Genomic DNA, 144,179 nt, shown 5'->3' with positions numbered 1-144,179 from the left:
GAATTTTTAGGAGGACGGCAGTTCTTTTGCTCTGACGGTCCCTTCACCTCAGACACCTATACCCAAACCAGAGGCGTGCCACAAGGTTGTGTACTTTCGCCACTCCTATTCAATTTGCTGATGTGCCACATTCCTGTGCACCCTGATGTCACAGTATATATTTGTGCAGACGACATAGCCTTCTTTGCTTCTGCAGCAGACATTCATGCCCTATATCGTTCTCTCAAGGATTACCTCAATGCGCTCGAGGTTTGGCTAGAGACGTTAACTTTGGTATTAAATGTGCACAAAAGCAGCGTGCTGGTTTTTAAAGCCAACATGCCTCTGTATATATCGCTACACTATCGCTCGGACAGCATACCTCAGGTAGAATCGTGGAGGTATCTAGGCGTCATTTGTGATGCCAATTTGAATTGGCGGCCACACATCAACACTAACGTTCAGAGAGGAGAGCATGCACTAGGTAGGCAACTACGGATAATAGGAAATTCGCCATGCGCCGGGACACGCTTGTGTTTCTCTACAAAGTCTATGTCAGACCCATTTTGGAGTTTGCCTGCATACATTTTTCTCTCTCCCCTGAATATAAGCTTCATCCGTTGCTGCTCTTAGAAAGGCTCTCACTGCGCCTCTGTCTAGGTCTCCCTCAGTCAGTTTCTACCGCATTTCTGTACCTGGAGGCTCTTATTCCCGACCTTAACTCCCGTTTTCACCTTTTAACTGTCAGGACTTTTTTGCGGCCATTTGAGTCGGCTCCTGGTGTGGCGACACCTATTTTCGTCTCGCACCTAGCACTTTTTCTCACTCCTCATTGGTCAAGGTTCCGCCTCCCTCAAGTTGTATATACTCAGGACATTTTATCCAACATTGGTGTGGATCTCAATTTTGTATGCAGAGTTGGTTGGGCAGCGTTCCCTGTGGATATTCCTTTTGATTATATTTTCCCACATAATACGAAGCATCTGCCTGCAAGGACATTAACTGGAATTCTCTTTGATCACCTTGCCCAGTACCCGCAACATACTGTAATTGCTACAGATGCGTCTGGGGCCGACCGGAAATGCAGGGGTTGGTATTTTTTCAGTCTCTCTCGTGGCGCTTTTTCGTTAGAGTCCCGGATTACACAACCATATTTCTAGTAAACTTTATGGATCTGGGGCTGGCCGGTTTGAAAATTCCCACAACTGTTTCTCAGGTGGTATTCCTCTCAGATTGTCTCTGTTTTTATGGCGCAAGAGTCCACACGAGACGCATTTTTGAGGCGCTCATTAAAGTTTTTTTTATTTTTGGAAGGGTGAAAGATGTGCGCTTCGTTCGGATACCAGGCCACTGCGGTATTTTACAAAATGAAGGAGCAGAATTTTTGGCAAAATCAGCTCTAAATGCGCAAGTTCCCTGTAGCGTCCCTAATCTTGTTCTTTTCGGTATTACTTGATTTCAGCGTTTTCAGTTTACAACCGCCGCTGAAACGGTCCCTTACTCACTACTGTTGACTACCAACATCTCATGTACCCATGGAAGCCTCGTGCGTGTAAAACCCGGCAGTGTGAGGTAGCGATTACACTCATGCGGTGCAGGATTCCCCGTTTAAATCATCACTTATGTAGATGCGGGTTCAGTGCCACAAACCTTTCTGCGGCTTGTGGTGAAGTAGAGACATTGGAGCATTTCTAACTCTCTTGCCGGAGATTTGCGCATCAGAGGAGAGCACAGCTAAAAATTCCCATTACGAAGTTGGGTCTCACTTTGTCGGTTCCCCTCCTCCTCTCTTTCGGCGCGAGCGCCAGGGGTTTTGCATTGCATCAAGTTTGCGAATACCTCCATAGTTATATAACAGCTACCGACAGATTCCCTTGCTAATTGTTTCCAAATTTTCGCATTCGAAAGAGCGTTTGGGTATTTTCATTCATTTAATTATTTAATTCTCAGATATTCTCTCCCGATATTTTGTTTCTTCTTTTTCTTTTAAATTACTGTGAAATTTCACCCAAGGCGCGATCATTAGCTTGACACCAGTTTACCCTATTCAGTGGGGTCTCCCCACTGAACCCTGGCCAATCCCCCGCCGTGGGTATGTGCCATGTGACCAAGGCAACAACAACAACAACAAGGTACGTAGGCTTGTTATGGTTGAAGTCGTTCTGCTTTAAGGGCCGATCGCGAACGGTTGCTTTTCATACATCATATGATATCCTACCAGTGATAGAAGAGGTCGCTATCAACAGCGGCGCTTTCCAGTAGCGGTACATCCCGCTGCCATGGACGCTGATCGAACTGTCGAGGACACTGCGCAGGATGGCCAGCAGAGATTTATGCTTTGTCCGCATTTTTTCTTAACATTCCCGATCAGCTGTTCGCTGCTCAAGCTGCGCTGGTTGTTATCGACGGGCACACAACCCGACAAGGCTCAGAAGCGTGTCCCTCCATAAGAGATCCTCGCCAGCAGGGCGTAGAGAGCGTGGATCCTGTGGGATACTCGCACAATGCCTCCGCTGTTCCGGAGCCTGACTACGTGTCACATCCTCCCGCGTCCGAAGCCACTGTTCGATCGGCGCGGACCAAGACGGTGAGTCCTACCTCGAGTCGGCACTTAAGGGGGGGGGGGGGGGAGGGACGATACGGTCGATACAAATGTGTCTCAGAAGGAAGGGTGGTAAAGTGCGGAGAAGACGCTTCGTAATTAACCCCTACGATACTTGCTCAAAACGAGGTTCAACAAGCGTTGAATTTCAGTGACGGCGCCAAGGGGACGCACCTGCAGCGGTGGCTCAGTGGCTTAGGGGCTTGGCTTCTGATCCGGAGTTCCCGGGTTCGAACCCGACCGCGGCGGCTGCGTATCGATGGAGGCGAAATACTAAAGCGCCCGTGTGCTGCGCGATGTCAGTGCACGTTGAAGATATCCAAGTGGTCGAAATTATTCCGGAGCCCTCCACTACGACACCTGTTTCTCTCTTCTTTCAATCCCTGCTTTATCATTTCCCTTACGGCGCGGTTCAGATGTCCGCTGGTATGTGAGACAGACACTGTGCAATTTCCTTTCCCCCAAAACCAGTTTTCAGTTCTTCAAGGGGACGCGACGGGCAGCAGCAAAAATAGTCCCTCAGGCATCACGCCTGTACAAAAAATAAAATCTCGGAATAATTTCGACCACCTGGGGCTCTTTAACGTACACTGACATCGCACAGCACACGGGCGCCTTAGACGGCTTCAACGTGGTTACCGTAGATGGACGAACAGCTACGGAAGAAGAATTACGGGAAGGAAATTGGTTCGAGAGGAAGAAAAAGCGGGATGTGCCAGTGCTGGCCAGCGTCAGCGGTGGAGAGGAGCCCGCGAGGATGAAGGGATACCGGCCGCTACGCGGCAGAAGACTAGCGGAGAGGTCGGTTGAAAAACTACCGATCAGACTGCCAAGCGAAGCTTTGAAGATAGTGCTGAGACCAAGCGGAAGAGTGGGAAGCATCCTCCATAAGATTGGAAGCCTGAACTTAGCCTGCGTGATCGCCCAGGCAGCTGGAGTCGACCTGATGGAAGCGGCGAAGGACACGGTTATCCCGAACTTAAAGCAGCAGTCCATCTTGATCGCTACCACGAATGAAGATAGGGCACGTAAATACTTGAGGATCAAGGGCCTGGCCACGAGCATGGACTCCGTCGTAGACGTCACGGCCTACGAGGTCGCCCCAGAAAACTGCGGGAAAGGTGTTATCCATGGTATAGACACCGCACGCACCAGTGAACAGCTGAAAGAAATCGTCAGAATGGATGAACTCAACCCGCCCCTCCTGTGGGTGGGAAGATTCGGCAAGGGACCGACCATCATGGTCCTTTTTGAGGACTGGCGAGTTCCCATGCGGATTTTTATGTTGGGAATGAGTATGAGGTGCTACTTGTACCGAAAGAAATATGAGGTCTGTTACAAGTGTGGCAAACTGGGACACAGGGAAGACGTATGCCCAAACCCAAATGAGAGGACGTGCCATGGATGCGGCCAAGAAAACCCAGAGAAAGAGCACGATTGTCATCCTGAGTGCCAACTTTGCGGAAAACCACATCTGTTGGGAGACAACAGGTGCAAGAACATCTATAGGATCCCTTACCTCACGAAGAAAAGGATATGGGAGAAAACAGAAATACAACAACAGCACCAAAAAGAAGAGGAAGCAACTGGCAGCTTCGACAGGGGCCGCCCCAAGTCTAGAACAAAACCAGGCCACAGGGAGAGATCCAACTCGGAGTCCAGGTCGAGTTCGAGGCCAGGATCCAGGACCGCATCGAGATCCCGGTCCAAATCTGCAACCAGGGACAACGCTGCGGCGGATGCAGAGGTGACCGCCACAGGAAGTGGGCAGAGCCTGGCGGCGACACGGAAAGGTCCTGGGCTGCCGTCCAGGGACCCGACAAATCCCTGGGGCCAGCAGAATGGAGCAGAAGCCAAACGGGTGAGCTTTGCTAGCAGCGCCTCCCAGGCTATAAATCAAGAACTAGAGGAGCTAAAGAAAGCAAATGCAACGCAGAGGGAGCTCATAACATCCTTAACTCAGGATATTAAGGTGCTTAAAGCTCAGATCTCAAACGGTCAGGCTCTCCAGGATGCCGCGGCGACAGCTAAGAGACCAGCAGTGGAGGAAAACACTTCGACAGGCCTGGTACAGAGTCAGCTGATTGCATGGAACAAGACGAGGCCAGACCCCCACCGCCAAAAAGGAAAAGTGGAGACTTGGACCCATTACAAAAACAAGTCAGAGATCAGGCAAACAAAAATAAGGAATACGAGGGATATTTTAAGATTTTTCAGGAACAGATAAAAAACATAACCGAAAAAATGCAAGCATTCTCGGCTGCGCTCAACAGTATCGGGACAAGCCTCGGGGCCAAAATTGTCCGAATAGAGGAATTTTTAAACGAACAAAATGGCAGGGAAACCCAATCACAGTAATCCCAAGGAAAGCCCGGAACATAAAGCTCTGTGGCAGTGGAACTGCAGAGGCTTTGCCAGAAAACTAGCGCTACTGCAACAGTACATAACGATGTGCGGTGTCGAACCCATTAGCCGTGGCCCTGCAGGAAACATCGAAAACAGGGGCGACAATAGCCGGCTATAAGTTTTACGGGAACGGGAAGACGGACTCCAGGGTGGCAACTTTGGTTAAAAAGAATCTGGCCGTCATAAAACATGACATAGAGTCCGAAGGACCAGACTCCGTCTTTATTGAAATAATCACCGGAAGGAGGGAATCTAACAGCATTTTTCTTCCTAATGTTTACAGCAACCCAATGCAGAAATTCAACTTAGAAGCCACCTTTAAGGAGGCAATCAAAATCGCAGGCAGATGTCCCTTAGTTATTATGGGTGATTTCAACGCGGCCCATCCGGAGTGGGGCTACAAGCAGGCAAATTCCAAGGGTCGGCAATTGCTAGAATGCATTCAAGACCTAGGAATCACACTGCATAACGATCCCTGCACGCCAACGAGAGAAGGATCAGGAGGAAAGGTGGATACTTCTCCGGACCTCACCCTCAGCAGAAACATTACTAAGGCAACCTGGGCCACCACAGGGCAGAACCTAGGTAGCGACCACATCATCATATCCCTCACTTTAGGAAAGGGCATCGCGGTGAGAAAATATAAGAAGCCAACCATCACGTAGTGGGATAAATTTAGGGCCATAAGAGAAGCAGAACACATGGGCAGCATAACCGACATATGCGAGTGGACCACCCTGCTGAAAAAACACGTAGAGGACGCTACAGTTGAGGTAGAGGACAAGGACGCCCCACAAAACGTGGACAGCAGGCTTCTCAGTCTTTTTCGGCAGAAAACGACCCTCGAGGAAAGGAAAAAGAAAAATAAGAACGACAGGCGGATAACGAGGGACCTCAGCAAACTCAACAGGGAAATAGAAAAGCATGCCTTTCAGGTATGCGAGCAAAATTGGCTAAGCGCTTGCGACCAGATGGAAAAGGGAATGAGTCTGACAAAGACGTGGAATATAATCAGACACTTATTGGACCCAGATAGAACCAAATCAGAGGCAAGAGTTAGACAAACGAAAGTCAGGCACAGTTTCAACGGCACAGATGGACAACTATGCGAGCGTCTGGCAGAAGTATATATCAGCCAGGAACCGGCTGGGCCACTACCAGAATATGGTGGTGAGGACAACCCGGAGCTGGATGCATCAATCACGGAAGCGGAGGTGCGTGCTGCGTTATGCAATCTAAAAACAAATTCGGCACCCGGCTCAGATGGCATTGGCAACAAGGTACTTAAAAACCTTGATGATGTATCCGTCACCAACCTCACGGCCTACATTGGGAAAGTATGGGAAACCGGAAAGATTCCCAAAGCCTGGAAACAGGCAGAAGTAGTATTTATACCAAAACCGGGGAAACCCGAGGAACTCAATAGGTCGCGACCAATCTCACTTACATCCTGTGTAGGAAAGGTAATGGAGCATGTAGTGCTCAACAGACTTTCCAGGCATATGGAGGACAATAACAAATGGCCACACGAGATGGTTGGCTTCAGACCAGGGTTAAGCACTCAGGATATAATGCTAAGACTAGAGCAGGATATAATCAGGAACCGTTCACATGAGTTGAAAGTTATATTAGGCCTAGACCTAACTAAGGCATTCGATAATGTTAGGCATGAAGCTATACTTAGAGGCATACAGGAAGCAGACCTGGGCCTAAGAACATACAACTACATAAAGGACTTTCTCGCAAACAGAGAAGCGATACTGAGGTTTCAGGATGCAAAGTCGGAACCAATTAAGATAGGGGTGTCCGGCACGCCACAAGGGGCAGTACTATCCCCATTTCTTTTCAATTTAGCAATGAGAGGACTCCCACCCCTGCTCAACAGAATTAGCAACCTCAAATTCAGCTTGTACGCCGATGATATAAATCTTTGGATCAGCGAACCTGGTACGTTCGAAGCCAGAGATAAGCTACAACAGGCTGCGGACATCATTGTTAAATATGCCGAAGAGAGAGGGCTGGCCTGCTCTCCTCAAAAATAAGAGGTTCTAGTGTACGCCAAAGGAATATACGGACCTAAGCCAGACATCAACATCATAGTTGAGGGCCGCAAGGTTCCCAGAGTTGAGGAAATCAGAATCCTTGGTTTCTTCATCAATTCCAAAGGCAAGAACGCTAGCACAATAAAGAAACTAGAACAGTATACAGATAAGATAGCAGGGTTAATTAGAAGAATAGCTACCAAAGGAAGGGGGTTGAAGGAGCGGAACCTGCTCAGGCTCACGCAGGCTTTCATCACAAGCAGGATCTTCTACGCCACCCCCTTCATGGAACTTAACAAAGGGGAGGTAGACAGACTGAATATAATCATTAGGAAAAGTGTAAAAAGAGCCCTAAGTTTACCTGTAAATACATCCAATGAAGAACTAGAAAAAATGGGGGTTCATAACACATGGGCGGAGCTTAAGGAAGCAGTTAGAATTTCACAGCTTGAACGACTTAGCAAAACCCGGACAGACAGGAAAATTATGGAATGGGTGGGGGTACAGCCTGACAGCAAAATAGAAGGCAAGGTAGATATACCTCTCGACATCAGGTCCAAAATAAAAATTCCTCCCATACCGAAAAACATGCACCCTCAGTTCAACAAAGATAGACGAAAACATAGGGCCAAGGCTATGGCAAAAAAGTTCAGAGAGCTGCCTGCTGAGGAGGTAGCATACGTAGACGCTGCTGGGGGTCTGGAGGGGGCTGCGGTTTCGGCCGTTGTAGACGGTCAGGGAAAACCCCTGATCACAGCCTCAGTCAGAACCCAGAACACGGAAACTGCTGAAGAAGTGGCGGTGGCGCTCGCCCTGGCAGGATCTAATGCAGGGTACATTCTTTGCGACAGTAAATCCACTGTCAGAAATTTTAGTAAGGGCTTGGTCTCTTGGGAAGCCAAACGCATTCTGGAAAGCATGCCAAAACATAGGTCTGCTGCACTATTCTGGATACCAGCACATGAAGAAATAGCTGGTAACGAGGCCGCTCACCTGCTAGCCCGAGTAACCTACATCCGGGCAGCAGCGGAGCAACCGGTCTGCATAAATCTTAAGGATGCCCCAATCACGTACAAGGAAATTACGGATGGTTACAAATTAGGAAGAAGAATATACCCTCCTCCAGACGTATCCCTTACTCACAAAGAGGCGTATATCTGGAGGAGGATCCAAGCAGGGGTATACATATCGCCAGTCAAAATTGCTAAGAACCCAGGTGACGAAAAAATGTATCGACTGTGGGGAAAGGGGTTCACTAAACCACATTACTTGGGAATGTCTTAGCTCACCAGGGGCTAAGGAAGAAATAAATAGTTTTGAAGCCTGGGAGGCGCTGCTGCGGAGCGAGGACCCCAACGCGCAGCGCAAAGCCACCCGCGTGGCGGCTGAGGCCGTGAAGCATCAGCTACACCGTCCTCAGCCGACGGCCTCTTCTCCTAATCGGGCTTAGGCTTCGGCCGAGCCTGAGAGGGGGTAGGGAGACCGCCATCTGCCGGAAATAAAGTTTTTCTGAACTGAACTGAACTGATCTATCTCCGGTAGTACGTCTACGGTATTAAAAACCGCTGGTCCGACGTACAGTATTGTCTGAATATCCTAGATATCCTGGCGCCATTCCTGCTAGTCACTTCTATCTGTACGGAAATGGAGTTTAGGGCTCCAGTTTATACTTTATACGATTTAAATGGCAATCATGTTACAGGATATATCCAACAAAACTTATTCTTCCTCTCACGAATTTAAATTTCGCGCTTTTGAGCAGTCAGGGAAGCCTAGGGTATCTAGAGCGCTATACCTAGGGAAAGCGACGCTTTTGCAAAACAGGCTGACCAAACGGAGGGACGGAGCACCAAACGTAGTTGGCTTTTCGATGCGTGTTGATACGGGGGCGACGCCTACGAGAATACTTATTCGTTGCCTGGCGGGCTGCTCCTCCTGGCCGTGAACAGTTCACAGAAGTTATCCCACGAAGCAGTAAGAACTGTTTAATTCACTGCCAGTTCAACGCCGCACAATGCCTGTGACTGTCACGCAACAAACGACGACCGTTTCTTCATCCGGTGGGAATGAGAGGCTGGCATTATGCGCTTTCAACTTCGGCTACCTGAAAACACCTGATGGCTGGATCAAAATAGCTCAAGTGGTAAGTGAAAATTGCTTATGAAATACTTCTAGCTCCATGTGCGCGAAAAAGAAAGCGAGGCGGCGAGGCGGCGACGCGGCGACGTTCGCTCCGTCGCTTAAGTTGATTGCCTAGGTGCAAGTTGGTAATTGATTTTTAGAGCATGTCTGGTGCAAGAACTAAAAAAAAAAACGATTTAAAATTCAGTGCAGCTATGCAAAGTGGTTTCGCTATTCAAGCTGCTTCAGAATTTACCCAAAATATGTGGCAGTGGTGTCTTATGCTGTAAAGTGTGTGGCAAGATAATCCAAGACAGCAATACATTATTTAGAGTGTGGATATTGTTTTCAGTTATTGAGAGAGTTTAACTGCGCCGAGCTGGTGTTGATACTATCAATTATTTATTTCTGTGAGACAGTGCGGACGAGGTAAAAAGTGGCACAGCGGTCATCCCCTTCAAAAAACAGTGGGTCATGTATCAGAATACTTAATGGCAACCTTAAGCAGCACAAAATAGATTTACATAATACTATAATAATACATGAAACACACAAGGTGGCTGTCCTGCAGTGGGCGTAGTCAGGCAGCTGCTGCTGATGATGATGAATACATCAGAACAAATTTTGAACATGACATAAGTAATAGGACACACAAATACAAAGTAAAAAAGAGGAGTATTCTAGTCATCTATACATATAAACGGCGGCTACGAACAAATGGCACGAAAAGGAACATATGTAGGAAGGTCATAACACATGAAACACATGTGAGGGGAAAAAAAAAAATCTAACAGTCACTGAAGGTAGTCGCGTTATCAGACAAATAAAGAATATATACCTTAATATACGTGCTCGCGATAGTCTATCCTGTGTGAAAAACTGAATGATGGTAGCAAGATTCTTCTAAACTGTAGTGCTGTTTAAAAAGACATCCTTCAAGGGGTACCAAGTTGTTTTTGATCAGTGCCGATTAATCTGATTAAATGGATTCCTCATGCGTTCCAGAGACCAGTGCCAACAGAATGATTGAAATCGGAGCATGCAAACGAAAGTTACTTCACTTAGAAAACTTGAAAATATTAGACGAAAACGTGTTTCACTTGCCCATTTCAGTCACGCAGTGGTGAGATTGGGCGCTACCAATCAGAACTGCGCCTAGCGTACACACAGTAGAAGCTTGCCTGTAATTGTTGCTTTGATAGTCCCCCCCCCTGCCCCCCGTGTGTGCACCATAGACAGGGCGAGGGTGACTTACTCTATAAAGGAAGCTCCCTGATCTTTGTTGGTAGGATTCTAAGGCTAACACCAGTCTCCCTCCCACCTCCCGCTCTCTCCCCTGTCCGGCTTCTCTCCATTTTTGGGCAAGGTGTTTCCACTGGCTTCTGTTTCTCTCTTTTTACTGCCTTCTTGGTGTGGTTAGAATAGCGCTCGCCTTCACGAAAGTTTGAAGCAAAATTGAAACTGTCGTCCCTAGCATTATTCTTATTAGTTTTCATTTGCTTTCCGTGCTTCTTTTTAGTTTCTGTGCCATGCGAAAAGCTGAAGAGACATATTTTGGTTCCATTTTGTGGGTATAAAGGAACTAGGTTCAAACTGGACGGCCATCCAATGAGAAAGGCAGCGCCCAACCTGGATGCCACCTCATTTCCACTGCCAAAAATGGCCGCCATGTTGCGGGCACCATCGGCTGGAAACAAGCATTTCTAGAGAAGATTAAAATAAAATGAAAATGAAAATTGGGTTTTGAGGAAAGAAAATGGTGCAGTAAATGTCTCTCATCTCGGTGGACACCAGAACTCCACCTGCCCTGTAAGGTAAGGGAGGAAGGTGGGAGTGAAAGAAAGCAAGAAAAAAGTGCTATAATGGAGAGCTCGGAATAATTTCGACCACCTGGAGATCTTTAAAATATTCAAAATTGCAATTTCGGCAATCTCTTTGGGCATTCAGGAGTCACATTTCTTACTTTGTATACAAAGAATAAAGACCTCGTGCTTGGTTTGTGTCGCAGGGCACCTTTCAGCAGTTTCTTACTCAGCCTGAAGCGTCAGTGTTATTATTTCAATGTGTGTTTAATAGCTGAAGAATGTTGTAACGTCGAGTTTGCATCACTTAATTTGAGCGGTGAGGATAAATCTTCCAATGTACTGGATTTCATGTGTCATGACTTGAGTGTTGTTTAATGGAAAGTTCTGCTAGGCTCGTTAGTATATTATTGTTTTTGCATTCTGTTATCAGTGCTGAACATAAATCATAGTGATAGATGTCTTCTACCTATATTATTCCTAAAATTAGGAAATGTTCATCTTTATTGCTATGATATGGCGAGTATGTTATAACAGTAATAATTTTGCGTTCTAACGTGGCAAGTTTTTGTATGTTGTTTGCTATAGTCGTCCCCCAGATCATAACACAGTAACTTAAGTGGGATAAGAGCAGAGAATTGCACAGCAGCAACATTGTTTTTGGGAGAAAATCTGTGCTTGTATAGAATGCCTATCACTGACGGAAGTTTGGATGATATATAATCTATGTGCTTGTCCAAGGACATTTTTAGTAAATACAACTCCCAGAGTTCTGTTCAGGCACGGTTTCTATGCCTATGTTATTTCTGTTCAAGGTAAGTGTGAGAGCTGGTGCAACGTGCTTTTCTTTAGCACAAAAGATGATCTGTTTTGTTTTAAAGTGATTAATAGGCTGGCCCTCGTACCTTTAGACAACATTGAATTGGCTATACTAAGCAGTTCTTCACAGGTATCATAAACACAAAAAATACTTGTGTCGTTGGTGTAGACCACGAACTAAGCCCTAGCACCAATGGTAGCAATGGCTGTCAAATACAAGCGACTCAGGCTAAGAGGGAGGCCATAGAGGAGGGCTCCAGATAATTTCGACCACCTGGGGTTCTTTAACTTGCACTGACGTCACACAGTACACGGGCCGCTAGCATTTCACATCCATCGAAATGCGACCACTGTGGCCGGGATTGAACCCGCGCCTTTCTGGTCAGCAGCTGAGCACCATAACAACCGAGCCACCGCGATGGCCTGTTCAATTATATGTTTAATAGTAAATGTCCATTTATGCTGTCCTGAGGAATCCCAAGGTGTACCTGTGCTTTTATATGAAGAAAAACCATTCGCATCAACATACTGAAAATGTTTTGAAAGATATGATTTGATTAGATCTAGTGGTTTGTTACGAATAACATAAGACGGTAATTTTTCAAAAAGTAATTTTGGTTTAAATAGTCAAAGGCCTCGGTGAAGTCAATAAGTATACCTAGTGCAAAATTCATTTCCATATTCTTTAGTATGTATTCCTTCTGATCTAGTAGAGCGAGTTGTGTGGAATGAGTTTTATAATAATAATAATTGGTTTTGGGGGAAAGGAAATGGCGCAGTATCTGTCTCATATATTGTTGGACACCTAACAGGGCCCCGTAAGGGATGGGATAATGGGATAAAGGAGGGAGTGAAAGAAGAAACGAAGAAAGAGGTGCCGTAGTGGAGGGCTCCGGAATAATTTCGACCACCTGGGGATCTTTAACCACCTGGGGATCTTTAACGTGCACTGACATCGCACAGCACCCGGGCGCCTTAGCGTTTTGCCTCCATAAAAACGCAGCCGCAGCGGTCGGGTTCGAACCCGGGTTCAGTACCCGAACATCTTAACCACTGAGCCACCGCGGCAGGTGAATGAGTTTTATGGAATCCATATTGTGGATCAGTTATGAAATTGTATTTTTCAAAGTAGGATTCAAAGGGCACCAGAATTAGCTTTTCAAAGGTTTTGGAAAATACTGGTAAGATTGAAACCGGGTGGTAGTTATTAAGTTTATTGAGATCACTCTTTTTGTAGATAGGTTTGAATTTCGCTAATTGCATATCTTTAGGAAAAGTACCAGAGCAGCAGAACTGAGACAAAGGTTAAATATGTAAGCCAGAATTGGTGGTACCGTATTTACTAGAATTTAGGCCGGCCTTGATTCTAAGCAGACACCCGAAAGTTGAAGGCCAAATTTTAAAAAAAAACTTTTTTCGAATGTAAGCCAGCCAAAAAAACAATTGAGAACGACAGCAGGAACAGCACGCAAACTGCACCTGTTTTCGTGAACCTGCTTCCGCTCACTCGTCCTCGTCATCGCTGCCCTTCTTGTCACGTGCCCATGCCATCACACAAAGAAGAAACGAGGTCAAAATGGTAGCCAGTGCTTGTGTTTGCTTTTATCGGCATAGGCTACTGATAGTAAAGGCTACAGTGCCATATTCTGTTAGCGTTTCGTGAGGACGCCACCTGCGTGATACTTCTTTTTCGTTTTTATGTGTTATCGTATTTTATTAATACAAAGAAAAAATCCCCGAATCTAAGCTCACCTGAGTTTCGTATCTCGTGTTTAAAAAAAAGACTGTCGGCCTAGATTCAAATAAATACAGTATAACATTGAGAACAGACTTTACCGGTTTTATTTGTATTCCCTGTGCATCGCACATACTTGAATTTTTGAGCTGCATAAATATTACGTATACTTCGTTGGCGGAAGAAGGAGAAAGAAATAAACTGTTAGATGACTGCACGTTAATTGAATAGTCACTGCCATGTCGCACTGGACACTGGAAGATTTCTAAAATGGTCATTAAATGCATCTGCTAAAGCAGTATCTTATACTATTTTACCATTTATTGTGAGTTCAGTAGAAGCTGGTATTGATGACCGGCCAAGTACTTTGCTAATTCTTCTCCAAGTAAGCTTGCAGTCTTCTTTAACTGCACTGAACTAACTTTTTAGGTCATAAGTCTTACTTTTTCTAATTTCTTTGTTTAGGCAACGGGCGCTACAGTGACTCGGTGGTTATGGCGCTCTGCTGCTGACCCGAAAGACGCAGGTTCGATTCCGGCTGCGGTGGTCGAATTTCGATGGTGGCGAAATTCTAGAGGCCCGTGTACTGTGCGATGTCAGTGCATGTTAAAGAACCGCGGGTGATCGAAATTTCGGAGTCCAGCACTACAGCATCCCTCATACATAGCCTGAGTCACTTTGGGGCGTTAAACACCATAAAATCAAAACCCTCCTGATTCACCAGGACAAAGTCAAGAGCTCGGCGAGTTGGCAGAGATTCATCATGAATTGCAATGCAGAGCAGACAAGATATACCGGCATCCCTCATAGCCTGAGTCGCTTTGGGATGCTAAACCCAATAAACAAGCAGACAAGATATACCATCTTTGCCAAAAACAACCAGGCTGCAGTGACCATAGAACAAGCAAGCTGGTAGAGGAATGGCAGTGGCATGGTCGCTGCTCTTGTTGGCTGCGAGGAGAAGCTGCATTAGTGAACCTGTTCCATCACTCTCCTCCTCTTGATGATATTAAGTCTCCTGATATCGTAAGAAGTGGTAACGGCAGCCTGGTTACTTTTGGCAAGGACGGCACATGTGGTTACTTCCTCTGTGTGCATTTTGCCTGCTTTGCACTGTAACTCATAATAAATCACCAGGGCAAACTGGAAACTTGCCTAGGTGAGTTAGACCACATTTGATATTGATCATAGTGCCTGCAATGAATTGTAACATAGTCAGACATCTTAAGTCTTTCAAGTAGCCCTTATATTTGTGTAAGGTCCTCCGGGAGTTACATTGCTGCTGAAGATGAGTGTGTAGTTCTCCAAAATGTTTCGCAGCTATTGTGTCTTCTCTTTGCCTTAGTGGATTGTGAAGATCTGGGAGTTTTGCTTTGAACACTGTTTGGGCATGTGCAAATGAGGCAACAGGCGACAAGATGCAGTTAGGCACATTGTTGTGCATTTTTTCCTATAGTAAGAGTAACAGTGTCAGGACAGAATTGTTCTAAGTGCCTGATATAACAGTAATTAAGATGCATGTGTTACAATTATTACCCCGCAGGGGGGCATCTGCAGCTTGCAGGCGTCAGTGAGTGGCGACACCGCGGGTTCCCGAGCATCCGCAGGGACATCCCCACAGGGGGATGATGGTGAACCGCGCATCACCACGGACCCGAGCACCCGCGTTTCGCCGTGCGTGGCATCGCCCTGTCCGGGGAAAAGGGGATCCTGGTGGTTGAGCCGATGCCGAGCGTTTGGACCTTTTAAGCCCCCTCGGCGGAGGCAACACACCACTTTGGCCCCAGCTTCCTGTAGACGGCACATACGGCCTGACCCGACCGGGGGAAATCGGCAGTCGCCTTTTCCTGTCCTCCCCTCCATCTTTCACTTTCCTGTCTCTTTCTCACAACTCTCCTATCTCCTACTCACTTCCTGGTTTTTCTTTTTTCCTGGCGGCGAGGATTAACCTTGTGTGACCAACTACCCTGAGTTGCGTCATATTTGGTTATAGTTGAGGTGTACAGCTGGCGTGGGCAAGACTTGCTTCCAAATTCCTGTCCCGTCCCCTCGTTGGACTCCGTGGTGGGTGGCTGGCACCATGACCAAATAACTACCTTTTTTTATGGCTCTCCCCCTTTCAAAACCAGATCACTCTCTCAAGAGAGAGCGGAACGAAGCAGAAGATTTTTTCTCTAAAAAGAAACAAGCATTTTCAAAGTTCATGTTATTCACAGTGAATGCGAACAAAAGCAAGCCCGAATAATATCACCATTTCTTGTGTCCAAATGTTTAACAGATGCCTTGGGCCCTGGTTACAAGTTATCAAAAATGGCCAGCGGCGACCTACTCCTTGAACTGTGTGAGAGCATCCAGGGCTCGAAACTGTCAAGCATTGCTTCCATAGGGGACATCCCTGTCTCCGTGACTCCCCACCGATCCCTTAACACAGTCCGAGGCGTTATCTCAGAAAGTGACTTCATCCATTTAACAGAAGCCGAAATGCTTCAAGGGCTCACCGACCAGAATGTGATTGATGTTATTTGAATCAAAATCCGCAAGGACAATAAAGAAATAGACACCAAACACATGGTCCTCACATTTAACACCAGCACTTTGCCCGAAACGATCGAAGATGGATATCTGAAAGTCAATGTCAGACATTATATACCCAATCCCCACCAATGCTTCAACTGTCAAAAGTTTGGCCACGGCTCACAGACCTGCCGCGGCTGCAAAACCTGCGCGAAATGCGCCTCGAAGGACCACCATTCTGAGGAATGTGATGCAACACTGCGCTGCGCAAACTGCGAAGGAGACCACGCTGCGTACTCCAGGGTGTGTCCGTCCTGGAAAAAGGAAAAAGAAATCATCACCGTAAAGACCAAAGAAAACATTTCATTTAAAGAGGCAAGGAGGCGTTTTGCGCTTACCAACACATTCTCTTTCACAGCAAAACCAAACTTCGCTAATGTGGTGCGCAGGGGCATAGCACCACAAAGCACTCCGGCACCTGCCGAGGCCACTTCTACCGAGCCAATGGCAGGGCCCTCCACGCCCCAGGCAGCGACAGCGAAGGCTGCTCTGCCACCATCAAAGCAGGGACCGCCGGTCCATGGGTCGGCATCCCGCAGGACCTCCCCCCATCGGGAGAAACCTGAAACTAACACAACCGCGGCTGCGCGGTCCTCCAGCACCTCTGTTGAGGTGATGGATACAACACCCATTCCGCCTCCATTACAGCGGCGGAACAGCTCTCTTGAGCGAAAAAAAGACAGCCCCCTCATAACGGGCCCACTACATAAATAAATCCCCTTTCATTTCCTTTCAAAAGCATAAACATGGCTTTTTTAATTCAATGGAATTGCAGAGGACTTATGCGGAATTACAGTGACATAACACATATTTTAGGGTCAATGTTACCCATAGTTTTATGTCTTCAGGAGACCAATCTTGGTCCACAACATGTGCATATCCTGAAACATTATAAAACTTTTAGACACGATTGCGAGCAGGCAAATCGACTCTCGGGAGGCGTCGCAATTGTCGTCCAAAGCGGCGTCCCTGCTCAAAAACACAAAACTTGAGGCAGTTGCTGTTAGCGTCGTTACCTACAGAACAGTAACAGTATGTTCTGTATATCTTCTCCCGCACATCACATTAACAATCGAAGATTTAGAAAGCCTGATTGATTAACTGCAGGAGCTATATCTGGTAGTTGGCGATTTTAACGCTCACTCCCCATTTTGGGGAAGCGAACTATGTGATTCAAGGGCACAAATCATCGAAGATTTTATCCTCTCAAATAATATCTGTCTTTTAGATACAGGAAAAGCCACTTATTGTTGCCCAAGCTCGGCAAAAATGAGCATGCTCGATTTAGCTTTCACATCACCATCGCTTTTTAATGATTTTAAATGGGATGTTTTAAATGACCCTCTGGGAAGTGATCACCTACCTACTATCATCAGCCTCTCATCGTCTACTCCAGTCATCCCCACAACACCACGGCGCTGGAAACTTCACCTCGCCGACTGGTCACTTTTTACAGCAAGTGCCACACTAGAGAAAGAATTTTGTGAAGACCTCAGCATAGACGAAATTAATGAAAAGTTTACTACATGCATAATATCGGCCGCTACACTAGCCATACCACAAACAACAGGACTTGTACACAAAAAACATAAAGTATGGTGGACACAAGAATGCACATTGGCAAAAAAACAACAAAATAAAGCTTGGGGCTCTCTGCGTCGGTATCCCACAGCGGAGAACTTGATTGCCTTTAAGAGGGCCAAGGCCAGAGCGCGATTCGTTCGAAGAAATGGCGAGAAATCCTCGTGGCAGAAATATGTATCCTCAATAAACAGCTCAATAACCTCAAAAAAAATGTGGGAAAAGGTTCATAGATTCAGTAGTGACCATACCCCTTTCATACTTCCCCTACTGACTACACCTGGGACACAAACATCATTAGAAGAACAGGCCAACATACTGGGCGAGCATTTTGCTGAGTATCCAATTCGTCCAATTACACAAACACGTTCCAGAAGTACAAAGCAATAGCAGAAAAACAAAAACTCCCATTTGCAGCAGGTATGCACGAGGACTACAATCAACCCATCACACTCCAGGAATTGATTAGGGTATTATCTTCTGGCAAAAAGACAGCACCAGGCCCAGATAATGTGCATTACACTATGCTTGCCCATCTCCCTGAGGCTGCCGTACAGGCATTGTTGAAATTCTTTAACAAATATGGACAACTGGGAATATACCTGAGGAGTGGAAGAAAGCAATAATAGTACCTTTTCTGAAACCTGGAAAACCACCAACAAGTCCTAACAATTACAGACCGATAGCCCTCACCAGCTGCATTGCTAAATCTTTCGAAAGCATAATAAACATTAGACTGACCTCCACACTTCAATCTCGTCGACTCTTAGATGTACGTCAATGTTGATTTAAGAAAGCATGCTCGACCACTGATCACCTTGTCCGCCTAGAAAACACCATCCGGGAGGCATTCATCCACAAACAGCACTGTATCGGGGTCTTCTTCGATTTGGAGAAGGCCTATGATACCACGTGGAAGTTCGGCATCCTCCATGACCTAGCAGAGCTAGGAATCCGCGGCAGGATGCTGAACTGCTTGAACGACTTCTTGACTAACCGCCGTCTAGGAGCAACTCTGTCAATGACATTTACCCAAGAGAATGGCGTACCCCAGGGGTGCATTTTAAGTACGACACTCTTCATAGTAAAAATGAATTCTTTGGCCGAACTAATACCCAAGTCCGTAATGTATTCAGTTTATGTAGATGACCTACAGATAGCATGCACTTCTTCCAGCATACTGTCCTGCGAGAGACAAATACAAATCACACTAAATAAACTGGCTGCTTGGGCAGAGAAAAATGGATTCAAGTTCTCTCCCCAAAAAACAGTAGCTGTTCTGTTCTCATTACGACGAGGCCTACTGGTCGATCCCAATCTGTGCTTGAATCAAACCACACTGCCAGCCAAACAGGAACATAAATTTTTAGGCGTCACTTTTGACAAGAAACTTACATTCCTACCACACATTAACAACCTTAAAAAGAAAGCATCCCAAGCCCTCAATGTATTAAAGGTACTCTCGCGAAAACGGTGGGGGTCCCATAGAGCATGCCTATTACAAATATATCGCTCTTTGGTGCGCTCGAAACTGGACTACGGGTGCATAGTATATGGTTCAGCAAGAGCATTCTACTTGAAACGACTGGACCCTGTTCATAATCTTGGTCTGCGCCTATCAACTGGAGCATATAGAACATCCCCGGTAAATAGTCTTTATGTTGAAGCTAATGAGCCCACACTAGAGGATAGAAGAGTCACACTTACATGCACGTACATCCTAAAAACCCGTTCTCTTCCTAAACATCTCTGCTATCCCATTGTTACCAAGTGCCCATCTAGAAGATTATTCAATAATAAACCACATTTTATCAGGCCACTAATAATGCGCTTTGAAGATAAATGTGAAGAGTTAGCAGTGCTGGACGCCCTACCGAATATTGCACAAAGACATGAATATCTGCCACCATGGTACAACCACCCTTCGGTGTGTGACTTCACACTGGCACACGTAAACAAAGAGGAAATGCCACACGAGCACATACTGCAAGAGTTCTTTGCACTACATGAAAAATATGACACCTACACTGAATTTTACACTGATGGCTCAAAAACAGTCATGTCGGAAGTGCAGTAATTCAAGGAAAAAACGAAAAAATGATACGACTGCCACAGTATGCATCGGTATTTACTGCGGAGTGTTAAGCCATCCTCGTAGCTGTAGAACAAATAGTAAAACAAAACAAAAAATAGCATCATTTACACCGATTCACTGAGTATGCTCAAAGCGCTGCACTCTACAAATGCTGCTGAACCCATAATAGGAAAAATCATACATAACATAATTAAAATCACAAAGCAAAAACATAACATTATATTCTGCTGGGTCCCCAGCCATGTTGGAATTTTAGGTAATGAGAGAGCAGATGCTTGCGCAGCACAAGCTCGAATTGGTCATATAAAACAAGTTAGCATACCACAGAGGGATTTTTCTAAATTACTGCACAGTAAACTCAGAAATAAGTGGCAGATTGCATGGGACAAACAGACAAACAACAAATTACATTCTATAAAACCCGTTTTGGGAGAATGGAGATTATGCAAACATCAGGAGCGTTTTACAGAAGTTATTTGTGTCGACTACGCATTGGACACACACACCTTACACGCAACTTCTTACTGACAAAAAAAGACAAACCTCTCTGCGAAATGTGTGGCGATGAACTCACGGTAAACCACATTTTAATTGTATGCACAAAACTGGAACAACTGAGGAAAAAATATTTCACAACATTCTACAATGAATACATCCCGCTACACCCCATGTTACTTTTGGGAGATCATACACTCGTTGATTCTCAGAGAAGCCAATGTTTTAAACAAACTTTAGATATAAAAAGCGTAATCTTTAACAAAAGCTCTAACCGTGTGTTGGTGCATCATAGCCTCAGTTGCTTTTGCGCCATTAAAATCAATATAACTAACTAACTAACTAACTGTGTTACAATTATTGGATGCTGCCAATTGTTGCTGCTGTTACAAGCAGGGATTGAGCCTTCACTATTTGACAAAACATGCCGGAAAAGTAGTACTTGCTGTTTGAAAATTGTGCATTCCGTTTATCATATAAAGTGCCAAATTTAGGAATTTTTGTGGGCGACCAAACTGGTAGAAAGCAGGCCTGTGTGACAGTGCAGTGTGTGTGTGACTCAATATATGCCACAGGTGAGCAGAAATTAGCTCGAGAGTATATTTCAAAAGCATTACCTGTTGGGCTAGTTAGTAATATGCTGTAATTTTCATATCTTCAGTGCAGAAGGGTGAGGACAAAAATGCCCGTGTTTGCCTTTTTTTGTCGGCCTCATCCTTTTGCGCTAAAGATATAAATATTAATTGCTGAAAGTGCTGTGCAGGAAGCTGATTAACTTCAGGGAATCTGTGAACATGCAGACAGGAAAAGAGCACAACTGTCAATTAGAACAGGGTTTAAAAAAGTACAAAAAAGTACATTCAGGACATTATTGGTAGGCACAGGTTCCAACAATTTATAGATGCAGAAGTCTACATCAATTGATTACTCATAATGGTCAGTAAGCACCACAGAACAAGTGCAGAACACTGCGGAAGAGCTGTTGAATGACTGAAAAAGAGCCCCATTTTGCAAAAGTTACAGGTTGAATGAGAAGGTGCACTATTTATGGTGATGAGCAAGGAAATGATTTGTTGACTACCAGAAGGAAATCTCCCCGCAGGGGGGCGCCTGCAGCTTGCAGGCGTCGCGACGGTGAGTGGCGACACCGCGGGTTCCCGAGCATCCGCAGGGACATCCCCGCAAGGGGATGATGGTGAACTGTGCATCACCACGGACCCGAGCACCCGCGCCTCGCCGTGCGTGGCATCGCCGTGTCCGGGGAAAAGGGGATCCTGGTGGTTGAGCCGATGCCGAGCGTTTGGACCCTTAAGGCCCCTCGGCGGAGGCAACACACCACTTTGGCCCCAGCTTCCTGTAGACGGCACCTCCGGCCTGACCCGACCGGGGGAAATCGGCAGTCGTCTTTTCCTTATCCTCCCCTCCATCTTTTACTTTCCTATCATCTTTCTTACAACTCTCCTGTCTCCTCCTCCTTCCTTGGTTTTTTTCCTTTTTCCTGGCGGCGAGGGTTAACCCTGTGTGGCGAACTATCCTGGGTTTCGTCATATTCGGTTATAGCAATGGTGTACAGCTGGCGTGGGCAGGACTTGTTTTCAAGTTCCTGTCCTGTCCCCTAGTTGGGCTCCATGGTGGGCGGCTGGCACCAAGGCCGAAGAACAAAATTTTTTATGGCTTCCTCCCTGCTTAATAATGATCGCCCTCTGAAAAGAGGACGGACCGATGTCACAACACAGTTTTTCAGCAAAAAGAAGACAACTTTTCCGAAGTACCACATCGTCCACAGTAAAGAAACAGAAAAGCCAGCCAGACAAATATCCCCGTTCCTTGTTTCAAGAGTTCTTACAGAATCCCTGGGCCCTCAGTACAAAGTCACAAAGTTGGCTTGTGGTGACCTCCTCCTCGAACTGCTCGACATAACTCAGATTTCAAAGCTTGCAAACATTGAAACTTTTGGCGATATTCCTGTCTCTGTTACACCGCACAGATCATTGAACACAGTACGTGGTGTCATCTCAGATAATGATTTCCTGCACCTAACAGAGGAAGAGATGCTTGAAGGACTGAACCCTCAGAATGTTACCAACGTCCACAGAATTACAATCCGCAAAGACAACAAAGAGATTCCGACAAAACACCTGGTCCTGACGTTTGCCTCATGCACCCTACCCGAGTCAATCGAGGTAGGCTATGCAAAAATCTCCGTTCGCCCTTATATCCCCAACCCTAGACGCTGTTTCAAATGCCAGAAGTTCGGTCATGGCTCCCAGAGCTGCCGCGGCCGCAACACCTGTGCTAAATGTGCCTCCAATGACCACCAATCAGACGGCTGCGACGCCGCGCCACGCTGTGCAAACTGCGAAGGCGAGCACGCTGCTTACTCAAGGTCTTGTCCTGCCTGGAAAAAAGAAAAGGAAATCATTACAATAAAGACAAAAGATAATATCACTTTTAAAGAGGCAAGGAAGCGTTATGCAATGTCGCAAGGCACTTTCTCCTTAACACCCCACACAAACTTCGCCGATGTGGTGCGCGGGCGCGGCGCATCACACCGGTCTCAGGCACCTGCCCAGTTCACACCTAGTGAGGCTGAGGCAGGGCCATCCGCGCCCCTGGCAGATGCAGCGAGAGCTGCTATGCCACCCCCAACAACGGGCCGGCCGTCCTCCAAGTCGGCAGCCCGCAAGGCTTCCCCCGTTCGGGAGAAGTCTACCACCCCCCTGCCCGCGGGTTCCCCGCGGAACTCCAGCGCCTCCATGGAGGCGATGGATACAAGTCAAAGCTCGCCTCAGTCGCAACGGCGACGGGGCTCTCTTGACCGGAAAAAAGAAAAAACCACGATAACAGGCCCTCAACAAGGAGGGACCTGAGGTCTCAAAACACTCCTCCTTAAAATAATCATGGCGTTCCTTATCCACTGGAACTGCCGTGGAATTTTAAATAACTACAGCGATGCAACAGATCTCCTACGCTCTATGTCTCCTGTAGCACTGTGCCTTCAGGAGACCAATTTGGGACCTTTACAAAAAAATATTTTTAAGAATTATAAAGTCTTTCGCCGTGACCGTGAGCAGGCAGATAGGCTCTCTGGAGGTGTTGCTGTCGTTGTTAAGAGCGGTGTTGCAACACGTGAAATCCAGCTGCAGACGAATTATGAAGCCATTGCAGTCACCGTCATTAGCTTTAAAACAATTACCTTATGTTCAGTATACCTTCAGCCACACCTCACAGTAACACTTCATGACCTAGAATCACTTTTTAATCAGCTACCAGAGCCATATCTGGTAGTTGGGGATTTTAATGCACACTCCCCTTTCTGGGGGAGTGAACAGACAGACACTAGGGGCCGTATATTAGAAGATTTTATTCTGTGCAATAATGTTTGCCTACTCAATACAGGCAAACCCACATATTGCTCTCCAGCCTCAGGAAAAATGAGTTGCATAGATTTATCTTTTAGCTCTTCTTCCGTTTTTACCGATTTTAAGTGGGATGTTCTCGATAACCCGTACGGAAGCGATCATCTTCCGGTAGTGATTAACTTTTCATCACCACCATCAGTCATCCCTAGTAAACCACGCCGTTGGAAACTACACCTAGCCGACTGGCAACTATTTAGAGAAAAGGCTAGCCTGGAGAAATTATTTTCAAACAGTCTTAACGTTGACGAACTGAATGAAATTTTTACAAGCTGCATTATTGATGCTGCGTGCCAAGCTATTCCGCAATCGTCAGGAATAGTACGACAAAACAACAAGGTATGGTACACGCAGGAATGCCGGGGAGCAAAAAAGAAGCAAAATAAAGCTTGGGGAGTTTTTCGAAGATACCCAACTCAAGATAACCTCATCAACTTTAAAAAGACGAGAGCAAAAGCTCGGTACATCCGCCGAAATGCCGAAAGAACATCATGGAGAAGCTACGTATCATGCATAAATAGTTCAGTTACGTCCAAAAAAATGTGGGAACAAGTCCACAAGTTTAACAGAAGCTTTTCTCCTTACACAATTCCTTTCTTAACAGCTCCAGGTACACAGACAAATATAGAGGAACAGGCAAACATCTTGGGAGAACATTTCTCAAACATTTCTAGTTCTTCACACTACACAGAAACATTTTTAAAGCATAAACATGCAGTGGAGAAACATAGACTTCCAACAACGGGCTGCACAAAAGAACCGTACAATGGTTTAATAACACTCCAAGAAATAAACGAAGTTCTCTCGGCCGGAAAAAAGACAGCACCTGGCCCTGACAATATACATTACGAAATGCTAGCACATCTTTCCCAGCAATCTGTGGAGGCGCTCTTGAAGTTTTTTAACCAAGTGTGGGTGCTCGGAAGATTGCCGAAAGCCTGGAAGAAAGCAGTTATTGTTCCATTCCTGAAATCTGGAAAACAACCAACATCCCCTACTAGTTACAGGCCGATAGCCCTTACCAGCTGCCTTGCCAAATCATTCGAAAGTGTGCTGAATAAAAGACTAACTTTTCTGATTGAATCTCTTGAGCTTATTGACATCCATCAGTGCGGTTTTAAGAAAGCATGCTCAACAACAGACCACTTAACTCGCCTGGAAAATACTGTCCGAGAGGCTTTTATACACAGACAGCACTGTCTTGCCGTCTTTTTTGACCTCGAGAAAGCATACGACACCACCTGGAGGTTCGGCATCCTTCGTGACTTAGCAGATCTTGGCATCCGTGGCAGGATGTTGAACTGCCTGAAGGACTGTCTTTCCGACCGCTCATTTCAAGTGCGCCTAGGATCAACCGTGTCCAGGGGCTTCGCTCAAGAGAACGGGGTTCCTCAAGGGTGTATTTTGAGCACGACATTGTTTGTTATTAAAGTAAATTCCATAGCCAAAGTAATACCGAAGGCCATTATGTATTCCGTCTATGTTGACGATCTGCAAATAGCCTGCACATCTTCAAACCTGGTAACATGCGAGAGACAAATACAGCTGACAATGGATAAACTGGTGACCTGGGCAGACGAGAACGGTTTCCGGTTTTCCACACAGAAAACCGTGGCCATTCTTTTCTCTATTAAGCGAGGCTTACAGGCTGACCCATTTATACACCTGAACAAAACACAGCTACCGGTGAAAAATGAGCACAAATTCCTAGGCGTAACCTTTGACAAAAAGCTCACTTTCCTGCCTCATATAAATGCACTGAAAAAGAAAGCCTCCCGATCCCTCAACATACTCAAAGTACTGTCACGAAAACATTGGGGTGCCGACAGGACATGCCGTCTAAAAATTTACCGCTCTGTAGTACGCTCTACCCTTGATTATGGATGTATAGTGTATGGGTCAGCGAGACCATCATACCTTAAACGACTAGATACAGTGCATAACTTGGGTTTGCGTCTCTCCACTGGTGCTTACAGGACATCACCAATTAACAGTCTTTATGTAGAAACCAACGAACCGTCACTCGAGGACCGAAGAACCATGCTCACGTGCTCGTACGTTTTAAAAATCCGTTCGCTTCCCAAACACCTATGTTACCCCATAGTCACAATGTGCCCATCAAGAACACTTTTTAACAACAAACCACAAGCTATCAGGCCACTCCTCCTGCGTTTTGAAGAGATGTGTCAAAACCTCGGAGTACTGGACACATTACCTGCCATTGCTCGAAGACGAGCTCCACTGCCTCCATGGCACAATTTTCCGGCAATCTGTGATTTTACCCTTACGCAGTTCCAAAAAAAACAAACTCCAAAACAACATATAGTACAGGAATTCCTTGCACTCGAAGAAAAATACAGTAGTTTTACGGACTTTTACACTGACGGTTCAAAAACGAATGTTTACGTAGGAAGCGCAGTGGTGCGAGGAAATTCGGAGACAGCAATGCGACTTCCACAGTGCGCATCCATCTTCAGCGCAGAATGTTACGCAGTATGTGTGGCAACAAAAAAAATACTAAACGAGAACCTCAAAAACACTATTATTTACACAGACTCTTTAAGTGTACTTACAGCCCTCCACTCTAGAAACGCAACCACTCCCATACTTGGGGACATCATACACAACATTGTAACAGCAACAGCTCGAGGACAGAACATTAAACTCTGCTGGGTCCCGAGCCACGTCGGAATAAAAGGAAATGAGAGAGCAGATTTGTGTGCCGCTCAAGCTCGGGGCAAGGAAATAAAAAAAGTAGATATACCCTTTAATGACTGTATGAAATTAGTTCAACAGAAATTAAGACAAAAATGGCAGTCGCGTTGGAACAGCGAAGTGAATAATAAACTGCACTTTGTAAAACCAGTTTTGGGTGAATTTAAGTCATGTGTGCACCAGGAACGTTTTAAAGAAGTGGTTTTATGCCGTCTGCGAATTGGCCACACGCACCTCACGCACAACTTCCTGCTAACAAAACAAGATAAACCTGGTTGTGAGGAATGCGGAGAAGAACTTACTGTTAACCACATTTTATTCTCATGTGTGAAACTAGAAAAACTAAGAAAAAAGTACTTCACTCAGTTTTATCATGAATACATTCCTTTTCACCCAACATTGCTCTTAGCTGATAATGCCATTGTTAACATACCCTCCGTTTTTAGCTTTTTAAAAGCAGCGGGCGTCCTCGAAAAACTGTAATTTTTTAACCACTGGTTCCCTTTATTACATGATACACCTCAGCCACTTTCTCATTCCTGAGAAGTAGGCTGAGGCTTTTTATTTGATTGGTTGGGAGCCTCAGGATCCTTGCCTAGCCAAGGATAGCCGCTAAGGCTGCCTGACCTTCTTTAACGCTTTTACCATTAGCGATTTCCAAATTTCTTCTCTTCTTTTACTAGGCAGCACAATGTTTTTAGGTCATCTACGCCATCGGCATTTTTTGATATTCGTAAACATTCTACAGAAAGCCAATTCTACACCTTGAGTTTGGCGCATGATGGCCTTAGCTGCCTATGTGCCATAAAACCCAACACCCAACACCCAACCCAACCAGAAGGAAATTTGCAAAATACACGGTTTTGTAATGATGTGTGAATATTGTTCGGGATTGATCACTCTTTAGTGAAGCAGAGTGATAAAACAGGCACTCGTTTAGGAGTGTACACAAAGCACAAACCAGTTGCAGTGCCTCTTTTTCCAGCTTGTGCTTTGTATGTGTACTTTTGTATGTGTACTGTGTATGTGTACTTGTGCTTATATGTGTACTTTTGTCCGTTCTGCCACTCCACTCCATGGTAGGATGCTGAATGACCCTTCAGTTGACACCCTTGTAATGTCTCTAAAAATATTGATCTGTGCTTAGTTCACATGTTAACATCACAAAAACGTTTGGCTGTATTAAATAGTGGCCAAATACAAATGGTCAATACTATGATCAATGCAAATTTTGTATCAGAAGTTCATTCAAGAAGCTGGAGAAATGTGTTGTCTGTGGACGTTCCTTAGAACTAAACATAGGTTAGATCTGTTTTACTCAGGACTCTAAATAGTGTACATTGCATTGAAAAATAGAGGTGAGCAGCAGCAAACTTTCTGCATTACTCTTCAAAAAAATATATATATTCCTCAAATTATGTTTTACTTGTTTCTCTCATTTAATTACGAAGCGTTTCCTGCTTGGGCCAGAGCTATGGCTCATGGTATGTACAGTATGGTCCACCGTTAAAGGGAACATCCTGCAACATAGCCGCCGCGCTCCGTATAGCACCCCCTTTGATAACTGGCAAGAACCTGCGACACCAGGCGAATGCGCCGTGAGTGTGGAAGGTGGACTCATCCTCGTGTTTGCTACGGCGCTCTCGTGGAGCTTTGCTTGCAGAGGTAGAAAATCTGGAATGTGAAGTGTCTACTAAAAATAAAAAGCATATTTTCTTTGCAGCTACATAATAAACAAGTATTTCTGCAATATATATGTGTTTAATTTTCGATTCTTCTGAAGAAATTTTTCTGCAGAAGAGACATCTCCTCTAGTTCTCGTCCACTTTCTGCTCTAAACCTATGAAAACCTCCTATTGCTTTCAGCAGGCTGGTTACTAAGCGAAAGCGTAAGGCGGCTGCTGAGGTGTTTTTTCGGCTTTGAGCGTTGTCTCTGTCACATGTGATCCGTACTTGGTGTGTTGCTTGCTTGTAGTGGAAATCAAGGTATGTGTGGTTACATTAAGGTGTATGATTACGCATTCCAGGTGATACATGGCCGTTAATGATAGCGGCATTGCATGAGCCATCATGAGTAATTTATTTCTGTTGATTGGTGTGTATGGAAACCGTTGTATTTGTGTAGCAATGAGTGTGTATGTCTGTTAAGAAGTATACCAAGCATGACATGTGATGCGTGATCGTGCCAACATAACTCGTCATGCTGAGCGAGCGTGAAGTCGCATATCACGTGATGTCGCCAAACCGGAATTGGCATCACTAAACTGAAAGTGACGGCTGGAAGTGACATGACCAAATGGGAAATGCGATCGGTAGCGACGGTCACCGGACTAGAAGTCTTCCAGCAATGTCACGATGGGTTCATTGTGCTATCGCGTTAAAATTAGCAGGCGCCATAAAATGTGCGAGCTCAATTTCGATAGCACAAGGAACCAGTTGTGCTGTTGTCATAACACTTTCAGTTCGGTGACGTCACTTCTGGTTGCCACTTCTGGTTCAACAGCGTAACTGCGGTGATCACTCATAGTTCGTTGACATCACTTCCGGCTTGTTGGTATCACTTCCTCTTGCTACTTCTGGTTCGAAGGGTAACTTCCGTGTATCTCTTCCGGTCTGGTGATGCCACTTCCAGTCATCACTTCCGGTTTGGCAACGTCACTTCCAGCTTGGTGACGTCACATGTATGTGATGTCATGCTCGCTCAGACATCACATGCTTGTCATGATCGCACATTCATCGCTATACACGACACGACTTCCATACACACCAGTCACCAGCAATTAATGTGATGACTCATGTCATGATTGTGATCATGTCATGCTATGATCATTAACAATTATGATTCACGTGGCATGCGTTGTGACCACATATGCTTTGATTTCCATACACACACACAACATACCAAGCAGCGACCGAGTGTGACAGTGACACAAGAGTGCTCAAAGCTGGGTAAATTCCTCGGTAGACCCCTTATGCTTCCACTTAATAATCGCCCCGCTGCAGCAACAGGAGGTTTTCGTAGGTTTAGAGCAATAAGTGGGCGAGAACTAGAGGAGATGTCTCCCCTGCACCACTTTTGTATCATGGAAAAATTGCTTCAGCACAATCGAAAATTAAAGAAATACGAGCATATTATCACAGAAATACTCGTTTGTTATGTAGTTAAACCTGCTTTTATTTTTAGTACAGCCTTCGCATTCAAGATTTTCTGTCTCTGCAAGGCTGACTTAACCTTCTGTACTAACTGTGCACGCACCTGGTGTCGCTGATTCTCGCCCGTTAACGAATGGCGCGCTTCATGGAGCGTGGTGACCACACTGCGGGATGTTCCCTTTAACAGTGCACCATACTGTACAAATATTTTCAGGATGAGCATGTTGACGGTATTTTAATAAAGCTTTCTTGTGTTGTCTGTGTGATGTACCTCTTTTGAACAATATTGATACCTAGAATGAGGTCCATTGCATGTAGTTCACCTTTCTGCTTATGTAACTTTGTTTTATAGTTTTGGGTGCTATAACAGATACCAGCATATGACAAATATTCATCCCCCCCCAAAAATCGCTTGGACTGCTTGTTAACGAACTGTGCTACATTCATTCACATGAGTTGTTTCTACAAGCACATATTATACAAATATTTATGTGCCATCATAGGTAATAACTACTCTTTACAGTGGTTATCCTAGATGGAAGCAATTGAAGCATTCTGTCGTACCTGTCACAAAGGGCAACAGTAATTAGTCACTCCTAGAAATAATTATGTGATGGAGTAGTTGACTTATGCATTACCAACACTCCCTCACCTTGTAGTCTATTCGGTATTGATCCTAAATCTATTAGTTTTTCCTGGACTTCATAGGCTGCATACATTTTACTGTTCAACCATATTTTCTGTTATCTTGTTGACATATTTCATTCTTTTTTTGTTGCTGCTATACTGAGGTGCCCCTGCAGCCTCCTGTCAAGCTGCCCTTTCAAGCACCTGTACCTAGCCTCCTCCAACACTTGATGTTGATGAGGAAATTTGGGTTATGGGTATTGTACATAAGAGGGTAAAACACAGCCAAAGTAGAAGTGTGCGTGCACATAGAAACATTTTTACATTTCATGACTATGTTGGGGAAGCTAGTTCTCGCTGGGTTGTTTTTTCATGTGCAAAGTAGAAGTGTGCGTGCACATAGAAACATTTTTGCATTCCATGACTATGTTGGGGAAGCTAGTTCTCACTGGGTTGTTTTTTCATGTGATAACTGCTGCTGGAGTGAATTGTTATCATATGGATTCAGAGTGACAAGTACAAATTGATGTAATGAAATGTTTTACTGTGAGGTTTGACAGTGCAAAGATATCGGACTGTTGCCATCACGGGGATGACATTCTGCCACTGGCACTGGACACTGAAGGGTTTTGAATGTTAATCAGTGTGGTGTTAGAGGAATTCTTTACACTCAGTTTTATGCTTGAATATAGCTATTTATTTTGTGGCCTTAATTGTTATGCAGTTGAGTAGATTATTTCTTTGCCTTTTCAGGTAGTGGGGCTGATAGTGATGTCTCTGCTGACCAAGACCTATCAGGCTTCATGGGTGGTGTTCCTGATGATGACAGGTTTTGCTTTTGCTGTTGTCAGCTTCATTATTCTTCTTTCGGCCATGGGTTCCTACTCAGGATCGCTCCTCATCGGCACTCTGTTTGTAAGTGCTTGTCTTGGCATTTCCTGATATCATCAGCATTGCTGGCAAAGTGCTCAGTTTTTATAATCCTGTGTAATTCATTGTTGTAAATGCTTCAATGACAAAGATAATACTGCGAAAAATTTTAAAAACTTTTCACCAAATTCTTCAAAACTTGATATTAAGCCAACTTGATACGTGAAACTTGATGCTAAGATGACTTTTCACTTTGTCAAGTGTACATTGAAAGAACAGCTTCCAATAGCTGCGATATACATCACAGTGACATGCTGAAGTGCAACAGGCCGCTGAATTAAGCCAAAGCTGAGCCTGAAGAGTGGAGCGCCTATGCGCTCCACTCTTCGAATTTCTTTTCATCAAGCTTTTACCTGGGTGGTAAGAAAAATACGTTAGTCATCGTAGAATGCATCACGGATGACTAGCGTCTTTTTGCTACCACTGATATAAAAGTGTGATAAAAAGAAATGCGAACAGCGGGGCGCCTAGGCTCCACTTTGTTCGTATTTCTTTCCTTCGCCTCTGTACATTATTAAAAACGCAAAAATGCCATTATTTTGGGCATGCTGGTCAGTGAGCCCAGGTTTGAGCTGCTGATAAATCAAGCTAATGCTATAAGGGGAAAAATAACCCTTTCTGTAATAATGTGACAAAGTGCATTCAAAACATGTTTTTGCTTCCCTTGGTCTTGGGTGCTTCAGGTTTCATAGATTTGTGTAAAAATGCATGTTGTGAATGGAGTGTTGCCATTTTAAACGATTGTAAATTTTGGCCCTTGCATCCTGCCTTGCATGCTTCATCATGATAATAATGATAAATGTATTGTTGGATGCGCACTATGTTAAATACATCTTTTCCCATGCTTTGCTAAAAAACATATTTCATTTGACTGACTGCAGTTTCTCATTTACGCGGGCATGACCTCTTTACAGTATCTGAACTACCACATTGTGGGCTTCTTCTTCTACCTCTCGGGAGGGCTTACGTGTGTAGTCAACGCATCGCAGTATGTTGGCTTGGATAAAGTCATAGCTGCTGGGGTGAGTAATCTTTTGACAGAGGAATTTGTAGGTTCTACAGCTACACATTGAATACCTTATAATTTGTTTGTTGTGCACTGTGGCAGTTTTCCTGCTATTTTAACACATTTTAATAGGCACGCACATTAAGAGATAGTATCACAAGCGAAAATTTCGAGTTCTGTATAGCTAAACTATTAACCCCTTAAGGGTTTATGACGACCTCAGCTCATCACGAGCGATTGCCATTTTTTCGCTTACGACAAGTTCACCTCGTCATGGATGTTTCGCTGCTTTCTAAATGGTGTTTTACATTTAAAACATATATGGCAGCACCTGTTCTTTCATCCACACCTTTATTGAGAGTTTTCACACTAGATGGCAGGAGGCTTTCCTTGTGTGTTTAGGCTCACCCTGTAAGCATGAAATTTTCCTGTGTTTTCAAACAAACATGGCATAATCCATACAGGGTTATTGTGTGGAAAAGTGTTAGCCGTTGGATGATCATAGCACAAGCGACGAGAATGTCGACTCGAGTTTTATTCTTCAAGTAAAGAAGATAGTGACAAGACTGTAACGGCAAGGACATCCACAAGTAAATGAGGATGTAGTGTAAGGTGGTGAGAGAAGACCCTGTGCAGAGTGCCGTGTGTTAAGCACTACCACACCATTCAGAGCCTCCAGCAGTTTGGAGGGAATCAATGAATGAATAGTACATTTTGTGTACTGCTATTCAAAACCAACCCTTTCTTTCTGAAGTTCCAAGAGTGGACAATACAAAACGGCTAATAAAACATTCTCTGCAGTAAAGTCTTTTCACAGATATTTTTGTGTTGTAAACACATTAGTAAAGAATTTCACGTTATAAAAAACAAATGAGCCATTTGTACCTTTTTTTTCTTTCTTTTTATTGAGCCCTTAAGGGGTCAGTGAGACCATGTAATACTACTGGCAGATTTTGATCATTTGTTATTTAGTAAAAAATTTTGCATTGCTTGGCTTGCTGCTTTTAAATGCATATGTATTCATATTAACATTGTGCATGACTCCGCTTTGCACTTGTATGCTATATTTATATGTGGTTACGAGTCTTGGCTTCGCTGGCAAAGTAGTTGACACAGCTGTCCAAATGGCAATTATCCCCTGCCTTCGTTGAGCAACCAGAACATGTCGGAACGTGTAGTCAGGGGTGTAGACAACTGTTTCTTTGCCACTTTACGAGTTCAGAGTGACCCCTTGCATTGTACAGGTATAGCATCCTTGCATATACAGTGTAGACCGCTTATACCGTATATCATGAGGGCAGCGAAAATCCGCACTATAAGCGGTACCACACTATAACAAAAACATTGTTTTTTCAGATCACAATTCATGCTCGATGGTTAGCTTTCCTTTTAGAAAGGCCTTATTCATCATTGAACAAAAAGCAGCCCACCATGTCCGCTGCACGCTTAGAATAATTTTATATACCGAACACAGTAGATTACGGAGTACTGCGATAGAACAGATTTCATCGTGGAGTGGGGCTCTGAGAGGTAGACATCCAGATGTGTGGTGCCAACAATGTGATGACAGCTGTTCCTTCAAAAAGTGGCAGCGTAACCAGTTTGGTGATTACAGAAGACAACATGCTTGAAGCAATGCCTTCGCCTGGTGAAAGCAGTTTGTGTGAATTCCAAAGCGGAATTTAAAAAGCATATCATAAGCAGCGGAGTGTCAGCGATCATGGAAATGATTCATGCTCTTGCATTTCCGTCGGATCAACCACCGGTTGCTGCATAAATTTTTGTTGTTTGTTTTGTGGAGTAAGCAGCAGAGTGCCTCAGAAGCCCCCTGTGCCGCACAGGGAAGTGCACTTGGTGTTCCGCGTGGTCATTGAGCAGATTTCAAAACCACGCTATACCCGGTATTTTGCTTCTCGGAACTGCATATTAAGCATTGTAATTGGCCAGAACAGCAGATTGGGCTTATTGGTTTTTCATCCTCGAGTAGCAGCGCAGAACGTAGACGGGAGCTCGAGACGAGAAAAAAGGCGACACGACGAGCGCTCATTGTGTCATCTTCTCGTCTCGTGCTCCCATCTACGTTCTGCGCTGCTACTTGAGGATATTAAGCATTCTCACTTTACATCGAGTCCTATGGGAGGCAGACCGGTGGCCGCCAAATACCGCATATCCGGTCCCGCACTATAAGCGGCTACGTTATAAGTGGTCTCCACTGTATAAGGTAACCAAAAATGTTCTTGTTTCGGACATCGCACATCTGCCTTTTGTACCGGAAAAGTGCTTGAGGTGTGCATAGGAACATTGGTCATGACTAATACACACATGTTGCGTCTCCACAGCAGTCATAGCTCTAGTTGTGCCAAAGAGAAATGGAACCCCTGCGAAATTGTAAAGAGATCTCCCAGTGTTAGGCACAGGGTCCTGTAGTAACAGCCAATGTCAGGAATAGTTCGAAATTTCATACAGGATACACTTTTCGTCACTGGTGAGCACTCGATAAAATATGGACGCATCCCAGTGCTGAAAGAGCCATGGCAAACTGGCTGTCATCACCTGCTATTGCTTGTTGTCATCTAACATTGTGTGGGGTATCCACTTTCTCAACTCAGATGCTCCTCCAATGTGGTGCAGGCAAACTCTTTATGATTTCATCAGAAACCTAGACCCGTATGGCAAGCTACTAAATGTTTGGCTGCTGTCCCCGTCCACGATCGCCTTCAGGATTTCATCTACCAACACTTGTGCCTGGCGACTGTGGGGTGCGTAACAAAAGAGGTAGATCTCCCAAGCTGAAATTTTTAAACCAATGCCTGGCAGTGCATTCAATTGCAGCATTATTCCAAAAGGCTTGATTTGGCTGCTGAAGAGCTACTTTAATATCGAAGAGCAAACAATCCCAAATGAGCCATTTCGACACCTCCATTTCTGCTTGCCACTGCTGAAGCTAGTTATGACTGCTGTGAGGGTGTAACGCGCATGTATTTGTCACAGTCACTGTTTCTACTTTCAGCGTGACCAGTTTTTCAGCGCACAAGCCAGTTATTTTCATAAGTGTTCACTTTTGCAATGTGACGCCGAAAATGGCAAGAACTTTTTTTTGGTACAACCAGCCTCCTGAATCTTAGGCAGTTTGGTATTATTGAAAAGATAAATCATGCAGAGAGATAGATGAGCATGACTACATGAGCAAATGCTCTTTTGGAGGAGCACAAAGGGCCAAAAAAAAACAACTTGGGCAATTTGAACCCAGTTCCCATAAAAACACTGGATTGAAGTTCAAAGTGAGCGTACCATTTGTGGCACTATAGGATGAGAATAGCTGCACATAGCAAGTCTAGTAATAATTCACACTGTCTTTAGTGAGAGCAGCTCTATTTACTTTTCTGAGGAATCTTTGATGTGCGTTTTGTTAGCAGTGTGCACTTGACAGCTCACTCCTCTCAATTCCCCTCTTCGCATGCATAGAAAATTCGCTTTCTGCAAGCCCACCTGTGAGCCCAGTGTGCAAGCTGTTGGAACTGCAGTTGCTAGCTTAGTGTGGGAACCACAGTTGCTACATTACTCTTGGCTTGCATTGCACTTTCATTTTACTCCTGTCCGATGATACCGGATGATGTGCAGTTGCTATGCATCAAGCCAGCATGCTTATGTGCTTTCTTGTTTGTGGTGCTGCACACAGAGGCAAAGTAGCAGTTTTTCAGCCACCGCGGTGGTTTAGTGGTTATGGCGCTCGGCTTCTGACCCGAAAGACGCGGGTTCGATCCTGGCCGCGGCTGTTGAATTTCCATGGAGGCAAAATTCTAGAAGCCTGTGTACCATGCGATGCCAGTGCACGTTAAAGAACCCCAGGTGGTAGAAATTTCCGCAGTCCTTCACTGCGGCGTCCCTCATAGCCTGAGTCGCTTTGGGACATTAAACCCTCATAAACCATAAGCCACTGTTTTGCAAAATATTTGCGAACTGTTCAGTGGATTTGAGAAGTGGTCCTCTCATAACATTTTCACGTCTACGATAACTAAGGCGTTTAATTTCCTGCAGCGGAAAATTTTAAATTCCTCGAATTGAGAGCAAAAAATCCATGAAATAATGCTTCTTATGCACCTCACAATATATTCAGTACCAAAGCATGACTATAGTGCGATTTTTTTTTTTTGACCTTTTCAAGCCAGCTGAAGAGCCAGTAGGCAAAGCCAGCTTTTTAATGTCCATGGGGCAAAGTGTGCGGCGTGCAAGTTGCAAAGGAGAAGGTGGCTATGGAATAGGAAGAAGGCAGTGCGAGTCGTTGAGAAAGAAAAGGCACTGAAACTGTTGAGTATAGTAAGGAAAGCAAAGGGCAGAAAGGGGCCACGACTTGGCAGCTAGAAACACTGATTAGTGGCAGCGGCTGCTGCGTGTGTGGCTGTATGCATTAAAGGGACACCGGGGACAACTCCGTCCAGTTATTGTTCTGAGTAAACAATTTATTCTCTGGCTCTTTCTGGCTATGTTGATACTTGTCTGGCAGCAAAAGGCGCAATTTTATCGCGAGGAAATTAGATTTAAATATCGTAGCGCTAGTCAGTTCAAACTTGTGACTTTCTTGCTGAAAAGGACAGGAATTGCCACCTTTTTGAAGTGAATGGCAGTATAGCAAAGTCTGTAGGATCTGCGCCCGAAAATATGTGTCAGTGCATGCATTTTGCTTGTGAAAGCGGCTGATGATTCATCGATGATGAATCATCACGACGAATAGATTCATCGGTGAACTACTAAAATGTGTGAAGCAAGAAGTAGTCATGCTTGGATTACTTTCCCAGCAGCTGCTGCTGCTACTGCAAGTGCAGCCTTCATACAGTTGGTCCTATTTTGCGTCATTTTAACTAAAGTCAGCTGAAGGCTTTTGCAGTGTTTAGAGAAGGTGTCTGAGAAGAGTAATTGTGTGAGGGTAAGTAGAAGAGTAAGCTAAGTATGATGTGTGTGGCTATATAATCCTTGATAAAAAAATTGCCTTGCATTTCATACAAACTAGCCAGCAGGTAGGCACGGCTCTAATGCTTGCCACTCTGCAGCCATCTCTGGCTGCTGCATCGTTGAACACCAAATTCTCGTGTGGCTTCGAGGGTTAATGGTTGAATGAGTAGGAAGCCGTGTTTTGTGCGAGTCTGGCCATGTTTCAGTACGTGGCTGTGGCCTGTTCAGCCTCCCCCTGGCTGCAGCACACCCTACTGCCCAAGTGGATTGAGTACAAAGTTTAATGATGAATATCTCTAAGCATGTTGCAAGAATATCACAGAATGTAGTAGTATTAGAGAGCAATTGTAATTACTTTTCGGAGTTTAAGTTGTACTCTGAAATCTATGATAAAATGTTGATGTTTTCACTTGAGAGCCACCTCTTTGTGAAAATTTTCTGCATTTATTTTCTCCTTGTTATGTGCCATAGCTTCTGCAGCAAGAGTTGTGCAGGTGTTGTAGCATAAAAGGTCCGATCTCAGATATTGATACCCTGAATTCAAGCAGCAGTGTGATTTTTTTTTTCCCCGCAGTGAATGTGTCAGGTTTCAGTGATTGGTCTAAACCTATTTGAGATATGTGCATCCGTTCTGTCAGTGATTTAAATGGCTGGCTTTTGCAAAGCTTTCACTTCAATAAAGTTTCCTCTAAGCAATGGCTCACCTGAATATTAGTGATTTGCTGCAGTACCAGTAAGTAATGTTGTGAAAGGCAGCAAAACTTTGTTGATGTGTCAGTACTCATGAAGTTGCAATGTTAATTATTTAATTTTTGTTTTGTTTACATTATTTCAGGTACTTGGCCTTTTTGCTTCAGCCCTCTATGCTGTGGATGTAGCCCTGACAGTCAGAGCACGTGTTTAAATCCAATGCCACCTGCCTCTGTTTACACCTGGAGCACTGCCGTGCTTGGCTATGTTCTTGCCCTCCTATACATTCACTGACACTCGAAGACTCTAAGGCACTGCCAGTGTGGATGTCTGGCATATGGTTTTCTACTGCCTAGGAAATGAGACCTGCAAAGCTTCAGTGATGCTTGATTGGTGCTACCTAGCATTCGTACATGCACTGTTTAGTTTTATAGCAGCAACACAGCTTGTACAGTCGAGCCCGCATATAACGAACATGAGCGTCATGCGGCGTCCGTTCATTATATCCCGAAGTTCGTAGTAAGTGTACCACAGCTTTAAAGACAGTTGCTTGTCAAAACACAAAATTTTTTTCTTTGCGAAAAAGTGTGATGGACGTCTCTTTTTGCAGTGCAGATTTGATGAGGGAGGTTTCCAGTTTATTTAAAGCAGAAGCGTGCTCTTCGCCGAGGCCGTTGGCATTGACAAGTTGTCTGAGGCTCTCCTCGTCCTCATCAGACTCCTCCGCGTCGCTGTTGTCCCGCACTTTAGAAACGATGTCCTCGTCCGTACACAGTTCCGCGGTGTCGGCGTCATCGACAGAAATAAAATCATTCCAACCATGACCTCCCATGTCATAGTCGACGACGCGCTGCCACAAATCGCCGCCGGGCTGGTCATCTTCCGAAGCATCGGGCTCGGCATCAGACACTGTGTCGACGAAGCCGGCCTTGGGGAAGCAGTTCCGCTCGCCTGTGGTCACCGCCTCAGCCCAGGCCGCTTTCATCATCTCTACCGCTGAATACAATGAAAATGGGCACGGTGTTCCCATCCGGCATCCCGAATTACAACCAGGGCCCGAGATTTCAACGAAGCCAACGAAACATTCGCACCGCAACAAGAGTGACAAAAGCGCACGATGAGGTAGACGTGACACGTGCACAGGCGGCAGGCAATCAAGCTAAAGATACAGACACACAACGCCAGCAGAGAGACCAATGAGGGGAGTCCGTGAGCATTAGTGCAGCCACCTCTTGGCTCCCACGGAAGGCCTGCTTCACAGAGCGTGGCCTCCACGATCAGCACCAGCGGCGGTCCGGTTGATCGCGGAGCCCATGCGCGGATTTGCAAGAGAGCGAGGAGAGGGTAGGGGCAGGGAAGGCATGTCGGCACGTAAAGGGTAGCTTGTTTCAGAGCGGCATGAAACGGGGGCGGGCAGTTCGCCTGCGATGAGGCTCAGGAAAACATACCACGTGCCGTGCGCACAAAGGGGCCGGAGGCAGGTTAATTTGCATCGCATTGCCGGGCTTACGCCGTCCGTTCGCTGTAACCGATCAGCAGGGCTTAATGACATTCGTTATACGTGTGATTTTGTGCCACTGAAACAATGTATATTTTGACGGTCATGCAGGTCTAATTCGTTATAAGCGAAAGTTCGTCTTAAGTGGGGCCGTTATGTGGGCTCGACTGTATATGTAGGCTTGTCAACTTGCAAGTATGTGTGTTCCATGTCATGTGCCTGCACACGCAGATTGTTGTTTTCTGCCTTTTAACACATTGTGAAACTAAGCAATGAATGTTGTGACATGGTAGAAGTTTACTGATTACGAAATTTTTCTCAAGTTATTTGAACCGAGCTGATGGTTTTCATAGCCTGTCTTCACAGGTGTTCATAGCTTGTTGCTGAGGCAATTTTCCAATATTCTGTTGCGGTTTAGTGCATTTCACTTGCTTGGTTTTATGCATCCCAAGCAGAAGATGGCCATGTATTAAAATATAAATGCAGCAAAGATTTCATGGAGCTCTAGGTGCACTTCATGTCTGCTTAGTTATCTGGAATGAGAATGCCAAGGTTTGGAGCATTAGACGCTCATGAACATAGGCCAGAAACAGCTTCTTGCTGAATGATGCTATTATGAATTCTGTGGCTCCGGTGCATAGAGTCCACCTTAAATGCAAAGCAGGGTGAGGAGGGATTAATATGGTCACTATGTGAAGCTCTTTGCAGAGAAATATTTTTAGCATGCAGCACTTTGGTTGAATCCTTGCATGGCTGCCTTGCAGTAGCAGTTTTTGTTAATTATGATTTGCTCCTCATGTGACAAGATATTTTTCACAGGGCCTAGTGCACCAGTTGTGTAAGCTGCTGCCATGGTTAATACATGGGAGCACACTTTTTTGTCTACATGCATGGATTGGTCACATCTCAGCTGATGTGAATAATTGTGAATTCATGAAAGATTGACAAAACATTTAAACGGTGACATTCTCGAGCAAAACAGCACGAAGCCAGAGCAGCAAAAGCTTCATATTCTCTGTTAATTGAAGGCCACTAAATATTAACGTTCATAATCGTCACAGCAGCGTTAGAGCAAGATGAAAATGTTTACTGCATAATGGATTTCAATAAGCTGATTCAGTGTGCTGTCATGTGATCCCATAGGTTGTAGTTTTTTCACTCGACGTATCTGAAATTAGGTTATATGTAGTGTCATCACATGGCAAAATTCTAGAAGGAATTCAGCATCACTAGAAACTTTATTCCTAACTGTTTTTCCCTCATTTTAGAAGTGAATCAGCAGCAGAAATTTCAAAGGCCATTAAATTTGTTGGCATTTCTTAGGACTGTCATAAATGGTTCTTTCAGGCTTGACTGACATGAGAAACTTTAAAGTGAAAATCAATCTGGCCAAGTGATATTAGTTTAAATGCAAGGCAGTATGTACGTTAACAAAATGGCATTGCAATCACCTCATAACGCATATAAAAGTAAACATGCTTTTGTCTAGAAATGTCATGTTTTTGGTTCCATCAAGCTCATACAGCCTAATGGTAATAGCAACTTGCGCACAATGTATAGACTTTATTTAACATTATGGTGTGGGCTTTTCTCAAGTTTTCTTGGAAATGCATATTATAGCTGAAGGACCATGGCTGCCAACTCATTTGTGCATTTCATTGCCAAGCATTCAAATTTGTCACCTTTTCTGAAATGTACTGGTAATTTGTGGATGAAATATCTTAAAGTGCAGCCTGTATGTATACTCATAGCAAAAGTTGTAAAGTACTCTTTTGACAATTGTATTTTGGCTACTGGCTGTACAGTGCTGCTCATATTGCACACATTTTGAGAGGCATATGAAAATGCCGCACTATGCTTTTGTTCTGAAGAATGTACAAAATAACCGAAAGCATATAGTGGAATAGCTGTTATATCAAGGTCACCAAGGCTTTTGCAGAGATCAACAGGGTCTGTTAAATGCATTTATGCTGTTGTTATAGAATCTCTCCTCGTTATTTATGCATGCTGAGATTTTAAAATTTCTACCATGCTTGTGTTTTCCTCCAATCCTTACGTTCTGCGCTGTGACATAAATTGGCATTGTGTAAAGCAGTCCTGTTACACTAATAGGTTCATTACCAGTGTGCAGTAGGTTAGGGCCATTTTTTATTTTTGTACCTGATCAGGTACATGGCAGGTGATAACTGGCCCTTTGGTAATACTTGAACTGCTGTCTAAAATGGTCCATGTAGAAAGAGAGAAAAGTACTTGCAACTAGTGTGATGATGCTGTGCTTTGGGACATGACATTGATGAAAAAAAAAAAAAACATTGTAAGTGTTCCTTCAACGACCTTATATCTAGGAAGGGCACATTCCTTCAGTTATGGAGCTTTCATAGCGTGAACAATCATTCAGGTCAGCAATAGGTATATTTTTCCAGGTATAGGGTGGAGCTAATGCACACTGTCTGAAGCCTGATCCACAGACAGTTCTAGCAAAAAAAGATTGTGAGAGAGTGCTCTTATAAAAAGTGGCAAAGTGCAGCAGTAGGTCGGGCCATTACCTGCAAGCCAAATCTGCTGCACTGCTTGCACGTGCATAGCAGGGTGCGTGATGCGAGTTACATGCTCGTGCAAGCAAACTAACTGTGGTCATCAAAGCTAGAGCCAAGTGACCAGTCTTGCTTGATAAAAGCATCTGATCATGTGCAGCGACGTTATTCACTGAATTTACTTTTTTTATTTCTTGCAGAAAAAAGCAACACTTTAGCCCTTTTCATTCCTGCAGTGTATTCACTAGTTTTTTTTTGATCGCTAAGCTTCAAAGCCACAGTACCTTCAATTGTGGCAATTGACAGAGGTCATTTTGCATTAACATGTCTCTGAGCAGAATGAGACATTTGTTTCTGTTGACTGCAGGCTCTTGATCAGAAAAAAAAGTGCATTTAATATGACATCTTAGAGATTGCCACTTGCAAATGTAGCTTAACTACTGATATTTTTGTTATTAGCCAGTGCTCATACTTTGCATGCAGATTGCTACAAAGCTTGACACGTCAACTTTTATTAGCATGGAAAAAACTGCTGGTGCAGGCGTTGAATGGTTAATTGAACATTATAGAGTATAAAACTTCGGTTTAAATGACGTAAGGGTTGCAGAACAGGTTGCAACGGATGAGAGGCAACTTCCAACTATATTTACTGCAGTGCCCACACACATGCAAACAGAAAGCACGAAACAAAACAGGAACATTCTTAGGAGCATTGAAAGACATTTGAGAGTGCACTGTTGCTGTTGAATGTCAGAATTTGAGAAACACATGGTGAATAGAAAGTGCGCTGATCATGTTAGAAAAATACAGGAGAAAGAGCATGTGAGAGATAGAAACAGATTACGTAGGCCGTATGCATCGCTATTAAAAGAACAATGAATTTTTCTGGGATAGTGCACAACGTTTGAAGTGTGTGCAAAATTTGCAATGCGTGCAACTCTCTTCGTGTTGTGAGACTCTTTGTGCTGATTTGTCATTTCCGGCTTTCTGTATTTGTTTGCGCATGCGATCTTATAACCACACTTTGATTGATCAGTTTTGTCCTTTCCTAGTGGAAAATGTCAGATTGACAAACTTCCTATGCTTCATGCTACAAATTTAATGGATCACTAAGTAGTGCAGCCAAGCCGCGCTGCGGTGGCTCAGTGATTATGGCACTCTGCTGCTGACCTGAAAGACGCGGGTTCGATCCCGGCCGCGGCAGTCGAAATTCTAGAGGCCTGTGTACTCTCGGTGCACGTTAAAGAACTCCAGGTGGTCGAAATTTCCGGAGCCCTTCACTACAGTGTCCCTCATAGCCTGAGTCATTTTGGGATGTTAAACCCCCACAAAAAAAAAAAAGAATAGTGCTACCATGTATGTTAAACACAGCAGTACATAAAACCTATTTGAGTGAAAGCACTTATTGTACTGCTGTGTTCCAATGCGGGGATCACACTACAGACTTGCTTTTTGTACTTCAGAAAAGTACTTAAGTGTGCATGAAAGCATTAATGAATATTTGGCCAGTTTGCTTTGTGGCCATCAGATTGAGTTTGAACCTTTCACAAGAGTACTGATGAATAAGCTTCAGCAAGTTTTAGGCAGTTGATCCTCTTGGCATGATGTGCTTCCTGTGGAAGTTTGCACAGTTTTTATTATCAGTGTACAATTCAGCATTCCTGTTTGCCAGGTTTACTAATGTGAAATAGCAAGAACGCATCCATTTTGTCAAAGGTTAACCCGATGTCTAATGCTATATTTTTGGATCTGTGCTGCAGCTTTGTGGAATAAAGAGCTGTAAACTACTGAAACGCTAAGGATGTTGTTCTTTCTCTCCATTCTAGTCAGTCTGTAACAAGGTAACCATTCCAACTGCTTTGCTTATTGAAAACATCAAAGTATATTCTGCACTACTCTGTGCAGGTGTGGTAGTATCCTACATAAAGTAATGCAAAGCAAATGCTTAACTGGGCCTGAGTCCAATGTGAACACTGCCTGTAAACAGAGTGCAATGTGTCACCTTTTCAAATCTGTTGCAAACAACTAGCAAAAATCATGTTTTTATGTAAAGTGCCCAGTAAATTGCACATACAGATATGCCAATATTGCAGTACATACTTGGATGCCCCCAAGCAAGAAATTTTACACTGGAAAGCCATGCTGAATCCTATTATTTAGACCAAAAAAGTAGAGGAAATACATGGTTAAAATGGGATTGCCCCCAAACACCCCCTCCAAGAGCAACCCATAAATCTACCCTTGGCTGGGAACAGCTAAAAGTGTGTGCTGCTAATGATTTTACCTCTTAAGGCCGCCGCGGTGGCTGAGTGGTTATGGCGCTCGGCTGCCGGCCCGAAAGATGCGGGTTCGATCCTAGCCGCGGCGGTCGAATTTCGATGGAGGCTAAGTTCTAGAGGCCCGTGTGCTGTGCGATGTCAGTGCACGTAAAAGAACCCCAGGTGGTCGAAATTTCCGGAGCCCTTCACTACGGCGTCCCTCATAGCCTGAGTCGCTTTGGGACATTAAACCCCCATAAACCAAACCTGGAGTCCTTAGACAACAGAAGTAAGTCTTTAAATTTTAAAATTACTTTTTGTGTGCTTTCCTCCTAGCGACATCCTTCTCACTGATGTGTAATCCTACGAAGGTTTTTAGCCTCCTGAATCTTTTATGTGAAACAGAGCAGCCAGTTTTTTCTTTAGGCTCTGTTTTCACATATATTAATCAGCATAAAAGTTTTGTTCTGCAGGTGCATGTTGTTCCTCCACAATTTTTTTTCACTACACAATTCTGATGTAGTTGATGGCAAGTGTCATCACGTTACTAATTGTTTTTAAGGGTGCACCCAGCTTGCAAGACTTTGCACAGTCCTGTGATGCATGCTTTATGTGATGTAGGGAGCTTTTAAATAATACTTTCCTAGCTCAGCTGCTTCAGCAAATTGTGCGTGATAGGAGCCTGCGTACAGAAGCAATGTTACATCTTCAGCACAAAAGAAGGTATGTCGCAAGTAAAATACTGACATGACAAGTTTTGGCCAAATCTAACATGCATATATGTCTGGTATTTTTGTACGCCAGATGGTGCAGATATGAAAAATTAATTTAAAGGGACTCCGAGGACAACTCCATCCAAATTTCTGTTCTTGGCAAAAGTAGATTTCAAGGCTCTCTTTTGAAAATAAGAATATTACACAATTAGAATGTTGATGTTAGCTCGGCAGCAAAAAAAAATGTTTAATACTGTAAAAACCATGCTTAAAAATTCAACTTTTTTTTCTTCCTGCCATTCAATTGAAACTTGTGATGTCAAGACCTGACAGGAATACCCATTTAGAAGTGAATGCCAATGTAGCCCAGCCTTGGGGAGCTGTGCACAAAAGACTGTCCTGACATCACCGTAGATTGCTGGCAAAAAATGGCCAGCAGTGGTGACACCTGTACTTTTGACGGTTTGTAGTTAATAAAACTTTAATTTTTAGTGAAAGTACCCTTTTTGTTACTAGAATGTGTTAATCTGTCGATACAGGCAAACTTCATTTTGGCCTCATGTCCCTTTGAGGTATTACTTGTACTTCGTCATGTTACTAGGACTCATACATTTACAATGTACTAGCCTGCACACTGTACAAGAAATGTATTTACAATGTGCTACCCTAGAGAATTAACAGTACAAAAGTGGAAAATTTTTTGTGTTCACTAAGGCCTACCACTCAGTTATGTACCGTATTTACACGATTGTAAGTCTACTCGAATGTAAGTCGACCCCCCACATCAAATTTCTCAAAAAAAACAAACAAACTTGGAGGTCGTTTACACCTGGCCTTTAATAGAACGCGACAGCACTATCTTGCGGCCCATGCTTATCGCCAACCGCTATCCGCTGCCGCGCGCGGGCGCACCCGTGAGCACATTCCAAAACAAAATGTATTGGTTACTGGACTACTCGTCCACACTTGCACCATCGTCCTCACTAGCGCTGCCGTCGTGATCGCTGCTGCGGTCCCACAGCACATCGTGCAACGAAATCCCGTAATTCGCAAACAGCCGCATCACAACATCGTGTCGAACAGCTGAAAATTTTGCCTAGCTGCAACTGCCAGACCTGCATCACCCTGCCACCGCAGCATGAAGACTAGCTTCGATATCCAGTATGAACGTTTGGAGGCGGCTGGTTTTCCAAAAGAAGTTCTGAGGGCAGTGGCTGAAACGCTCTTGCAAAATATAAAGGTTCAAGACGTCAAAAGGGTTGACCCAAAGACAGTGGAAAAGAGAAATTTTGAAGTCATGCCTTATGTGCATAAAGTCGCCCACACCATCAAAAAGGTCGCCGGAAAGCAGGGCGTCAATGTTGTGTTTTCAGCTCCCTGCAAGCTTTCACGCCTGTGCTCACATGTTGCACGTGGCAGGACTTATCGGCCGGTTTGTTCGACGCAGCATGAAAACCGTTACGTCAACTGTGCCACAGGTGTGGTTTACAAAATTCCGTTTACCTGCGAAAAAGTGTACATTGGGCAAACAGGCCGATGTATTAATGACAGACTAAGAGAACACCACAACTCTGACCACCACAACTGACGGCGCTAACTTGCCTTGACATTGCCGGGAATGCGGTTGCTACCCGCTATTTTCCAATGTTAGTATTGTCGGCAGAGGCAAGGGAAAAGTTGAGCGCGAAATCCTCAAAGCGTCCTCATTAGTATTCAAGGAGACGATTGCATCAGCAGTCCTTTTATCTACCTCATGCAGAAGGAACTTAGCTTCCTTTCGCAACTGCATTAGATCACAGCTTATCTTTAGATGTAGATTGTTGTTAACTGAGCTGCGCAAACTTTGCCACTTTTCCTGGGAGACTGTTTTCTTCTATAAAGCACAGTTGCTAGTCCAGTCGTCGTGTATGTGCCTCGTCTCTTCGCTGTGTTCCGTCTTTTGACTGGTTTTACTCCTGAACATGTACCAACTGACCCAGATTTCAACACTACTGCATCACCCGTTGTGAACGTCAAACTTGCTGCCCGGCGCGCAGTTTTTCCATTTCTCCAGCGTAAAGAATGACAGCCATCTTGAATGTAGCCGTGACCGAGCACCGGTTGCTTATCGGACCCGGAGCACAAATGACGAATGACGAAGCACCACATTAAAAACTTGTGAGATGCGGCCGGCGTCAGAGCCAAAGAGAAACTATAGTATACGTGTGAGTGGCGTCGGCTCTTCCGTTGGCTACCGACACTCCCCGGCGCCGCTGTGGTTCCGAGTAATGGTGCCGCCGCAATTGGAACAGCGGCTTTTCCATCAACTATCAACGCTCCCTTGAGCGCCGAGTGCGCAATTGAAAGTAAACAAAAAAAACTTAGATGAGAGTAGAACGCGAATGTGTTATGGGGCAGCTGCAATCTGCGGCCACATGAGGGGACTGGCCTGGTGCCGGCTTGCTGCTTATCGACAGCCACCATCGGCCGCTGCGTGTGGGATGGGGATACCGGTTCTGGGCATTGACATAGCAGCTGCTGAAGGCCAGCACCAAGAGCGATGCGATGGAGCCCCGCAGCAAAAATGCACCCACGCTGCAACATGCCTGATATCTCGTTTGTCTCGCATTTATTTATGGTGCGTTGCTTTGGTTTTGATTTTAAGTTGAGCCCCCCCCCCACTTCCGATTTTCAAGTCTTGAAAAATAGGCCGACTTACAATCGTGTAAATACGATAACCTTGACAGTCTCGTAGACTGGTCCTGCGTTTGAGAGCGAGCTGCTTTTTTACACTACAGCATGTGTATGTGTGTAGAATACTAAAAGAAAAATCACTTCTGCTTTTGAACACACAAAAAGCCATGTGACGACAGCAGTTAGTTTCAAGCAAAATGATGCATATAGGTCTTATTGCTCTTTGATGATTGTACCAAATGATGTGCAGAAAGGAACCAAGCAACATATTGACCAGAACATGTAATTCAATGCATGCAAGTCACAATGACAAGCGAGTAGCACAAAAAATTAGCAGTATGTGCCTCTCGCACTACCAGTGAACACAAAAAGCAGACAAAAAGCATAGTATGGCCTCAGAAAAAATCAAAGTGCCCTATAAAGCCAGTCACACTAATTTATTGAAAAAAAAAAAAAACTTCACTAGCTTCAAAACATCTCATTCAATATGCCTTTGAGAATGCACCCTCTGAAGTTCCTCAGCATTTTTTCCACGAGAGATGAAATGCAGTTCAGCCTTGTATGAAGGGTAGTGGTCAAACACAACACGAAACTTGGGTCCCTTCTGCAAACGGTGACGCAGGCTCTCTGATTCAATGGCCATTTGATAGGCTGACTCTTTTGTCAAGCGTTCAAAATCATGACGCGGCAGCTGTATCCGCATCAGGTCCACATTGTCTTCCTGGAAATTAACAGTATGAGTCTAAATTTCACATTTTATCACATACATCTACAGACGGAAAAACGCATTTTCCTGTGCGCGTACACCAAACTTAGTTTTAGATGCAACAGCTTCCAATTGCCTTCCACACTCATGAGATTCAAAGCTAGTAACAAATGCTTTTTCTTCCTCAATACCTTGATGAGAAGGTCCAGATTGAAATCAGGATCAATCTCTGGCCACAGCTGCTCCATCAATGGACGATCCTGAAATATTAAAGATAATGAACGCAGAAAAGATGAAAGAAACACTTGCAAGATGGCAGTGACATGAAGTGATAATCGCAAGGCATAAGACACAGCACTTACCAGTTGGTAGTCAACATCTCTGAATCTAGCAGCATCAGTGAATCCTGCCCAAAGCTCTGAAGCAAAGTGGGGTGCCAGTGGTGCTAGCATAAGCAGCAGTGCAGCAAGTGCACGCTCAAACTCGCGGCCAAACACTACGTTACCCCGATTCTTGTACTGCAGAGAAAACGAGAAATAAAAACATCAAATTTCAGCTATGCTATAAAAGGGGGGTGGGGGGGGGGGGGGAGCATTACTAATATAAACACAAGTGAACACTTCAGTAAAGGAATGGCATATATAGGGCTATATACACAGCACCCCGATTCTTATACTGCACAGAGAAAAAGGAATGAAAACATCAAATTCGAACAGTGTTACAACAAAAATACATTACTAACCTGAGTGCTACAATGAACACCTCAGTTAAGGAATAATGTTAATGCAAAACCACACACACATATTCTTGCATAAGCACATACAACTTTGTCCTGCAAGCTTTTTTTCTGGTCAACATATGGGCTATGCTTTTCAGGACTGCAGTGTTCACTGAACAGAAGGAGCAAGAGGAAAACCACTTCAGTAACAACAGTAACTGGCTTGTATACAATTTTCCACGTCTGACTCTACTGCAAGAATTTATGCTTAGTCCTCAGTGTGCATGACAGCTGTGCTAAAGGTCACCTTGGTGCTCCTGCCACCATACAAAAAAAAAAAACAATTGTAATGTAGAGTCTTAAAATTCTCTATTACAGGCTGAAGATTCAGCACACAGAGTCTTATGATGCTCGAATCCTACCTAGAGCGTAATTAGGAGGTACCCATTCACTTTTAGAAATGCAACTCTATAATAAATTAATAGATTCAAAAGTAACTCACCACACTGTAAATGAATGTCATATACTGCTCACATCCACAGTAAGAAGGAAGCTTACCCGCAAAAGTTTTGTGAATATCTGCAGGTCTTTGATGACTAGGTTGAGTTGCCGCGTGACATTGTACATGAAGGTCACCTGGGTAAGAAATGGTATTGAGAGCACTCCATCTAAAAAACTTTGCATTTCATGCATGTGCTTTCATGTGAACATGTGAAAAATGAAATGTTATATTGAAATGAAAGTTCCGGGTGCCTTCTTTCCCATGGCCACACTACTTTTCAACATAGCCCCCTCAGTGATGAATTCATTTCCACTGCTACTGCACTAGTCTGCGCATGACATCATGCTAAAATGAGGGATGCACTGCATAGGTGAATTCTTCATTGGATATGAAGCATGGACCCTCTGGATGTTCCTTTATCTTGGGGAAAACAGTCCAGAGTCTGATGGCATGGGGTCTGGGCTGTGAGGTGGGTAAGGCAAAACAGCTGGTCACATTCTTCTACAGTGCCATGCAGAGCCAAGTTAACCTTTTACTTGCCAATGTTCCAAAACTGGAATACATATATGGAACTCAATTTTTTTATTTCCCTTCAAAATTTTTTTCTTTTTGCATATTGCATGATGACTGTGGAAGACATCACCACTCTAATATTTATTATCAACTCATCTGTCGGGCAGTAATTGTCTCACATCTCAGCGGACACCCGAACCGAGCCGTAAGGGAAGGGAGGAAGGTGGGAGTAAAAGAAGAGAAAGAGGTGCCATAGTGGAGGGCTCTGGCCTGCCAATTACGGCTTGGAAGAATAGGGTTATATAGCTTTTGCTTGTGTTTTTAATGTGTTTCTGCTGTTGCAACAGAAAGCTTCAACAAGCCAGAAAGGGCAAAAGCAAACTGCAATATGTCTTACTACCACTATTGAAGACAACATTATTTAGTTTTGTTGGCGACAGCTCGCGAGCCATTTCAGGGGAAAGAACTTCGTATTCTACAGTGCAGATCATGACCAAACTTTGAAAATACGTTTCTTATTGGTTTACAGACCTTGTAGAGCTAAAATCCAGATTTTTTTTTTTCATTTTTTTGCTTTACATCCCCCTTAACCAGTTGTAAAGTGCATTGTTGCTGGTTAATCAAAGAGCAATGTGCTCCAGGGAAAAAAGACGTTCCAAACTTTAATTTGAATGCAACACTTTTCAGTTCCATCGCTTAATAAAAATTATCCCAACAGGCAAAACTTATTGAACATCCATCATACGCCTAGCTATCCCCACCCCCCCCACTTCCTAAAAAAAAAAAGCAATTCTATTTAGTGACATACGCTAGACATGTGACAACGATGCATGCATGCAAGAAAACGCGCTACAAAATTTTCCCTGGCAATTTCAGTTAAAAAAAAAAGCTCAAGATATTACATTTTTTACGTGGTGATTTCTGCCGTGGTAATAGTGGGCCTCTCGGTCTGCAAATTCAGGAGTTGACTGTGCCTCTTCCAGTGATCGTCCAGCACTATTCCGGAAATCATGCACAGTCAGCCATAGCCGCTCCTGCCAGCTGACAATACCACGAAACGCTGCAATAAAGTACCATTATGATTAGGGAAGAAATAGTGGTCAAGAATTCTATATTAAGCACACTGAATGACCTAATTTCTTTTTCTCAGCAGAACTACTTACATAGTGACTAGTGAATTTGCTCACTGCAAGCTAATAAAACACAGTACCGCTTCACCACAAAATTTTAGCAAAAATACAATGCCACAGTGCATGAAAGATGCCATTCCAGCATGCTGCTCAAGAAGAAAGTGCCTGGATGCAACAAACTTATAATGAAGCTTACTGCTGTACAGTTTTATTCCATGCAACACTGCATGGTTTCGTCCTTATAGCATGATGACATGAAACATTTGCACTAATCCATAAAACAGAACTAAGACTGGTTTCCATCGTCAGGCTCCCCAATGCAAAGAAGACAACCTTAAAATTTTAAGTTTTGCAAGAAGCATTATGACAAAATACACTGCCACAGAATAATTTCATGCTCCACTATATGTTATAACGGGTAGACATGCCCTTCAAACGAAGTTCTCATGTCATTATATGAACGTAGACATAACAGCCATGCGAGCGTTGTGTTTAATGGCACATAAGCAACTAAGGCGACCATGCGCCAAATACAAGGTTAATACATATGTCTTGGTGGGAGGGAGCTGAAAGCTTTTTAAAACACTAACACATTCAGAAGCTTTGCTTCTTTTTAAGAACGAAACTAGACTGGAAATTTTAATGAGTGAATTTTGTCCTAAGAGTAAGCTGGGGTGGAATGGAATGTGTTCATAAAATTGTGGGAACTGCTTTTTCGTTAGTTTGTCGAGTTCCGTGCATGAAAATAAGGTGTGGCTTATGGTGATCACTTCCCAGCATAGTTCCCACGTAGGTTTATCTTGTTTTGCAAGAAAGAAGTTGAGTGTCAAGTGTGTGTGTGTTAAATGTTAAATGAGCGAAAGCAACATAAAATTACTTTGATGAAGTGTTCTTGATAACCACATGATTTACATTTCCCAGAAATCAGCATCACTAGATGTAGTTCATTGTTTACTTCGTTATCCCACAAAACCTGCCATTTCGCTCTCTGTACAAATTGCGAACAATCCTTTTTTGTGAAACAAAGTTTTTTGTGAAAAGTTCTGCCTAAAAATTTGTGTTCTTGTCTAACTGGTAATGGTGTTTCATTTAGAGTCAGAGTAGGATCAGTCTGTAAGCCCCTTCTGAGTGAGAATAGGACAGCTATTGTTTATTGTGGGGAGAACTTAAATCATTTCTCTCTGCCTAAGTACACAGTTTGCTTATCATCATCTGTACTACTTTTCTATAGCACAATGGTATGCTGGAGTATGTGCACACAATTTCAAGGTTTGGCTTACGGTTTGGTTGATGGGGGTTTAACGTCCCAAAGCGACTCAGGCTATGAGGGACACCGTAGTGAAGGGCTCCGAAAATTTTGCCCACCAGGGGTCCCTTAAAGTGCACTAAAACCGCACTGTACACGGGCCTCTATAATTTCGCCTCCATCGAAATTCAACCGCCGTGGCCGGGATCGAACCCGCGTCTTTCGAGTCGACAGCTGAGCGCCGTAACCACTGAGCCACTGTAGCGGCACAATTTGAAGGTCTAATGTCCACGTCAGTGGATAGGTTTTTTCAAGACTGAACTCTTTGTGAATAGCCAAATAAAATAAGAATCTGAATAGTACATAAAATCACCGCGTGTTTGGTGCAAGATAGCCTTATTTCCTTATGTGCCAAAATCCCAGTAGAACACAACACATTAAAATCATCGAATTGGATACAAAATATTTTTCAAGTGACATTCATGTTCTGTGTATACCAGGGGTTTCCACAGGAACTGAAAAGGGGGGGGGGGGGGGGGGGGGGGGGGTGAGGGTAAAGGAGAAGCTGTGGTTACTTTCACTTTCTTTACTTTCACTCCAGATATTACAAAACGTTTGCAAAAAATGCTGGGCCAATAGCCGAAGCTAGTACAGGCCCAAAGTAGACATTTGTTGTTATAGCAACAGAAGATACCAACATGAAACTCTGAAACTCGGTTATAAATGATCAGTGAACAAAGTGTTAGCGAGCAAAACTCAACAGCAGACATAAAAAGATTAACAAACATAACCTTCAATCTTCGAAATGTAGAAGTGCTTAATCGAAAACAGGAAACTGTTAGTCATTTTGATTTCAAATGGTACACTATTCCATACTTTCGGCCCGCAATATAGAATTAGACGCTTACCATAGGAGTTTCAGGTTACAGGGTAATTAAAATTAATATTGCTTGCATTTCTAGTATTCCTGTTAAGCAACACAAAAATATTAATTGAAAGTGGGTAATTATTTTGTATAATGTTTAGTACCATTGCGATTCTCAATTCATATAACAAAGGAAACTGCGAAATCTGTAACCTATTGAACAAAGGAGCACTGGATTGACACCTGTTCGAGTATGTTATTATTCGCAGTGCTCTTTTCTGCAAAGAAATAATCTGATGAATGTAAGATCTGGATGTACTAGCCCATGACTTGCAGCAGTAGGTCAAAAATGACAATGAAAAAGAGAAAAATAAATGATCTTCAGCACAGATATGTCCAGCAACCCCCGTGTTCTATATAGAATGTAACAAGCTGAAGCAAGCTTGGGGCACAGGGTATCAATATGTTTGTGCCAATTAAGGTTCTTAGCTAAGGTTATGCCGAGGTATTTAATTGTGTCAACTTGCTCAATTAAAAAGTTATCGAAGCAAATATGTAACCCTGTATCAGTGATATGTTTGTGCCTTGACCAAAACAGGATGTACTTTGTTTTCACAGCATTTATTGTCAGTTTATTAGCCTTAAACCATGAATAGATGTTACTTAACTCGCGTGTCTTAGCCTCAATATCAGTTAGAGTGTTGCCTGTGAAAACTACTGCAGTGTCATCAGGTTACATCATCGTTTTTGAATTCTGCAAACAGAGAGGAAAATCGTTAACATAAGCAGAAAACAGCACAGGGCCTGGGACTGACCCCTGGGGCACTCCAGCACAGACAGGTTGTCGAGATGATTTTAAGTGTGTTAGGCGGACAAATTGTTTTCTGTTAGTAAGGTAGCTTGTAAAAAAATCAAGAGTGGAATCCCTAAAACCATAGTGTTCTAGCTTCTGAATTAAAATATTATGATTAACAGTATCAAATGCTTTCTTTAAGTCTAGGAACAAGGCTACGGATACTTCATTATTATGCAAAGATAACTCTTGAGACAATGCCATTACTGCTGTAGATGTAGACCTGTTATTCCTGAAGCCATGTTGACAGTAAGATATGATTCTAGTTCTCCCCAGGTAGTCATTTAGTTGCTTTGCTACAAGTTTTTCAAACAGTGTTAATGATACTCAAAACTGAGAGTGAATGGTAAATGCCTGGATCATTACTATCCCCTTGTTTGTAATCTGCTATAACTCTAGCAATCTTCAAAATATTTGGATATAATTACTTTCGTAAATTGCGTTATTCATTATTGTTGCCAGGAGTGGTGCAAGATGGTGAATGTTCTCTTTTAATGCTCTCACACTAATCCCGTCATGTCCGGTTGCCTTGTTTGCAGAGAGAGTTTTCACAATCGGCAATGGCTTGCAGTAAGGTGTCATGAACACGCGGGTCATTAACAGAGCACGGTAGATTAGGGATATTAGCTTCAAGCTCAGGGCCAATGTTTGTGAAGTAATTGTTAAACCTATCAACTGTGTCTTCATCAATGCGTTCAGGAACTACGTGCTGTTTTAATTGTCTACCGATTACGTTATTTACCACGTCCCACACTTCGCGGGTGTTTCCTTGTGCTTTTTGCATTAGCATAGAGTTGTATTCTTTTTTTTCTAATCCGTATTAATGCCACTGCATGGTTTCTGGAGGATCTGAACTTGTGTGAATAATAAACGTTTTCACATTTCCACTTATGGTACCATTTACCTTTCTCTTTCATAGCCTCAAGTATGTTCTGATTCATCCACGGGCACAAAGGCTGTTCGTATTGACGGGTAGTGCATAATGTGCATTTCGATATGCCAGACTCAAGAGCCTCAACAAAATTTTCAATTCAGTGTGAACATTTGTATGATATATGTTGTTTAAAACTAAATTGTAGATTTTCTCCTGCAAGTTCATAATTAATTCGCACAATTGGTGCAGAACTCATTCGAGTGGGAGTGTTTGTATTCATGTGCAGCAGGCAGAAAATTGACAAGTGATCTGCTATAGTGGTATTATACACCCCCGCTAAGACATTGTCCGTACCATTGCATATTAAGTGATCAACTACAGTTGCTGAAGTAGCGGTGATTCTTGTTTGATCAGAAATTAAATTCTCGAAGTTATATGACTTCAGCAAAAATGCATAGTCACTGTATATGCTTGAAGATACATCAATGTTTATGTCGCCATGATTAAAACAGAGCCCATTTGTTTACCCGCTATATCACTCAGAGTACTCATTTGTTTCATTTTGTTTCTGTCATTGATACATCGCGTAGTACTAGGATGTCAATGTCACTTAGGATGCTGATGACTCCAACACTCATGACAAAAATAGTGAACAATTACTTCCCTTTAGACAAGGTCTGAACTCTTATTTACGAACAGACTACACTAAATAACAAGGACTACATAAGCTGTGCCAAGGAACTATGAGGCAGTTCTGACTACTAGCAATATACCTTATAAAAAAAAAGTAGCTATTTAACGCCACTTGTGTAACACAGACGTGGAAACGCTGTAAAACGAGCACCTGTGCACTAGGCATAACAGATCAACTAGCCTTGGAAGCATGACCATGTTGAGAAACAGTAGAACTTCATCCCTAGAGGGCAGCTAGCGTAATTATCCGAGCATCCAACGCTGCAACAGTTCATGCATGACTGCTACAATTGCAAGCGTGTTGACCGCGTGTTGACATGTGCCGTCGCCAGATGCCACAGGCTTCTGTTGGGTGTCACCACGTGGCACCACTGTCTTGTTGCACGCTCCCCATGCTAGCGCCCTGGCCCTGGCGCTTTGAAGCCTAGCGGTCATTTTATTCACCATACTTTCTTTCGTGTGGAAGTCGTGGTTTCTGCCACCACGAGCCAGCTATGGATGAAGTGTCCCTTAGCGTACGTGCCCTTCTTCCGGCGCTATTAAACAAAATTCATTAAAACTTATTTCTAGGCGAGTTGATGCATTCTGGATCTAAGAAATATAACAGCGCTAACGTATGCAGCCACAGAACGAGACATTTACAGATAGACAAGATTTACAGCACTTGTGTCTCGTAAATCTTGTCTCGTTCTGTGGCTGCATGTGTTAGCACTGTTATATTTCTTAGACTCAGAAAACAAAACTCCCCATTGTAGTCGTGTGTAAAAAAAAAAAAAAAATCAGTTGCAAATTAAGATGGCGCCTTCAGAAAAACAAGAAGGCGTGTACACCCCCTCCCCCCATAGGGTGTGCAGGGAAATCACTGGATTGTACACTGCTCAAGAAGGCTGGAGAAGTATCTAGAAAGCACATTTATTGAAAATGACATCACATTAACACCTTTTAAAAATGCACTGCTGTGCTAGACTCAACTAAAAATTTGGTTGAGAAGATAAAGGAAAAGCTTGCCATTTAATCCATGCCATGCCTCAATTACCTGACTGCATGAAGCAAAGTAGGATATTCCTTTATGCAGTAGGCGTTTGCTCATTGCACTTCTCTTAATGGAGCTTCCATAGAGGCTCCCATAGTTCATTCTTCAAGGCTCTTAACTACATCTGTAACTACACGGGAGATCCCAGGTGTGCTTAGACCTGCTTTGGCGAGGTGGGCTTCCATTGAAGCCCATGGATAACAATGCAAGATGGTCTGTTTAACGGCATTCAGCATCTGCACATTTGCACTTATGCAAAGGATAACTACAGGTGCAGATCAGGGGTAGACAGACTTTTGCACAGGTGCACACCTTTGCGGACAGGGACGTCAAATGGACAGAAACAAGCAGACACCTAGAGACCGAACATCAGGAGAATGGACACGAAAAAGTCAGCATGTAACCGTATAATGCATTTCATGAGTAAAAATTTGGGACTGCATTCACACACTGGCATCACCAGATGAGCACGGTGCCAGGAAGCTCAAGTAAGATTGAATTGGGCTCTTATAATTAATAAAGAAACAAAGATGCTACTGGATTAGGAGCTTGGCGCAGCTTTAACACCCCAGTAGAAAAGACCAGTCATGCCAGCATCAGTCACAAAGCATAACTTATGCTTAGGAGCTGGAATTTTCGGCTTCAACTGAAAAAGATCGATAAAAGTATGCCGAATTTAGTTATTGAAATTCGGCTTTAACCAATAAAGGTCAGTATTCTTGGCATGTGAGGCATAGCTAGATGGCTATTCATTAAAAGTTACATTGGCGAAAATAATGAAGCGCCGACCAAAAGGTGTTGTCAAGATGGAAGGACGTTTCGACTTCCACATGGAAGTCTTGTTCACTGATGGAAAAATTTCGCACACAAAGCTTAAGTATGTTGTGCTAATCGTCGCAGGCATCTAGCGTACGAGTGCGGTAGATTGCCGATGTTACGGTTGAGCATCTGATCTGTTGTCTGGATAAACAGAGACTCCAGATACTGGCGTGACATCCAGTTTTTCTCATGGCCGATAATTGCCGCTTCTTCCCAAGCGATATCAGACGAGATTTCGTCGAACCTTAGATTTCATTAAAAGTTACACTTAGTCAAAGTTAAAAATTATCTTGTAGGGAAGCTAGGGGCATGTTGAGATGGTGGCACTGCTGGATAAGCCACGAAGTTGTGCAATTTGAGACATTTTTCCGGCTATTTACACTTCTCTGCAGACCAGAAAGCATACCTCCTCACCACTTGCTAGCTAAGAACTGTTTGTTCACTATCATCCCCCACTTTGAGCAGTTAGTCAGTTAAGTAAGACTCTGACACGAAATCGTGCATGGTTGTCATGACAAGTATCATGTTCGGGCTGCCGCGACGACTGAGCCACAGTTCCACCGCTGATATCAACATGCAGACCAAGTGATGCCCTGCCCTCTGGCTTAAACAAGAGCGACAAACAGAACGAAACTTTTCAGCCTAGTTCTTAGAAGCAAATTCCACTGGCGTTTTTGACTGCCAGCTGTCTCATTAAATTTGCGTTTCCTTTTTAATTACGACAGCAATTCCTTCTACAAACACACCTCCAAGACCAAAATTACAGGTAAATTATGTTAAATACTTGCAAACGCAGTGTTTATGCTGACAGAAATTCTGAGTTAGACTTTAAGTGACTTTTGACCACACAGAATTGCCACATTAAATCACTGAAAAAAGTCAGTAATTCATTTATGTAAACTAATATTCGTTGAAAAAAAACGAAAAAAGTCTGCCGGATTTTTAAAAAACAAAAACTGGTAAGTCCAACAACTACTTATACTGGAGCATAGGCTTGCACACAGTGCTTATCAAAAACAAGCAAGCATGCAACAATGTTAAGGCAGTGACATAACATGGATGCACCAATAAAGACACTACGCTTTTTCAAACGCCTCCCAGTTTGCTTTTTTCCTCATCATGAGTCACAGCATTGTAGCAAAATAAAAAACAGCAAAGCATTACCTTGCACTTGTCACATGCCGAAGTTCAATTTTTACAACCTTGCAATGGCTAACTGCCTAAACAGTAATGAATGCATGCCACCACTTCAGATACTTATATTATCAGGTGACTATGAAACCTAGCATCAAAACAACAGACGACTACAACGCACGACACAATGCCATGAGTATGCAACCTATGAAAACCAGATAACTTCAAAAAGTGGAACTTGCCAGGACTAGGCCACTTGTAGCGTGATGTTGGGGAGTAGGCACACAAGATGAACAACCTGGTAGTGTCAATGCCATGTTCCGAAACTACATCCTGTGTTCAGCAAAACAAGCAAAGAAGTATCATGATAATGAGACTTGCGCAAGAACTGACATTTCTATTCCTGTGTTCTCCTCCCCTCTTGCCTCAACATCATTTATGCAGTGTAAATGGCCACCACGTTGAGTATGGCAATAATGAAAGACTTACATTGATAGCTACAGAAAATTCATAGCTTTTTCCATCACTATTCACTATGCAGATGACGCTTCTCAGATTCCTTACACACACCAGGTAGACATTGATGCTATTAAGCAGAATGGCATCAGTGTTCATGCATGTTTTATCAAGAAAACTTTAGTACAGTTCTGTAGCAACATTCTGCTCTCTATCTTCAGAGTGATGAACAATTGCAAGTAAGTCTAGCAATGCCCAAGCTGGGCTTGTATAAAAGTTAAGCTTAAACACTGGGCACAGGACATACTTTTGGCCATCATGCATTCTGCAATGCAGGCAGAGAACATATAAAAAGCAAGCTTTCATACAAGTTTTTTGCTTAGAACATAGAAATCAAAGCTATGCAATTGTGAACCTATAGCCTAATTCAACATTTCAATAAAGGCCTAAAATTTCGCTGACAGCTTGAATGCATTTTACTATCCCCTTTAGGCTTTGCATTCCACTCTAAAAAATACACAAGTTCATTTTGCAAGAATCAAAATCAAACAAGTACTTCTGTGGTTATGCAGCGTGCCCAGGAGGTTTTTTTTTTTTCCTTCTGAACATTTTTCCAAATTAGTTTACTTTTATTAACTTTTAAACCATTGGAGATATGTGAATGGTATCAAAAAGGAAGATTTATGAAGTCAACATAGCAAAAGCACAATCTCCGAAAGGTAGCTTTGTTCTGAACATTTCATTCTGCATTTAACAAAAATGTGCAAGACCATGGAGGTACCAGATATCGTGGCAGCTCACATGTGCTCTCACAGCAAATGTGGCTGCATAAACTTTGGTATGCGACAGCTGCTGCCAGTAAATGTGCATCTCCAGGCATAGGATATTTCAAATGAAGGTGCTTACTGCTTGGACATTTTGATTCTCGGACTCACTACATGGAAAGATTTTACAAAATTTCTGCCCATTCTGAAGAACGCTGCATCCATTACAAAAATGAAAACATAAGGGTTTCTTAAACACTATAGAACTTTTTAACTGAAACTTTTAATGCAGCTTTTATGATATCAATAACCAGTTATGTAAAACTTAAATACTGCAACTGCATCACTCTGTGTTTTTCTAATATGTGCCACCCTCACATAAAACTTACATTCAAGTAACATGGAAAACCCTATATAGAACAAAGTGCTTGGCTGGGCCAATTGGAACATACTTTTAAAGTGGCACTGCAAAGCTAACAGGACAGAAATGATAGGAACACATAAGACAACACTGGTGCCGCTGTCGTTTTCCATGTTCCTACCACTACTGTCGTGTTATCTCCGTGATGAGCCCAAAAATGCTTATGAACCCAGTATGAACTTATGGACCCAGTTTGGTATACTGCTATATAGTTAAAATAAGTGTGCACAGTTAACTCTGTAAGCTGACCAAGCCCAAGCCAAATGACGGAGCACACTCCAAGTGACGGAGCACACTCACTTTCCACTAGTATTAGTATAGCATATGTCTGGCAATGAAGATCACTGCCTCTATGAACAAGGCAGAGGACTATTTTATGAAGGCCAAATGTTCACTCACACTCCAGATGAATCAGTGATTCATACAACTAATCAAATTATATCATGAGCAGGTAACAGCATTTGCATAGAAAGGTGAACAAAACTTATGCATGAGCTTTTTTGCAGAAAACAGCAACCAGAAAAAATAAGTAGAATAGATGTAGCAACTCAATGAATAATATGAGTACAGTAAAACATTACAGCTTTAGACAGAAGAGGTTTTAAATTGGACACAAGCTTACAATCAACAATGGAATATGGTTACCTCTGGCCTAACACCATTGTGTTTTGACTTGCTCATCTTTTCCCAGTCAACAACAACTGGCTCGCCAGTGTCCTTGTGGAACAGCTTGGACCCCTCTTTCAGGATAACATGAGGCAAATAAAAAAAATACAGGAATCACAAAACTACCCTTACCAGCAACACAAGAATGGCTGAATTTTGCCGTGTTAACACACAAACAAAATTAATGAATGGATACTAAAACTCACTTTGAATGACTGTATCACGAGGCAGGTACTGGCCAGTGGCACAAACCTTGAAAGTTTCGTTCACCACCATTCCATGCACAAGCATTCTCAGAAAAGGCTCCTTGGTTGCGGATAAGCCCAGGCCATGGCAGAAGTGGTTCACAAACCGAGCATAATACAGATGCATCACAGCTGGATGGCAAAAGTTGGAAATCGGAATAATGACAAGAAAGAAAGAAAAAACAGGAAGTTGTGGTGTCAGAAATCCAGAGGTCCTAAATCTGCACATAAAAATAAGTACGAAACAGCGTATCCCATCACTGTGTGCACACAGTGTTGCAGCAAAATCAAATACAGAGTAAATGCTTTCTGGGCAATAATGCATATCACTCAAGTTGCAGAGAAACTGCGTTCAATGCAGTTCACTCATCAGAAACCAAAAAATTTGACCTCCTATAAAAGACCAACCTTGACACACAAGTTAAAAGCCTAAGCAAAATTTCTGTAAATTCATTAAGAGCACTTTTGACCTCCACCTCACACTTCTGGAGTATATCTGGTAAATTCGTGCTCGTCCATTGGTTCATTGCTGCACAAATCCTGCGATATCTGTTGAACGGTGCCGAAACTTGATGCTCAGCACTACCCAAATTTATTTATTTATTTCAGAATATTGTCAATCCTTTTTTGGAATTTTTACAAGAATGGACAAAAGCGTAAGGTACACACAAGCATAGTTTCAATGGCTTCAGTTTCAAGCTTCAACAATAAGATGATAAACATGCAGCGCTTGTGGCATAAATAAAGAAGGAATGAACAGGGTGTCTACCAAGTTGACGTTTCGAAATTCCCCCGAGTTTTCTAGGTTTTCCCTGAGTGCATTTGTAAAATTCTCTGAGTGACACAGTACATTGTTTTATGCGAAAACAAGCTGACAGAAAGCCGCCTGATGGTATCACTCTCTAGTAAGCATGTTAAAAAATAAAAACAACGATTTAATCCTATTTGAATAGTAAGGAGTACTGTTTATTTCATTTAAAATAAAGAGGGGAGAGATTAGCAAAATGCATAACAAATCGAATATCTTCGAAAAAATGCTAAAACAAACTGCGAATCGAATTGAACACTTTCAAATATGAACTAAAAGGAAGATGCATGTGGAAACAAATATTTTCAAATGTGAGATATTTCTATCTACTGATCGTAACCGCAATGGTGTGGGACCTGAACTTTAGCGTCATAAGTGCGATTCTCTCTCAGCAAGTCTATTCAGACGAACTGCAAATTATAGAAACCTTAGTTTGTAGAAGCGAAAGAGCGACAAACCTCAAAGTAACACTGGAAAGTCAACCTCAAGTTCGTGCACAACGCTTCAGTGTTGTTTCACTGCTTTAGAGAATTTATTTTCATTTGGATGAGGGACACTTGCATCTCGGCATCAGCCAACACTTTGTTTTTTCAGCTCAAGCTCTTTCACAGAAGAGGCGGCACGCTTCCTTTCCCGTTCCTTCCTCGGTGCATCGGCCCTTTCTGCTCTCGTCCTCTCCAGCTCCTTTTTCCACGGTGCGTTTGCCCCACGGACCATTTGGAGCATCCTCTTGGTCAGCTGAACGTTGGCAACTCCTGCCGACATTACGGCGTCATATGGGCGGCCAAAGATGAGCACCCTCCTTCTGATTTTCAACAAGGCATTCCTTGTTAATAGAAAATCCCGGCTCGACAGATGCATTTCCGCGTGAAAGAGACAGAATCAGCTTCGCAAATGTGAACAGTTCCTTGTTTGAACCGCAGATGCCTGCCCAAAGGGCATCCAGCCGATGCGTGCTCCTATTGAAATTTTTCAATGCCACTTGCGTCGAAGCTAGGGAGCATACATGCTTGTAGGACCGCATCGCCCGGTCAGCTTCTGTTCCTATCATCCACTGGTGCTCCGTTAGAACTTCAAGCGCATCATTTAGATGCCGCTCCCCGAGATCGGGAATCAGCGCGCATGCGAGATCCAGAGATCACGATCCCTTCCCCAGCTTGAACTTCAACGGCGACCTCTCCGCGATTTTTTTGGCGCAGTTTTTCACGAAAGTGGCGCAGTCCCTTCTGAACCCTGGGATAGCCGAATCTGAAAGTTTCAAAGCCTTTCGGAGCGCATTCTTCGTAGCAAACCCAAGGTCAACCTTGGGTGCCGCAACTACATTCGCAGCAAGGTCCATGTCCACCTTGATCAACTTCAACAGACTGTCCGCCACCACTATTACTTCTTTCTTTACTATTCTACTCATTAGTGATCGTAGAAGGTTCTCCAATGCTGCGCCAAGAAATGGAAGAATAGGTGAATCAGTCTGGAACTGAGCCAGGAACGGCTGCAGTTCCTCCGCGATACCAAGCATAAAGGTTAGCTTTGCAGACAGCAGAGGATCGTGAGCGGCTGTTTAGACCACACAGTAACTGGAGCTGGTCAGTCGGTTGTTCTTGTTTCGACACGACTCGACGTACACTTTTAGGCACGGCAGAATCTCAATAGCTCTTGAAATTACACAACATTTTCAAGCCACCGCACAGCGCAAAACTTCATAGGGTAAATGTTGCTCCCGGTTCTACGTGCGTATTCAGCGTGTCGGGCAGGTACACATTTGACTAAGTTGTACAAAGCACGAAGAAATTCTACGAGTCGCCAACCTGTTGCCGCATGTCCGGTTTTGAAAGCACCATTCACAACATGAAGGCCACAGCTACCAACTTCGAGAATACGATGGCCGTCGCTGGATTCACAAAATTCTTATCTGGTCTCACGGAGAAATTTTATATTTACATCTGGCCCATCCATTGAGATATGAAAAATTTTTGATCGGGAGAGTCCATCTGTGGAAGTTTTAAAAGCAGACACTAAATTTTCCACCCGCGTGCGCCCCAGAAAGCGTGACATCAAGTAGCGCGTTTTCACGCTCTGCTCTGCATCCGACCAAAAGCGAACCAACATGTCCATTTGCACTTTTTGTGCAACTTTGTTTAATGATTCATCAAACGCCAGGACGAGGTGGGAGGCTTGGCTTACTTCTGACATGAGGTTCTCCTTGAAGAAAGGTGCGAGGCCGTAGACAATAGTATATCCTACCTTGTCTTTGCCAAGCTGCATTTTCTTGGCTGTAGCTGATGATGGGAATATCAAAAGAGAACAGAGAAGCCGATGCCGCGGTAGCACGAAGTGATGTGTGTGTCATAACAGCGTTGAGGCACCACATAACTTCAGCATTTATGACCTCTAAGTCACGCTGAAAGATATCCTTTGCTGTACGATTGGGTTGGACATCCGTTGCAGTAGTTGATGCACTTGAAAGATGCGCAGAAACTGACGGCACTGGCCCGGCATTGATCACAACGGTGGCCGGCGGTGTCAAAAATGAGGCTACAGAGGGTGTCCCGGCTCTGGTAATGGCCAGTTGGTGCTTCTTACTTTCAGCGTGACTTGACACCGCTCTTCTTCCCATGTTGCTGAGCGAAAACTGCTTTCTGCATAGCACACAGTACGCTCCGTTCGTGTAACTTTCGACGGGCCTAATCCAGGCTGCAAACCCGCAATGTTTCGCATTCGTCCTGTCTTGGATGAAAGTGCACTTGAAGGCCGTGATGCTTGACACGTCGCACACAGCTTGCCTGCAACACCACAGCAGTCATTAAAACTAAGTCGGTTCAAAACGGCGCAGCTAAGTACGGACAGAATTCGTTGCTTTGCTAGCGCCGGCAGATCACGAAAAGACGCAAAACTATTTCACTTTCTCCCAAAGCTGCGCCGCCTGCATCGCGTGCGTGCGCCCCCTGCGGCAGAAATGGACACTTCCACCAAGGAGATGTGCAGGGAGGAAGAGTTCATTTGGGACCATCACAAATTCTCACATGTTTTCTGCCGCCTTGTTGGAGCTGTCCTCTCGGAAACACAGGAAAACAAGTGGAGGCCGCTGGCCGCCGAACAGCGCACGTGCGAACCGTAGGAAGCGCGCGCTCTGCCGTCGGCCACAGCACCGGGGAAACACGGGAAAGTGTCTGCTTTCGACGTAGTATGCTTTGAAACTGGAAGCGCCGCTGGCGCCGCAAAGCTTTTGCTGCCTTGCTGGGATGCTCCACTTGACAGCACAACGTTGGATGCCAGCGGTCGCTGAGGAGAGGACGCGTAACGCCGTACTGGACAATCTGTGCAATGCCAGTCTGCATTGTTTACACGAGGCAGCATTATAGCAACTTTAGTTCCTTTTATGTAGAACTGTAGCTAAATTTCCCTGATATAAGCACAAATCCCCTGAGTTTTCCCTGAGTTCTTCCAGATTATCCAAATTCCCTGAGAATTCCCGGTTTTCACGGTTTTCCCGGTTGGTAGATACTCTGAATGAAGCAAATAAAACAATAACAGCACTTGTATCTGAAAAATGCACTAAGAGAAACACCGCAGTAAAATAAAATGAACAGTCATGATGATGAATATGAATTTTTATGGCGCGAGGGCAGCTTTGGCCAAAGAGCGCTATGGCACAAGGTATATTCGTCTACACAAGGTGGGGTCAAGGACCCATTTCCTAAGCATTTCACCCCTATATGCCGAGCACCAGGCCAGGGGAAAGCTCACAGATGGCACTAGGGATTGGACCCCACACCTCCCACATGCTTAAGAGAGTCATGCAAAAGAAATGTGAGAACAGAGCTCTCGCCAGCTGGATAAATTTGACCACAGTTGGCTGAGCTGTAATCAATAGGTGCAACTGATTCCGATGTCTGACTACTTGTGGAAAAAATTAATATCAGAAGGTATTATTGGAACACAAAAATCCTTCAAGAGTGAATGCATGCTTGTGTCAAGTTCCTGTTGAATGGTTAATGTAAACAAAGTCTGCAGAGGACATTATCAATGAGTTACTAAGTAGTAAGTATGAAAATATGAGATGGTTTAATTTAGCACGGCTGGATAGCGTGTGGAGGCTCACAGCACATAAAAGTTCTGAGTGTAAATACGTGCGATAATAGCAGTTGAAGATAAAGCGCATGGCTTTCCTTTTCACCTTTTCAAGTGTTCTAACGTTATCTTTAGTGTAAAGGAATCAGGCTATGTTAGCAAATTCCAAGAATGGGTGGATAAACATGACAAGCTAGAAGTTTTGTATCACATGTGGAATGACGCAGGGCCCTTTACAGATGGCAGCATTATGCTTATTTACAAGGTGAGCAGACCAATTTTACTACGCTCGCTGCATGTATGCACAGCAGTCATCTATTTACACTGCTCTGAAGCCTAACGCAATCTTGAGACAGGTACCGAATCTAGCCACATAGAGTTGATAACTGAGGAGTTCACTCATCAACTTTTTCCTGGCATACTCGGTTGCCTTTTGAACAACTGCGAGTAAGGAAATCAACGCTATAGTTATTATATACACTTCATTTCAGCAATGAAATATAGGCTTTTCTACATAAGACAAAAAAACCTCTAGTTGAAATTTTGGTCCAGAAACAAATTTTACAATGCAGCTTCAAAGGGTACTAGCGTGTGTTAATACACCTGTTCTGTCTCCATAACTCTACCTTCAAGCATGGTTGCCATGCAACTCAGCTAATGACTATGGCTCCACATTGCCTCTTCATTTTTTTATTCCGTCTTGAATCCATTCCCCCTCAGCGTGGTTGAGGTGTCCACCAAGAGGTGACACAGTTACCACGAGTTTCTTTTTTTGATAAGTAATTTATTATTATGATTATTATCATTACAACCTACAACTACCGGCATCGTAAAAAGGCAGCCGGGGCATAGTGAAACTTTCCGTGAAATCAGCGTTTATGAGCAGTCTGTAGTATAATGTCAGTTTTGATTATGGAAGGTACAGGTGAGTGATATGACACATTGCTAAACCTTCACATTTATTGGCAAGGATCGAAAGTACTGTGCAGCTGTACGAAGACAGATAGAGATAGATACTGTTGGCTTGTCTACTACATGTCACAGATAATCAATAAGCCTCAGGCACCAATCATGATATCAGGAACACATACAGACTATATCTTCACCACGACCAAAGTGGCTTCCGAAGTGATTTGTACAGTTCTTATTTCACCTATCATATGCATCTGCTTTGAAAGGTCAAAGTTGAATTGCAATGAAAAAAAAAAAGGAGGATAAAGTGATTGGTGAAGTGTGCAAATAAAGACACAGTAATCTTTTACAGTGCAGTCCACTTATAACGGTATTGAGAAAACCAGAAAATCCAATCGTTATATTATCGTTGTATCTGGGCCCGCAAAAAAAAAAATCAAAAAGAACCCCCATGCATGTAGCCACTGTCATGGGTGCTCTAGTCAAGGGCGCACAATGTCTTGACGTTCTGCCAAGTTCGAGCAGCCAGCCCCCCCCAGAGCTCCCCTCAAAAGATAAACACACTTCGCCACGCCCCTGTCTGGTCCGGGAGTTTTTTTATTGTTCGCTTCAAAGTATTTTACTTTTTATCAAACTTTCAGAGAAGTTTTGGGGGTAAACACCATACTATCGGATAATTGTATCGTTATATACGGTTTATTTTTACATAGGGGCATTGGGAAAATTGATAAATGTAAGGAATTTGATCGTTATAAGCTATATATCGTTATATCTGGTATCGTTATAAGTGGATTACACTGTACCGGAGTTGTTCATTGATGGTACTGTGCAGGCGACATCAGCCAAAAATTTCGCCTTTAGCATGCAAAAGGTTTTGCAGCGACTCAAGGCATCAAGTGTGATGAGTGAAACTAATGCAATTGCGTGGAATATCCACGCGAAGCAATAAGTTTCATAAAATGCCATGCTGCATTTCTGCATCAGTCGGCTTCAGCAGAAAGAAGACTTGCTGTATCCTTTCTTTCAAAGTTTATAGGTAAAATCTTATTCAAGGTGCAAGCAAATGGATTGCATATTCTTCTCAGGCAGTCACAAAAATGTAAGCACAAATGTGTAGCACATTTGATATGAAACGACCTGCATTAAATTATAAACCACATGCAGATGCCTCAAATAGCTTCTCACCATGCTCAAGGCCACCAATGTAGAGGTCAACAGGCATTAGGTCATGCGACACTGTTGGATCCACAATTTTTTCGGAATTGTTTGGGTCAAGGAAGCGTAGGTAGTACCAGGAACTATCAACAAATGTGTCCATGGTGTCTGTCTCACGGGTTGCTGGCCCACTGCATCTGCATCATGAATTTCCGTTGGAAACATTAGCAATCACTTGGGAATAAACATGGGAATCACATGGGACTTAAAGGCAATGAAATACTATCAGAAACATCCACACAAAAACCATGCACAATGATACCAATACAAAAGGGCAACAAGGTACACATAAAAATCAATTCCACATTGCATATAATATGATAGTTGTTTTAAGCATGACTTCTGGGATACATATTCCTCCAGAAACTTACGAACATGCAGTGCACTGTTCATAAGAAAACCTCAATTATGATTGTGACATGTACCATCTGAAAGCTGAAGAACCTTAAAAGCAACAAGGCTTCAGTCATTCGAAGCTATTGTGCTTGGCCGCACAAGAGAAGAGATATGGAACCTCTCAATAATTTTGGGATAACAATCTACTGCAGATATTGACATGTAATTCGACTCTTTTTTCTACAGGGTAATGAGGTTTTCTGTGAACTTACATATATATAGTGACTATCTTTCTTCACCTCAAACGGTAAAAGTGGAGGGCCAACATGTGCCTGCACTCGCTTATGCTAGTGTAAATATAGTAGGCTTTAAACAAATAAAAATCCTCCCTTTAGAATAAACATGAAGGAACTGAAGACACTTTTGTACTTATCATCACCATCAGCCAAGCAATGTCCACTGTGGGATGAAGACCTCCCCCAATAATCTCTGACTGGCGCAGACCTCTGCCAGCCACAGCGACTGCATCTCAGAAAATACAGCACAGCAGCTGTTCTTGTCACGTTTTCTCATGAATTCATAAATGTTAAGCTTTATTACTGATCTCTACCAATTAACAGAAATCAACAAATGTCAAATTAGCAGAGTATTTGCAGGTGCCCAATATCAACATTGTGGTACAGATTACCACAAAGTAGTTAATATCGAAATTATTAAAAGTACACTTCCTCAAGTATAGTGCGTCACCACGGCCTTTACACAGCAGATGTGCGAGTCATTTTTGTTTTCTTGTGTCATCATGAGCCTGGTGCCTATGTAAGCCAGGTCAAGACAATACATGCAGTTATCAGTCGGCACCTGTGTTTGCGTTCTTTTCTTGTCTCGTCCGTGTTGCTACTGCGTTGCAGTCCTAAGTATGCACAACGAACTAGCCAGCCATTACATGGAACAACGAAAAGAATGACATAACTCAAGCCCCAGAAAAAAAAAAAAAACCTTACGACAGTGCTGTTTCGCATTATCATGACTAGAATTCCCAAATAAAGGCAATTATACACGCATCACCTATCATCTGTTTCTCACTGCCATGATTAAAATAATTAAATAAACATAGCTATGTGTACTTTGCTCATCTTGGAAGACAAGAATTGTAATAAAGCAATGTAGGCAAAAAAAAAAAATAGACACAGGTGTACAAAATTATTTGGATGTCTCAGTGTATGGTTTTAAAGATTTGCAACAAAACAGCAGCCACATGCACCTAGAAGAGCAAGGAACTTGCACCTAGACTTTTGCAAGGTCAAAATCTGCCTTATCTACTCATTACTGATAGCACCACATACTTACATTTATGTGCTATGCCAAGAGTGTTACAAGAATGTTACAAGAGGATAAATATAATCTGTGGCCTTGGAGCTCTCGACAAAGTGCAGAAAAACTGATCTTGTCATCAGCAATGCTTTACAGTGCAATTACTATGGTGGCAGAGCTAGTCATGCAGGCTATGTGCCTTTGCATTTCAATTGTACTGCAAAATTATATCAGTCAAGATTGTTACTTAGTGAAGCCTTCAAAACTCGCCTGCTTTTAAACTGTCATCTCTAATGACAATTACAGTATACTGCAGTTTTAAGCCAGTTTCTTGCAGACCACCCGAGCATTTATTAATGCTTTTGGTCCTCATGCTCATGATTACTGCTACTACACAAGACAAGCGGCAGTTGATCCTAGTGCAGAAAAGGCCATAAAACCTGGGGCATGACGTGCTGAGCCAGTCGTGAGCACCACACAGTGGCGAGACACCTTCCTTTGTAATCTTGTCCAAGAGAGGCAGCTCAACTGGGAGTTCTTCACATGGCACAGGAACAACCTGCATTTGGAATCTAGCATAAGCACTAGGCACTGCAACACATGCATATTTCTTTCTCTTTCCTACGTAGTGATTTCTGCAAGGATGTAGTATAACAACATTTCTGGCTCAGCACAGCAGCCCATCTGCCAGGTTGAGTCAACAGCTTACCCCACAAGTTCTACAGTGAACGATGGGGATGGGTGTGCCCCAGTAGCGTTGCCTTGAGATAAGCCAGTCCTTGAGGTGGCTGCTGCACGGGTAGCCTCCCCTGCCCTCCAGCTGTGCTTGCTGGCACACTTGCAGCCGTGCAGCCTTTGCAGAAAGGCCTGTCAGCTACCACAATGCATGGCCAGTGCATAGCAGTGAACAAAAACAGGTTATAAATGCAATAATGAATATCATAAATTGCTGTTATCAGAATCACACACTCACAAGCACTACAGCCCATGCTCAAATAGCAGTCTTGCATTCGTCTATGATATGAAACTTGGTCCTTACATGGCACTGTATTTGTTTGCCAGTTCAGTCAGGTCTTTGCACATTTGCCTCCTACTTTGTCCTGGCTATTTAAATGCACTGACTTACTTGTTCTCCAACTTTAACTTGTGGATTTTATACCAAGGTACTACAACCAGAATTATATTCAACAGATATGTTTAAAAAAAGAGTTTCCCAACAATGTCCTGTGTGCATGCACACAGGCACATCTCATACTGAATATTCCCCCTGCACACAAAAGCTTCAGAAGAAAACCACACGTGGAAGTTTGCACTGGCAGGCAAGACTGCTAGAACTAATCAGCAGTGCACGTTTTCTTTAACCCTTCAGCTCCTCTTTCAATTATGAGAGCATCATTCACACTGTTTTTCAAACTTTCCATTAGTAATTTAACACTTACCGTGCCTGAATTGATGAGATGTGAAGGGTTATGATCATCAACAACTTTGATCACTTCAATACCGTGTTCAACAGCAAACTCAAGGTCGTCTTTGCTCAGACTAGGAGTTCCTGCAGGAGTGCCCATGAAAGTATGAGTAATGCAAAGAATTAGGCCTTCCTTTCAGCTAATTGCAGCAAATACACTTTGCTGCACCACCACAAGAAAATAAAGACAATGAAGGCAACATACCAAGAGGCAAAGCAAAGCTTGAAGGCTTTTTAACAAAACTAACATAAAACTTTCCTTTGTAGCTAAACCACTACCATTGTAATCATTCGCCAGGTCAAGTACGCCACAAAACAAGGGCTTCTTCCAGTATTCTCCAATTACACCTGCTCTGGCCAGCCGCACACACCCTAACACAGTGAACTTCCTAACCTCATCACTAAAATTATGTCATTGCTGTTGCTGACTACATTTCCCTTCCATAGGTGTCCAATTTGTCACACTAATGGACTACCAGTAATCTATTCTGCGCATTACAAAAGTCCCGCACAAGCCCTATTCCTTCTTTTAATTTCAGCTAGGACATCGTCAACTCCTGCGGTACTTGAACACCTTTACCTAATAATGCCTCAGGTCAGCAACAAAGCCTGGATAAAAATGCGCCTAATAAATATTGCCTCGACCCAAGGAATGCTCGGGCTAGACCAGGTAATATCAACTTATTAATTGGTGCTTCAGCTTCGCTATCATTAAAAATTCAAGCAAAGTTGAGACTACTTTTTGTAACCTAACAAAACAAGAGTGACATCTTTTCACAGCTGCCTTTCTTCAGGCCCTTATAAGGTCAGTAATAAAAAAGTAACATGAACTATCAAAAGACATTGCAGCAGTCGAATTCCACAAAAATCAACAACTCATAATTTTTTCTTTTTATACATATACAACTAGATATCTCAATCGGCAGTAAAATTCATATTGTTACTAATTCAGAATGTTTTTGGGGTACCTATACTACCATTAATGCCCACTCCACTGTTTTTCACATTGCAAGCATGGCACTACATGAAACTGCCCAGGTCATATGAAATACAATATGCCTTAGCTACCTGGCTCCCATGACAACGCTATTGAAGAAGCGTGCACTGCTTGTTTGTGTGCCATGGTTACTAGCACGACTACACCTGATCATTATGCTGAAAAGCAATACTTATAGTTTTTCACATGAATAACTTCCTGTCTTTCTTTCAAGTGTGCAGCATCCCTAATAGTTTTAATCGCTTTGGGACGTTAAACCTCACAAAACCAAACCAAATTATCTTTTATGGTGTGCTTTGATGTTCACCTTCAATTCTGCAATTTATCTACGGCCATTTCTGCTTGAGATGCACTTCTGAAGGATATCATCAAGCAGGGTAATACGACCAAATTCAGATATACAATATGATGTCTACATATTATATGTGCAATGAGTGCAGCAATAGATGCTGTTACTTTTCCTCTGACATTAAAGGGACACTAAAGATAATTTTATACATTGTGTATATGCTTAGAAAACTAGAATTTTGGCACCTTTAGGCCGCAATCAGTTTGCTTTACACAAGCTGTGGCTAATTCTTTTCTGCAAACAAGCATTTTCAATTATGCAGTTTGTGTAACTATGGCTTCTGCAAAGCAGAAGGTGATATCACTCACGATTCTACTCTACTGTCATTGGTAAGCGAGGTTATTGTGGTATTCATTATGATAGCTGCTGGCTAAGTCCAACAAAGCTTCCAGCTTGATTTGGCTGCACAATGTTCACGTGTGCTGATGTGAGGAAAGTATGACAACAGCAGAAGAACTATTCGTAAAAAAATACTGCAAAAAATGGCCACGGTGATAGTAATACAAGGATGTCAACAAATGGCTTGCAAGATGATATATGTCACGGCACTATATCGCATTATGTCAGAGTTGAGTAACCTGCTGTCTATTTCCCTAGTTCTTATTAACAGATGAGGGCTCTGGAGCTTGGTCGAATGGTCACCTGAGTAGCTTACTTTACAACATGCAGTCATAAGTGAAATCCACTTATTATGTTAACTGGTAGATTCTGTGCCTGCCAGTATGTGTTCCTGTGTGATCCCTATCAAGAGGGCTGTCAACATATAACATTATGCAATGAAGTCAACCACCTATATAATATTGTGAGAAACATGACCCTTCGTTTTGTGTGATGAAAGGTTTGTGGAATGCACTTAGTTTTGCCTGTTGGCTTTGCATTAGACTGCCATGTCAAAGTGATGTGCTGTGTGCCCTGAACTTATGTGACAAGTGAATTAAGAAAATATTTTAGTTCAGCTGAGCTCAGAGTAAAGTAACACTCGCACTTTTGCTACCCTATAAATTCCTTATGAATTCCGCAATCACACTTAACTGAAACATGCACACAATTATACAGGGTGTTTCACGCAACTTGAACCAAGGATTTAAAAAAAAAACAGTGAACTGCAGCCCGCTGAAACCAACCATACATTGTTTGCCATCATGTGGCGCTCCTCAGAATATTTTTATATTCCGCTTAATTAGTTAACTAAGATGAATTATGCAAATTTTCAAATATTCATTTTAGTGCCAGAGCGTTATGTTAGGTTGTAGAGCAGGTTTAGAAACAACTGATCTAGTTTATTGTAGCATCGTATCTCCCACGGCGTCCTTTTTTCTGGCATGTAAAGAAAGCCCGCAAAATATGAAAAAATACCAGGTGACTGCGCTCATGCACTAGCATATTGCAGCGCTCTCAATGGTGTTTCGAGCAAATGGAGTGTGCTCGCTGACTGTGGCGAAGTGAACGGCTGCCACTCTTAGCAGCGGCTTGACAGAGCGCCAGCACTTTCTGCAGCGGCGCGTGGAAAAGACGCGCCTCAGTCTCTGATAAGCGACAGACAGGCCACAGACAGCCGGTGAAAGTGAAAGTTCTATTCCCAGATAGGAAGGAAAAGCTGCGAATATTGGTAACTATAATTCATTGGAACCGCCGGATTCTCGCATAGACACACTGCCCTCTAGTTCATTATGTGTTCAAACAATCTGCCATCGACAACTATGCAGTTCTGACACCTCTTTATCACACTTGCGGACACAGCCTTCAGCATGCTTTTAGAAATCTGACGACAAACTTGAGTTATCTTCGTCTTTAGCGCCTCAGACGTTGTTGTCTTTGTGTCGTACACCCGGTCCTTGATGTATCCCCATAAAAAAAAAATCCAAAGGCGTGAGGTCTGGGGATCGAGCTGGCCATGCCACAGGTCCGTGGCAACCAATCCAACAGTTGGAAAAGGAGTGATCAAGCCACGCTCTGGCTTGGCTGTAGCTGTGCGGAGGAGCCCCTTCGTGTTGGCACCACACGTCAGGGAGTCGTGCTAGAGGCAGGCCGCAGGATAGTTTATCCACTGTTCCTTTCAGGATCTTAGAAACATATCGCTGTCCTGTAAGCAATCCATCAAAAAATAAAGGGCCGATTAGGGTTCCATCGTAAATCTCACACCACACGTTAAAAGACCACTGGCATTGGTTGTGGGACCTAATAAGCCAATGGGGATTTGCTTCACTCCAATAGTGCGCGTTATGAAGGTTTACCTGTGCATTCCTCAAGAAATTTGCCTCGCCAGTCCAAATAACTTTATTCACAAAACCCGCATCTTCGTCCACCTTGATGAGCACCCAGTTTGAAAAGTCCAGACGGTTTTGTAAATCTTGATCTTCAAGCTGTTGATGCAGATGGATGTGGTATGGCCAGAGGCCTACGCTCTTCAGTGTCCTCCATGTCGTCGATACCGACACTCCAGTCTCCGCACTTGAATCACGCACGCTTGCATGAGGACGGGAAGCAATAATAGAAAGGACATCCGCGCGAGCACCTTGACTTGTGAAGCTCAGTCTATGATGCTTCGTGGTGAAGCTTCCGGTCTGCTTGAGGGTTTGCCTGAGGGTCTGCCTTGGGGGACTGCCTGAGCTTGGTTTTGTTCCGGGATGCCAGCTGTGAAATATCTGAGCGGCTCGTCTCTGGTCGCTGCCTGCTGCACCCAAGGCTAGCACCATGTCTGCTTTTTCTTCATTCGAGAAACGCATTTTTCTCGCTATGAGCTGTGAGAACACTCTCCTGAACTCCAACACTTGGATAAAGACAGCACTTGCTGATTGGCTGCACTGTGATACAAGAGAGCAAAATTGTGGAGGCTGCCTTAAAAACCAGACGAACTCTTGCCCTTTATTGAATGATTTATGCAACTACCGAATTAAAGTGTAATCACGGTTGGCTATCCGTGGCCTGTCTGTTGCTTATCAGAGCCTGCGGCGCGTCTTTGACAGTGCGTCAGCACTTTCCGCAGCAGCACGTCTTTTCCACGCGCCGCTGCGGAAAGTGCTAATGCACTGTCAAGCCGCTGCTAAAAGCGGCGACTGTTCACTTAACCATGGTCTGCGAGCACACTCCGTTTGCTCGAAACTCTGTTCAGAGCGCTGCAATATGGTAGGGCATGAGCACAGTCACGTGTTATTTTTTCATATTTAGCGGGTTTTCTTTAGATGGCTGAAAAAAGGACCCCGTCGGAGATACGATGCTACAATAAACTAGATCGATTGTTTCTAAACCTGCTCTACAACCTAATGTAACACTTCTGGCACTAAAATGAATATCTGAAAATTTGCATAATTCATCTTAGTTAATTAACTAATTAAGCAGAATATAAAAAATATTCTGAGGAGCGCCACATGGTGGCAAACAATGTATTGTTGGTTTCAGCGGGCTGCGGTTTACCGTATTTTTTTAATCCTTGATTCAAGTTATGTCAAACACCCTGTATAATATGTTTAACAGTGTCTTGTACATTCTAGACTACCACGCAGGATTACAAAGCTATAATACATTCTCAGCAGCAACCCAGGATTGCAAGATTTTACTCAATAAACAATTATGCAACATAATTACAAGTTTGTATCTCTTACACTCAAAACTTTAGTACTAAGTTGAAATTTACACTCCTTGCACATCCTATTCTCCACCACGAACAGAAATACTGGCAAAACCAACAATTATCTCGCATATAAAAAGATTTGCAGATCCACCCATGAAACAATGTGCAACTTATGCAGAAATGCCTTCCCACCGATTATACCAATTACAACTGCTGATCATGTACTTCCTCCTTCGTTTAAGCTCACCTGGATAGCATATTATAACTTCTTCTTGTTCAAGTGTTTTCAGGCAGAAAGATGCGGCCGATTCTGCTCATCTTATGAAAGCTCCCACAGAAGCCCATGTATTCTACTGAGAGATTCTTTTTCTTTTTCTCCTTCCAAGCTCATCTGGATAATGCAGAAGACCTATCCTCCCACTCATGCAGCCAATGCATGCAGTATACGCAGTTGGGAATTTTTACAATCTAGTGAGGTGCCTCAATTGGTCCACTACTATGTCGTTAAGGAGAACTGCTTCTGTGGTCAGCCAAGACAGGGTCGTGCTCGTTTTTAAATTGTGCAACCTCTTATGGGTCAAACAGTTTTTCGCTGGCTGATTTTTGAAACCGCCTGGCATACAGCGGAGCAGCAGACAGCTGATGAGTGCTTTGGAGATAACTCAAACTCCTCCCCACATGGCGCACACAATAAAGACTTGTACAGCAGGTATATGCCGAAACTAAACACTTAATTTCATGCAATTTACCCTAAACATAAGCAAGACCCAGTGATTGTCAAGCTGCTCACACAGTAAACAAGCAAACTAAAAAAGCTAAAAAACCACACACTATAACTTAGAAAGCTGCATTTGTACCCATGAATATTATTAACCTTGAGAGACTATAAACATTGGTATACATTTCTAATCGTACGCATGAGTGGAAAAAAGAATATTAAGGTTGCCTATTTCCACGCACTGTTTCCTAGGAGCACTGGTACACGGTGCTAGGTTGGTTTTTTTTTCAGGCAATGGACTAAAGCCTTGTAATAAATGTAATGCCAACATCATAAAATTGTTTAAGTCTGGATCTATTCAATTTGTACCATCCGTCTGACTGAGTAACTGATCCCAGTGACAGCAAAAGAGTGTGACTATGATGAAGGGCAAAAAGAATCAGAATTAAATGAAATTTGAATCCAATCATTATATCACCCCCTCTGTGAATAACAAAGTCCCACATAACCATACACGAATGGTGTAATGAAGGCATTCACTAGTAAGACAGTCACGTACAAAACCATTTGTGCTTAAAATGCGCCCATTAGTCAGCTCCACACAGCGAAGTTTGTAGCAAGCAGTGCCTTGTCATGCGCAAGCAGGCTTGCCACATGACAAGAACACTGTGGCCATGGTGCACAACAGTGCAAGATAAATTTCTACTTGCTAGAGGTAGACATAGGCTATCAGGATGCTGTATTGGGAGGCTCTCGGATAACCTTGAGCATCTAAGATCCTTCTAACTTGAAGCAAAATGACAGTTCACAACAGTATTTTATATCTTGCATACATTGTTTTGTGCATGGTCTCCGTGGTTGAAATCGAACCAACAGCCTTGAGTTCAGTGTAAGCGCACGTTAGTTACGAGTCACCATGGTGCCTGCGACTGGACAAAAAAAAATGTATGCAAGAGACCTACTCAGTCATTGAGTTGACAACAGAAGTGCTATATAAATTCTGCTTTGACTGTACCTCACATAATTGTAAACAAGGTGCCGGTGTCACTTGCTGGCAGGCAGCGCATCCATTTTGCAGAAGTCAGGAACCAAAGTCATTATTTTTGGATCAGGTGGAGTTGCTATGACTACTCATCTCTCTGTTTATATTGATGCTGAGTGTTTCTGTGAAGTTTCAGTACAGTACATGCTTACCCTTATGACTGGTTAAGGATAGTCTGTCAACTGTGATGGCGCTGTGAAAAGCAAAGACACTGCTCATGCGACACCAATAACGAACCTGATTATTAAGCAGGATTTTGGACAAAGCAATCTATGTTTAGGTAGTTTGTGGCATGCCACCTCATTTCAATAAAAGTCCTGCGAGCATCCCATTACAGAGTGGAAATTTCCTGTTCTCAATGCTCTCTGTCGCTGGCTCCAGACAGCTCACACGACACTTAGCAGCCCTTCTACCTCGTTACCGTGCAAACATCCATATGAGAGCACTTATAAAATTAATTGCTGCCTCAAAACTCTAACAGCAAGGTATGAATGTGCCTGCAAACCAATTGTGCAACAGACCAAACGAATTGGTTCTGCATGCACCAATCCTCTGAGAGCTAGTTTATGTTGCTGCTGAACCATAGTGCTGATTTTGTAAAAACTGCCAATACATGGAAATGTACAGAGCACATGGTTATAAAGACATGAGTGGTTGTGATCATTATGGAGATGAGCTTGGACCTGGATTACCCATTGTTCGCGAGCTCTGCAATGTGGACGTAAAATTGGTTCCGCGACAATGTGGCATGCAAGCCCTGGAATGCATTTCTGCGTTAAAAAGCTGCCCTCACTATGTAACATCAGCTACATGCCAAGCTGTCGGCCAGCGACTGCAACGCTGGACTCACCCAAATGGCAACTGGTAGCCCGAGGAAACTCAAACTTGCTGGACACAAGTAGTGGGACCTTCTTTCCTGAGATGGGGTTGAGTGCATAATAACTGCTCTTTCCTGCAGCACTGTCAGAGCCATTTGCAATGGACAACGCCAGACTATGGTCCGGAGAGAGGGCCACAAATGTCACAGCGCCCAAGAATTCAGGCTGCTCAGTCCATACACGCAGCAGATCTGAATGAGGTGTCCCACAGCTGTCGATGACGGTCCACTCAAATGAAAAGCCTGTACATTCTCCAATCCAGCCACGCTGAACGGGACCAACGTCATCCCAGTCATTGCGCTCCGAGTCACAAAGGCCCGAGAGGAGGTCCTGACAACAGAAAGGGTATTGGAAGGTGAAAACAAGATTCTAACTTAAGAGGACAAAACAACCCATTCTTTTAGCTTCAATCTCATGCACACACAGACAAAAAAATAAGTTTTACAGTTCACTTTAATGCACACTGCACCTAAAGTTGCTGTTCCCAGTGGATTCTGCAAGCAAGCAACTTGAGACCAAATTTAACCAATTTTCTTCCTCTAGATATGCTATTGCCACATGGCAATAGCATATCTAGGCATTTATACAAAGAGCACATGTGCTGAGATTTAGAGCATGAAGCTTGTAGTATTACTGTTACAGATACTGCACAACTAAGCTCTCATTTTTGTTTTCCAACAATGCCATCACATTTGCACAACTCTGTTCAGCCACCGCGGTGGCTCAGTGGTTGTGGTGCTCGGCTGCTGTTCAGAAAGACGCAGGGTCAATCCCGGCTGCGACAGTCGCATTTCAATGGAGGTGAAATGCTGGAGGTCCATGTACTGTGCGATGTCAGTGCATGTTAAAGAACCCCAGGTGGCCAAAATTATCCAGAGCCCTTCATTATGGCGTCCCTCATAGCATACGTCGCTTTGGGACGTTAAACCCCATAAACCAAACTAAACGTTTATATAAAGTGAGACTAAGGAATTCACAAGGGCTTCAGCACACGGCATACTCTGGAACTGCCATTCATCAGCACAATGGTGCATTCTGCAATTTTTTTCTTCTTGTGCAAAAAGTAATCATAGACACTTATAAACACTGCTTGAAAATTTGGTAGTATCAGTACCAGTATGCTCATCGACCTTTGGCTGTACAGTCAAAAATAATTGTTTGCAGGACATGCGAGTTACAAGAAATTAAATTTCCTTGTGGCCTAATGCAGTCTGGGACAGGTGCATCGTTCGCTTGCATGTGAAGTACCCCAGCAGGTTCCTCAATTCTCCTCTATCCTTCAAGGCCTTGCTGTCAGGTGGACAGACTGCAACTCTTACTACTACTTTCACAAGAGCAAACACCTACTTGAATACAGCTTGAAAAACAACTTTTGCAACTTAAACAATTTGATTCCATCACAGATCTAAGTAAAAAAAAAAAAACTAACCTCCACGCAAGTCAACCCCCTTGTTTTTAACCTGTAATTTTACTGAAAAGCATTAATTCACTTATGATCACTCTCTCAGCCACAGCTTTTTCTCAGAAATTTTTAAAACTTCACTCATCTTGCAAACCGGTACAGAATGGAATGGCTTACAGCATAAAATGCAAAAAGATGAGGTAATTAAATCAGCAGAAAGGTTACCTTGGAAAGATAGGTAGTACGAATAAACCATTGCCGAAGGTTTTTCTTTTCCACCACGGCACCTGAACGCCAAGAGCGACCCTCAGCATCCACTTGCTCATCTGCCAGCACTGTCTTGTCCACAGGATCCCAATGAACCACCGCCTGTACAAGCATACACAGCAAAAGTGGACTTTGCCTAAGTTAACATGAAAAAAAAAAAAGAGCACCAAATTTCATCACCTAGCCACACACCAATGCTTCACAACATAGCTTCCCAGTCATCACTCTCTTGCAAGCTAAACTGAGAGTTTCAAACTTTGCAAGCTAATAACTCTAATAGTCACTATTTAAAAATAAAAACTAGTGCTCAGGGGCTCTTCACTCATAGTATAAGAACTTATAGTTGACTTTACCTTAGTAAATACCTCGTAGGCAATGGTAAGTAAGCTGATCGGGCTAATTTTTCAAGTCCTTGGCATCTCCTTTCTTATGAATTAAGATAGTGTTTGCGTTCTCCCAAGCTTCCGGTGCGGTTGAGGTCATAAGGCATTGCATATACAGAATGGCTAGTTTGTCTAGCACAATCTCCCCTGAGTCTTTCAACAGATCTGCTGTTACCTGATCCTCACCAGCTGCTTTCCCCCTTTGCATTGTTCCTAAGGCTTTCTTTATTTCTTGTTTCGTTGATGAAGGAATGACTCATTGCTTTGTGCTGCTGTATCTTATTAACATTCTGATTTATTTTTTATTTATTTATTTATTTTACCCTCAGGGCAAAGCATTACAGAGGGGAGTGGGTAATACATAATAACACTGAAAATACAAACAGCAGAGAACAATAAATTATCACAACATAGATAAGTTAGAACAAGTGATCAACACAATATACCATTCAATAGAAGCGGTAACAGCAGACCTAAACAATACATTGGCTAGTGTAAAGATTTGGGTAGAACTCTTCGGTCACCTTAACTATCTTCTCCATATTGCTAATGACATTGCCCTCCTTGTCTCTTAACGCATACATCTGGTTTTTACCTATGACTAGTTTCCTCTTCACCGCTTTTAGGCTACCTCCGTTCTTTAGAGCATGCTCGATTCTCTCCATATTAAACTTCCTTACGTCGGCTACCTTGCACTTATCTATTAACTTCGATAGCTCCGCTATTTCTATTCTGTCTGTAGGGTTAGATGCCCTCATGCTACTCATTACCCATTAGTATTCACCAAAGCGCAGCCATATGGCTGGCTACAAACGGAAGCTAAACAGCTTTCACGAAAACTTCACAGAGTCCAGGGTTCAAACCAGAGACCACCGCATCACTGGAGCAGTCACTTTACGAATTGACGAATTTTAGTTCAACTACAAAATTTCTGTGAAAGCTGTTTAAGTTTCTTTTGTAGCCGTATGAATGCACTTTGGTGGATGCTAATGAGTAATCACTCCCTTATTCCAAATCAACTCCACCTTGGGAGATTCCTCTACACATTGCACCAACACTATTCCCACTTTGAGTTCTTGATAAATTCGCTCGTCTCATAAACTAGCTGTCCCAGTTAGCTGTTGGCAGAGCGTCTGCTCGGGTGAGGTGGCGGTCCCAGGTTCGAACCCTGGATCAGGATGAATTTTTCTTCCACTACAAAGTTTCTATGAAAGCTCTTTAGCTTTCCACTGCAGCAGTATGGCTGCACTTTGGTGGATGCAAATGATTAATTACTCCCTTCTACGAAACAGCATGAAAAAATAAATACAATTAAAATTATTTAGTGATCTTTGGTGATCCATGTATACTAATGGCTTATATATTGTGACGAAGAAGACAAAGCTGGCAGTGGCGTGGGATGGAGCGCTCGCGCTAGGCCAGCGGCCATTAAATCATATCATTGCCATCAGTCACCTTGCCTCATTCTTCGGCTGGCTGCCACGTAACATTTGGTTGAGGTGCTGGGTGATCATGGCCATCCTGGTCTCGCAGCTTTGGCGTCCTGCGCCTGCCATGGTCATCACCCGTGTGTACCTGGTCTGCCCAACCTGGCTGCGCCCCAGCCTGCCAGACCTGAACCAACCTCGCCGCTCACCCCAGCCGCGTCCCTCGCCTTGACCACAAGACACGACGAAATTACGACGCTGCCGCGACCAGAACTATGACCCGACCTGCCCACACGCGAGGACACCCCCCCATTGCCCATGCCGTTCAGTGCGTCCAGGGGCCTCAGCCGTCAGCTCCCACCAACATGCAGCCCGGATGCTTCGTATCACCATTACAATATCATTACAAGCAAGAAAACATGCAACCAAAATATGGTTTCTGTACTCTGGTAACTAGCTAAGCCTTCTGCTTGCAACAACAGAGTTTTCCGCGTAATTTATACAAGTTTTTATCTTTACGAAATCAATCAATTATAAAGAAGCAATTATTTTTGATTGGAGTTATGCTGTGTAGTAGACAAAATGGCTATGTTAAGGGGGAAATGAAGAGGTTTTAAAATTTGATGAGCCTAATGAGGTCAAAACAGTGAAACATACATGTAAAGCATGCGAAGTCTTCTTGCGATAGTATTTTAAATGGTGATATAATCACTCAATAAAGCCGCCAAATAAAGACTTCTCCGCAGCACACAGCACCGGCCAGGCGGCGCAACAGCCTATTCGCGCCTTTCCCTCTCCTCTCATGACTTTTGCACGCTGGAAGGTCAGCGCTCCTCCGTCGGCCCCACGACCGGGGGCGGAGCTTCCTGGCACCCGCCGGAGCTACGAGGCTTACTGGCCACGGCCATGCTAGCTGCCTGATGTCTGAACGAATCTAACCAATAGCCATCTTTGAACTGGTATATGCAGGTGTGAGCGACTGAGGAGGGTGCGAGCATGAAATAAGTCGCTGGAAAGGGGCTAGCCAACTTTAGCACGTGATTGTGGGTTCTCCGCTCAATGTAGAAGTGTATTATTTGGCTCAGGTGTTCATGACAACACAATGCAGCGATTAAGCGAGTTGATGTGCTCTCTTCAGAAGGTTTTTCAGAGCCCCTTTAAGCACTTTGTACACAAATGTGTACATTAATTATGAAGTCACAGCTTTTTCTCACAGTGTGCTCTAACTAGCAGAAATTTCTTCACTTCAGGCAATTTTAGCATCCTTCACATTGTAAACAGGATGCTTTTTATCCCTGCTAGCAAATGTTGAAAAAAATATTTTACAAAACAGTGAGGTTGGTATCATGTCTTCCATCGTTTTCTTGCCGAGAGATTTTGCCACCAGTACTAAAAATGTCAATTTTTTTTCTAAATGTTTCACATCATGTGTGTCTTCGAAGTACAAAATGATTTTATGACCACCAGGATGATGATTTCATAAATCCTGATGTTTTAATATTAGTTTACAACTATTTTGACAGTTCGTAAGAAAGATTTTATGTGCCTGTAAAAAATTAACCACTGGTGTTTTCTGTTGGAAAACCACTAAAGTGGCTTTCTTGAGGTGTGAATATGCTATTTAGGCCAAAAAATGCATTTTGAATAGAAATTTTAAATGATACCTGAAAGAGTTTTGGTTATGAGATGTAATGAATAATTTCTAACAGATGTATTATTGTATTTAAGAAGGCATTTAATGTTGTTATATAGACTCCTTTCCAGATATAATAGGAAGCTGACACTAACCAGATAGTGTAAAGGTTTGTACACATACAGTTGCAAATCAATGCATTGTGTCTGAAGCTCCACTCCCAATTTTGTGCACCATGCTGCTTGCTTCCTTCTTTCTCTTCAATCTATTTTCCTCCTCTTCATAACCACTGCCACACCCAGAGAAACAAGCAACATGAATAATGCTACACAGAAATGAACATTACATTTTTTTGGTAAACGAGTCCTTTTTCATAAAGTTTTAGGAACAGGTACTGGGTCCACTTGTAATAGCCTGGATCACATGTTGAGAGCTCCTGCAAAAAAGAAAAAGCATGTACAGCTGTGACATGCATTATCTAATATGTGCCCACAACTTTAAGACACAGTAATAGCATTGACTAGGCCCTTTTGTGATATTGGTTACTTACCCGGCTCCAGTCAAAGTTGAAGTTTAAGTCCTTGAGCTGCTTTTTCATTGACTCTATGTTTCTGAAGAAAAAAAAGAGAAACACATCTGCAACTTATACAAATGCACACATATGGAAGGTCTTGCATTACTCCAAGTGAGAATTTCTAAACGAATTCCTAACACTCCACGTCAGTTCCCAATAGAAAACCTAACAGGGAAGACATTTTACTTTTCATATACCTCAAGGCTAAATGCAACTGCAATACTGTGCTGGCCTTTGCAAATAGCACTTCCATTCTGGCTATGACAAAAAACAAGGAAACATAAATCCAGTTCCACAATGACCTATGATACCTTGAGCCCCAATATGTCATGCCTACAGAAGTTAACAGAAATGAGATAAGATTTTAAGCAAAAGGTTTTTGTTCTCAATTTCTATGTAAAAATATATGTGTACTCTGCTGTGCAATTTTACAGAATGAATATACGTGCAAGTGCAATGAAGTCAACTGTATATAAAAGGAATCAGCATCATGCTGTCTACCCTAAATGATGACATATACCAGTGCTGCAATATTCTACTGGCTTTTGCACATTGCCAATTCTGTTCTGGGTAAAACAAAAAATAACAAGACATGAATACACTTCCGCACTGACCCATGGAGATGTACAATATATTTTGAACTCCAATAAGCTATTGTTACGTGCTTAGTATGCACGGGGGTTCATTTACAGAGGGATCGATCGAAGCAGGACCACGAAGAAACCTACAAGCGTACTTCTGCCCTGCCTCTTCTTTTTCCTCTACCGATCCCTACCGTTGATCTTCTTCTTCTTCAATCGATGTTTGATGAAGGTGCATAACATTTCCCTCCTCGCAGACAAAGCCCGTCGGGCGAGTCAAACAGAACCTCTCGGATGAAATCGCTTGAGGCGGGCTACACGCACCACCTGAGACTGGCGTGACCATCGACCACTTGCAGTTAGGCATGCTATAACGTAATTCAGGTCGCTTATGCACTCTAACACAACAAACGGTCCAGTGAAGTGTGACAGCAGTTTCTGACAAAGACCACGCTTGCGTAGAGGTGTCCACAACCACACAGTATCAGCAGGAACATAACAAACTTGTAGGTGTCGGGCGTCGTAGCAGTGCTTAGAATGCTCTTGTGTAGATAAAATTCGAACGCGGGCAAGCTGGCGAGCTTCTTCAGCTCTGCAGAGTGTGGTAGCAAGAGAAGGCTAATGATGAATGGAAAATGGCAGTATGGTGTCGAGGCGACAGCAAGGCGAGAGAGCATAGAGCAGGTAGAAGGGGCTGTAGCCAGCTGTCTCATGTTGTGCTGTGTTGTGTGCAGGAGTAATGAACGGGAGGACGCCATGCCAGTCCTTATGATCTGCAGCAACGTACATAGCCAGCATGGTGGTGAGCGTCCGATTTGTGCATTCTACCACACCGTTTGTTTTAGGATGTTATGGCATTGAGTGGCGAAAACTGCAGGCGCTGCGGCGGAGAAGTTCTTCGACAACGTCCGCTGTGAATTGGCGTTTACGGTCACTAATAAGAACTGCAGGAGGGCCGTGCCAAAGAATGACGAATCGGAGTAGGAAATGAGATACTTCAGACGCAGTAGCGGCTGGTATCGCGGCTGTCTCACAACAACGGGTTAAATAATCTACGCACACAAGAATCCATTGGTTTCCTTTAGAGGACCATGGGAAAGGTCCAAGAAGGTCAATGTCAACGTGCTCAAACAGTGCTGCTGGAGGTGTGACTGGCCGTAGTTTTCCCGGTGTACTTGAAGTCGGCAGCTTAAAGCGTTGGCACTGCACACAGCTGGCTACATAGCGCTGGATAGTTGAATGCATTTTAGGCCAGTAAAATCGCTGTTGTGTGCGGTGGAGTGTACGGGCCACTCCCAAGTGCCCAGACATGGCATCGTCGTGCATCATTTCAAGAACTGTGATGCGTAGGCTTTCTGGCACGACAAGAAGCATGTGTGCTCCTCCAGAAGCGAAATTCTTCTTATAAAATAATCTCTCGCGAATGCAAAAAGTGTTCTTTACAGAATCTTTGGTGGCATCAAACAAAGAGGTTAATGTTTGGTCTTTGCGTTGCTCAGCTCGGAAAACATCGGGGAAGGCTTGTGAAAGTGAAGCCAAGTATTCATCGACGTTGTCTGCGTCGTCATCAGTCGCTTGAAGCGGCAAACGCGAAAGACAATCAGCATCTGAGTGTTTACGGCCGCTTTTATGCACCACAGTAAAATTAAATTCTTGTAGGCGCAAAGCCCATCGAACGAGCCATGCACAGCAGTCACGAAGATTCACTAGCCAGCAAAACGAATGGTGGTCAGTCACGACAGTGAAAGCATTCCCATACAGATAGGAGTGGAAGCACTGTACAGCGAAAACAACGGCGAGACATTCTCGCTCAGTAACCGTGTAATTCCTTTTGCACTTACTCAACGAGCGGCTGGCATATGCTACCACGTGCTGATCGTGGCCACGGCGATGTATAAGTACAGCGCCGATACTGATAGCACTTGCATCAGTGTGCACTTCAACTGGTGCTGATGGGCAGAAGTAGTGTAGGATGAGGCCCGAGGTCAAAATAAATTTCAAATGACAGAAAGCTGCGTCACATTTGCTGGTCCAAGTGAATGGTGCATCTTTATGCAGTAGACGTGTGAGTGGGTAAGCAATGTCCACAAACCTTGGTATAAAGCGTAAAAAGTATGAGCAGAGCCCTAAAAAGATCTGCAGCTCTTTTACTGATTGGGGCACTGTAAAACTTTTGACACCTTCAATTTTCTTGGGATCTGGTCAACACCTTCTTTATCAACTAAGTGACCAAGAACAATTGTTTCATGGTTCTCAAAATGACATTTCTTTGAATTCAGGGCAAGACCAGCTCATTCCATGCAATCAAGCACGATATCCAGACGGCTGTTGTGCTCACTAAATGTTTTGCAAAAAATTACAACGTCGTCAAAAGGATTGTATCCATGAACCGCTCGAATGTTGCAGGCGCATTACATAATCCAAAAGGAATAACGTTAAATTCATAAAGTTCATCTGGTGTTATGAATGCCGTTTTTCTTTATCTGCAGTGTGCATGGGGATTTGCCAGAAGCCTGATCTCAAATCAATTGAAGAAAAGTATGAAGCTGAGTGCAGACAGTCAATTGCGTCATCTATACGTGGAAGCGGGTAGACGTCTTTCTTTGTGGCTGTATTTAAGCGATGGTAGTCAACACAAAACCTCCATGTGCCATCTTTTTTCCTAACAAGGATAACTGGAGCTGCCCAAGGATTAGAAGATTCTTGAATAATGCCGCGCTTAAGCATCTCTTGAACTTGGTCATCTATTAACTTACGTTCAGTTGCTGAGACTCGATAAGGCTTCTGGCGTATCGGAGGTGCGGACCCGGTGTTGATCGTGCGACGAATACGACTGGTAGGCAGCGGTGTTGAGTCATCCTTGGCAAAGTCGAACACGATCACGTGCTTCAGAAGTAGTTCCACTAGAATGCGATGCTCGGTTGTAGAAAGAGACGCATTAATCATAGCCTTAACTTGTGTCTCCATATCTCATTGCACGTGCTCCTCAATGCCAGAGCTGGTTAACGCTGCGACAGAACCTGACACGCCGTCCTCGAGACGGGCGAGTTTTAGGCCCCAAAGCAACACAGCTGGCTCTTCAGGGTGGTTGACTGTCCACAGCTTGGTGTGGCCTCTGACCACGGGAACGGCGCAACAAGGCACGAGGATACTCTTCTTAGAGCAGGCGAGTGTCGTAGGTTCTACTACAGCTTCAAAAGATTTGCACTGACTGTGAATAGAAAGAACCCGCACGAATGCTGCAGATAAAGCTGGTACAATAGTGTCTTCTTCCACCACAAATGCTCCAAAATCAGGTGTTGAGTCATCAAGAGCCAAAAGTAGTGAAGAATTCAAGGCAATTTCTCCCGTACAACAGTCTAAAGTTGCACCACACTCTTCCCTCAAATCAATCCCAAGAATCACATCATGCGTTGACCGAGGCAGCACTGCAAATTCTGTTCTAAACGTTAGGCCACCAATAACAACATCCGAAGCACACACACCAAGTGGAACCAAAGGTTCACCACCGACACCACGGAATAACGCTGCACAGTCTCCCCCCCCACCACCACCACCACTAAACATTACTTTCCTGCCTAAACGGTTCTTAAACCTCGAACTCATAGCAGATACTGTAGCTCCAGTGTCTACAAGAGCCATTGTTTTCACACCATCAATAAACACTTCCAATTTGTTCTTCAACATAAACACGGGTAGAGGTATGGACATCATCGACTCGCCGGCGGCCTCACCTACATTGGCCACGCCTCCTAGTTTCCCGGAGGCGGAGGGGAAGCGGGGAAGGTGACTGTCGTTGGCACTGAGGTGGTGGCGTCACATTGCTATCAAATGCAGGTGATGAACTCTGCAAATGTGTCGAATGGTATGTGTCCCAAGCGGACATAGTCGGGGATCGCTGCTGTTCGGTGTGCAGTTGTCCGTGAATATTCGCCGGGGGTCGGTAGTCTTGAGCAGTCGGGAAACGGCAGCGTAAATATCTAGCGATATGCCCTGCAACGCAACACCGTAACACAACGGCTGAGAGCACCAGCAATCGCCATAAGAGTCCAGGCGAACAAAGTCACGACGTTGGTTCTAGCCAGGCTTTCGCTACTGACGAACCACATGTTCAGGGTAGGTGCGCCTCCTTTGTATAACATTGGGCAGAGTGGCATAACCTTGGGCAAAGTGGCTCCGATTGTCCATATGCAAAGCGCTGCTAGGTTGGGCCCACGGAGTGGACAGGGCGGCGACATCTGCCAGCGGTGCACAACTATGCCACAGATATTCCGCACGGCAGAAGGTGTCCCTGGACCTCGCGCACAATCTCTCGTATCATATCAGCCATAGAATGTGGAGGACAGGCTTCAACACTGGCTACAGAGGTGACATTGGCCAGTCTTCCAAATTTAGGAGTGATTCGACGCAGCTTAAGAGCTTCAAACGTTCTACAATGTTTTATAATGTCGGCGGTGGTGGTGCTAAGGCTCTCTGCTACTCAGGAAATTATAAACGCCTTCCTCAATTCTTTTTAGGGAATGGCCGACTTTGTCTTCTTCAAGCATACTGGAATTCACTAACTTGCACAGCTTTAAGATAGCTTTGATGTATTGTATGCAGTGCAAGGTTCTCTGGGTACTTGCGCCCTGTGAAGCAATGTCTGTTCCAATGTATGTACTAGAGCAATGTCTATACAAAAGAATAGTCAGTGGGACTGAGACAAGGGCACGAGAGAAAGGTTTTGTAGCAAAATTCAGTGTAACTGTGCAACATATGTACTCTTGTCACACACACTGTAGGATGAATGCAATGTCTTGGTCCATAAGTGCACCACAATATGTCCCGATTCAACCAGCCCAAATGAGAGAAGGCATGTCTAACTCTCAACTCCACAAGTGTTGCCTCTAAGCGCTGATAACAGAGCTGGGCAGATTATTTGCTGCTTGTGTATCCTGGAGACTTTTATCCCGGAAAGTATGTGTACCCCATGTTACCACAGTGGAGACATGGCATACAGCAGCGCAGTTACCACTTGCTGGTTTTGTGATACTTATGGTACCTTTTCCAAGTTCACGCAAACAAATTAACACAGCCATTCCACCGAGCAATGCTGCCATCCCATTCAGACCTCAGGCATGTTGGCTTGAGAATTTCTGCAGCAGACTAGAATGAACCTGGGTACACATAAAATAATTCAACACTGCACAACCCGTCCTTAACAGTACCATATGCCACAGCGCTTTTAAAATTTTCACCTTCAATAAGTGATCACTCACAACTGACCACAACCTTGAAATGCACCTATAATGGGAATATAAGTGCTGAAACCATGAACAAGATTAAGAAGCATAATTCCTGTGGTGTCCCCATTGCAATACAAGATTGCCCACATCTGCCACATTCAAGTTTCATAAGGATGTCTATGTGCTTAAGACCACTAAAGTGCATGAGGAAACATTCTCATCGAGTATAATTAGAATCTGACACAAACCCTTTTCTAGCATATATTTTCAAATATCTACAACAACAAAGCTTGTTTATGGGGTTTAATGTCCAAAAGCGACTCGGGCTATGAAGGTCGCCGTAGTGAAGGGCTCCGGAAATTTCGACCACCTGGGGTTGTTTAACATGCACTAACACCGCACAGAACGCGAGCCTCTAGAATTTTGCCTCGATCGAAATTCGACTGCCGCAGCCGGGATCGAACCCGCGTCTTTTCGGGTCAGCAGCCGTGCACCATAACCATTGACTGAGCCACAGCAAGTACATGTGGAGTCACTCAGAATTTCACACTAACGAAAGTCTTCAGAGAAAGAAAAGCCCACTTTTCTGTCCATGCTCTGGGATTTTCATTCCTCTCCACAGCTGCATTCTCGGCTGGCAAGCCAAAACTGTCCCAGCCCATAGGATGGATAACCTGCATTGAGGAAGCAGCTATTCAGACAAGGCAAAAAAGCGATAAATTGGATGGTAAAACCAACAATGCTCCCTTTTAAACTGAAGCAAACCTCACAAAAGATCCATAATAATAAAAATGCTTATGAAACAAGTTCTGACAACAACTTACTATTGTGCATTCCACAGGTCATGCTTTGATAATCAGTGTTACCATAAGCATATGCGCAGCAGGCACGAAAGAAGCTCGTAGAACTGAGTCAAAATTCTGCTACCTGTGAGGCACAAATTCTACCTAGTCACACCTATATGCATGAGCATTAAAATAAATTCAGCCGCATTTCATGACCAGTCCTGCACGTGCCTCTGAGTGTTGTATAATGACTCTTGGAGGGACACCGAAGATAAATTGAAATTTGCCTGTATTGATATACTACAGCATCCCAATGACAAGGAAACCACTTTAACCGAAAAAGGAGATTTTATAAGCTATAAGACCACAAAATATATTTTATAAGACTACAAAATAAAATACAAGATCTGCCATCAGCGGCCGATTTCGCAAGCAAATTGCATGCTGTGACATTGAATTTTGGGTGCAGATCCCAGAGGCTATGCTACACTTCAAAACGCGTGCAACCAGCCCTTCTCGGTGTAGGCATCACAAGTTCAAATCAAGTGGAAGGAAAATTTTTCAGTCATATTTTCTCAGCCATAAATGGGCCTTTTGCTGCCAGAAAAAACATTTACATACCCAGATTGAGATATAGAGTCAACTGCTACTGGAAAAAATTCAATGAAGTTGCTCTTAGTGTCCCTTTATATCCTTTCGGGGAATTTCTTATATGGCCTACACAGGCCCCATTCACATATACAATAAGTTGCATGTTTGCCTTGACACCTGCCACAACATTTTTTCTATAGTACTAGTTTCCTCACATTAAAACTCCCCAGGGAGATTGCATACTGAAATTAATTCACATAAAGCAACATTGCACATAGCAAAATAACATAGCACACAGCATAGTTGATCAGACCTGCACTCATAAAAGCAACTTCAGCCAGCCAAGTGCACTGCTACTACTGTCTGCCAGCATTGGCAGAACTCGCAAAGGCAGAACTCGCAAAAGACCAGTAGAAATTTTGGTCATTGTTTTCCCAGCAAATGGTCATGCAAGTCCACTTGGCTGGCTAACTCAAACGGCCAGTTGGGCCATTTTGCAAAGATGAAAGTTAGCCACTTCTATGGCATGAGCCAGGCAGGTACTAACCCCAAATCCATTGCAATAAGGGTGAGTAAAAAATTTACCTCAAAATGCTGATTAAAAATTGCAATCCTGCAGTGTGCGGTTCTATGCTGGATACGTTGTTCCACACTGCCAGTTTGGGCAGTGTGTTGTGGTCCATCACCATGACATAAAATATGATGTCACGAGAGTATGCAAAAGATGGCCGTCCCTTTGGAAGTGTGCGCTTGAGAGGAGCAGTGTGCAGCTGTTTGTTTTTTGACAAGCAAGGGTGAAAAACAGTGATATTCATTGATGAGTGAAGGAACAGTATGGGGATACCTGCCTGCCACTTCAGCAAGTTTATGAGCTGCACAGCAAGAAAAGTGGAGGTGTAGCATAGGCTGACAAAGTTTAACAAGGATGATGAGGTTGAAGCAGTGGTGTGTGGCTGTAGGGCGAATATGAAGAACTTTTTCCTTTCAGAATACAGGCAACGGTGAAACACTGGTCCACCTGTGTTGGATGTGCTGCGGTCCATGTTGAAAAATGATAAAATACTTTTTTCATCACTCTTCACTTCTCACAAAATAAAAAAATATTAAACTTACTTTCTGTATGCCCCATATATGAAGTGTGTCTGGAAAGTAAAGATACAAAGGCCCAGCACAGCATTGAAAAATTTTTACTCCTCAAAACCCAAAAGTAGTCATTTATATTTCATTCTTCCACGTATTCACCTTGATGATCCAAACAATTATTTAGCTTGGAAATCAGCTTTTCGATGCCATGTTCATAGAAGTCTCCTGCATATCATGTAAATTATGCCATGACTCCTCTTGTGAAATCGCTAGTGGTTTTCCAGTGGGATGATTCTTCAGATCAACAAACAAGCGATAATAACCAGGTGCGAGGTTCAGGCTATGAGGGGCATGTTCCAAGACCTTCCACTTAAATCTTGCCAGAAGCAAGGTGGTGGTGTGCGTGGTATGAACCCGGGCATTGTCATGAAGCAGGCATATGACACTTCTTAGCAGTCCCTGCTGTTTGCTTTAAATGCACTGCTGTAACTGTTCCAAGGTTTCTCAATATGCAGCAGAGGTAATTATTGTAACTGGAGGCATGAAGTTTGTTTTCATGAAATATTGTCCATTGTCACCCGCCTATTCCAATAAATTCCATCTTCAATTTGGCAAAGGTCACTCCTCCTTCTGAGATTTTACGGCACCACTTCACAACATTCTGTCGATTCTTAACACCATCAGAAACAGCACTGGTCAGATGGCGCACAGCCACTTCTGGTTCGCCTCTTGCATGCATGGAGAAAGCTCATCATGGATTGCACCCCGCGCTTGGCAGAAGTCTGGATCTGCGCAGATATCTTTAAAGTGTGCTACACAGCCATGCATTGGCGGAGCACGGTAAACCAGAGGGGAGAGGGAAGGGTTCAAAGTATATGGCAGTGCTCCCAACTCTCGACTAGCTTTGTAACTCATTGGGCAGCGTGCGGTGTATTCTTACTTCCCGGACACGCCTCGTATACCCAGAGAAATTTGAGCATATACAAACCAATGGTATAAGAGAAAGTTTGTTTATGTCAGTACACATCAAACACAGGTTACCGTGTGCAGCTTTTGTTGTGCAGATTTCTCCACAGTGTGTATGAAACATTGGCATTTCTACTTTGAAAAGTCTATAAATACATATTTCTATTTCGATTTCTATATGTGGCTTGTACCAACATTACATCAGCTACCATTATGGTGGACCAGAAGCAGAGTGAATATACGTGTTTCTATAACCTGTTTATTGCCACCTGCTCCAGCCTGAACCATGGAAGCTTTGCACTGTTAACCATCATGGCACCCGTGATGTCAATCACGTACAAGCCATCCGTTTTTACACCTTCTATTCCTCCTCCATTATTCTGACTTCAAGTATGTGAAAAGAGCGCTTACTGTGGCGCCTGCCTTTTTGTTAGGAACACACGCAAAAAAAAAAAAAACGATGTACAAGGTTTCTGAAGCAGGTTAAGCACCAGTTCTATTAATTATTTCCTGGTACAGCCACTGCAACACACTGAGTAGCCCAGATGTCAACTTAGGGAGTGACATGCAAACTGAAGAGCCTCACCTGTTTGCCATGCATGGCATAGAAGCGAGCATATGTGTCACTGATGGCATACACACGGACATGGCCGAGGTGCAGTTGCCCAGAGGGGTATGGAAACATGGACAGAACATACATTTTTTTGGCGGGATCCTGTAAAGTCAGAAGCAGAACACAAGCTTTCAGTAATCCAACAGCATAATGAAAAACAAATACTGTAATGTAAGAAATAAACTCCCCGACTTTTTGCCATGCTGTGTGGAAAAGTGACTGAGAGCTGTGTCACCTTACCCACAGAGGAAGCAACTCAATGAATACACATGATGGGGTGACCGTAGTCCTACTAATTTACTAGCTAGCACTTCACAAAGTTCACATGCTTACTCTAGAGCAAAAGCGACAGGCATGCTGTCATACACACCATATCCACATTCGTGCTGACCATGTTGGTAGCCATTATGGTGATGTCTCCTGATAGCCAACCAAGACTATCCGGATTAAGTACAGGGCATACTAATATGGCAACAACAATCCTTTTAGATCACCTGATGCTAACTGTATCACAATGGCCGCTACGAACATCACTTCTGCAGCATTTTTAAAATCTGGGTGCACAGAAGTATGGAGAAATTTTCTTTAAACAGATTTCAGCGCTTGTTGAAGCAGTGAGAGGTTGATTTCGCATCTCTTTTTGCATGACTGCTCTTGTCAGTACCATGATGGTGCTGCAGAGGGTTAGTATATACAACCTCCTCTCCACACTTCATCCCCCGTAGCACCTTTTTTTCATCACAAAGGAGTCATGCAGAGTAATTACATTACACAGCTTTTGCTTACTGATAATAAATATGACACTGGCAATGACAAAGGCTCAAGAAAACAGCTATCATAGTAAAACTTGTTTCACAATAACTTAATTTCACAAAAGTCTATCTTTTTCAAAATGTATACTAAGTGGAACTGAGTGGCACAACATAACTGAATTGACTCTGGACAGCCAGTTTACAGTCCTCTACTGGCACAAACACAAGTGCAAAAGCAAAGCGAGTCTATGCTTTATTCGTGACTACAAGTCAAAAACAATAAAGTGCCACCTTAGTGTCGAGAACTGGTTGAGTTTTTTATAATAAGTGACTTCTTGGTATTTTAGTGCCCGGCTTTGGCTACAGACCACAAGATAGTAACAGAAGTTTAGAGCAGCAGCACTTGAGGCAGTAAAAAGCTTAGTAAGTAGTTTCTGCTAAAGATGGTGAGCATATCTTGCAAGCACAGATTAATTAATGCTAAGCCTGCAGAAACAAAGGAAGAAGAAAGTTACCAAACAAAAAACAAAAAAGAGAGATAGGTGCAAAAAAATAAAATCAGCCAAACCTTTCATCACTGCACATGTAAGCCCATTACACAAATTTTCCCACCTCATGACTATGATGTGCAAAGACCAATAATAAACTATACATATCAGTCGACTGTTTATGGTTTAAGGAGTTTAACTCCCTGGTCATCCAGACTGCAGACCCCTCCACTGACGCGTCCCTTTTGCCCCGCTCCTGCCATTGAGGTAATGCTGAACCACTTTCTGGAAACTTGCCCTGAACTTGGGGCAGCTCATGATCCGTATTTACACAGCCAGGTTTACCACCCAAGTCACCTGTTAGGTACTAGCATGTGGACACACAGGCCTTGAGCCCTGTTAGCTTTCCTTAATTAATGAAATGAGCCTGTGCTTTTTCATTTAATTTATGCCAAAGGGCATATTAAAAATTCAAATATATTTTTTTTACTTTAGAAAGACCTTCAGTAAGGAGCTTCATGGTACACTATTACAGAAATTACAAATTGAGATGCATTGTTGTCCCTGATTATATTATCCGATATATTCAGGCCTACTTTAAAGACAGAACAGTACGTAGAGATTATTAATGACCCTTCATTAGTGCTTAGTGTCTCTTTAGAAATCACATAAGACAGAGAGTGGTACACAGAGATTAATAATGCCAATTTATAACTGCTTAGTACCTCTTCAGAAGTCCTTCAAGGAAGTGTGCTTGGACCACTTTTGTGCGTAATTTATGTTAATGATCTCTCTGAGCATATATTTGCTAACTCATTCACAGGTGACTGCATTGTGTTCAAACAAATGTCAAGTGAACATGACCACAGGTCTGTACAAAAGGCTGTCTTTTCTACTGATGAATGGTGTTTGAAATGGTGTTGCAGCTGGGGGTGGGGCTGAACAAAAAAAAAAAACTACTTTTGCACACAACTGGAAAAAGCTCGCTCAACATGTTCTGTTATTTTCTTTCTTCATGTAAGTGTCCTTTTATAAGCCAAGAAATATAAATACCTGGATATTACACTAACAAATCAGCTAAACTGATCAACACATGTAATGAATGTTTGTACAACAGCATTGCACAAATTAATGGTTTTTGAAAAGAGAACTATGAACTGCTCAGATACATATTAAGATCTTAGCTTATAATACTTGTGTAGGACCTGCAATCAAACAGGCCTCGCTAGTGCGGGACCCATATGCAAAAAGAGGACATCATGCAGGGGCGGATTTATGGGCAACTCTTGGAGGGGGCGTGTGGAGGATCCTAATTGTGCAATGCAGTTGTGGAACTTTCCGCACTGAAAAAAATACACTGCTGGCATCATGCAGGTTAAAATGTCAATAGGAAAACAGCTTGGTTTATATTTGGTAAATATAGAACTGCAGGTTCCCCATCTCACTTGATGCGTCCTAATAATACTCAAACACTGCAAACTCAAAGAGAAATTAGTCAATTGATATTTCTCCACAACAGCTTATCAGGGAAGAGTAAACTGAAGGTTCTGGAATGCATCAGGCTTCCTGCAGTGAGGACTCTTAACATCCATGAACACTTCAATGTTTTCACCTTCCCTAGAACTAGCAGTTTTAGGCATAGTTTTGTGCCCAGAAAACTGGAGGATTAGAATTCACTGCAAGCATGTGTATTTTTGTTGCATGATTTTGTTGGAGAATGCCGTCCATTTACCTGTTGCTAAAAACTGCAATATTTGTTTTTCTGGCTGTTCTGATTCACTCCTGCTTGAGCCAGCACACGGGCCTGCAGTATTTTCTAATAAATTAATTGATTCATTGTTACGTTAACATCACAGCAGCCATTCAGAGTTTTGAAATCTGTTTTCATTGGCTGGTAGTATGAAATATTCAAACCTTAATTACTGCAAACCTACATAAGGACAGAAGAAAAGCCGTTCACATGATGATAGAGCATGCTCACCACATGTTTAGGTGGCACTTGATTAATTTTGTCCTTCCAAAACTCTTCGACTTTAAGCCGTGTTGAAGCAGAGATCTTAGGGTCCTAGGACATTGAAAAAAAAAAATGTGTGAACACAGAGCATACACTACAACCCCGGCATAGTCACGTTGCATAGACTGCAAAAAAAAAAAAAAACATTACTATACCAACAAATTCACAAAATCAACAGACAATTTCCTTCTGTATTTACAGCCATGGAATTCCTTCAGAACAAGAATTTCTTATTTATTGCAAGTACAAACATGCATTTTATTTTGTTTCTATTTAAAAGTAACTGACAGCAAACTATGCATTTTGCCATGATGGTGGGCAGGGTTCCCACAATATATGCACAGGTGAAGTGTCACAATAAGACATATCTGCAGCTCACAGAACAAGCAAATAAATGTGGCAATGCATCACCAGCAAAAGTGGTGGGCAAGCAGTGCTTGCAACGGACTGGCTCCCATCACGATGTCAGTGGCCAGAAAAAAAAGCTGTACTTCACTAAAACTGCCCCAGATGTGAGTAGGGTACCAGTACTAAGACTACCTGACCTGAACATAATGGACTTTAGATTGCTTTTCTTTGCCATATACATTTCTTCATTGCATCCATCTTTACAAAAGGGAGGAAAAATTAAAGCTATGCTACGAAGCTTAGCTGAACATTTTGGCACACTTGGCACAAACTATTGTTCACTCCTTCTGCTTTCAACTCTGTTAAGCCATGTGGAGTTTAACGTTTTGAACTCTGGAATTCTCGGCAGCCTCGAAGGGCCACAAAAATAGCAAAGGAACTACTCTTAAGCTATACTACGCTCCAGGAGAATCAGGGACATGAAAAAAGCAAAAAAAATTGGACTTTTAAGTCATCTTAAGTAGCCAATCAGAGGCATGTGGCAAAAGAATTTCAGCCCAGAAATTCTCCTGGCTGCCAGAAGGATAGACATTGTCAAAAAATTATGTTCCACTACATCACTACAGCAAGAGTAAACATGCAGAAAAGAGAAAGAGGAATGTCACAAACCGTACACGCTTTCTCAATAAAATGAGAGTGAAAGTGTATGGGTACAAAAACAACATTCACAGTTATTTTTCTTTTTTAGTCATCACCTTTTTAATGCCTTCTCATCTTTTTCCCACCACAAGTACAGATTTGTTAGATGATTTTAGTGCTTTATCAGAAATGTAGTCAAGACCTCTCTACAAGGACAATAATACACTAGTTAACAGCAAATAGACACCAATTTTGCTAAACTAAACCAAAAAGCAAAGAGGTCTTTAGCGAACTGGCTGAAGTGAATGAGCATAACTTTCTGGAGGATCTGATATAGAGGGCAGCATCAGATGCATGACAATTCTTGTGGGTGCCATACGCTGTCTAGAACAGAATACTATGGACATTGTAGGAGTCACGACAGGAAAAACTAAAGGGGACAATTAATCCTTGCCTTAAGGGTATGACACGATAGCATTATTGGGTCCCTTCAGCGGTCTGGGGGTCCTCTTTGCATATCACTTCACAGACACGGATAATGTTCTTTCTTTCACCATCACATAACACTTTACCTATCCTTAAGAGTGCAATGCTATAACATTAGATATCCTTCCCGCTCAGTCCTCCTTTGTCGCCTAGGTTCGGCCTACATGCCCAAATATGCATAATTGGTCATTCTCTGCTTTACATTCATACATCGTGAGGAGACCTCACACCACTCCTGGCGCAGTGATGAAGCAATTTAACAATGCGTCACTGCCCCAGCAGGTGGCTATTTCAGACACAGCCACTGATGGGGATTGCGAGACCAAGGTTGCTCTTCCTGAGCAGCCTCTCGCGACCTGTCATTAATTTAGCTTCCACCTGCCATGGCAAGCAGGTTGTGATGATGCCACAAGGTCGCGTGACCTAGGTGGCCCACCTAGGTTGCTTCTCCGGGGATTTTTCGCCCACAACGCCGCCGACAACGACGACGCCGGATTTTCTGCAGAACAAGAACCTCAACCCTATCACGTTAAAATAAATCCAAAAAAGTTTAGTGGCAGAAGGCACTTATGTAATATGACTGAAAACAACAGTGCAGTGTTTCTTGCACAGTTTTCTTCACAGAAATGCCAATGCTTAATGGTTGCACAGGCCATACACTTATCCAGAAAGCAAGGTGCGTGAGCTAAAGAAGCAATATTCACAAACACCTATAAAATTTGCTGCGCTTAGGCACATTAATATCTTTTTTACTGGTGATAAATCGACAGCGTGATACCGTGAAATACATAGTTAACTCATGTTCTACAAATCCAAATCTTTCATACGTTAATCTACTTCACATATTATGAAGTTTACACTTGAACAAAAATAGTTACATCACAAATAAAAAAAACATAAATGTTCCAACATTTAACGAATGACATGGTCAGCCTCCTTCTGCAAAAAAATCGCATGTTACACAGAAAGTTCTAACCACAAAACACACTGACGCAGAACGCTTTCTGATTAGGTACAAAACAGAAGTTAACCGAAACTCATCTATCCGAGACAGCATTCCAAAAAAAAAAAAAAAAACTCCGCACCCTAGCAGCATATGACAGCCTAAACAACGTAGCTGCGTAAGAACAAAACCTAAGCAGGTTAAGTGCATGTCGGCTGCTCCAGCTGGGCTACTGAGGGTAACCGCGCCATACGATTTGAATGATGCACGTAAGGTCAGCTTACCCATACTGATGTAAGGCTAAATATATTCCTCAGGTCACGCTGCTGCTGTTTCTTTGCAAGGACCCTGATAATCATGAGCATCCTGCGCTATAACAACCGGCACCATTCAAAACAACTGCACATGATGCGCAAGAACATGCGGGCCGCGCTAGCTTCTAGGCTGACTTGGCTAGGCTGCAACTCGGCTTAAGCAAACCATTTACGGCGACCAGTCAAGCACTTCTGTCCGCTCTACCTTTGATATGAAAAGAAATAGAATTATCATGCAATTTTTATCCTGTGTAAAGCCTCAATATTATATGTCAACTATTTACGCCTTGGTTTTGAGCTAATAGTTTTTTTTTAGCTTAAATACTAAAGATACATCGTAATGACGACAAGATTAAGGCACATTACAGCATTTAAGATAATAATTAGCCGCAATTGCTTCGCGTATGAAAAGGGATGAGGTTTTTTTGTAAATTATAAATGAATATTGCTTCTTGATTTGCCAAGTGGCTGCACAACATTTTGCTTCAAGCACTGAGCGACATCATTTGTCTACGTCAGAAACGAATCCCATAGTTCAGTTCGCTTCCTGTTCCTTTTTGCTTCGATCGTGTCGGCCGCCGCACGGTAAGTGTGCGGGTTGTGGTTGTTAAATCTCTTTTAATCGTCGAATATTCGTGATATCAGTTGACGTCGCGCTGTCAAGGTAGCTTATACACCTCTCTTATTTTGTAGAATGTCGCATTTCGAAGAAACAATATTGTTATGGTGTCGAGGTGAAGGGTGACATGTGTAGTGTTTTTGTGATTGTGTGCAGGTTCATTCGAGATGGCTCCCAAAAGGAACAACATGGTCCCTAATGGCCATTTTCATAAGGATTGGCAACGCTATGTGAAGACGTGGTTCAATCAGCCCATGCGGAAGAAACGCCGCCATGCCAACCGCGTCAAGAAAGCGAGAGCTATCGCGCCGAGGCCTCTCAAGGGGTCCCTCCGTCCTGTGATCAGGTGCCCCGGTTTCAAGTACAACACCAAGCAACGCTTGGGTAAAGGCTTCACCCTTGAGGAGCTGAAGGTACTTGCAGTACTGTGTACGCTGTTGCTGTTATATTTCGTCAAGCTTTCAGGCATTCTGAAACCTGGAAAGGCTGTTTCCATTCTGGCAGATTTATGCCTCGTCTGTTCGTGCCATACCTTGCACTTCCGAGCAGGGTGAGGTAGTGAAAGAAATCGCTACTTATTTGTCTTTTTCGCATATGGCAGTCCATGCATTTACTGTGGCAGTTGTCCTTGAAAAATATCCTGCCTTGTATGCATAGCGGATATTTGCGTGGACCTCGTGTGCACCTGAGCAGGACGTGCAGGGGGAGATTAGCCGCATTTATTTATTCGTGTCGTGCTTTAATCATAATTGAGTTCCCCGTGTTTTCAAAGCAAGTTCTGCACTAGTGACAAAACACGCACCCCGGTGGCTCAGTGTATGCGTTCGGCTGCTGTTCTCAAGATCGTGGGTTCAATCCCGGCCATACTTCGATGGGGGCGAAATACAAAAAAAACGCCCGTGTGCTTTGCGATGTCGGAGCACGTTAGGGAACCCCAGGTGGTCATTTCGCAGCCGTCCACTACGACGTCCGTCAGCCCACGTTCGCTTCGGGACTCATACCACTATCACTACTGGCGAAATTCAAGTCATCTACTTTTGAGCTTCATCCTTGCGACCTCCGAGGATGGAGCTCAACAGTAGTACAATACACTGCGGGTCACTGGACGATCACGGGACCGTTGTGCGCACCTGGCCAAAGCACAGTGGAAGCAGTAATGCGAGCTCTCTACACCTGTTTGCAAAGTTCAAAGAACTGGTGTTTTGACATCTGCATGTACCAGATATCAAGATGGGTTTGCACGTGACATCGCGGGCACCTTGATGGAGCGCCGGGTGCAACCTTCAGTGCATTTTGAAACAGGTGGTGGTAAGCGAATTTGATAAGCCCGCAGGCTTTCACGTGGTGCTCTGGTCTCCGACAGGATGGTCGCTGACATTCATGCAACGGTGTGTAGTGACTAGTAAGCTTGCAGTGTTTTGAAGTGTGAACTGTTCGATTTAGCAGGGCATCATATGTTGAGGCATTGCCTGCTACCTCACAGTCGTATACTGCACGACATTTGTCAGTCTTGGTTGGCATAGTCAAGGGCAGATTGTTCAGTTAGCACCTCATCACAGCATGTGACTGGTTAATGTATCATGTAGACTGTTTCAGCTGTTCCAATTGTAAATTCGACGAGTTGCTGCTAGACTGCATTCGATTGTCATTGAGAGGTTCAATCAGCTTGTTTCAGGTAATTTTGGCAATTCTGCTAGTTTTAAAGGATGTCGCAGCGGCCGCCTATCAAAGTGAAAACCTGGTTATATTGCTAATCCACTTATCGCCAACCTGTTCCCGTGTACTGTGGAAGCTAGCCCCAGTACCAAAAGATGGCATCTGTTCATCACAAGAAAACTGTCTGTACTGTTCCATTTTTGGCTTACACCATGCGTCTGTAGACTTTTCCATCGAGCGAGGGAGATGTCAAAATGCCTATTGTCTGGGATGTTGCAAACTGGTTCCGCTGCTGTTTCCACCGTACTACCACCAGCTGCAGGCAAGAGCCTAGTGCACAATGACCACGTGGCACCCAGAGAGCCCTTATTCCGAAGGTCTGCAAGTGTGCTGCATTCTGCAGTGCATGCTGCTGCCACTTGGTGGCTTGTGCACTGATATCAATGAAATGAACCTTGTGGTATGCTTCTGCTATCTTTATGAGCCTCCAGCTTCCGCAGTATGCATTCTGCATCGTTTCAGTGTGAAAGTGTGCACGATGTTTGGGCAGTCCAAGCGCAACTCTAGTTGCTGTAGGAAACATTTGATGAGCGAAGGTGCACTGCAACGGTTGAACACTGCGACTGTGCTTGCATATGGCGCACACTTCATAACTGGTAAATTTACATTTTCGGCTGTTGAGTATGTGATAATGGCGAAGCAAGCAAAGCATCACTGATTAACCCAATTGTCTGTATTGAAATGGTAATCACCCATGTAGCTCGAATAGACGCATCCCGACTGGGCCTTGTCGCTTCTCCTTGGATACAGCGCCAGGCACGGAGATTTCGCGCAGTGCCAGCGCATGGTGGGACACTACACAGCAAAAAGCTGCAAGCTGAGGCCCAGAAACAGCATGTCGAGCCGTGCATAGGGTGCCACGATGCATTGCACATCGAAGTACCCTAGCCGTGCGCCTATCTTCTCAGTGCCACCACAGCTGACAGCAGAAATTGTTTCTGTGAAGTGTGTATTAGCAGCAAAAAAAAAAAACACATTTACAGGCAGTGCTACATTAACGCCTCAAGATGAGCTCACCCAGCTCAAAAAGCTTAAAGGTATAGAAAAAGTAGCACTTTGTTTCTCAAGTAGCACTTTGTCTTCCTTGAGCTGCGTTGCTGACAAGCCCTGACCTATGCATTAACAAAGGAAATGTGCAATTATAGCAATTTGTGCTCATTCAATTGAAGGTTGCGAAGTAGCTGAAATTGTTGCCATGTAATGCCCAGAAACAGGCTAATGCCCGCACTCCTCTCTGCTTCCATTCCTGAGAGGCTGATGTCCTCACACTGCTGAACCGAACGTGTACCGATACAGTCAGTTGAAATTTGTAGCCCTCGTGGAATGACGGGACATTTGGAAGAGAAGGTATTTTCACGCAAAAAAAAAGCGCATGAGCCGTTTGCAGCACGAAGCACCTCTATTTATCCATGTCTCGAAGCTCGTGCGGCAGCCAACCAATTCATAAACATGGCCACCATAGCAGCAATCTCTCTGCCAGGAAGTATGTGCAAGCCATGAAAAATTAAGGGATTGCACTAAGTCTGCTTATGAGCACAAATGCGAAAGCCTTTCCCGTCCTCTTTCTCCCTCCATTTTTCATTTCTTTTATTTTCTGCATTTTTCTTCATTTTATTAGTTTTTACTTTTCTTTTTTTCGTTACATATGTGTTGCTTAAGAACTGTTGCTTAATGGACTTTTACATTTTTGTTTTATTTAGCACACAACTCATGATTGACAGTTCGTGCGGACAACTTTCGTTCACACTACTCATGAGCCAAGAAAGGCTTACTACGCCTTAATAGGATGTATTCTCTGTCAGCCTAGTACACTACTGACTTCATTGCCATTGGAGGTGCCCATGTGCTACTACTAGTTTATTTAGTCGTTATAGGAGCCCTGCGACTGTAACAAGCATGAGGTCTTCATTTCTTGTACCCAAAGTATGCGACATTGTGTCACCTCAATGCCCAAAGAGATCGCCGAAATCGGTAGTATTTGATATATTAATCATCTTCAGAAATGCTGGTTCCGAGCCATTGTCACCGGCGATTTTTCAGTAGCAGAAGTGAGGTGGCAGCCAGGTTGGGTTCTGCCTTTGGTTGGTTGGGTGTCCAGTTTGAACCTAGTTCCTTTATACTCAGGAAATGGATCCAGCGTATGATGTCCAGTGGTTTAAGCTTTTCACATGCTGCAAAAACTGAAAAGAAGCAGTGAAAGTGAGTGACAACTTATAAGAATAACACTATGGGTGACAGACTTGCATGAAGGTGAGCGCTGTTGCTCAAACCACACCGAGAAAAAATAGTCAGAAGAGGCAAGGTTGGGAAGTAAGGGTGGGGTGCCGGTGTGTTAGCCTTTTAATCCTACTGGAACATACGGGAGCTTACTTTGTTGAGCTTACTTTGCCACAGCACGTACGTGTTGGGATGATGCGGTCAAAATGCGCAGCTGTGGGCTTCCCCTGCAAGCTTCTGCGTGTGAAAGGTTTAGCTCTCGTGGGTAGTGCCCAATCTCAGCAATGGGCAAGTGAAACACGTTGTCTGGTGTTTTTATTTAAATAAGGGAAATAATTAGTTAGCATGCTCTGATTTCAGTCATTCTAAGGTTGATTCTGAAGACTGCACAAAAGAGACAAGGAAGACACAAAAAACGGGACAGGCGCCAACTTCACAGGTTTATTCGCCCAAACCAAAGAACTTCTTCAGTTATTCTTTCTGCACCTGTCTTCTGAGTCATAAGGAAGTACACTTAGCCAGGTTAAGGGGATCAGAACGTTCTGTTTCTTAGCAGAAAGGACTGAAATTTGGCACACACGTTGCACATTGCAGTGAAGAGACAAATATAAAATTTCATAAAGATACCTTCATTAGTTTGTTTTATAAGAATTTACAAGTTCATTGCTTGGGAAAAGCCTGCCACAGTAACGAAACGTGGTAGTGAGCCAGGAATACTTTGTATGTTTGCCCAATGTCTAATCTACACCAAGACAGTGATTTTTCTTTTTTAGTGTGCTAATAATTTTTAACTGAACATGACATGCACGTGACTGTGCCTCACTGCATAAAGCCATGTAGTTATTGTAATATAATGCAAAGGTAAATAAACACTTCAAAACTGTCTTTAAGTACAGCACAGTTTAGGGATTACAGCAAAACAAACTGCATCAATATCTGTTCAGCCACTGTTGTGCTGTGCTTTCCACGAGCGAGGTGATGGACAAAAAAAAAGCACAATTGAGAAAGTGGGCTGCAATGTTTTGCAAGCACTGCAGATTTATTAGAAAGCATCAGAGCTTTAATATTTTGCATCCTTTCTGTCCGGCATCTTCTTGCACCTTTATCTCTTTGTTTGGTGGGCTTTGGATGCCTTTAGGTGTTCTTGGTCCTTTTCTTGAGCCTTCTAGACCGCAAGGGCACCAGGATGTACACCCAAGGTGGCACACATTACCGAGTAGGCTCTTTGGCTTCCTGAAGTGTACTTCACGACTGCCTCATTTACTGCCGTCTCTATCGCAAAAAGCGAGGCATGTTCGTCCTTTGACAGTGTTGACCAGACTTCCGTTCAGTCACGAACGCTGCATGCCTGCGCTTCTGCCGTCACTGCCGACAGGAAACGCGGCTCGAGGTGTGCCTGAATGGTGCTACGTTCGGGCGACGATTCATCCGGTGAATCTTCAGCTATCACACATCTGTAGCTCGTCGACAGTTGGGGCTCACTCGCAGGCTGCGTGTCCGTGTCGCACGATGCGCCAGAAACAAGAGCACACACTCTGCCTGGGATGGTGACATTCACCCGCGTCGCCTCTAACGATGCGATCTCCGCTACCGATTCGTGCGGTCGTACGCAGAGGTGTGACTCCGTTGGCGCATCTTCCGTCGGCTGGGTTATTAGCGTCGATGGCACAGGGCGATTGTCTGCTTCACTGTTGGAGTCATGCGGTGCAAGATAGCACGGCACATTTCCGCATGTTCCGTCGAGTGCTCCGCTTCTCCCGCTTGCTGCCGTATTTTTTCTCGCCGTATGAGGCTTGCGCTTTTGTTTTCCAAAAGTGTGCTTCCGCGAAAATTTCTTTTCAAATGAGCAATGATCCATCACTAACCTGGGAGCTTTCAGAAATACGAATTCTGCATCTCAAATGAAGACGCTGACGTGGTTTGCAAAGCAGACAACGGTCCGCTGTGGTTGCCAGCAGCCAATCAGATGGCCACTTTCATCGGAGGGCCCGTGTGACCACTTCTGGCATACCCGCGCACCTTTTGTGCTTGTGCGGCTGTTACAAGATAGCGACGACTGAAAAATTCAGAAACGTAACAGGGGAACTTTGAGCTTTCAAACGATACCAAGATGGCGGGAAAGATTAGCTATGGCTCCGCGAACTGCGGTGATTTTGCACGATTTAAGACTGTTTTCTTGCCCTGCGCACTGACAAACTTTTTCCCGGGCACTTTTAGTGCGTTTTCAGCTAAACCATTTTGATACAACGTAGATTAGGCGTTGCAGATACCGAAACACGTGGTTTCCAAAAATAGATTATTTTCACGATCTGATCCCCACGTCCCCCCTTAATTGGCACGGAGTAAAACATCACAGTGCCCCTTTAAGTCGGTAAACAATCATTGCAAGGGCCTTTGAGGTGCCCGTTTGGCATAGTTTTTATTTGGTGCCATTTTGTCATACAATCATGCAGTTTCAGTGATGCAGGCCTGTTGCTATGCTCTGCATACAGTGAGCATATGCTAAAATGTCGGGCACTGTGGCAGAGGTGCATACTCAGTACTAGGCTTGTGCCATAGGTACCAAATGCTGTTTTCTGGGACATACTACAAGTAGTACTGGTTACTGGTGCACTAGTCTTCTGCAGAAAGATTCTGGTTTTAAAATTTTCATTTCGCAACCTGGGGAGCATCCAGGTTGCTCCCTAGGTTGTGGTTGTACTTTACCGCCCTCAGGGTTACAATTTTGATCTTTCGATGTGGTGAGCGAAGGAAAAGTGCGAACGATTTGTAAATTTACTTGGAGTGATGACCTGAACTCGGGTGGTGCCCTCGATATTCGCTTACCCTTGCCAATTTAATCGGCTGGCAGCTAGTTTCACCTGAACTGCTTGAGCAGTAATTTCAAGGAAACGTTGTAGGTGGTATTCATGTGGTGCAGTTAGCACCATTTTTTGTAACCCTCAGCTTCAATGGTGCAGGCCGGAGGAGAGGGAGATAAGCTTAGACACGCATCATAGCATGGACACTAAAATGACGGCCACTGTGGATTGAGTGCATACCCCCGTTGGAGGTATTCACGAGACATCACTGGCACCATTTTGTGGTACAGCATGCAACTTCTGCACTGCAAGTCTGAGGAGGCATTGAAAAACTGACTGGACATACACACGGCGTTTCGCTGTGCCATCATTAGTGCCATCGCTGTGCCATTTCGCTGTAGCCATCATTAGTTGAGCGACCACAGTGGCAAGGGCATTTTTGAAATTCTAGAAACTGACATTGCTTTACTAATGGCTGGCTACAAATCTAATTTCAATCAGGTGCCTATTGGTAATAGTTGAAAAGTTAATATTGCAATTTAGTTAATCTCTTTACTAGTTAGCATGATTCGCCTGTTTTTTGGCGTCCGCCAGCAATACTACAACTGTGTCGCAAAAAGCTTCTGTTTATCTAAACCCTATTTAAAAAATTTTTGGACCTTCTTTAAAAAATGCGCTATATACGTTTATATTAACTAGCAACTCATTCCCTTGCCCTTGTGTGTTCTCTAGAAGGGGCATTTTTTCAGGGAGAAATGGGTTCAACCCGATTTTTAAAAATTTATTCGGGATGCAAGAATTGGGTAAAATCTGGTTTTACCTGAAAATGTGGGACTGTACAAATGCGCACCCGCTGCGGTGGCTGAGTGGTTAGGGCGCTCGGCTACTGAGCCGGAGTACCCGGGTTCGAACCCCACCACGGCGGCCGCGTTTCGATGGAGGCAAAACGCAAAAGGCGCCAGTGTGCTGAGTGATGTGAGTGGACGTTAAAGATCCCCAGGTGGTAGAAATTATTCCGGAGTCCTCCGCTACGGCACCTCTTTCTTCTTTCAGTCCCTCCTTTATCCCTTCCCTTATGGCACGGGTCAGGTGTCCACAGAGATGTGAGAGAGATAGTGTGCCATTCTTTCCTCCAACAACCAAGTTTCAATTTTTCAATAATGTGCAATGTAAGGGGAGATGCAAGACTTGAAATGTACATTTTTTATTAAAGATAAAAACGAAATTGAGTGTATATATGTGATTCTCCTTCGTGTTTTCAAAAATATAATTAGTTTCAGTATATCTCACTTGGTTCCCATATTATAGGAAGATAACTGAAGCCTAATTAAATTATTATGGGTTGTTAAGGCACTTTCTACAGTTCTTCGTTTCGATTGAGTTGGGTTGTAGCCAGAGGCCTGCCATCTGAAGCTATGCTAATTATATTGTTGTTGAAGTACATCATATAAAAATCTTAAATTTTGTTCAAGCACCATTATTATAAAGTATGGTTGGGTGACTTTATGGTTCACAAAATTTAAAATGTTTGGCTCAGCCAAACAAAAATAGCATAGCTCCATAGTTTAGTTCTTTCTGAATTCAATGGTGTAAGATTAATTAAAATTGCACCATGAAAACATTAAAATTTCCGTAAGGCTAGTCATATCGGCAGAAAACACGGAAGCTGAGAAAATCGCATTTGATATGTGCGCGCCAACCATTTGGAGGATGTTGTAGAGGCCTAAAAAACAGCGGAATGTGGACGTTCCAAAAATATTTCACATTAATGGGTAATATCAGGTAGGGAGGAAGGGGCCCAGCTTTCAAAGGAAACAGAGATGGCGGCCATGGGAAGCGACGGCGCAAAGTCTTGCCGCATTTTGCCATTTCCGGGCTTCAGAGGCGGTAAATATGTTGACATTTCAGTAGTTGGAGGTCGAATTATGACCTTGAAACCTCTTAGGCAGGAACTTTACACTGTATTGATCCTGAATGTCATTTTTGCAACATCGAAATTTTCGCATTTTTATCTTTGAGCTGTGATAGTCGTAGAGGCAAGCAACTTGGCTTCTCTGCCGATTCAACATTTGTATGCACACCTGCATGTAGTATGACATGAAAGTTGGACATCTTTTTTTCACTGGATTTTGCTTGCAGCAAGATATCTTGTTTTAAATGCTAGAGGGAGATTGTGGCATTACTTGTTCTTAGCTTTGTCTTCAAAGCAGTGCTATATTGACGTGGCCGCTGTTGCTGTTTGGCATGTTTTTTCGTTAAGCATAAAGAAAGAAATGGTTTGGGAGCAAGTGGCAGTTTTGGTCTTGCAGAACGGCATTTGCATCCACTTTTTGGTATTAGTTGCTGGTTGAGTTTTGTTTACATTCAGTAGCAGCAAAGCTGATTTTTGTGTGGGTCTGGTTGGTTTCTGCTTGTTTCATTCCTTGGTGGCTTGTAATTTAATGCCCTCTCAAATCTGGATTTTAAAATGTTCTGGGATGGAGTAATATTTTCTGTTGGATAGTTTTTTTTTCTTCTGTATCACGTACAAAGCTTCATTTTTTTTCATAGCAGTGTGTACCAATAAGTTCGTTATTACTGTTGTTGGAGGTGACAGTGAACGTTGATATTGTAAAATTTCTAAATAAAGGGCAGTGCATATTAGGATTTCATTTCTAGCTTAGTTTGTTGTAGTTGCTGTCTACTATGCATGCTTTTTCTCCAAATGCCAAACATGAATCAACAATTATTGGTATTGTGCTAAATGCTGTGGTTCTTATGGCAACTTTTATAATAGGCTGCAGGTATTGACAAGAGGGCAGCAAGGACCATTGGCATTTCTGTTGACTACAGGCGCCGCAACAAAAGTGTTGAGAGCCTGCAGCAGAATGTTCAACGCCTTAAGGAGTACCGCTCGAAGTTGATCCTGTTCCCACTCAAGGGTTCGAAGTCTGAGAAGACGGAAGTTTCGGCAAGTTCCTTACTGATCAATTTTGCATGGTGTTATTAGTTTTGCAAGTGTTGTGGTGCCATATTTTGCAAAAGTTGCAAGTTTTCTTATTATTTTTGTACCAAATTTGCAAATGACTTTTGGATATTATATGCCAAGAGGAAAGCTAGTTAAAAAAGTAATTGTAATGGAGTAATCAATTAATTAATGCTAATTTTGTTTTGGTATATTGCTTACGACTGTACGTATGTTTAAAGTGGATAATCTGGAGAGGCTTATAGATGCTTCTTTCAAAATTTTTCAGCATATAAAAGATGCGGTAGTTCTGGCAAGCTGGTAGGTTCATAAGGCACTGGAAAATACTGAATATGAGCTGCTCACGCCTTTCAATTCTTGAATTTTTGACTGATTTTCCCGATTATGCGGACGTGACCTAATTTCTCTTCATGCAGGGCCACTATTAAAAATCCTTTCAGAAAATTTTTTTAATGAGCCAAGTCTCGTTCACAGCATCGCTTGATGTTGCCCCCATATCTTCGTTATTTTCTGAAGTTTAGTGTTGGTACTGAGTGCTGCATTGCTCAGATAAAATGAATGAAAAATTATCTTGACCAAACTGCTGGTTTGTGTGTGCTGAGATTTTATATGCCGTTTAGTGGTGATTTTTGTTCTGTATGATGTTTCGGTCGGGTACTTGCCTGAATTGAATATTTTTTTCCATTGCATGTATGGATGCTGAACCAAAAAAGTCTCTTCCGCAATAGCTGCATAGCAGCGCTGGCTGGTGGCGGTGGCATAATGACAAATGCAGAACACAGAACATCCTGCGTACTAGGGGGCTATAATCGGGAGAAGAAAGGCTGCGAGGCTTAGCGAGGAGTCTGATCTGGAGAGCGCTCATCACCAGCAAAACCAGTTTAGAAACAAAAGTGGACAGTTTTGCCCTCTGGGGAGCACCCCTTTACACCAGGGAAAAGCCTATACAGCTATTGCGAAAGCATTTTTTTTTTTTTTGTTCCAGCAGCAGCAGCGAACGGTTCAGCAGATAAAATTTCTTTTCAATTTTCTTTGAGCAATGCAACACTCAGTGTCTTGTCCTGACAGTTTTCCCGTTTGAACGACTAAGAATATGCAGAACATATAGCTGCATACATTTTCCTCTAGTTGAAACAAACGTGGTTTTATAAATCACTTATAGTGTGGACATGGGGAGCAGTTCTGCTCCCATCTCTTGAAAATTGGCACTTTCATTACTGCCATGAAATCAAAGTTGATATGCGATTTTGCTTGTTTTTTTCCCCTCTTTCTGCAACTGATCTGATGTAGCATATGATGCTTGAAAACTTGCCATTCCCATTTGTATTGCGCAGACGGATGAGCAGAAGCTGGCATTGCAATATAAGGGTGTCATCATGCCCCTGAAGAAGTCCACCCACTACGAAAAGCCCAGGGTGCCCACAGAGGAGGAGAAGAAGTACTGTGCTTATGTGCACTTGCGACAAGCAAAGGCCAAGGCTCGCCTTTGGGGAAAGCGAGCAAAAAAGGCGCGCGAGGCAGCAGAGAGCATGGAGGCTCAGGCCCCCAAGAAGGCTTAACATGGTGTTGGCTATTACCAATAAAGGAAACCTCTCCACATTGGGTTGTTTTGTGCAAGAACTTTGGCACTTATATGTATCTGCAGTGATGTGGTTTATTAGGGATTTTTGGAAAGCTGTAATGGAGGAGCAAGTGCCGCCATAATTTTTTGCAAACATTACTGTGCACCACTCCTCCATTGCAAGTATGAATGTGCTGATTATTGGAAGCTCTGAAGGATACTTAATCCCACTACAGTGAGTCGAGTTTTAACTCGTCACATTGTGTGCAGGTGGTGTGAAACTGGGGTAGCCACATTTTGGCTCCATGGGTACAGATCTGAATGCAACGATCTGCACTCTGGCTACATACAGCACCCATGCTTAACAAATGCAGTAATATCTTGCAATTAAATGGTAGCATTGCTCGTAGTTAAGGTTTTGCAGAACAGCTGCAATATACTCACGGCATCTAACATGCACGACCCCCTTGTGCTATGCTTTGTCTCTGCACACACACAAAAAAGAAAAGTTGCGGTTAAGCCGCCTCCCACGCGCGCTGTTTAGCTGCCCAGAGTTATTTCTGTGCACCTTCCCCCGTCACAAGTACCTGTATGATTTAGTCCTGTGCAGAGTGGTATAGAGTTCAGGTAGGGAACTTTCACAGTTGCTTTAGATTGCTCAACATAGTTATTGAAGGACACGTCCAAACTGCCACCATGACCTAAAGTGGATGCACGATTGCTTGAGTGGGGTGCTATCGTTTGTGTTTTCAGACATCAAGAGCATGTTGGGAGATTGTCAGGTTCCAACAGCGTCGCTTGTCCTGCGTTTCGAACGTTGCAGATGATGTTCTCTGCGTCGTGGGCACAGTGTAAGAATATATTCTTACACCGTGGTTGTGGGTCATGTGCATTCCTACTGTGCGGCACTACTGAGTCGTGCGATGAAGCGGCAGGACAGCTCAAATTTTTCAGGAACCCGCTAAAAGCACACATGGCTTGCTTCACTGGTGGGCCACGGCGCACTCGAGAAAATTTTAGGGTGGCCCTCCGGCAGACCATGGCACACAGGGGTTAGTGCTCCGAAAATTGCTGTCGCAGTGAATGTGTTAACGCTTGTTCACATGCAAGCGATTGAGCGGCGCGTCGCAGCGAAAATTTCCAACTTGTTGGAACCTCGCCGCTCATCGCAGCGACGACCCGAAACAGGTTTTTCCGCCGCGGCGGCATGATTCGCCTGCATGTGAAACAGGCTTGAGGTCTCGCAGTTTGCCTGCCTGCTGACGGGAGGCGACGTAGAAAAGCGGGTGCTCCGGTCGTTCGGATTGTCTGCTTGCAGTGAATGCGTCGAACTCGTGTTCAATACGGACTACAGTGCTGTATGTAGTGTTCTGCTTTTGCTGAAATACAGTATTGTGCGTTTTTATCGCTTACACTTTCAAAAATTTCCCCGCCTCAACCGCTGGCTCGTTTGCGGTGAAACTGCACACAGAGCTTGCGTATTATGGTAACTTTTGTATCGTAGCAAGTTTGACAGTGGTACTTAGTTCAGGCGCACATGATGCGAAAACGTAAGCGTCTACGAGAGATCGGCGAGCCAAAACCCGCAAACGACGCTTTTTCGCTGAGAACCGGCAGTGGCGCCATCTGTTTTCGGTAGCGGAAAGCGTCACGACTAGGTCGCCGAGGCGAGCGTTGCAAGGAGCGCGGGCCCTTTGAATATGCCGTTCGGCATTTTCAGCTAATTGAGCGGAAAAATATCAAAACAACTGATTTAAAGAGGCGAGCCCGCGCTCTTTGCAACGCTCGCCTCGGCGGCCTAGTCGTGACGCTTTCCGCTGCCGAAAACAGATGGCGCCACTGCCGGTTCTCAGCGAAAAAGCGTCTGCGGGTTTTGGCTCGCCGATCTCTCGTAGAAGCTTACGTTTTCGCATCATGTGCGCCTGAAATAAGTAAGTACCATTGTCAAACTTGCTACGATACAAAAGTTACCATAATACGTAAGCTCTGTGTGCAGTTTCACCGCAAACGAGCCAGCGGTTGAGGCGGGGAAATTTTTGAAAGTGTCGGCGATAGAAACGCACAATACTGTATGGCTGTTTTTACTGTGGGGGTCTAAGGTGCTGTCCCACTATTGTAGTACAGGAGGGGAGGCCAGGCCAGGGGAAGCTATAGGTCGGGACCTAATTATATAATTAGGGGTCGCAACCTATGGCGGCCATTCCGCTAGCCTGGCTTTATCGTAGTCAACACTTCTTAATGCCTCAATTCTCCCACTCTTCTGGTGAGGGCCCCGGCTATAAAATCGCAAGCTTTATAGTCGTCGGTTGGGACGCGTGGTTAAGAAAAAAAAACGCTTCGAAACGCCTCTCTGGAGCTGCAGGAATACCCGCCGCGGTGACTCAGTCGTATAGGGCGCTCGGCTACTGAGCCGGAGTACCCGGGTTCGAACGCCACCACGGCGGCCGCGTTTCGATGGAGGCGAAACGCAAAAGGCGCCCGTGTGCTGCGCGATGTCATTGCACGTTAAAGATCCCCAAGTGGTCGAAATTATTCCGGAGCTCTCCACTACGGCACCTCTTTCTCCCTTCCTTCTTTCACTCCCTCCTTTATTCCTTCCCTTTCGGGTGTCCACCGCGTTATGAGAGACAGTTACTGCCATTGAGCTACTACACAAACTGCGTCATGTCCTTTCCTCAAAAAACAATTTTCATTTTTATGCTGCAGGAAGGCAAGAGCTTATAAACATGTGGCGGGTTGAACACTGGGAGCTAGAGACGCTGCCCGGAAACATCCGCAAGCCATGGCCACACATTTAATGAATAAAAGGTGTGAGGCTGATAGTTCGTGAAGGGGGTCGCGACCACAGCTCTCGCTGTAAAAAAAAAAAAAAAAAACTCTCCTAGGCGCCTACGTCAAGGTACCATACACCTGTAGCCTACAGTCCCTGGACCAGCATGAAAGCGAGAAAGCTCGCGATTCCTGCCGCCGCGGCGGCTCGGGTGCCAGAGAGCGACAAGGCTCCAACAATTGCAAATTTTCGCCGTGACGCGCCCCTCATTCGATCAGTCACTGGGTCGCTTGCATGTGAAACGCCTCGGTTGCAGTGAACTAGAATACTGAATACTTTCTAGTTCACTGTACCTCGGTAGGGTGCCCTAGCCTCGGCTAGACCTCGGCGATGAAAGCTCGGGGCGGCACGAGAGGGCGCTGCATGTAAGAGGTGTGTTTCTGAGGAGTGCTATGAGCAGCTGTGAGTTTCTGAGCGCGGAGCAGACAACTTAGCGAGCCGCCCCCGTCGTCGCTACTTCTGAGGAACATGCTGTGCCGCTTGTAGATTAAGTGGCACCCTGCAAGCTTCGCAATTTTTAAATGTTTTAATCAACCTTAAGTCCATTTCAGTGCCGCAAGTGATGCAGCAGTTTTATGCAAATATACTTTTTTTTCTTCTTGAATCGTGGAGGTTATGAAGGTAGAGTTTCTCAATTTTGAGAAACTATTGTTTTAAGGCTCTCTGCACGTCGTGTTGTTGTTGTGGTCGTGAAGAGCTTGACGGCCGAGTGAGGTCGCTGCGAACGCGAAGGTACTTTTTGAAAATAAGAGCAGGCCATACGGTACACGTGGTCGGTGACAGAACTCACGGTGAACGCGATCGACGCGATCAAGAAGCCACCTCGTGCACCTATAAGCTGTAAGCGCTTTCTCCAAATGTGTGGTGTTATTTCTTTGAGGACAGTGCTGTCGTGTCAGAAAGGAGGTGTTGAATCCAAGCGTTTGCTCACCGTGTGTCAGCGTAATTGTGAGCATTGCTGACTGTTTACCAGCACAGTTGTACGCAGTTGGTTCGGATGCTTTCTTTTTGTTAGACGTGTAGCCCGCTGCGTCAAATTATTCATTATAAAAAAAAAAACATTCCGGTTTACAAGAGACGCCGGCTTATATACCGGCGAGATTGTTGCTCGAAGCACTCGAGAATGTCGGTTATGAAACCCACGGAAAGCCAGTGACGATAAACGAAGGAAGAGACGAGGCCATTTAGCCATGCATAGAGAATCTTGTTAAAAGGCGAGCCTGTCTGAGTTTCGAAAAGTAATGCAAGTTGGGAGTTCGTGCACCTAAAAAACCTTTCGTACTCCAACGTTTCATTCACAGATCTCGCCCGACACTAAGCGTTTGATAGGCGTTGTGGCAGTGGCAACTAATTTCTTTACAAAAAATAAATAAATAAATAAAAATGATGGGTAGGGGAGCGGAGCGTGAGTTTGCAATCCTTTTTTCTTTTCTTTTATCGCGTTGCATGCTTTGTTCCCTGATAAAATGCGTGTCAGCTTCGTTCTGACAGTCTCTCTCATACACGTTGCGCACTAAATGTTCGTACCGTAGTTCATCTATTTTGACCTTTAGAGTTTATATGCATGTGTACAAAGTTTAATGCTTATGGTTTCCAACTATTTTCACCTTTTGCAAGTACCTAGCTGCATGCACAAAATATTTGTCAAAATGCACATGTACACAACAGGTTTTTATTGTTTGCTTTCGCAGTGATCAAAATTAGTGAGAAAAAAAACTATGCATGCATTGCATAGTGATGTTGGTCGGTGACGGAAATCACATGACAGCCGAGAATAACTATTATTTCTTTCTTTCTCGCTCTCTAATGACTGCTTGCTGCGCGAAAGTTTCCTGTGTGAGGTATTAGTGACACAGCAAGTTTGAAATGAACTGGGTGAGAATGCCGTGTGATGGGATTTTTCAGTCCAAACACGACGAATTCACGCACTTCTAGCTCAAAAGTAAACCACCTAACAGTAGTAGAAACTGGCAATGGCCCAAGCTACCCAAGCTGCGTTCGTGGCGCGTTTTTTTTTTCTTCCGCGTAGCGCCATCTCTACGAACTTAAGCAAACGCGGAAAGTTAGATACTCAAACTTTCCGATAGTGGCGCGCAGGCTGTTGAGGTGCAGTTGGGGTTGGGTCAGTTTCTTGCGCTGTACTTGCCGTACTCGCAACGATGAGCGCTTCGAGGCGCAAAAATATAGACTGGTGCTGTGGCTATACGCTTTGTCGGCAAACAGCAACTTTTGGCCCGCGCGTGACAAACGCGTCTGTTAAATAGGGCAGAAGAGATTTCCTGCCAAGACTAGTAGTACCGACGTTCCTCCAAACTTTTACTGAGTAAGCATGCATGCATGGAATCTGGCGTCAGTCGGTGGTGAAGCTTACTGGCGCGACATTCCACTCTTCAGAAGCACCAACCCACCGCAACCACTAGGTATAGGGCTGGCCACCTATCTCCTGCCACCCTTGATCAACATCCCCATGCCCGCGCACCTTCACCTTTCAGAGATGCCATCCACCACCCAACTCTGTACCCTCCAGAAGCACTGCCCACCTCCAACCCACCTATCTCCACATTCCACAAGGCCTCCGCCCAATATGTAGTCACTATAGTCGGATACAACTCAAGAACGAAGCGGCAGATGCCCTTCAAGGGAGGCCCTCCAGCCACAGGATCGTCGCAACAGACTGATCTGCCCATTTTTGTTATTACTATTCCCAAGTATGGCACTCTTCCACCACTCTATGAGCACTTGACGTGTCGGATGGTAGTGGCCGCTTGGCAGGTAGTGAGTTTTGGCTAGAGGTGCCGGGCCATGTGTACGTTGCCACGACAGTGGACAGATTGAAAGTTAGTCACCTAGTGCAGTCCTTGTACTGAGACCTGCATTTGAAGTCTGTATCACAATGAAACTTGTCACCAAACGTCAAAAGGAATTAAATATTTAATGTTTGCATGTGATGTTTTGGAAAAAGAAGACAGGCAAGCGAAGAGTAAATGCTCCACTATACATGATTTTTAAAAAAGCCTATTTTTGTTGAAAATTGCAAATGTGGTGGAAAATTCGTGTGATTTGAAAACAAATTGCCTTGGCTATGGAACGACTCTTCAGAACTAAAGCTAAAGCGGCTCTGAGAACTACAATACATTTCTTAAACTTACTGTGTCCCAATATTGCTACCGATGGTCTTGTTCTTTTGCATGTGTTCTTTCTTTTCAGCTATTTTTTTATTCTTGTTGTCGCTCTTGTTTGTTTTGTGATCACTGCATACTTAAGTGATGAATATCTGGGACTTTCATACATCTGCACACCAGCTTTTCTGTGTTTGCCAGTTTGCAAAATCCTTACTATTCCTGTATTACAGATAATCTGTAAACTGCAAGAACAGAACATCCTTTTGCAGAGAGGCTCTAAATACCAAAAGCCAGTCACTTGTATTGACCTGCAACTGGAAAAACAACATTTTTGGCATAGCCCAGGTTCACATGATAGCCCGCAGAATGTGTGTTATTGCAAGCCAGCTTTGACCTGTAATTTGAATGGAAATTTGCTGTGTAGTCTTGTGCTACTTGTGCTGTTACCTTCTACACGACACTGACACAGGAAGAGGTTGTTAGGATTTATCCACGTTACAAATTCCATTTACTTCCCTTTGCATGCTAAAAATCTTAGCACATAAGTTCAACTATTTTAACAATTCATTTATCCTTCACACCAGTTCTTTCTTCTTGGGGAAACTATACAATGCCTTAGTTTTCAACTTGCATTTTAGGAATGATCAAATTGTTATTTAACATGTTCATTACGTCATCGGTCACTGGTGGATCATGTCACACATACGAGCTCTGTGGCCATGGATAGTGAGTCACATATGAAGTCGTGGGATAGCCCAGTAGGTTTCAAAGAGCCTGCAAAAGCACACATTCAAGATTATTACTGCCATCTGTTGGCTGCTCAAAGAAGATGGTTTCGCTAGTGGCTCACTGGTGAGTCATGCTAGTGATGCCGTACTCAAAAAAATTTAAGGGTTGCCCACCGGGTGGGTCATGACACGCAGGGACTAAGACTCCAAAGTCTCTGCCTCAGTGAGCAGTCTCTTTGGCCATGGTCAAGAGACTGACATAAAAGCAAGACATCTGGAAGGTTACATTTAAGCTTTCTTTTGCCATGTCATTGTTTAACCAAAATATACTTTCTTTACTTGCCCTTGCAGTTAATTAGTAAGCTTCAAAATAAAGAAAAGTAACTAATTTAACTGATACATACCGAATCAAACACCAACACTTTCATTGAAAAGTTTTGTCTTGCTCCTATGCCTTCTGTGATCCTGGGCTGCTGCCACTTTTTCTCTTCCAGTAGCTTCTTTGGCATCTGTGCAGAGGAACAATTTGCAATCACACAATTTTGAAACAGGCAGCATGGAAGCAACACGTACAGTCTTTGCCTAGAGTAACCAGGCAGCATGATTGGCGTCTCGCTCACAGAGTGGAGCTTACGGCTTCCCTAAAAATCCAAAGCTTTTTAAAAGAGAGCGCAAGGCTTCTTACCTTACGGAGCTTTAGAGCTATGGTAGTCGCTGAAGTGCTCCACTATAGCACTGAACAAGCAAGCCATGCTGCCTGGTTACTTTTGGCAAAGACGGTGCATGTTTAGTTCAATGCTAAGGTTTCCTGAAAACAGTGGATGTTGAGTTAGTTCATCATCAGCCTGACTACACCCACTGCAGGGCGGAGGCCTCTCCCATGTCTCTCCAATTAACCTTGTCCTTTGCCAGCTGCGCCTACCCTATGCCTGTATACTTTTTAAAGGTGCACTACAGAGGAATCTGAACTCGTATTTTTACCGCGGGAATTGGATCTACATGTTCCGAGCATTCTTAGGAACTTCAAATTATTGTCCTATGTGGCCGATTTCTCTAATTTGAATCAGATTAAACGTCCCAGCTCCCGCAATTTTGTTGTTAACTCAACGCTGACGATAGGAGGAGTCAACCGACGCGTGGAGTGCCTTTCAGCCAGTCCCGTGGCGGCTTGCCCCTCTGCCATCGGCGGAGTGATACCTAAATCAAAGAGTCCACGAGTATCTTTATTTCCGTGGGCCTAATTTGCAGCTATGTTGTCTGAGACTGACACTATTTATTCACAGAAATCTAAAAAAACAAAATAAAAGCGAAGCCACCACGGAACTGGCTGAAAGGCACTCCACGCGTTGGTTGACTCCTCCTACCTTCAGCGTTGAGTTAAAAAAAAAGGTGGGAGCTGGGACGTTCAATTTGATTTAAATTAGGGAAATCGGCTGCACAGGACAATAATTAAAAGTTTTTAAGAATGCTCAGAACGTATAGATCGACTTCCCGCGGTAAGAAAACGAGTTCAGATTCCTCTTTAGTGCACCTTTAATCTCATCCACTTACCTAAGAGCATGATGCAATGTTTTGTTAAGAGAATCCCCCAAAGTGGAGCAGACTTGTAATAATGGAGTAATTACTCATTCATCATCATGATCATCATCAGCCTGACTACACCCACTGCTGGGCAAAGGCCTCTCCCATGTCTCTCCAATTAACCCTGTCCTTTGCCAGCTGCACCGACACTATGCACTTCTTAATTTCGTCCACCCTCCTAACCTTCTGCCGGCCCCTGCTATGTTTGCCTTCTCTTGGAATCCACTCTGTTACCCTTAAGGACCAGCGGTTATCTTGCCTTCGCATTACATGCCCTGCCCAAGCCCATTTCTCCCTCTTGATTTCGATTAGGATGTCATTAACCCACGTTTGTTCCCTCACCCACTCTGCTGCTTCCGGTCTCTTAACTTTACACCTATCATTTTTCTTTCCATGGCTCGCTGCGTTGTCCTTAACTTAAGCTGAACTCTTTTTGTTAGCCTCCACGCTTCTGCCCCGTAGGTGAGTACCGGTAGAATACAGCTGTTGTACACTTTTCTCTTGAGGAATATTGGTAAACTGCCATTCATGATCTGAGAAGCTGCCATATGTGCTCCACCCCATTCTTATCCTTCTAGTTATTTCCCTCTCATGATCCGAATCAGTTGTCACTATCTGCCCTAAGTATTTCTTTACTACTTCCAGCACCTCGCTGCCACTTGTGAACTGCCGTTCCCTTGCTAGACTGCTGGACTTTGGTTGTTTTCAGCATGTTATTTTTTAGACACACAGTTCTGCTCTGCCTGTCTAACTCATTGATCATGATTTGCAGTTCGCCTCCTGAGTCAATGTCATCAGTGAATTGCAGATTATTTAGGTATTCTTCATTAATTCTTATCCCCAACTGTTCCCAATTCAGTCAGGCCTCGGAATTCCTGTAAGCAGGCGCTGAATAGAATTGGCGAGATCGTGTCTTCTTGCCTGACGTCCTTCCTTATTGGAATTTTATTGCTGACCTTATGGAGGACTATGATAGCTGTGCAGTTGCTGTATATATCTTGCAGTATTTTGACATAGGGTGCTTCTGTACCCTGATTCCTCAATGCCTGTATGACTGCTGAGGTGTCCATTGAGTCAAATGCTTTCTCGTAATCAATGAAGGCTATATATAGCATGACCTGATTGATAGTGTGAATATGACCTATTGTGGAATATCCGTTATGAAAGCCTGTCTGATCATTTGGTTGATTAAAGTCTAAGGTTGCCCTCACTCTATTAGTGATTACCTTAGTAAATACCTTATAGGCAACGGACAGCGAGCCGATTGGTCTAATTTTTTAAGTCCTTGGCATCTCCATTCTTATGAATTAAGATAGTGTTTGTGTTCTCCCAAGCGTTTGGTGCGGTCGAGGTCATAAGGCATTGTGTATACAGGGTGGCTAGTTTTTCTAGTACAATCTTCCCTGCGTCTTTCAACAGATCTGCTGTTACCTGATCCTCACCAGCTGCTTTCCCCCTTTGCATTGCTCCTAAGGCTTTCTTTATTTCTTGTTTCATTGTTGAAGGAATGACCCATTGCTGTGTGCTGCTGTATCTTATTAACATTCTGATTACATTGTCTAGTGTAAACATTTGGGTAGAACTCTTCGGCTACCTTAACTATCTTCTCCACATTGCTAATGACATTGCCCTCCTTGTCTCTTAGCGCGTACATCTGGTTTTTACCTATGCCGTTTCCTCTTCACCACTTTTAGGCTACCTCCGTTGTTTAGAACATGCTCGATTCTCTCCATATTAAACTTCCTTATGTCGGCTACCCTTGCGCTTATTTAGTAACTTCGATAGTTCTGCTAGTTCTATTCTGTCTGTAGGGTTAGATGCCCTCATGCTTTGGCGTTTCTTAATCAGATCTTTCATCTCCCGAGATAGCTTGCTGGTATCCTGTCGGAGTGTCCTACCGCCTACTTCTACTGCGCACTCCGTAATCATAGCTGTCAGAATATTGTTCATTGTATGAACATAAAGGTCGTCTTCCTCAGTTAAAGCTGAATATCTGTTCTGCAGCGATATCCTGAATTCCTATATTCTCCCTCTTACCACTAACTCGTTAATGGACTTCCTGTTTACTAGCTTCTTTCGTTCCTTGTTCAAGTCTAAGGTAATTCAAGACCTTACCATTCTGTGGTCCCTACAATGCACCTTTCCGAGGACGTCCACATCCTGAATGATGCCAGGATGTACTCCTGCACCTTCGTCACACATGTATCCAGGTCCCCCATGACGGTAATATAACAAGCACTGCGTTCCAAAGCTTTTTGCACTGTCCATACAGTAATGATGTCCTTCCACTAACAGAATGTGGAGCTACAGCTCTTGAATTATGAACTGCCATAGCATACACTGTGCAAAAATTTGAGCAGAAAACTTTACTTACTCCCTATTCACCATTAACACTAATGGGGCAGCCTCAGTGGCTAGCTACATAAAATGGCATTTTTCTGGGCCGGTTGGTATGAATCCATGATTTGGGCCAGTATGAACTTTGGGACACAAACGAAGAGAGACACGTGGAACACGGAACACACTGCTGGCGCTATGAACCTGCTGGCGCTATGGGCGTGCTGGCGCTATGAACCTCGCAGCAACAAAGGTTTCCTTCCCCATGAGTCAGCTCATTCTAAGACCGTCAAGAGGGCAATTGCGAAAGGGGCACTGAGGTCAGCGCTTGAAAAATCATGCCCGCACCAAATGGGCCCCAGCTTTTCGAAGCAGATCACTAGATTAAGGGCAGCTGGTTACCCCAAGAAATGCTGATCACGGTAAGCGAGGCGCTGCTTCACCGCTTGCCTCGCAAGGAATCTGCAACCACGGGGGAAGAAACGTGGACCAGCAAGAACATCGTTGTTGCACCCTACGTCCACGGCTTTACTCACAACCTCAAAAAGGTCGCCGCAAAACAAGCTGTCAAGGTGGTTTGCTCTGCACCCAACAAAGCATACAAGATGTGCTGCCAAGTTAACAACGAAGAGCGAAGGATGAGGTGCGCAGTAAACCACCAGACAAGATACGCAGATTGCGACGAAGGTGTAATTTATCATTTCCCTGTTGCATGCGGTAAATGTTATATTGGACAGACAGGCAGGTGCGTCAATGAAAGAGCTAGAGAACACGCAAATTCATTAGGAGCAACTGTCACATCAGGTTTCCTGTCTCTTCATTGCCGCCAGCCTAAGCACCCATGCACGGCCAACCTCGACAACATCTCGATCCTTGGAAGAAAAAAAGATAGGCTGGCCAGGGAAACCATCGAAGCTGTAGCCATCCACAAGAAAGGGAAGGACTGCGTAAGCACCCCGTCAATTGCACTTTCAACCAAAGAAAAAACGTTCCTCCATGATGTTTGCCCTGTCCCATGAACCGGCCAAATTACACGCCCGTCCTGTTCTGCACAGTGTTTGTGCTTTTTGTTTTTTTATTTCCCACATCATGTTTTAAGTTTTTAGCCCTGTTTTAGTCGTGTTGTTGTTGGCATTTTGGTTTTAATTCAACTTTAGGTTTTTAGCCCTGTTTTAACCGTGTTAGTGTTGGCATTTTTTGGTTTTTATTCAACTCTCGCCTCACCTGAAGGCGAAGGAGCTTTTCATGATTTCGCAGCCTCATGTCCATCTTCATGTTAAACTTCTAGCTTTGTTTTGGCGTGATTTCTTGCCGTTTTTTCATTCATATATTCTTTCAGTTGTTTCGTGTTTTGTTTTTATGACGCAGCTTTGCTCTTTCACTGTCTTTGTTGTGGCCTAGATCTCATCCTGTGACTACTCTTAGAACTGATTCTCGATCATGCTTTGGTTCCCATCACGTGCGCACAGTTTTGCAACGTGGCCTAAGATTGTGGGGGGCTCAGTGATTTCGCTTTCTCAGTAACGGCTGCTTCGTCATCTGTTCTAAGGATTGTTGTTACATTTCCTTTTGGCGCGGCCTTCTTTCGCCATGCGCTTTGCCTTTTCTCCATCCTTCTCTCCACCTTTACCACTGTATATATTTCCGCGCGTTCCGCGCCTTTTCATTAAAGTTGTTAGGCAGCAGTGTGTCCCGTGTTCCACGTGTCTCTCTTCGTTTGTGTCCCAAAGTTCATGCTGGCCCAAATCATGGATAGCTACATAAGAAGCATGAGCCCATGTATCAGTTTGAATGTGAGTGCATGAGTTGCATGTGTTACATATGTAGTTTTGCTGCATTTTGGTGTTCAGCTGTAGGCCTCGTTCCTTCCAGAGTTAATTGATGCTGTTTGCTGTCACAGTTCGCAAGTGTAGTCCCGCAGGGTTACCTTTTAGTGAAGGTTGCGTTCGTTTGTTGCAAGGATGTTTATGTTTAGCCCCTTCAGTCAGGGTTTCTCCATATGCACTTGTAATTTATTTGGCATCTGTTGTAATTTGTTGGCATCTGGTACTGCTTGGATGCAATGTGCTGCGAGTGGCTGGAATTTATTTAGAACCCTTCATGACAAGCCGCACAGAACCACCTCAAGCCACGCAAGCAAAATGAATGCAAGAAACTGTTTTCGAAGATCGACACCATGTTTTGTAGTAGCTCTGCTAATTGTTCTTTTTTTGCTAGCATGACCGCTTTGAAAAGCCTAATCCTTCCTGATTTGTTTACGCCATGCATGTTTATGAAAGGGAGCAGTCCAAAAGAAGTAAAATTAAGACCCTCACAGAGTGTTAAGAATTAGCATATGACATTGGAAGTTTATAGAAAACGCTATTTTAACACTCTAAACAAACACTGTTCTCATATAGTCTTCTGGTTTATGGGGGTTTAACGTCCCAAGGCGACTCAGGCTATGAGGGACGCCGTAGTGAAGGGCTTCGGAAATTTCAACCACCTAGGGTTCTTTATGCGCACTGATATCGCACAGTACATGGGCCTGCCTCCATCGAAATGTGATCGCCGCAGCCGGGATCGAACCCACATATTTTGGGTCAGCAGCCTAGCGCCATAACCAATGCACTGAGCCACCACGGCGGCTTAATATAGTCTTCTAAATGTTATTATAATGTTAGAATCATAACTAATAAACAGCATTACAAATATATTTCAAGCACTGATTTCCAGAACTTTCCTTACTGTTTTTACAGTAAAAATGTTTTTTATCTAGCAGTACTTTGCAACCACATCTCTTAGATAGTACTCTCCATAGATTGCATTGCACAGCCCCATTATTCTGTCACAAAACTTTGCGTATCACCCATTGGCCACTATCACTCGTGGGACTTCCCTCAGTAATGGGTATATAAGCATGACTACATGATATCCGTTCGGAGGTGAGTGAATGCGAGTTGCATGTTGTGCTGCATTTTGGAGCTGACGTGTCGCTCCGTTGCTGGCTCTTGCAAAGCATTGTAATTTGTTTGCAGTCCTGCATGCTTGTGCAGGGCTGGTTCGCCATTTTCGAAAATGTTACATTTATGTTGTTATATATTTCATCAATGTTTGGGGAAGGTTAATATAGCATTTATATGTAACATTACAAAAACATTACAAAGAAAGGACATTAAGCGCATTGAAATAACTTTTGACCATAACAAAAATGTAACACTGTCATAATTATGTTTCAGTGCTACTAGGCAGTCACAATGTGGGCAGATAAGAGCCCAAATAAGTTGCATAACTAATCACTGGGAGTAATAGGAATTATTTTTGCACACTAAGGTATGTCCCTTGCAAAAATTAATGGATTAAGGCTTATTTGCAATGTTTCAGAAACATAAGAATAAATGAGCATTTAGGGCAATTGAGCAACGTTTACTGAAACAAATAACTGCGTTTTGGTGCTACCTGGGAAACGAGGAGCGCGCTCGTACTACATTGTTGTATGGCGTTTCTCCCTTCCAAACCTAGGACCCTGCATTTCTTTTTGTAGTGAAGAAATGATATTGTAAGGTACTACTTCATTCTGACCACAACCTCACCCTACGCAGAAACGTCGTCTAGCTTTGTGGCGCTGGTCATTTCCCGCCGTTAATGTAGAGCGGCCCGCATGCATCGCCACATCTGCGCAGACCGATATGACATACGTTCATGGCCTTGAGGAGCTGGAAAGTTCATCGACTGTGGAAGTCTATTTTGAGTGAAGGAGCGAGGCTTTGAGCTCTGCGTGCGGGGGGATTGACCCCCACCCCTCTTTCTCTTCCCCACTAGTTTACTCGGCCCTCGCGCCACACATTTTTGCCGAAGCGCCCTGACTTATCCCGTCTATGCGAAATTTGCCAAGAGCGCCTTCTTTTTTTGAACTTGCGGTTAAGAAATTAGGGCCGTGAGGCCATTCCCCGGCGCATATAATTACGCCATCCGTCAGCGTGCAAGTTGCGAACGCAACTGCTTGTCACCGCTGAACAGAAACAGCTTGCCGTAGATATAAAAGCACCTATTTTGCTCGTTAAAGCTCTACATTTAACTGAAATCGCAGTCAGTGCATACCCCAGCCTACAAATCCGTGACGACAAAGAGCTGAAAGGTCCTGGCTTACCTGTGGGAAAGGGCGCACAAGTACAAATGCCTTTCGCTGGAAGGCTCCGTGAAATGCCGTAGCGTTGCAAGCAGACTTCGATGAAGGAAAAAGGTGCGCGCTTTCGGAAGCTGAAGTGCTGTCTTGCTGCGCCGAAGAATACGCGTCTCGGGGTGTCCTTAAGCAGTAGAGCAAGTGATATGCAAAATAACAAGGAAATTGGCCAGTGTTGAGGTCAGCTCGTCTAACTATAAGATGCCGAGAAGGAACAACCAAGCTGAACGCAGCGCTTTAGCGGTGGCATAAAGAGGCACGCAGACCCAAGAGCTGGCGTGCCGAGTCTCCGCGCAAATGATCACTGTGGCAACGGTAGAAAAATCTCCCTCTCCTGATAAGAGAGAGTGAAAAGAAGGGGGCCGCGCGACTTGGCGCTGGCAGCCGATAAAGTGTCGATAAGCTAAGCCGGCTGCTCCCGGAGAGGCTTGCTTTGTCGGCGTTCAGCTCGCACGTTGGTTTGCACACCAGGCACCGGCGACGCTTGCTTTCGTCGACATTCAGCATGACTGGCAGCTCGCTGGGAGCGCGCGCCTGCACGCGTAGTACAGTACCTCGCCGGGCTGGCCAGGGCGCCAAAGTAATGCGATTCATGGCAGGGTAATCAGATGACAGCTAGTTTGCGTGGTGATCATACGTTGGTTGGCGTCGAGCGCACGGAAGACGTCGCATTGGAAAGGCGTAAGCGCGCTGCGTTGCTGCGTTAAGAAAGCAGTTAATACAGCTCGCGAATTAAATCGTTGCTAGGAAGGCAACTTCACGACAAGAATGAGCTCGACAGAGTGCCCATAATATTCCTTAATTCGAAGTTGCACGCCATCATCAGTCTAATATTGATACCTAAGACGCAGGCTTTCCGCTGGAGGCCAGGCGAAGGAAAGCAGAGATCTACCAGGATGATATCTGGTTGGCTGCCTTACACATGGCCAAGTGACAGGGACAAAAAGATGAGAAAAAAAAAACAGCGGCGACTGTTCACGCATATGGAGTAAGGTACAGCACTTCTACTGGCGGCCACTTAAGCCTACTACATACTAGCATTGCAGCATTCTAGGCTGACGAGAGTCCAGACCACGCTTTTGTTTGTCTTTGGAGGCAGTATGTCTGTCGATGCGAGGACATGTAGCGTGTAGTGATGCGCATTATTTTCTGCACGGGCGAACTCTCCGCACAAGGGGAATCAGGCATTCCAAGGGGAAATTAGCAGGAAATCGTGAAAGCTGCTCAAATCACTATTAGCCATACCACCACCTTGATAGGATATATGCCAGGTGGCAGCTGTTGCTGTAACGATAGATGTAAGGAACGATTATACTCTTCATGAATGTTCCGTTAGTCAGTTTGATGTGCACTGCAGTGAAGCGAACCTCTGTAGTGTCCGCTTTTGACAATGCGACGAGCACGTTTCGGTGTGATCACCTCAAACAACGTTACCAACCATGCCGCAGTAAAGCCGAAGTGATAAATAATAATAATAATAATAGAATTGGTTTTTGGGGAAAGGAAATGGCGCAGTATCTGTCTCATATATCGTTGGACACCTGAACCGCGCCGTAAGGGAAGGGATAAGGAAGGGAGTGAAAGAAGAAAGGAAGAAGGAGGTGCCGTAGTGGAGGACTCCGGAATAATTTCGACCACCTGGGGATCTTTAACGTGCACTGGCATCGCACAGCACACAGGCGCCTTACCGTTTTTCCTCCATAAAAACGAAGCCGCCGCGGTCGGGTTCGAACCCGGGAACTCCGGATCAGTAGTCGAGCGCCCTAACCACTGAGCCACCGCGGCGGGGAAGTGATAAAGAGCATCGCGCCTTTTTTCGTGCGCGTGGTGGCGACCTTTCCGGAGTAGTGCTGTCATGTTCTCACGAGTGCGAAGACGTTAGGCGGCTTCTAGGCTCTGAAAGAATATTTTTTGACAGCCCTGCCCTTTTGAAAGATAGCAAGTTGTGACCCTGCGGGCGTCGTCATGTGGCAGGCATTCAATTGTGCAACGGACAAACGTCCTGCGACAACAGGGCGTCGACAAAGGAGTGGAAGAGTCGGAGCCATCCGTCCTCAAACGGCTGAGAAAGCTGTACAGCTTTCCTTTGTAGCTGTATGGCTGCGCTTGGGTGGATGTCAGTTAGTAATTACTCCCTTATTACAAACTTTAGGCCACTATAACATTTCTTAGCTCCTGCACATATGTGCAAAGCAAATGTGACCCTGGCCCTCACATGTCTCGTGCGCGGACGGCAGAGTACTCACTTGAGCGCTGGCGATTAAAGGCCGACTTTCGCAATGCCAGAAACTAAAGCCCACACAATGCTTTTGCTGACGCCACGAGGAAGCAGCTCTTTTTCTGCGAGCTTGTAGCTCAACGCTGTTGGAATTGTGCGGAAGCGGTGCACTAAAGCCGAATTTCGCATTTCACAGTGCGCGTTGTTTAATAAAATTCACGAAAATCTGGCGCTTGCTATAAATGGAGCTCAGACGTGCTCGGCGACAAATTTTTCTAGTGCTGCAGTCGAAGTTCGCAGTGAGTGGACTTCCCATGTTACAGCCAAAAATACTCAGTCGGACAGAGTAAATCCTTTCGCGGATCTGCCTATTTGAACGAAACCCTATTTTCTCTGCACTCCAAGCTCTCCAACGCGGCAAAATGGTCCTAGCCGATACCAACAGGCTGGTTTAGGGACGCGATATAACTAATCGCGGTGGAAGCGCTCTAAGTAGCAGGCGGCATTTCAGCCTCCTGGTCATCGTTCTCGTCAGACTCCTGGCAGCGCCAGAATTCTCGTACTTCGAGTGCTATTATTTTCGTCAGCGTATGCCGATGTCGGCGTCATCATCTGCACTAACGAAGTCGTACCAGGCGGCACCAGGTCGGGGAAGCTGCGCATCGACGCGTTGCCACATATGCATATGCGTCCGACAACATGGTGTTCGACAGCGTCCTGAATCGTTCCTGGGTCTAAACGCTGCCTTACGGAATCAGTTCTTGATGCACTACGCAGTCAGTTCCAAATCCACGGGACCTTATCATTACGCACCGGGGAACAGAGAAATTCGAACTGGGAGTCGCCGCTTACTGGACACCTTGAGCACGTGAATTATGCCCATGTCAAGAGGCTGGTGATGCTCGTCGCGTTCGGTGGCAGAAGAGCGTGGTCACCGCAGAGAGGGAATTCAGGTAGCTTGTGGTGCGCCGCAGAGTTGTCGAGCACGAGAAGGAACTGCCTATTTTTTTAGCGCGAAGGCGCCACTTCACTAGCAAAGCTGAAAAACCCCGAGGGATGTGCGAAGCCTCAACCTTCGGCGGAGCGCCAGGAGGCCTTGCGCAGCTGCTCCGTTAACGCGCGGAACGTGGTTTATGGGACAATGGACGACCGAGGACGCTGTTGAACATACGCATGTTTAGACACATGGGGATTTGTAGCAACGCGTTGTGGGTGCACAGATGGCCGGACATGATTTCGCCTGCGACGACTTCGTTCATGCGGATGATGACGCTGGCATCGCAAAGCCATTGTACGAACGAGCACTCTTCGATTGCCAACGATCTGATGACAGTGACGAGGAGGCCGACGTGCCACTAGTTCCCGTGTACGCTTTAACCGCGATTAGTTATATCTGATATCGTGTTCTCAAAGCAGCTTGTTGGCACCTAGGGCCTCGGCGAGGAACATGCATATGACCGCCCTGCAGAGCTTAGAAAGCGCCGTGAAATGGTATCTTTTGAAGGAGCCGACGCACGTGACCAACTTTTCCATGAAGTGAAGACCAGTAAAATGGGAAGCCTCCTACTACGAACGCAATCCGCGCTACCGTCAGGTTATAAGTGGGCTCGACTATTTTGACGGCAGCACTGCTCTCGATCGCAATAAGCGAGTGTTCATTATAACTGCGGTCGTTATAAGCGGGCTCGACTGTAGATGTATACAGCTATCCACCTATCCTTCCTTGCTATCGCTCCTATCTGTGTTTGACCTTCCTATCTTCTCCTCTGTCCCTTCCGTCGGCTCTGCAGCTGAGGTGCCATGATAGACTGCAGTTGCCGTGGCCGGCACCGCGCTGTAAGACAAGATGAGGACACAACAAGAGGGAATGAATTGGACGCCAGCGGCCAGATAAAGTACCAGTGACGCAGCTGCAACCAGGCGTGCGATTATGGCGTCATCTATTGCACCACCTATCCGTTCCTTTTCACGGGGAAGAATGGTTAAAATGTTCGTCTCTGATCTGAAATTCGGATAGCATGACGACAGCACACAGAAAATGTGTAATCGACATTGCAGGCACGTAGCCAGGATTCTTTACGGAGGAGGAGGGGGGTAGCTGGGTGCTGGGCGACGCGAGCCGAACAAGAGCACTGCTGAGGGAACTAAGAATGGGGGAGGTGAGCTCTAAGCACGATTTCTGAGTGCGAAAGCGCGTGGCTTTTTATTTGATACTTCCGTAATTTATTACATATACTTAACGCCGATACCAATGACACTCATCCTGCCGCCTTGACAGCACTTCTAGCACGAGCTCCTCTGTCTAGTTTTGGTCAACCATGATATGCGGGAATTTCACGAGGGGCTCCGAAGGGGGGTCGAGTTGAGGATCACCCTAGAGCAAGCGATCGCGTAAAATTCCCGCCGGTTGCATGGTGCATTGTAACCCGCGCACGTCTTGCTTGCGCGCAACGACATGCGTTACTGGCTTAACGACTACAGAAGGGCCCTGTCGCTAGGCTAAAAAATAACCTGGCAGCATAGTTTCGGTTTCTGAGCTTCGCCGCCAGGCGCGGCGACGGCGTCTCTCGGTCGCTCATTCTCTAGCCGTCCGAACCCAGCTGTGCTCCGCTTTCGGACGCCGACTGGCGTGTCGTTGGTCATTAATTTTCCTTTAATTGCGAAAGCAATACTACGCCAGGTCTAACCGTCCGTCGCGTATGCCGTACGCCAGAGCCGGCGCTGCGCTTGGCAGGTGGTGTGACGCCAGCTCACTCCGCTGCTATGACGACGCGTGACGTCAGCTTGCTCCCCGCCGCAGCTAGAAGGGAGCCGCTCGTCGCGTGTGCCGTGGCCCCCGAGCCGGCGCCGCGCCTTGCAGGTGGTCTCCGTCGTTGATATGACGACCTCCTCGCCTTGCGCTCGCTCCGTGGCGGCTTCACTGCGATATATAGCGGTGCGCTACGCGTTGGTTGATCAGTCTCGCCATGGAAGTTACCGACGAAGAGTCTATATCTGAATCTAGTTGCTCTACTGCTTCGGAACAGTTAAATTCTAAGGCGAAAGCTAAGCAAGCTTTCGCAATTGAACCGGGTTTAACCAGAGCTAAACCATAGCCAATTTTTTAGAAGCAGTCTATGTGCGTTCGCCTCACTTTCGGCCGCACTGTTCTAGCACGTCAAAATTGCGCTCTCGTCTCGGTGTTTCCGTTGTTTTCGCGATGGAGCACCTTCGTTCACAAGGCTTCACCGCATGTTTATTTATTTTTTTATTTATTTTTTCCTCAAAGGTCCCTTTTGGGACATTACATGAGGGGTTTCGGCATTTTTTTTTTCGGATAATTCGACCTTCACATAATTCGGGCACTTCTGCCGGTACCCTGAAGTGCGAATTCATTCGATTAATGAGGTTTTGCTACCCGCCGTGTTATTTTTAGTTACCAGCCGTGTGTCAATTCATGGCTTTCGTTTTGTTTAACATATTTTGCATGACCATATAACAGCTTGTGTATAGCTATGCTGTCTGATCAACAGTATACATTTCTGTGCACGTCATGTTTTTTTTTTTCTTGTGTGGCGCTGAGTCAGTCTAGTTTTGTACAGCAAAGTCTTAACAGCCATTGAACGTCTAGTGTATGTTTCTCCACTCGTGCAGTTGCTGGTCGAATTGCTCCTTGGCATATCTGGCTTTTTTGTCCCTCGGACGACGCGCGAAGCCTCCCGAAACATGTTCAATTATTGCCAAGCAGACTGGCTTGGCCAGGTCCGCGCTGTTCTTCAACCATTTTTTCACAAGCCTAGGAGTCGTCGTTCTTTAAAAACACATATCCAGATGCCAATTTTTTGCATGCCTAAGGAAGCATAAGCTTTTCAAGAATTATCTGATGAGCCTCTTTGCTCACGGTACATTTAATTAGATGAGCGAGACCAACTCCACGAGCCGAGAATGAGCTCCGTGCCATTACGTTCCCGCCTTATACGGTTTAACGTGGGAAGCTGATGACGATGTCCATATCGGGTGAGTTTGGGGCGGCGTACATAAGTGATCACAACGTCTGTACGTGCACCCCGTACTCCGCCCATTCCTTATGAAAATATTCAGTAATAAACGTAGCCGCCGAATATGTTGCTTGAACATGATAGCAAATTAATAATAGTTTAGAACAGATGGATATACGAAGTGCCCATTAAACGACGAAAATGAAAAGCGAACTGAGGGCAAACAGTCACGCCCCCAACAAGCCCTCCGGGGATATTTCCGGGGGATATTTTCCGAGGGTGTATGGTTTATGGGGTTTTAACGTCCCAAAGCGACTCAGGCTACGAGCGACGCCGTAGTGAAGGGCTCCGGAAATTTCGACCACCTGGGGTTCTTTAACGTGCACTGACATCGCACAGTACACGGGCCTCCACAATTGCGCCTCCATCGAAATTCGATAGCTGCGGCCGGCATCGAACCCGCGTCTTTCGGGTCAGCAGCCGAGCGCCGTAACCACTGAGCCACCGCGGCGGCTCGTAATCCGAGGGATGGGCCGAGGGATGTTTTGAAGTTATACGAGAAAATTGAAAAATATGTCTTTTTTCGTCCACTACTGTACATCTTACGAGTCACGAACAATGGAAGACGGGTGTGCAGTGCCATCCTCATCGAAGTTTTTCCCAAGTGTTAAAATTCTCTTCCTCTCCGCTGTACAACCTCTCAATGTTGGGCTGGGTGCTGCGATATGCCTGCTAAGGGCGTCATTGCAGCTCTAATTAACTCTATGCGACAGTTAGTCAGCAATGAAACGGCGCGCTTAATAGCACAACCGCATTATGAGGTCGATAAGAGTCGTGTAGTGATTATAAAAATAGGTAGATATTAAATCGTCGCAACCTATAGGGTGAGTAACGAGAACACGTCTGCGTCCTGTTGGGCTTTTTTTTTTCATTCTCTCCCTGCTTCAGCAGCGCAAAAATATGAATAAAAGGAGGTGGGCGCCAAGAAAAAAAAAAAGTCTAGGCATTAGTAGCTGCATATTCCTTTTTGTTTGAGGCAGTAGTCAATATATTGTCTTAGTATCTGGACGGTTGAGTCCTGCGCGATTCCGACGTCGTAGAGAGCGGACCCTCCTTTAGCGCTTCCTGCAGTACATGCGTCTGATGTGTCGGCTTGCAGTCCGCGAGGAACATCACCGTAACCCATCTTTGCGAATCACTGGGGGCATGAGTGTGCTATATCACAGTCTCGTCCGCCGTGCGGTAGAGCGCGGGAGCTTTGCTCTCTTATTTTTTTTATTGTTTCGATATTCGAACTTTCGTCAGCCTATAGTTGGGCGCCTTAATTTTTATTTTCCCCTTGCTACCGATCAAAGGTACGAAATAAAATATCTCTGCGTTCGTTAGCGATCATGTTTTTACGACCGCACCTCGCGCGTGCCTCCGCTGCTATTGCGCAGCGTTCGGGGAACGGTGCGCGAGCTGCGCACTTTTAGTGAAACTATTTTCCCATCAGTGCCGTGCTCCTTTCTCCATTGTTCTGGCCGATACGCAGTGGTAGTGCGGAACGCGGGCGTGCGGTTCTTTTCCACTGTTTTCTTAGTTTATTAAGACAGAAGGGCCGAGCGCGATACGGGATCCCCCTGAATGTGACGCGCCTTTCCGCGAGAGCAGCTGCCGGGTAGATTGCATCCGGCGAGGGTGGAAAAGCGATCCCTTCGGCATCCGGACGATCACGAATCTGCGACGTAGCGCGAACGGATCCCCCACCGGCCGGCCTCCGTCCCTGCTGTCAGTCTAGCCGCGGGGACGGAGCACGCCAGGTGAGTCCGGAGAGTGTGGTCCGATTCGCGCCTCCATTTCCAGATGCTGTCGTATACGCCACTGGCATTTTGGCGCAACTACGGAGGTTGAGGGCTCGATTATCGCGCCTCAAACGACATAACGTCAATTCTTCCGTGAGATTTAAAAAAAAAGGGGGGGGGGGGTGCAGCTAATCGACACCGCGTACTGTCTCAAAGCCGACAGTAGAATGAAGCATGAGGTGCTTAGCCGTATTTAACGTGTTCGGACAGTAGCTACAGAGAGTGTACCCTAGAACTTGCGCCAGTGTTAAAAAATATAGCGGTGCATTATGCGAGGGCGCGGCTTATTAAACCGTGTGTTTGGCCACTCAATAAATCAATTTTAAGTGTTCTTAAATTATGGGTAATTAAATAATTTCCAAAGCTTAATTACGGTTTCGTTTCGAATTAAAGGCAAAAATTCTGCAGAGTGGTCAGTAAAACTTATAATCTAGAAGTTCGCACCTTGTAGTTTTTGTTGGACGGATTAGGGCAACAGAAAGCCCGCGGAATGCGAAAAAAAAAATCCACAGTGTAGTCCGCGTACCGCGATACCGGCGCTCTCTGACGAGCAGTTCGTGCCCAGAAACTGACAAGTCGCGCTCCCATCGTATCTTTTTGGCATCGTGAGGCTGCGTGTTTGTCATCATCGCGGTTCGCCATACCCAGTGCTGCATTCAGTGACTGGTTTTAGAGAGTTTTAGCACGGTGCAGACGTATTAGCGTGCACGTAGGCCGGGTGCCTGCTCTGAACGCGCTGTGGCACGTGCGCGGCCCACCTGGCCACGCCGCTGCCATTGCACGTGCGCAGCAGGTGTCTGGTATACGTCTACGCTGTGCTAAAGTTCTCTAAGGCTGGAGTGAATCTCGCCGCGAGAGCTCTGCTCGTCTCAGAGCATTGCTATCGCGGCGCGATGGCGAACACGTATTAAACGGTCTGGTCATGAATGTCATATTTACAGACATTTTCAGACTCCTCCTTGCTTGCTTCCGGGAGGCTGCACCACGTGCTATCCTGGAGTCCGGGCGCCCGGGAACCGGGGCCAGCAACTACCTTTAAATCGCAAGTGGCAGCCTACCTGTAATACTATCTGCTTTCAGCGACCCCATGCATGCAGAGTACTCGGGAAAACCGTTCCTTCAAAATGTTGGCAGGAGCGGCTATGGGTGTGTCCGATTTGACACTGGAAACGGATCGCGCCTAGTGTCGCTGAAACAAGGCGTTTGGGCCTAGCTCTTCCCAATCCTCTGGGCGATGTAATACCCATACTGATATAATGTTTTTCCCGACTTCTTGCTGAACTCACTGAACTGAGCTCGCTCTGTGGAATTCTAAAACGGATCCGGATTTTAACTCAGCACGGTCTCATTCGAAGCAGGCGTTTAGGCGCTATAACAGGCAAATATAACTACCAAAATGACCGCATCTTTCAGTGTACGGCACTGCTACCATGTTTCCCCTTTGATGCTCTGCAGCCTTCTGACCGGAAGGGCAGAGTTGAACCCCGTCGTAATAGCCACGCATGGAGTTAAATTGCGCCTGAGGAGCGTCCAATGTTATCGTGTGTTTTGCCTGTCCCCACCACCTTCGCGGATCACGTGATCAGCACTAGCCGGGGGGCTGCACCCGAGTCCCGATGGAAGAGGCCGGGTGTATCGGGTTCGCCGATGAGCTGTAGGTGTGATGGCGAACCCCTGCATGGCCGTGACGAGTAGGGGAAGTAAAAGAGGGGCAGTTGCGGTGGCCGCATGCAGCCTGGTACAGGAAAGAGCAGGGGCTGTTTCCGTTGTCGGCATCGACTCATCACCGGATTCAGAGGAGAAACGAAGACCGTGATAACCAGCGGCTGAAGTAGCGTCGTGGATGAAGGAACAATGACGAAAAAAAAAAAGCGAAGCAAAAGTTCGTCGTCTTTCGATCGATCGTTAGACTATCGTGGCCTTCGTGGTGTCCCAAGTACCTTGAACTAAGGTTTAAAAGCATATGGGTGCATTATGTATAACACGCAACTTAGCGTATGTGTTTGGCCACTCACCAGGGCAACTCGGAGTATTTTTTGCACCCTGTCTAATTTAATTTATTTGCAAAGTTTCTTTCACTAGCTTCGAAAAGTGTGAACTGAAATCAAAACTTTCACTTAAAAGCTGCGGAGCATCCTAAAAAAACAGGCAATAAGTTTTCACACCTATGATCCAATGGGAATTGTCACCGTGCACAAAAGAAAGCCAGCAAAATATTAAACGATTTTTTTTTATTAGCCCACGTGAAACCCGCTCTCGTAAATATGAGCCCACCGGCGGGTGATTGATTGCCTGTAGTGGCCAAGCAGAATAGGGAGAGAGAGAGAGAGAGAGAGAGAGAGAGAGAGAGAGAGAGAGAGAGAGAGAGAGAGAGAATGGGAAAACCCTTGCGAAAGAGCCGCGCTTTAAGGGAACCCGAAAAGAGTGTGGGAAGGCATACAATTGAAGGTGCATACGTCGCCGGTTCGAATCCCTGTCGTAAGCTATCCTCCATCGTATGGCACCACGCGCAACGCTGTATGACAAACGGTTGCTCACAATTTTGGTACGAATGTAGTCGGGAAAACTGGCGCCACATCTTGCCGTCGCTGGCATTTTCTGTGCCATCTGCGAGTACACACACTTAACACACGCTGCCGGCTTTTCTCGCTATGGGGCTAGTAATGCTTTAGAATTAATATGCGAATTAATATTTACAATTAATAGTGGAAAGGCTTGAGAAGCAGTAATGCTTTAGCATTAATATGCACTCAGTGGAAATGCTTGAGAAGCTTAACATGAGAAAGTGTAAGGGGGTCGGTAAATGGGAAGTGATGCGCTACCCGTCACGCGTCTCCATATATGCTCGCGCATTGCGTGACTGAAGCGCCAGGTGTCTGATTGTGGAGCTCGATTGTCTGAAGAGCCAAGTAGTGGCCTGTGGGGTTTACTTGACAGCATGCAGCCATCAGTGAGATTCGCGATGGTTTGGTTTGGTTTGGTTTATGGGAGTTTAACGTCCCAAAGCGACTCAGGCTATGAAGGACGGTGCAGTGGAGAACTCCGGACAATTTCGACCACCCGGGGCTCTTAAACGTGCACTGACGTCGCACAGTACACGGGCCTCTAGAATTTCGCCTCCATAGAAATGCGACCGCCGCGGCCGGGATCGAACCCGCGTCTTTCAGGTCAGCAGCCGAGCGCCATATAACCACTGAGCCACCGCGGCGGCGGCTATATTCACGATGGTGTCCTTTGAAGGGTGAGGCGACTTTCGGAAACGGAAGCTGGTGAGCCTTTCCGTTCTTGTTTCGTTTTTATTTCGCCGCTGAGGTTCGGAAATGGCTATGTCTACTAGTCTTCCCGGCTTGCAGCGCACAGTAATTACTGCGAAGCTATGGTCAGGAGGCAGGAGTTCAGGGTCGGATCTAGAATTCATTAACGCAGCGATAAGCCTTGTGGCAGAGCATCTGCATTGGGAGGCGCCGAGTTCGAATCCCGTTACCGCCGCGGTCCGATCGATATTTCAAATCGATACTAGCGTCTCACAGTCAGATGCTTGGCTCTTCCAGGGCCCAGGGGGGACAGGTTTAGACAGAGTACCCGGTGCCTGGAAAAGAATGGTCAACTTGTATACAGTACACGTTGAGTGGCATATGAACCGAGGCACCCACACGTGGATAATCTAGTCCGGAGAAAATGTGGCTTATTTCGCACGAAACGCGACCACAGAATGGAAAAAGCCAATTCAGCAGCCGGAAGAGGTAATCGATGCGTGAAAAATGAGAAGGGGACAGAGTGCCGAAAACAGTCCCGGTCCATAATCAGCGCGGCAATCTTTCCGGCTTTCCGCAGCAGGGCCTCGCGGAAAGCCAACGACACGCGATCGCATGTTCCCTCTAACAGTGGACCATACTGTACATGCAGAAAGGCACTCGCTAGCCTTTATAAATAGCTAAATGCATTCGCGCTGAAGGAAATCAGCGTCTCGACGGTCGCCTTTGCCTCCTGACGATTTTGGGGAAACACGCCGCTTGACCGTTCACGTGAAGCCGCCGAGTTCTCCCGCGTACTACATCGGACGCCTTCGGAATGCGGCCGCTTCGAGCGCCAGTCCGCACGGCAGTCGCTCGGCCGGGGCGAAAGACGGCTGAATCGGCGTGGCGCGCGCGATGCCGGTAGGAAGCTGCGGTATCGTGCACGGGGGCGGCAGTTATCGCGGCGCGTGGGAGGCGTCGCCGACGTCGCGAGCGAGGAACGCCGGCTCCTCGGGCGCCCTTTGTCCCCGAGTGCTTGCTATCTGGCCCCATAAGTGACCGCAGCGCGCACGGCAGCGCACGCACATCGCCGTACACACACACGGGCCTGGTCTCGCGGTAAGTGGTCTCCAGCCCCACGCCTGCTGTCGTGTACGCCCCCCGTACGCTGCGATGATGAGGGCGCGCATTCTCTTCACCTCTCTCGCTGCGAGGTGTCGAGGACGTGCTTAATTCTAACCGGACGCACATACCGGTGCAACTGAGAATTTTAATTACCTGCTGCATGCAACTGAGAATTTTACCCGCTGCATGCATGCAGCGGGTAAAATTCTCAGTTGCACTGGGCTATGCACTTTACCTCGGTGCGGCTCTCCTTTCGTATGCGAATTTCACTGCATCGAATTGGAAGACCCAGCCGTGTTAGTTCTTTTTAATTAGCTTCATTGTACTTGAGCATTAGGGACATAATTGTAGAAATCAAACTGATGACGTGCAGGGGACGTCATATAACGCATATAAAACGTGAGATAAGTTTGCGTTACTAAACGCGTACGCGCATCACGTGCTGTAGCACAGCAAGGAAACACGTAAATATCCCGATGGCATGCGCGGGTTTCGAGAAAGTGCGACAGACAAGCGCGGTCCAGAAACAAGGTCGCACAGGAAACGTCGTCATCGAACATTGTCCTGTCGAATGTAGCCTCACTCGGAGTCGCATCTCCGATAATGCCAGCTGTTCTACTGCCGACGCACGCCGTGGGGCTCCCGGAGATCCTCTTGCCGTGGGAAGTGGAGTTCGCTTTCACCTCCAGAGGGGCCGAAGTCGCCCTGTGTGCGGGCCACGCCGCGTGATGATTTCTGCTTTCTCGATAAAGATGCGATTTCGGAGTTTTGGTCCCATTTACAGTAGTGTATATTCGAAAGAGGCGTGCGTGATGGCCTTCACGTTATCAAGACTGAGCGCCTTTATCTTCATTTTAATTTGAGCACGCAAAAATGCAAGAAAGTTGGAATTTTGCCCGCGCAGTTCTTTCATCTCGACTAGGTTACTACCGTAACGGTGGCCTATAGTGGTTTGAGCATACGCGCTTCGCATGCGGAAGGTGCGGGGTTCGATCTCCAGTGCCGCCGGCTACCCACCGGTGGTAAAATGGTATACAAGCTTTCCCCTGGCCTCGTGCTCGGCTTATCTGGTGTGAAATGCTTAGAAAATGGGTCTTTGACATCCCGCCTTGTGTAAAGAAAAAAAAATACCTTGTGCCATGGCGCTCTTTGGCCAAAGCTGCCATTGCGCCGTAAAAAATTACCACCATCATCCGCGTTAGTTCACTGATTGTGCTGGATGTTTGCCGCATTTGAACGATTAAAGTATATCTCCAGATGGGGTGGCGGCGGGTGTTTCATGCCGTTGTAGCCACGCGAAGCAATGCTTCTTAACCTGAGCGCAGTGTCTGCCGTTGTTATACTGAAAAGTCCTAGCAGGCCTACTTCACTCAGAGATCTAACCCACTGTTCCTATTGTAGAATAAATTAACAAAAAACAAAAACAAACTTCGCAGCGCTAGCCGCTCGTGTGAATTAGGCTGTCTTTGAACGACGAGGGCAGCTCGGATTCTAGCGCACGGCCCGCAAGAGCTCGCACAGGTGTCCCATTTAACCTGAAACAAAGCGTCTGAAATTGCGTGGGGCATTCTGGAGATGCTGAATGACGGCAGCATTGTACGTGGTTGCGTTGTGCGAACAGAAGTACTTGCTTTCTCTCTCTCTGTGACGGTGAAGCAGTTGGCCTTAATTGGAGTCTCAGTAATGACTCCGAAACCATGCGAGAATATTTTTCGAAACTTGATCGCGGAGAGCCGAAACATGTGAGAAGCCTCCTCAGCATTATCGGGGTTACGAATTCATGTACTGCCTTCGCCAAAAACGTACAGACCACCGTTTTTTGCATCTGGGCCGTGTAACGTGGCTCGGTTTGCATCGCCAGTGTTTTGCATCTCTTAAAGCAGAGGAAAACACTCGTCCTCACTTTCCAAGCTGGGAGCTGAGGAGTTTGAGAACTGCTACGAGAGCCCCACTGCGTGCCCCAGCTGGGAATCCCGTGGCCTGCGTATTTCCGACAAAAGCTGTACGTTTTCATGTTGGAGAAGTGACAGCCGCTGCCGTATAGTTAGAAACTTAGAAAAGAGACCAGACTGTATCGCATAGCCGCACCAAAATTGGTAGGACATGAGTACAACTGTATGTAACATGATGAACTCCCTCGAGGCCTTCCTCAGTTACGAACAGAATTGCTCTCAGTCGCATTTAATGTCGCCAGCCTGCTCCAAAAGTGCTTCTAAATAGCCTAAAAATTGCTCCAAACCTGCTCCAAAATGGGACTTTTGCTGCTTAAAAGCTGCTCCAAAATAAGACTTTTGCTGCTCCCGTGCCTGCTCCAAGAAGCTGGAGCCTGCTTCCACCCCTGGATATCTCTAAAAAAAAGCAACTATAGGATTTCCATAGCGCAGTGATTAAATATTACTTGGTGCCGCATTCAAGGGCCGCATTCAGCCACGTGTATAGAGTTCACTCACCGGTGCTGACTTGTTTTCATTTAATTATTTACCTTTCCTCTGGGAGAACCGTGTACTTCCGCGCTCTACTGAGGGTGGCATAATTTTCTTGTGCCTTCAGCTCTCAGTGGTGCCAGCGACTCCTAGTTTCGTAGTGCAGAGGTACCGTACTGATAGTGTCCGTGTCCCTTAGTGGATGCTGGCGATTTCTGGGCATTTCTCAAGTCTCTTCTTTTTCACGCATTCATGCAGGAATGAGTGAGAAAGAAGACTGGATTGAGTTTCGCGACGGCTTTAGGCGCCTGCAAAGAAGTATATTGCGTGCACGCGCATGTGAAGCTGTCACGTGACCATTGTGCAATGAGCAAGCCTCGTACTTCCGTGTCCGTTCCATTTTTATTTATCCGCTGTCTCCTTGAATAAGCATAAAGCCGCGCGAAATGAAAAGGAAATTATCAGCGACCGCGAAGGTCAATGCGCTAGAGGGCTTTCTTAGTGCGCTTGCGCCGCTATTTACTTGGCCACTGAAAATGTACGCAATCTGTGCGTGTTTGGCCTTTCGCGTGTCGCTCGAAAGCGCGGCGAAGCGACGCTTTTACGAAACAATGCATCCTCGGCTGTTGCCGCTACGGAAGCAGCGCCAAGCGTCATTAGCGAATGAGGCCGTTCGGGTGTTCCGCGTGGAAAGCCAATGAGCGCCCTCTCACGGAGTCGCTGCTCAAGTGCTTAGCTTCGTACACGGTTGGAAAAGCAAATGCATTCTGCTCGTTCATGCGCGTCCACCACAACTGTCGTTGAGTGTAGCAGGTGAAAAGAAAGCCGTTTCTTTTCTATTATTTTTCTTTTGAGAGTTGGCGGGTGCGGCACCAGTCGCGGCAGTCGCATTTCAGTGGAGGTTGAACGCAAAAATCCACCCCCGTGTACCTAATGTACACGATGTACAGTGTACCTCGCGAACAGTAAGTAGCGAGAGTCGTCTCGAGGCACGATGGTTGCCACGATGCGCTTCGAGGTCAGAAAGGGAGGGCAGTGACGTCGTTGCTGAGATTGTTGTTCCGTCGTCGTCCGCTCGGCGCCAGCAGCAAAGTGTTCTGACGACGAGGTATACGGTCAGCGATGAATCGGGCGCGCCTACCGGCGAGGAAGACGGGGAAAGCGCGTGACTCCGCCGAGGACGGGGTGAGCGACTCGTGGCTGCTTTGCGCAGGGGCCGTGAGAGGGCGCGCAGGAAGCGGGCGGCCGTCGTCCCGAGCGCGGCCCGTGAGCCGCAGCCATGTGCCTGGCGCCAAATTACATGCGTTGCTTCCATACTTCCGAGGCCAGATTCTCGCATATGGTCGCAGTGGCGGCGCACATCGTGTCCGCTCATTAGCCCCGGCCTGGGAGAGGCACAGATGGGGAGCGCTGGGTACGGGGTCGTCTCCGCCAATATTCGTGAAAGGGTGAGGGGGGGGGGGGGGGGGGGGGGGGGGGGGCTTGCAACGGAGGCTGCCCTTTTTGATATTCGTGCGTACCGCGCCGTTCCGTGCCTCGTATGCCGAAGCTGCTTGTTCTCTGCGAGTGCCCGCAGTAAGCCAAAAAAACGAGCTGTGGAGTATTCGAGAACAGTTTGAGCGAAAAATGCGACGAACGTATCCGACTGGAAAGTTCATGACGATGACCGTAAGCCTCGTAGTGCATCTCCGAAGCGCAGTGGGAAAGAGCGGGACGTCGCGGGGAGATAACGCGGAAGCCTGCACACGCGTGGGAACACTTCGTTTCTGTTTAGCGCGTTAATTGCCGGAGGCGCGTACGCGTTCCGGGGCGTCAAAGCGGTCAGTTCGGTTGAAGAGGCGAGAGGCAGCGTGAAAGCTGTACCGACACGTTTACAGCAGAGCACGCCCGTTTATGACTGGAATGTGGCGTTTCGGCTGCGCTGCATGCTTTGGCTCGTTAGGACCGCTTGAAGTAAAGCTCCTGGCCTACTAGTCGATGTCGGAACAAGTGATGAAACATGCTTGTATTGCATTTCAAATCGCACTGTAATATGCCTCACGGTGTGGCGCACTTTCCACGCGCCCGGCGTCTGGCCCCAAAGACAGAGTATGGCGCCTTTGCTGTCCACGAGTTTGGACAGTGGATCCTGGCTGCCTCGCTTCCAGCAAAAAAAGGCTGATGGAAAAGGCGTCTTTAACCGGCACGCGCTTGTTCGTGATTATTGGCTTTGATGCATGACTAATACACAATTTCGCATGAACAATGGTCCTCGCCTTCCCTTCCTTCCTGCTTCCTTGGCCTTCCTTGCCTTCAATTGCAGTGCCTTGCGACCTGGACGTCTCGTCTTTAAAGTTTTTTTTCCCCTTCGCAAGTTTCCATGTTCTTATTTTGTTAACTGATGTCGCGATGCAGGGAAAACGGGTGGGAGGACAGGCGAAGATTCTGTAAGCAATCCTGGAGCGAACATGTGGCCGTAAATGGTCAATAAGTACTTTC

The 144,179-nt window shown here is 44.7% G+C and overlaps 3 protein-coding genes and 1 long non-coding RNA gene across 7 annotated transcripts; 2 read left to right on the top strand and 2 right to left on the bottom strand.

Moving 5' to 3' along the window:
* The first annotated feature begins 8,841 nt into the window (after window positions 1–8,841).
* Window positions 8,842–43,117, top strand: LOC144114069 (uncharacterized). The gene is made up of 4 exons (XM_077647527.1): window positions 8,842–9,172; window positions 30,919–31,080; window positions 32,010–32,117; window positions 37,887–43,117. Exons 1-4 carry the CDS (start codon window positions 9,044–9,046, stop codon window positions 37,953–37,955), a joined length of 468 nt encoding a protein of 155 aa, XP_077503653.1. The 5' UTR covers window positions 8,842–9,043; the 3' UTR covers window positions 37,956–43,117.
* Window positions 43,118–47,805: 4,688 nt separating this feature from the next.
* LeuRS-m (Leucyl-tRNA synthetase, mitochondrial) lies at window positions 47,806–100,371 on the bottom strand. Of its 2 annotated transcripts, XM_077647524.1 has the most exons (20): window positions 100,210–100,371; window positions 97,477–97,560; window positions 94,229–94,357; window positions 90,800–90,891; window positions 84,388–84,448; window positions 84,184–84,273; window positions 80,353–80,496; window positions 78,698–79,055; window positions 71,145–71,254; window positions 70,415–70,579; window positions 70,146–70,264; window positions 68,029–68,195; window positions 61,017–61,187; window positions 60,790–60,884; window positions 58,746–58,836; window positions 50,759–50,916; window positions 49,400–49,477; window positions 48,486–48,641; window positions 48,315–48,383; window positions 47,806–48,138 (listed from the first exon to the last, which is right to left on the bottom strand). In XM_077647524.1, the coding sequence occupies exons 1-20, from the start codon at window positions 100,288–100,290 to the stop codon at window positions 47,896–47,898; spliced, it is 2,661 nt and encodes an 886-aa protein (XP_077503650.1). In that variant the 5' UTR covers window positions 100,291–100,371; the 3' UTR covers window positions 47,806–47,895. The 2 variants fall into 2 exon arrangements, with proteins under 2 accessions (XP_077503650.1, XP_077503651.1); XM_077647525.1 differs by lacking the exons at window positions 90,800–90,891; window positions 94,229–94,357; window positions 97,477–97,560; window positions 100,210–100,371 and adding an exon at window positions 88,727–89,008.
* A 328-nt stretch (window positions 100,372–100,699) lies between these two features.
* Window positions 100,700–112,156, top strand: RpL13 (ribosomal protein L13). 2 transcript variants are annotated; one of them, XM_077647522.1, is made up of 4 exons: window positions 100,700–100,824; window positions 101,015–101,271; window positions 110,369–110,542; window positions 111,892–112,156. In XM_077647522.1, the coding sequence occupies exons 2-4, from the start codon at window positions 101,026–101,028 to the stop codon at window positions 112,114–112,116; spliced, it is 645 nt and encodes a 214-aa protein (XP_077503648.1). In that variant the 5' UTR covers window positions 100,700–100,824; window positions 101,015–101,025; the 3' UTR covers window positions 112,117–112,156. The 2 variants fall into 2 exon arrangements, with proteins under 2 accessions (XP_077503648.1, XP_077503649.1); XM_077647523.1 differs by having other exon boundaries at window positions 100,773–100,903.
* LOC144114067 (uncharacterized) lies at window positions 103,419–127,188 on the bottom strand. 2 transcript variants are annotated; one of them, XR_013310948.1, is made up of 3 exons: window positions 126,846–127,188; window positions 119,203–119,307; window positions 103,419–104,754 (listed from the first exon to the last, which is right to left on the bottom strand). It is a non-coding gene; the product is annotated as an uncharacterized LOC144114067 (long non-coding RNA). The 2 variants fall into 2 exon arrangements; XR_013310949.1 differs by lacking the exon at window positions 103,419–104,754 and adding an exon at window positions 118,558–118,844.
* Window positions 127,189–144,179: the final 16,991 nt, after the last annotated feature.

This window comes from Amblyomma americanum, chromosome 1, assembly GCF_052857255.1.
Source record: "Amblyomma americanum isolate KBUSLIRL-KWMA chromosome 1, ASM5285725v1, whole genome shotgun sequence".
Lineage (NCBI taxonomy): Eukaryota > Metazoa > Arthropoda > Arachnida > Ixodida > Ixodidae > Amblyomma > Amblyomma americanum.
This window is presented reverse-complemented; position numbering and strand designations above follow the sequence as displayed.

What these genes read in the sequence shown, in the direction of transcription:
- LOC144114069 (XM_077647527.1), top strand. Translation starts at nt 9,044, where the DNA reads ATGCCTGTGACTGTCACGCAACAAACGACGACCGTTTCTTCATCCGGT. An exon ending in TCCTCATCGGCACTCTGTTT is followed by an intron (nt 31,081 to 32,009) that starts GTAAGTGCTTGT and finishes ACCTCTTTACAG; the next exon opens with TATCTGAACTACCACATTGT. An exon ending in ATAAAGTCATAGCTGCTGGG is followed by an intron (nt 32,118 to 37,886) that starts GTGAGTAATCTT and finishes ACATTATTTCAG; the next exon opens with GTACTTGGCCTTTTTGCTTC.
- LeuRS-m (XM_077647524.1), bottom strand. Translation starts at nt 100,290, where the DNA reads ATGCTCATGATTATCAGGGTCCTTGCAAAGAAACAGCAGCAGCGTGAC. An exon ending in ATGCCATGCATGGCAAACAG is followed by an intron (nt 90,892 to 94,228) that starts GTGAGGCTCTTC and finishes TCCTCAATGCAG; the next exon opens with GTTATCCATCCTATGGGCTG. An exon ending in ATCTCATCAATTCAGGCACG is followed by an intron (nt 70,580 to 71,144) that starts GTAAGTGTTAAA and finishes GCATTGTGGTAG; the next exon opens with CTGACAGGCCTTTCTGCAAA.
- RpL13 (XM_077647522.1), top strand. Translation starts at nt 101,026, where the DNA reads ATGGCTCCCAAAAGGAACAACATGGTCCCTAATGGCCATTTTCATAAG. An exon ending in TCACCCTTGAGGAGCTGAAG is followed by an intron (nt 101,272 to 110,368) that starts GTACTTGCAGTA and finishes CTTTTATAATAG; the next exon opens with GCTGCAGGTATTGACAAGAG. An exon ending in CTGAGAAGACGGAAGTTTCG is followed by an intron (nt 110,543 to 111,891) that starts GCAAGTTCCTTA and finishes TGTATTGCGCAG; the next exon opens with ACGGATGAGCAGAAGCTGGC.